Raw genomic sequence first — 144,179 nt, forward strand, 5'->3', positions numbered from 1 at the left:
TCGGCGGCCGCCGCGCGCCTCTTCCCGGGGCGCGCGGGCGGCGGGGCGGCCAAGAAGCGGGTGCAGTTCGCCGACTCGCTGGGGCTGCGCCTGGCCAGCGTGAAGCACTTCAGCGCGGCCGAGGAGCCGCAGGTGCCGCCCGCCGTCCTCTCGCGCCTGCAGAGCTTCCCCATGCGCCGGCGGGACCTGGAGGAGTGGGGCGCCGCCCTGGCGGGGCTGGGCGGCGGTGCAGCGGCGCCTCCCGCGCCTGCGCCGCTGCCGCTGGAGCCGCGCTTCGAGGCGGCGTGGGGGGGGCGGCGGCGGCGGCCGGGTCCGGGCCGGGCGCGCGTGTGCCTGGAGGAGGCGTCGGGGACGGCGCTGGCCGGGGCGCCGGCGGACGTGCGCGGCGTGGTGCGGGTGCGGGGCTGCCCCGGCGCCAAGGAGGTGACGGTGCGCTACACCTTCAACGAGTGGCTCTCCTTCCTCGACGCCCCCGCCGTGCCGCTGCCCGCCGACGGGGACCCCCCCGCGCCCCCGCCGCCGCCGCCGCTCTCCTCCAGCCCGGTCGAGCGCTACCAGTTCAGCTTGTGCCTCCCGCCGGGCCTGCAAGAGGGCACGGCCGTCCACTTCGCCGTCTGCTGCCGCAGCCAGCAGGGCGAGGACTGGGACAACAACGGGGGCAGCAACTACACCCTGGGCCCGCCCCGCGACGCCGCTCCGGCCCTGCGCTGAGGCTGCAGGCTGGGGTCCGCCGGCCGGCCCCCCTTGCAGAGTGGGGGGAAAGCCAGAAGGAGCCTGCCCGCGCTCGGCCTGCCTCCGTGCCTTTCCCGTTCCAGCGCCCCCAGCCTTGGGGGCGACCCGCGCCTTCGCACCTTAGCCTTACAGCCCCAAACCGAACAAGCCCTATTCTTGTTTGTCTTGGAGCCGTCGAGGAGCTCAGTGTAACTTCTGTGCAGGGGTGCGAGAAGAGAGCCTGAGAGTCAGGGTCTGACCCAGGGCGGGGGGCGGGGAAGGAGCGCCCCCCCCCTTCAGCAGCCTTTTCAAAACACTGACACTCAGGCCGACGGATCTGTCACTTGGAACCCATTTGCTGTGAATTGGAAGGTGGATGTAGACGCTGCTGGTGCCACTGCTGGGTCCACGTTTTCTGGAATGCACTTTAGATACATTCGGAAGAGAAGGAAGGAAAGAAGTCGGCCCTTCCAGGGTCCTGGCACCATGGGCTTGGAAGCCTGCTAAAGACTGACCAGCTTCCGTTACATGAAATGGTCTTTCACACGTCTAGAACAATAAAGCACTACAGAGGTTTTTAACAACTGGGGAAATAAAGAGCTGTTCGGGACATGGTTTCCAACAAAAACACACTGCCTCTTTCTTCCTCTCTTCCAGCTTGAATATTGTGCCTTGAATGAGAAAGGGTCTGACACTGACATAAGACAGAACTAATGTTTTGACTGCTGTGTCTAGGAGCGGAGGTGCTCAGTCTCCCAGCAAAGATGTCAAAGATGTCAAATGCTGTCGGGTTGTTGTTTTTTCCTAAAGGAAATGGCTGAATTTCAGCAGAATTGGGGCTAGAAGAAAAATATAGAACTTTGTGTATACCTGCTGGCCTCTCTCTCTCTCTCTCTCTTTAACTGAAAGCTTTAGGCTGTGATGCTCTGAATTGTTCTATGTCATTACACATGGTGTTAATTACTAAAAACAGCACACGTCGGTCTATGCAAGGTGTAATTGCTGTGTGGGTCAATTCACAAAACCAGTAGTGGTGTAAGAGCCATTGGAAAGCTGCCTTAAAAGCCAGCTCCAAGTAGAAGGGAAGATCAGTACTTCTGATAGTTGCATAGAATAACAAATTTTAGCATGAAATCTTGTGCCTGCCAAAACATGTTATGCTACACAACTGTTAAAAGTGCAGAAATCCTGTCCTTTACATTGGGTCTTATCCATGCTGACTCTCCACTTATAGCTCACTGGCTTGTAACTGCAGCTGACCAAGAGATTTTTCTGACAGATTTGCAGAACATGGGGCATGCAGAACAGTCCTGTGTGCACCTGGCTAATTCAGGAGTGAGCAAACATGCACAGGGTTTTTTCGAAGGCAAGGATGCCCCAGGCTGTGCCTTGGAGCATACCTGCTGACTACTCCTAAAATATAAGATCACCCTTTAGCTTCCATCTCTTTTTTCACTTGAAATATACTAGTATACTGTATACAATTGCCAAACTGTGACAATTGCTGATGACACAGTCACCGTTATGTTGCTTATAGCGTGAGCACAGTCCTCTTCACTTGAGTGTCTTGAATCTGTAGCTTAACTGAGCCCTTTGAAGGGCTATCCCTTTTTTTGGAAACTAAATGCACTTTCACAATCCTAAACGGCTTATTAAGCTAGTTTGTATAGTAGCAGCAATCCGTCTGGGAAACTAGCTGCCAAAAACAGATTTTGGAAGGAACAGTTCGGTGACCACTTGCCTAGATCTGTTTTGTTGTTGCTGGGAATGTGATCAGCCTAAAAGGTCATTAAGCTGTACCATGAAAGTCTTGCCTTAGCAGAGATGTTGTATTAAAGATCTCCCCCTCCAGAATGTTGCTAAAGGGTCTAATAATTTACCATTTTAATGGGGCGTAGCTGTTTTCACTATTCAGAGGCAAAACTGTAGGTATTTTATGCTATTTATTCACTCAATAAAAGTTGGAATGGTGGATCTCTTCCTCATTGGAATTGTGACGTTTATACTGTGATTCTGTGTTGGTTATTGTGCAGAAGCATGTCAAAAGATTGTCACCCGTGTAAGAGAAAAGTACACACAGCATGGACATGGTAACAGATGTGACTAATAGGTCAGTATTGTGGTGCTTCTGCTGGTTGTCTTAAGGGAGTTTGTGTGCAAAGTCTGTTGAAGGCCTAGCATTCTAGATGATGAAGGGAGGGGAGATAAGAGCAAAGAAAAACTCTGCAGAATCACTTAGCTCTTTGTTTGGAGTACATCTTTTTAGGAGACTGTGGGTCACCTCATAGTAAAGAAAATGTGTCTCCCCCCTCTCCCTCATGCATACTACAAACAATAGTCAGTAGCATAATAAGTGAGGATCAGCAAATGTGAATCTAGGGGGCCTTGGCTGGTCATAGCCCGACAGCATGGTGCACTGCATATTGGCAGACAACTGTGTCCCTTTAATCTATTATGATATTTTGCAGTGAACACACTTTGGGTATTTGCTTTTCTGGGCTGTGTAGCTGCTGGGAACCCACTTGGTGGGTGTTACAGTGAAGTATGCAGAACAAACGAGCAAAATCTGGATATCCTTTGGAAGCCCCATGGCACTTGTAGAGTTAAACTGTTATTTGTTTTTGATCCTGAGAGAGGCTGTCAGTCCACTAGCGAGTCATACTGTGAAACCTTGAACTCTGCTTTTGAAAACTATTTTGGACAAAAGTTGAAATGCAGATGAAGCCTTTCCCCCCTTGTTTTGTTAAGTCACTTTTTTGAAAATGCTGTATTGTAAATGCACAAAAAACCCTGCGAGGTTTTAATTTTAAATGAGTTTCCAAAGTTTAAATGTAGCAGTTGGAAAAGCTGGCACAAGTACGCACAATTCTTGATGCTACATACTCCTGTTGCTTAAATGAACATTGATACGGTGGCAAAGAGCCAGCAGTGAGTCATTTTGCGTTCAGTGTAAACCGTGCTGCCCTGATTGCCTTAAGCGGTAACGATCCTGCCATCTTTGGCAGAGAAGCTGGTTTATATTTTTTCCCCATGGAATAATGTTTATACGCTGCAAAAACTCAGTGTGTTATTGCTTGTGAACATAACAAACTTCTTTTTAAATACCAACGGCTTGAGTTGGCACACTGCGAAATCTCTGGTTTTATCATGTCATACTGGTTCTGCTCAAGTGGTCTGTGGAGCTCTTTTCTTTTTGAAAGGAAAAGGCCTGAAATTGAATGTGATAGTTTTCGCTCATGGGTAGATTTTTCATAGGGGAGTGAACAGTGATGCTGCCTGGTATGTCCAAGCAGTCGTTCTGTCTGCACAAGATTACTCACAGCAAGTGAGGTGAAAATCTCTAGAGGGCTGTGTATTTTGATAAGAACTGGTTTTGCCAGGGTATATGGAGGATTCCTTCTGCACCTCTGGTGGACGACCTTGCAGAGGCAGCGTTCTGAGTAAATGTCCCGGGGATGCCGACTGCTCACCTCCAGCCATCTGATGAGAGTATGAAGTATTCTGAATGCTTGGACTGTGTGTCAAGGATTGCCCTCCTTTTCCAGGAATGTCAAATAAACTTGGATCTTGAATCTTTCACAAGGGAAAATGGGGTAGGGGGAGGCAGGATGGGTAAAGGTTTCGCTTAGACGTGTGGTGGTAATTGCCTGAGTTACTTCAATAAGCAAACGTTGTAAACGTTGATGAATAAAAATGCCTTGCATTGCAAGTTGACGAGGCTGTGTGTCTGGTCCGTATGACTGCATCTTTTTTATTTTTTATTGGTCTTTAGCTTGATTTCATCCATGTTGTATGAAGATGGTGCAAACAAATATCATGCTGGGGATTTCAAGCTTCACAGCTCTTAAGACTTTATTGGGCTGGCAAACTCTTAATAGTTCTTGTAAAGGAGACTGAGAAACTGTTGACTGTTTTTCTGTTGCCTCTTCCCACAGGGCTGGAAGTTTTAAAATAAAACTAGAAACCATCTTATAGTAGATCTGGAGACTTAAGTTGGAGAATGTGAGTGTAACTGGCCGAACTATCTGCATATAATTTCTTCTAGGAATATTTCTATGGCTTAAGATCAAGCATAGCGTTTGAACCTATGCAATCATCTTAGTGGCTTTGTAACTATGTAAGTTACATCTTTACGCAGGAATATTGCCTGATGTCGTCTTTCGTGTAGTGCTGATTGTTTGTTTGACTTCAACTTTGCTATTTTGTGCCAAAGTCTGAAAACATTAGACGTTTCCTTGGCCATATGGATTTCAATAAAAAGAAAAAACAACAACTGTAACAGATGGCTCTTAATATGCAATATTTATTTTAGCTTAAAACTTTAGCCTTTGCTCTGGAAAGTGCGACAGTGGGTCAGAATGGTCAGAGCTAGTGTGGCGTAGAGTGTCAGACTTGGTTCTGGGAGAACCAGGTTCGAATTCCCACTCTGACATGGAAGCTCACTGGATGACCTTGGGTCAGTCACTCAGGCTAACCTACATCTCAAGGTTGTTGTGAGAACCTTGTAAGCTGCTTTGGGTCCCTATGGGGGGGGGGGGAAGGTGAGGAATAAATTAAGAAAAAATAAAGTCTTTAAATGACTTGTTGGCCAGCATATATGTGCCTATATGTTTTAAAGCTATGCAACTTCCCTATAAAGAATCATCTTATGCATAGTGCCATGCCATTGGTTTTCTGAAAATCCTTAATACCCTAAGCACTTAGAGTATATCAACATACAATTTTGCCATGACTAATGAGTATTTACTAGTGTAGCATGTCGTCGTGCCAACAGAGCTGCACTTATACAGGCATAAAGCAATCTTGTTATGAGAGCATGGTAACAATTGCCAGTACTTGAAGTATGAGCACCTGTTACATGTTCTGTGATTTCACTTGAAATAATTCTTTACAACTATACAGTGCAATTGCTGGAGCTGTGATCTACAGAAGAACAATTCCAGAGGGGTCCATATCCCTTTTCCGGCTGAAGATCTCTCCCTGCAAGACAGGAGTAGAAGCAACTGAGGGGTGATGATATTCAGCTGAAAAATGATACAGGTGCCAAGCGTGTCCTCCTTTAAATCGGCCCCTGCAACCGCATCATAGAATTTTGAAGAAATGCCTTGAAAGAATCATTGCACTGCACACAATATGTTGTCTCACCATTATTAGCACAAGGCTTGGATCGTGTCTGCACTTATGAAGAGATTAGCTAGCTTTTCCAACATGTTCCTCAACTACTGTGCATTCTCCAGAGATTGGAGGTGGGGGCGCAAGACTGGGGATGTTAAAACAGCCCTGTGGCAGGCTGAACCAAATGGTCCTGGTGGTGTTGGCAGACTCACAGGGGCCCCTTGACTTGGACCTGGCCCTCTCGGGCCTTAAGGATGTTTTTAAATGCAGTCCCACAGTTGGGGAGATGCTGCTAAAAATGTGACTAAAGTAGGTAAAGGTGGTCCCCTGTGCAAGCATCGGGTCATTCCCGACATTTACTAGGCAGACTATGTTTACAGGGTGGTTTGCCATTGCATTCCCTAGACGTCTACACTTTATTCCTAGCAAGCTACCGACCTCGGAAGGATGGAAGGCTGAGTCAACCTTGAGCCGGCTACCTGAAACCGACTTCCGTTGGGATCGAACTCAGGTTGTGAGCAGAGCTTTTGACTGCAGTACTGCAGCTTACCACTCTGCACTATGGGGCTCTGTAGACTAAAGGAGAGGCAAGAGAAAACCAGTAAACGGGTTTATTTACTTACTTTTTAGGGTATTCTAGGCCACCTCTTCTGAATCCTGCTCGAGACAGCTTATGTTCTAGGTTCCTGGTTTTCAGTTTTGATAGTAGCAGTTTGATAACTGGACAGTAATAATTTATTGTTCAATACCGTAGAGTAACTATAATCCACTAATTGTAACCGGGCATTGGCCACCTCTAGGTCAGTGTGCAAAATAGTTTTACATTCATGTAGACATTAGTCAGGATAATTCTTCTCTTCTCCTGTATTTCCAATACAGTTCTCCATGCTGGCTGCTGGTGACTGTTCTTGGTCTCTAGATACTAGGAGGGAAAATTCTCTTCAAAAAAGGAATTCTAAGAACTACCAAGTTTTCAGATCCTCCTCTTTTATTTACAGAACTAGTCTTTGAAGTCTTAGGTATGAATTAGATGTTTGGGGGTCTTTTGGCTCAATACAGGACAAGAATCTGCCCCAGTAAGTGTGGAAAAGGTGATGAATGGTTAAAGTGGCTGAAATTATTGTTTTGTTTGTAAATGGCTATTTGAAGCTTTAAGAACTAAGAAATCCCAAAAAAACGACTTCAAGCAGAGCTTGAAGGGGATTGGGAAGGGGGGAGATTTTGAGGCTTCAGCCATTTACCAGCCATGGGGACGGCAAATCATGTGATATGCTTGCATATGATGTTTGGGTCTGCATTGGGACATGGAAGAAATCTTTGGGCTCTGGGCAGCCGTGACTGCAAATACACAAACTGTTCTGGCTTATACCATTGGTATAAGGAACTGTTCTTAACTCCTCCCCGTTTCACAGTACAGGCGTACATGGGAGCTATAACCTTAAATGTTAAAGAGCTTCTCTGAAGCTTGCTTTGTAATAGATGATTTTTTTTAACATTTGGCAAAACCCCTTAATGTGCTTTGGCAGAGAAAGTCGAGCATTTTAAAGTTTGAGCTGAGCGCAGCCCACCAATCATGTAATATTCTGTCACTTTCTAGACAATCCCCTTGTTTTGCCATTTCACACTAGAAACAAAACCAGGAGAATTCCTGGAATGCTACCAAATGGCTACTCTATTAGGCTTTGTGTGGGTCACAAGCACTGTAGGTGTGCTCTGTTTTAGCAAGATTCTCTAAACTGGCAACAGTAGGTATAGCCTGTGGACCATACCTGTTTCATTTAGGGCCTGTACAGGCCTCTTGATTATTGAAATAATCACCTTGGAGGGCTTTAAGAGGGGAGTGGACATATTCATGGAGGATAGGGGTATTCATGGCTATTAGTTAGAATGGATACTGGTCATACTGCATACCTATTCTCTCTAGTATTAGAGGAGCATGCCTATTATTTTGGGTGCGGTGGAACACAGGCAGGATGGTGCTGCTGCAGTCTTGTTAGTGGCTTCCTAAAGGCACCTGGTTGGCCACTGTGTGAACAGACTGCTGGACTTGATGGGCCTTGGTCTGATCCAGCAGGGCCTTTCTTATGTTCTTATGAAATGCTCTCAAACATTTCTTGCAGTGAAGGCAAATTTTTTTTTTTTTAATGTCTAATCAGATGACATTACTGGGTAAGGGATACTTCAGCTGGTGTGCTATTCATGTTTTGGCCGGTTTCATAATATTTTTGGACTACTTGCTGCAGCTCTTTGACCTTTGAAATAGTAAACAGCCAAATTTAAGCACATGGTGCTCGAACATAGTTGTGGAACTTGATAAGAAGGCTGTTGGGATCAGGAACAAGTTTGAAAGAACTTATTTTTTAAAAAACCTCTCTCAGTGGGGGAAGTGGTGTTATCTTTACTAAGCAAACAGGTGAACCAGCACCTGCATTTATTATTCCAGCCATGAATGGCTCCCAAAACAGCTTACGAGAACTTTATGACACAGCTACATGTAGAGAGATGTTGGGTGTGGTGGACATCTCATCTCTGCCACTTGAGGACAAGACCAGAGGGAGGGAGAGTGCAGAAGAAGCAGTTGGTGCAAACTTGAGTGGTCCCTGCTAGTGCATACCACAAGAGTTCTGGTGTGTTTTTTTTAAGTTGCTGAATGGCAGTGTGTGTGGGAGGGGAGACACTAGAAGTGTCCCCTTTGCATACTATAATGATGAAAATGTCACATTGGCTACAGCTATAAGGTTTGCAGTGAGGCTTTACTGCAGTGGCTGGAAGACAGAATTTTTTTGTATGGTTCTATAACAGTATTTGCTCTGACCTGGATGGCCCAGGCTAGCCTGATCTCGTCAGATCTCAGAAGCTAAGCAGGGTCAGCCCTGGTTAGTATTTGGATGGTAGGCCACCAAGGAAAAACAGGGTTGCTGTGCAGAGGAAGGCACTGGCAAACCACCTCTGTTAGTCTCTTGCCATGAAAACCCCCCAAAAGGGGTTGCCATAGGTCAGCTGCGACTTGACGGCACTTTACACACACATAACAGTATTTGGAAGTACTTTTAGCAACATATAATTAACATAGGATTCCTTAACAGGACAATGAGGAGAGTTGTACAAACTGTTGGAGAAAAGGCTTATTGTTGAACACAATGATCAAAGACAAGTATGCCTCTTAAGGTCAACCTGCTTGAGCATGTAATGCTTATCCCAGAAGTCTCTTCTGCAGATGTGGGCTTTGTGCAGCTGTCATGCTTACACCATAGTTCAGCTATGGGAGAGCAGCTTGTGCACCCAGCTCCCCCCTTCACTTAATTTATCATTGGTACAGATTGCCATATTTAAATCAGGAACATTAGGGTAACCATGATACGAGCAACCCACTTCAACCTGCAATTTCCAACGGGGCTTGGAGTAAACTATGACCTGTAGCAAATATAGCTGTCTCATTCAGACATTGCAGAAAACTGTAGTTACCATGAAACAGACACTGCAGGTGAGAATGATATGTGTGGGTCGTGATTAGCCACTATGTCTGATTCCAGCCAATGTATTATTAGGCTATATAGACCTCCGAGAGCCATTTTAATGTAGTTATTAAGAGCGGCGGACTCTAATTTGGAGAACCGGGTTCGATTCCCCACTCCTCCACAAGAAGCCTGCTGTGTGACCTTGGGCCAGTCACAGTTGTCTCAGAGCTCTCTCAGCCCGTGTGGAGGCAGGCAATGGCAAACCACCTCTGAATGTCCCTTGCCTTGAAAACCCTATAGGATTACCATAAATCAGCTGTGACTTGACAGCACACACACACACAGGTTTTCTAGTCTGATCATGAGAAGCTGGTACCCTTTCGAGGTCTGAATTACATTTGGAAAGCCTTTCTTTTCTCTTTCACAAGTTTTCCCACCAATCTCTCTGACATACCACTAAGCTTGTATACTTAATTTCTTGCTAGCTGGATAGTGCAGCTAGGCCAAACCTGGAAAAGGCCCTTGTAGCCATGTATGCTGAATATACAAAATGCAGGGCGAAAAGCCAAAGATCCAACAGCCTCAAAACAATAAATAAAAACAGAGCTTTACTAAATAATAAACTTTTTTGTAAAAATGCACATGGCTAGAATTTTTTTCCATACTGACTGCTCTCTGGGTGAACTTGTTAGATATTAAGATCTGCCTCCAGAGAGATCTGTTCATGTCCATGCAGAAAAACTACAGCAGTCTGTCTTGTCCCATGCTTGACCTACAGGATGAAACAGTTATAGAAAGGCCTACTACCTTTGTCAATTCTGGTACCAGCCGTTCCTCAGAAGATCAGCTACACCTAGAACTGAACATTTAATTTTCTCCTCTCTTGTAATAGTCAATTATGTATCACAATGCAACTGTACCCAAGAAGCATCTTGGTTGTGAAGATTCAGATGGTTGAGGATCACTCCCAGAGGAAGAATGGGAGTCTCTGAATCTATGTCTTCTGCTGTCACGGTGGTCTTTGACCAGACCTGTTCAGCCGTTCCATGGTTGCTTGGTAGTTCTGCTTGGTAGAACTGTAGCTTACTCTTCAGAAACTGCATTTAGTGTATGACATTAACATTAACATCATCTTTTATTGGCGTAAATGCATTTAGTGTATCTAAATGGCCAGATGCAATCAGGGTGATGCTGCCCAAGGGGGAGGAAAAAAGAGCAAAGGATAGGTCCTGGACCAAGAGGTGGAAGAAAGGGAGAAACACACCACTGGTTTTTGCTGGTTGTGATCCTGTAGGTAGTTTCCTTAGCATGACACCCATGGGAGCAGGAAGTGAGGAGGAAGCCTCATTTTGTTTTAGCTCTGCCAGCCATTTAGCTTTGTTTTGCTGGGCAGATGGGGGAGGAGACGAGTGAAATCTCTCAACAGGTGTAGTATGCCAGTTCAAAATGTCTCAGGGCTTTACTAAACACATCACCTGCTGCAATCTCATTTACACAATTTTAGTGGTAAATATGTAGGGCAGGGGTCCCCAACGTGGTGCCTGTGGGTGCTGTGGCACCCGACACCTTTTCTGGTGCCTGTCAGGGGTTTTTAGGAAGTGGGTGGGGCCAGGTGGGGCTTCTGCCCAACAAGGCTTCTGATCAACCTTTGGGGATTTGATTGGTTGTTCAAATTTTTTTAAAATATTGCTTTGGCAGCAACTGCCATAACACAAGGATCTACACTGTTACTGAAGTAAAGCTATGGCAATCATCTTGTGACTGGCCATTTTGTTGCAGCGCCCACCCTGCTGTGTTAGAATTTCAAATGTGCCCGCAGGCTCAAAAATGTTGGGGACCCCTGATGTTTGAGTAAAGAGGGTGAATTAAGTTCCTTAGGAAACCAGTTGAAATTATAATTATAATGCAGGGTGTTCTATAGTTTAGTTTATGATCAGTAACATCAAGGACAGACATCTAGGGCCTAAATATACATTATGTATGCCTCATGCCCTCTCCTGAATCTGTGTGATCAGATATGCACTGCAAGTTCTGTGATGGGAACTTAATTTCAAGACATGCACGTCTGGATCTGGACTGCAGCATGTGAGGAAAGTGGACTTAAGCCCCCCTCTTCCCCAGAATGTTGTTTTCCGGACCTGAAACTGCCTCACGGAGCCACTGTTTGCCCTGTTGGGCTAGATGTTACATTTTCCTACCTGTGTATGTGGTTTTCCCAGAGCTGTTTCAGGTTGGGAAAATGGCACCGGGGAGGCCTAAGCCCCATCTTCCCACAAAGTGCACTCTGACTGAATCGGTTTGCACATTTGTCACAACTTGTTTCCTTGTGTGGACCCAGGGGGGATGTGAGGAAAATGTAATGTGTAGTTAGACCCTTAGATTCTGAATACTCAAGAAAACAGTCAAAAATCATTCAATGGAAATAATATGAATAGTATTAGGTTTCAGATATAGATACATCCAATCATGTGGTTACTAAAATATGATAGTAACACAGCAATAGTATTAAAGAAAGCCTGAGATTCTAATTCCTATCAAAAACAAATTATCATTACTTTTTTTTGTAAGCCTCTAAAAATGCACAGATTCTGTTAAGTGGAAGGAGCTGCTTAAAAAATTCAAGCTGTTCTACCCTTTAGCCAATTTACTGGGTCTATAAGAGTGGGAATATCAAGATACCAGGCCCATATCCTTGCATCCAGGCACCAAATCTTAGAAGAGAGACAATAGATGGGAGATGTGAAAAGGTGCTGGACCTGAGTGACAGTGTGGCAAACTGAAGAAAAGTATGGAGAAGAGAACCCACTGAGAAGTTGTGCTCCTGAGTAAGCTCCTAGGATGGAAGTGGACATCTACTATATTTTCATTGGAAGCTATCACCCCTACAAGCAATAGTATCTTCTCCTGCTGAACACTCTAGTTAAGCTACTGCTGATGTGTAGCCTAAGAGATGAGGAAACAAAGGCAAACAGATTCACTGGTTCTGTCATGAGGTGAGCATGCTCACACTGCCTGGCAGCACACCATCCAGCAAGGAATTTTGGAGGGATGGCTGCACTGTTTTTCTTCTGAAGCATGACACTCTGGCCATTTATTCACAGCTGTAGGCCGTGCAATCCCCGCAGAAGTGCTCTGTGCCTTTTTTTTGTTTCTTCACGATTTCCCCCTCCTGCGGCCACATCACGTCTGCCGCGCACCTGCCCTGAATCCCCAAGAACCTCTTTTATCACGATTTGTTTTGCTTTGCCTCGAAGCCAAAGCACTGCAGAAATGAATAGTTTTTTGTTTCAGATCCATCTCTCTCCCTGCCCCGCTGCCCACCTTCCAAGTTTCTCCTCCGGCCAGCCTCTCTCCAACCCCTCCTCTCCGACCCACCACCAGCCATCTCTTCCTGTATTTCCTGGAGGTGGCAGCGGTGGAGGAAACGGGGAGGCAAGAAAGGGTCTCTAGAAGGGGTGAAATGGGAATTGGATTAAAAAGGAGGCTGGAGGGTTAAGGCTGAAGGGGGAGAGGGTTAAAACCAGGAAGTGGACGGAGGGAACAAGTGAGACAGGTGAAGGGAGGGAAGAGAGAGCTGAGGGGTTTGCCATTTTTGGCACAAGTCGTGCAAGAATTTGTAATCCGCTTGATTAGTGTGAGGTGGCTCTTCATTTAGTACACACAATACCCAGAATAACAGAGAGCAATGCAAGACAGAGATGCTGGCAGCGGCACAAGGTGAGTGATTAGAGAGTACAGAACAGGCTGTGGAGAGGGACAGAGAGGGACTCCGTACACAGGGGGAAGGGGGCATTTCTCACAACCAGGTAAGGGGTGTGGCAAGCAACGTATCCAGGAAGCCATCGACCACAAGTGTGCCAAATACAGCGGATTAGGCTTGTCAAGAATAAAAACAGCCTCGCAGTATCTTGTTTTAAATCGCATCCGTGAATAGCCATTTTAAGAGGAGTTAAGATTCGGATTAGAAAGCTGTGCAGCTTAACCAGCGGCAGATTTTTCCATGAATAAATAGCCCCTGTTTCCTTATGGAGCTGTGAATGCTCAACAGAGGCAAGTATAAGGCAACCCCTCACTGTCCTCGTGATAGGTGACCTGAAATGAAGCAACAGCCCATCGTGGTATTTACAAGTTCTATCATATGCTGCATTACTAGTCCCGTGGGCCTGCTCATGACAAACTCACTAAGTAAAAGGTAACAATTTCTGAACAAAGATATAGTGAAATGGGTTTCTCCTGTCGCTAACTAGCTTTGCAACTTTTCCAGTACAATCTTAGGCAATTTACTCATCACTGAGTCCAAAGGGATGTAATCCCTAATGCACTTGCCGGCAGCACTAAATCTATTTTACATATTTAGCTGCATAGTGTTTCAGTGGTTTGCATCTGTATGTATCATGAACTCCTAGTTCATATTTCTTGTATGGTCCCCAGTATTGAACAAGTTGTCCACTTGAAGAGTTTTTTCTTGTAGGTTGTGTCTCAGTACAGCAAGTGCACAACAACTGTCTGTAGTAATACATAAAAACTTGCTACCCCTCACAGTTTGAGCACAATAGTACCCAGTGATTTCAACTTTCCGTGTGTGTATATGTACTGCAGCATTTGTGTAAGAGGGTATCTTTTGGTAAAGAAGGATACCCTTAATACCCTTAAAAGGGTATTTAATACCCTTAAAAGGGGGGGAGAAAGAATGAAATCCATTCTTGTGTTCTGTTTTAAAAGTACTGAAAACTCACAGAAAACATGAAAATTGATAAGGGCAACGCTTCCCTTAGGAATGTATGGGAAAATTGATGTCAACACTCATAGATCTGAAAATTACTTAACTGTTACAGAAAACAAATTATCATAAAGAACCAAAATGATATGCAAATAATGGTTCTCTTTAAAATGCAGAATGGCTCTTGAATGTTAATCCATGCTGGGCCCAATGGCTAATTTCAGAAAGTATGGTTTGCTAGAATGGAAGCTTCAGCTAAAGACAGCAACATCGCACGCTCAAGAGAACAAGGAAGGGAAACAGCCAGCTGAGTCTTTATTTCAAGAAAAAACAATGGAGTGGATGGTAGCAGCAACAGCTGTCTCCTTGCCAGGAAAGGAAAGACTATAAAGGATGGAAAGAGGTGCTTCAGTGCTGTTAACCTTTCAAATTTATCTGAGCTGGTGGCCACTGCCAACATATGGAGGCTTGTGACGCCTGAACTGGTTCTGTGTCTGCACTGAACAAGTTTTGAAATATTAAATAATTGAAATATTCACAAAATAACATATAGTCCCTTTCAAGAACAGAATATGGGGGTTTGGGAGGTGCAGTGAGGAGAGATGAAACCGACCCCATCTTCTGCTTGACCAGTAGTGCTCCCATTAATGCAAGAGGGGGGATAGTTTTGCCCCCTTTCTCATTGGAGTCTCTCCTAGCTGCAGGCATTAATTGTCTGGTATGTGTGTGTTGGGGGGGGGGGGGTAGTCCAAAAAGCTGTTGGGGGAAAGCGAAGTGGAAAGATCTGCCCTCGATTCTTAGGAATTCACTCCTGAGATTTCTTACAACTCTTTACTAACAATGAAAGTAGCTTAAATCTTGTTCTTGAGTTCAGCAGGATTTGCATCCTGGCAAGCGTGCTGAATAACTGTAACCTTACCTTTATTGCTTAAAATACACACAGTTTTAAATGGTTTTGGAGTTTTCACTGTCACTGTGCATGCCAGGCTGCTTATAGAACCATTTCAGAAACAAGCAAGCAAGAAGATAGGCTTGGATTACAGACTTTTATTGTCAAGAAAACTGACAATTTAAGTGTGCATAAAGACACTAGCAAGCAGTGATACTCAAGAACATAATTTATACACATTTGTCTCAGTGGTCTATTGAGAGCACATGTACAATTGAAAGAAAATCTAGACCCCTGAGGTTGTTAAGATGCAGCAACCAGTTCAGAGTTTTAGTTAGGAAAGACAGCATACATCGAGAACACAATATGTTCAAATAAAAATCTGTGCGTATTGCAGAATACTGAGGCTGATCCATAACTGCTACAGGACAACAAGCCTTTGGGTTAGAGGTTTTCTGGGCACTCAATAACCAGCTTCTGTGCTGAATAGAGTTGTCCAATGGTGACCTGAAATTAAAGGAAAACACAATTTATACTTTCATCTCTTTTTCACAGAAATGCAGTCTTCTGTAATCTGTCAGTTGACCACTGATAGATACCTGCAACAGATGGCTCGATAGTGCGAGATAGTAATTTGGGACAGCTTTGGATGAAAGAGGAAGACCCAGTTCACACGGGTGTGCAAAAATTATTGGTGGTAAATTCAGTTTCAGGTTAATTAGCACCAGAAAACGTTTGGGATTCCCAAATATTCCTGAATCCCTATACTGGTAGGGTTCCCCCCCCCCCCGGGGGGATTTTCAAAAATCTGAAAACACTGGCTCCATTATAGCCTATGGGGAATCTTTCTGGGGCTCTGTGGAGCCCTGTTTGTTAAGGTAGAGGCAGCATAGCTGCTGGTGATTCTCCTTAGAAGAACTGCCAAGTTTGGTAAACATGGGGTGGGGGGCCAATTTTATGGGCCCCCAAAGAGGGTGTCCTCATCTATCCTCCATGGTTTCCAATGGAGGAAAAATTGGGCCCTATAAAATTGGACCTCCTGACTCAATCTTTACCAAACTTGGCGGTTCTTCTATGGAGAGTCATCAGCAAATTTGCTACAAATTTGGTGCTTCTACCTTAAAAAACAGCTCCCCCAGAGCCCTGGAAAGAATCCCCATAGGCTATAATGGAGCAGAAGGGAAGGAGGAGAATGTAAACTTTAAAGAGCTACAGAGATTGGACTGAATGTGCGGAAGCATTTTTTTCTTTTAAAAAGGGTTGCTTCTCTTTCTACTGCAGTAGCCTGTGGTCTCAAAATGATATTGGAAAAAAAGCTGAATTTTTTTCAGTTTTTGGGAGATTGGGATTACCAACTACAGTTTAAAAAGCCATTTTTTTTCTCATTTGGCTTTACTGAATGCACCCCCCGATTCACACATACTACCAGTGTTGTCGTAGCTCCTTCACTGTGTTTTTGCTTTACAACAGTGTTAAGCTGGCTGTGCTGAAAAGGACACCTATCCCAAAAGCTTCCTAATAAACTTCACAGCTGACAAACGATTTGAATGTAGACTCAATACAACCAGCTAATACTCCAGCCACTGTCACAAAACCTACCAAACAGTCATGTACATTAATATGTATACATTCATCTGATGCTATATAACACCTCCCTCCACTTATTTAAAGTCTAGCATCTGCATCTTTGCAGCAAGGCCATCTCCTTGAGTAACCTATTTCTGAGGAATGTCCAAAACATTGTGAAAGCATTGATACTGGGACTGGTCTATTTGCTATCAGTGAAGATTAAAGCCCATTCTTAGGTTAGGAGTAGTTCTCTCTGCAACCAAGCACGTCATTTCCTCCAGGACTGAGTCCACAAAAGCCTGTGAACCATGCTGACAGGCATCAGAATGTTATATGCTTAAATGGAAATAATTCACCTTTACAACAAGAAATTGATTCCATCAGATCTTGCAGTTGAACACATGAAGCTGCCTTATACTGAATCAGACCCTTGGTCCATCAAAGTACGTATTGTCTACTCAGACTGGCAGCGGCTCTCCGGGGTCTCAGGTAAAGGTCTTTCACATCACCTACTTGCCTAGTCCCTTTAACTGGAGATGCCAAGGATTGAACCTGAGACCCTCTGCACGCAAAGCAGATACTCTACCACTGAGCCACAGTGGATCTAGACTATACAAACCTTAACAAATACAAAGATCATTGTATCAGGGATGTAAGCTAATAAAGCTACTGTTTAACACATTGTTTATCATTTATTACAAGCTCACTGTGTATCTAGCCCACATATTTTTAATTACCTTCTATGCTGCTAATTTTTGTTTAAGAAAAATTAACTTATTCTCATTCTCTGGTGTCAGTTTTGCGCACAGGGAAGGCCAACATTGGAAAGCACATATTCTGTGGTCAAAAACAATTATGGAATGCACAGGTAACCATGTTCCCAAACCTTAGAAGATATTTAAGCATTTTCAGCAATATATAAATGGTACTGTATTTACTCGAAAAGGTGACCTTGAAAGTAAAACGAGCCCCTTAAAAAATGTTATACACACAAAAAATTATTATTGGACATAACGGTAACTTGTATGTGAATATAAGACAACCTTCTCTTTTTTATAAAAAACCTGTGAAAAAAATCTAGTCTTGCATTTGAGTAAATACTGTAAATGAATCCTTATTGTTTAGACATTAAACATTCTACACCCCTAACTTGTGTATGCTGATCATCTTTTGCATGACAGCAATCGCGGCAGTAAAACTGGGTACTCCACAAAAACAGTATAGTTTGGATATGTATGACCTGGATTTGGCTCTCTAAAAGTGCTTTAATTATTAATGAGAGGCTTTAGCATAATGCCTAGTAATTACTCAGCATGAACGACCCACTGGTGCAACTTACTGCTGCTTCTTAAAGGGAACAGCATTGCCATTTTACATTATGACCTCTTCACCACCTGGCTCACCCTTGCTATGAATGTCATATGGGTCATTTTTGCCTCATTCTGTGTATTTTCACATCAGTGAAGACATGAACGTTCAGTTTTAGAAAACAAACAAAAAAACAAACACAGTACTGCCCACAGCCTCACATTCAAATAAAGGCAAAGAGAATTAGGTGATTCTGTAGAAATTAAAAGGTAAAGGTCCCCTGTGCAAGCACCGAGTCATTCCTGACCCATGGGGTGACGTCACATCCCGACGTTTACTAGGCAGACTTTGTTTACGGGGTGGTTTGCCAGTGCCTTCCCCAGTCATCTTCCCTTTACCCCCAGCAAGATGGGTCCTCATTTTACCGACCTTGGAAGGACGGAAGGCTGAGTCAACCTTGAGCCGGCTACCTGAAACCGACTTCCGTCGGGATTGAACTCAGGTCGTGAGCAGAGCTGCAGCTTACCACTCTGAGCCACGGGGCTCCCTGTAGGAATTACTGAGGTGTAAATGCCATACTACTTCATACATTTTAATGTAAATTATTCCAGAATTTCCCCCTCTCAAGTGAATCAAACTCAGTCAAGCAATGGTATCTCAGGATTCTCCTGTGCTGTATTTTCCCAACACTCCATAAAGTTCCTTCACTGATTGCATTCCAGTCAGATATTAGGAATGACTGCCACCATTGCTCTGAGAAAGGAAATAGTCATTTTCTCTGTAGAGTTTAGAATCATCAAGGGAAGCGGTGAGGCTAATCCAGTACAAGTAATGTTCTCAGAAAGACTAATTATGGAATATGAGGTTCACTCTATACCTGTATACATCAGAAGCTGCCCCATCCCACATCAGATGATTGGTTTGCCTAGGTCAGTACTATCTTCTTTGACTAGCAGTGGCCCCAGGATCTCGGGCAGAGGATGTTTTTAAACACAACGCTACACGATGTCAAAACTAAGCCAGTCAAGCTAACACAGTAGGGACCAAGGTTCTAGCCCAGTGACACAAGTGTTGCATAAATGTTAGTGACTGCTGCAAACATGGAACCACACCTGAATCTACTTCTCATAGAATATTCATTGAACATATTTAAAAAACCCACCGAAATCAAGGACACCCATGGGTTTGTGTATCTGTTCCATTTGTGCCTTCAGGGCCCATAAGGGAAGCTGGGACACTCCAGGAAGCCCTTTGTTTTCACTCGGGGTTTTGTGCTACTTGCTGAATGAAGGAATTGGGGAGACAAGCTTTATGTACACATTACCTAGAACACAACATTCCCTCCTCATTATTTTGGCAGAAGCAGAAGCCAAAAGATCAGATGTTGGTCTCTTTTTTTAAAAGTCCAGCTCAGCTGATCAACTGTGCACAGAGCCAGGAAACCCTGCAAAATGTAATTTTCTTGGTGATTGCAACAGTGAAGACAGGCCTTTTATCTTCACTTGGCCAGCAAACTGAGACTGATCTTTTACTCAGTACTTTATTTTTTTTCTTTATTTCAGAAAGTAAATCTTTCCCAATGTAAACATACATATTAGTAACCTCTCTCAATGCTCTCACAGGCATGTGTGTGAGAACACCACTATGTGCTGATAACAATGCATAGTTTGCTTTACACCTGCGAGTTTCCTCATTAGTTGGTCACCTGCAAGACACCCACTGCTGATTAATATGAGAACTGATTTCATCAGGCTGGATTGATTCAAATAATTCTCGAAAATTGCCAAGCAAAAGGTCTACTTGCAATCAAGTTTCCAATATTCTAATCTGTGCTTCCTCCCCCAACCCTTTACGTGCATAATAGAATGTTAATCTGCCTTAGTGGTAATAAAGGAGGAACAGAAGTTAGAATTTAACTTAGCTTCCATTGCAAATAACCGGGGGGGGGGGGAGGTGGAGATAACCTGTGCCAGGATATTCAGATATTTAGATTCCTTTCATTTTGGGCCCTAGAACTATCCCAATCATCTCCTTTTGAGAATCCTAGTTTTATTTTATGATAAGTTATGCTTGGCACAAATGGACAAACAGATGGACATGTGGATTCTTTTATTATTATAGATGCATGGTAACAGCCAGCCAAGTGGTTTGTTTTGTTACGATATTTGATTTGAATCCGGGTCAAGGGGGGCTCCAGATAGAATCTTTGTCCGGGGGCCCATGATGGCTCTCGGCAGCCCTGTCCTCACTGACCTTCTTCCTCATTTATGTGTTTTGTGCATTATTTTAATATATATATAAAGCTTGTTTTAATCTTGGCTGTTGGAATTGAAACAGTTTAGAACCGAGAGAGTGAGCTGAGAGTCAGTTGAGCACAAGCAGAGCTTGAAGCAGCTAGGTAGAGCTGAGAGCCGTCTGGAGAGGATTTTCTCCTTGGGAATTTAAACCAAAGGAACACTGTTTGAGTTGTCTGATCAAGATAGGGTCAGCAACCGGTTATTAACGAGGACAATATCTCTAAGCGTGGAGAGTGAGTCCTAATAATTAAAGTCAGAAACAGCTCTGAAGGAAAGAGGGATCTCTAAACCCGAGAGAGGGAAGTCACTCTGGTGAAGTGAGTGATCCCTAAAGGGTTTAGGAGAAATATCTCTGGAGTCGAGACTGATCCCAGTCCATGTTCAGGAATAAACTGGTGAAGTGTTTTTCTTAACCATTCCTAACTCCTAAAAGCTGAAGAAACATTGTGTTTAAGTGAATTGTGAGTGAAAACCAAACAGAAACTGTCAACCAAAAGAGAGCCCTCTCAGTGGGAAACCAAGTGCCAAGCAGCTACAAGTGAAACTTAGTAGTACCATCTGACACAACAAAATATCTCTTGTACATAAATAAATAAATAAACACACACACACAAAAAGTGCCTACTCCTTATTTGTCTTTGACCGGCTAAATACCTTTTCTGAAACCTAGTTTGCCTGCTCTCAACCTCGTCCTATGTTGCTATTGAAAATAAAATCTGTTTTAAATTTTTACCCCACAATGCCTCTTGTGTGCTGTCAATTTCTGATGGTCTTGTTATTTTTGAAAAATCAATCTCTCCCTCGATCCGTGACACCCAGCAATTAACTGGCTCAGAAATAAGACAGAGCGGGTGTGGAGGATAGGGGATTATACATAAAGCTGTTATAATGATTAGAAAGGCTGGACTGCCCAGATAATGTTTGTACTTGCCTGTGGATGGTGGGGTTTGGGGAGGGACCTTAGCAGGGTATAATGCCGTAGGGTTCACCCTCCAAAGTAGCCATTTTCTCCAGGGGAACTGATCTCTTTAGTTTGCAGATGAGTTGTAATTCCATGAGATCTCCAGGCTCCACCTGGAGGAAGGCAACCCTATCTCTGGACAGTTTATGTACCTAGTAGGACAAAACGTTGTCCAGATCAATCAGACTCTGGACACAATCAGATGATTAACTCATTTTAATATCGTTATCCATCGATTATCATTGTAATCCTATATCTAATAGTGACTGGAGCTCCTCTGAGAGAATTTTTAAAAATTGTGTACAGCCATCCTCTGCTAGAGTACATCTTTCTACATCCCTGGGATAACTTAACTCCCAGATTTGTACACAAATATCACAAACCGATTAAAGAATAATTTGGGGTTAAATGTCCCCCAAAGTTGCCGGCTGACTTATTGGGTTGCCTAGCAATCCAAGATAATGGGTAGAAATTAAAAAGGTATGGATCAACGGGGCTAAGTCACTGATGGATGGGTGGGAGGGGGTTAACCAGGTAATTGGGGAGGGAAGAAAACCCAATGATTGGAAAAGTTGAAAGGGGGGGGGAAACAAAGGAAGAAAAGGAGGCAGGAACTGGGTGCAGAGATTTCCCTTCCCCCAAGGGTCCTTGGAGAACCCCTCTTGCCCATTCAAATGCCATTTTAGAACTTTTGTTTTTTTCTCATCTTTAAGAATTACATTTGCTGTGAACATTATGTTGACAAATTATGTGAAATACTTCCACAAGTTTGCCTAAATGTTTCAATTTATTAGTGGGGAGAACCAATGTTGCGTATTCCTAATAGGCGTAATTCTGCAGAGGGATTTCAAGAGGATAAAGGCATCAAGTTTGGCTCACTGCAATTAGCTCAAAAGCTGCATGCCAGAAATTCTATAGTTGCTCTGCTGGGATCTGCCAAGTCTCATGGTGTTTGCCAATGTTACATGTTGGAGCAACATTTTATCTTATTTCCATTGCAGCCAACATGGGAATAATATAGTTTACAGAACTGACAATGTACACATACACAAGAGCACCCAGATGCAGAATTGCAACCAAACCAACTACATTAAGCACTCTACTCCTGGAGAGGTAAGGGTCTCAAAGACCTATTCACAGTTTTGAGGTTTGCCACTTGTTTCTTTAGAAACACTGAAACAGAAGAGAAGGCATGCAAGGAACAGAAAAGTTGGAGCTCTGGTAAAAAAAAATTCCTCTGTTGCAGAAGCAGAAATTAGCATTTGCCTTTCTCCCTGCCAAGAGCACCTTCCTTCCGGCTGTGAAGCTTATGAAGGTTATTTCCCATCCATGAAGGCACAGGCAAAGCCAACTTAAACTGTCACTGGAACGTTGGAACAGCAATCCATCTGTCTACTCTTAAAAAAAAAGGGAAAAAAGGCTAAACACCTAAGAGTTGCAGAATCACTCAGCAGAATCAAGTGGTGAGGCTTTTCCTGAATAGGGAATAGCATTTTTGAATGTTCCTGAATGTTTATGTAGAAAGCTAGCATGGCAGGGAAAAACCTCATCTGAACCATTTCCAGAAATGTTAACTTTCCACACCCACGTATGTTCCCCTCCAACACCAAAAGCATACAGTCCCTCACTTGTAGCCTAAAGAAATGTTTTACCACTTGATTCAGTTTATAAACTCATCTTTACCCCTGGATAGTTCTGTCTTTATTTTTCACCATTATTACTAGATACAAACTGAGTATGAATATGCAACTTTTCACCAAATGTCTTGCTGAAAAAACTCCCACCCCTTTTCTTCAGATATGCAAGACGAAAGGGGCAAGCTCCATTCTAAACAGGTGTGTGCAGGTGTCTGTACTTGGGTGTAATATCTCCGAAGCGTGCCGTTTGATAACCCTTGCAGTTCTGCTTTCCAGGCCTGAGAGTTTCAGCACAGAGGTGGGCATAGACATTTTATTTAATCAATTTTCTTTATTATATGTTACACATGTTTAGAAGTTTTAAAAATCCTAGTCTTTGTTTCCACTGGGCTTTTTGTTTCCCTCCCAATTAGGATGAACTTCTCAGGGATTGCCTAAATGGATCACCCACTGGATCCTAGGGGAAAGTGTCCCAGTTTTCAGGCAATTAAAATTGCCACTTGCTCAGGGGGCCCAGGGAGGCATGATTTCTCAAGAGACTTCCCCAGGATTCTTGTAGAAGGGGTGTATTCTATTTTTAAGCAAAACTGGAAATGGACAGGCGAAGGAACCTAAATCCACTTTATCTTGCCACATTTGATTGATTACTGCATTCTCTCCCCCCTACCCCCGACTTCTGGTATCAGAGATGGTAGGAGAAAAGAGCTTCAAGCACCAGAGTAAAGTGTGTCAGGGAACAGGGTTTAACCCCCCCTCCCTTCCTCATGCTTTCAGGGTTAAAAATAGTCCTTCAACTCCTGCTTTCTTTATGTGAGCATGGGAGGTTGCCTGTCTTTTTCCCTACTGATGCTAAGAACTGCTGGGCCAAAGGTAATTAGAGCTGGGGTCAGGGTAAAACATCTGGGTGTTTTTAGATGAAAATTAAAGACATTGAGAAATCGCACATCCCGACTCAATGGTTCTTACTCACATACAGAGATGATCTGATCTTTCAACACTTACATATTATCTTTTTTTTTGGTGTGTGTATCTACTGTAGCAATAATATAACCTTAGCTGAAAACAGATGTGTGTGTGTGTGTGTGTGTGATTTTTGACCATTCTCCCCTCTTGCTGCAGGCCTCTGATTCCTCTCATGCTCTCCCTGATATTCCCCTGCTCTCCCCGCCCCCAGGAGCAGTAATTGACATATATGCATTTGAGAGCCAGCTTCTATTTTCTTCCAGACGTGCTTTACTCTTTAGTCTTCTGTCACCTTTCCCAAATTATATGGCTCTGCTGCACATGTTGCCTTTCTGAGTTTGGCTGAAGACAACATTCAAAAGCCAGAACCCATCTGGATTCTCATCAGCTCCAACTTATAATTTTAATATTAAACAAGCAGATGCCGCCTTGCATTACGGGCCTTTTACTGCACAATTTCTTAATAATCTGCTTGCTGCTTACATCCCGACATGTAAAAGCAATTATGTCTTGGCAAGCTGGTTTACATTATTAGTGAAATTAACACCCATGGATTGTCTTGCTACACGGCAAATAATATCTGAGGTAAAGAGAATCTTGCCCTAAGCAAACCTTGCTGCTCAAAGTGGAACTGATGAGGTAATTGACAGGAACTGTTCATACAGCATTGCATCATAACTGAACAAATCTTCCCTTCATTGCTCTGTTATTGCAATTATAAATGTGCTTTAATTCCTGTTGCTCTTTAAATTCTTCTTCCTGCCTTCTCCATTGCCTCTAGATAACAAGGCCCTTTCAGGCAGGGACTTGCTTTGAAACTGTGTTTTTGTAGTTATGCACTCAACACTTGCACAGCACCAGTCTTTTGTGTGTGTGTGTGTGTGTGTGTGTGTGTGAGAGAGAGAGAGAGAGAGAGAGAGAGAGTGTAAAGTGCTGTCGAGTGACAGCCAACATATGGCAACCCTGTAGGGTTTTTAAGGCATGAGACTAACAGAGGATGTTTGCCATTGCCTTCCTTTGCACAGCGACCCTGGTGTTCCTTGGTGGTTTCCCATCCAAGTACTAGCCAGGACCAACCCCACTTTGCTTATGAGATCTGATGAGATCAGGCTAGCCTGGGCCATCCAGGTCAGGGCGCACCAGTCTTACTTGGAGACATATAAAGATCTTAACTTGATTAAAAATGGAATGGGCTGCACAGAGCACCCAGTTAGGGCCAAAATACACATTAGGTGTGACATGAGTTGAGACACAGGTGCCCAAACCTACTCATAGACACACACAGGATTGGTGTAACTCACATTGAAAGTTTTGTGTTGCTTCACAAGGCTCCCAAAGCTCCGAGGAGGCAGGGTGGGGGGCTTCAGGCTTCCCTCCCATGCCATTTCCGCTGATGAAAACAGCATGGGAGGGAAGACTGAAGTCCCTCCTACCCCTCGTGGCATTTAGAACCGCACGGAGTAACACAATGTTTTCAAGGTACATTACCAGGTGACCTCTTTGTATGTAGTGCTGGCATGTTTTCAATATATTTTGTTGGCAGCATTGCAAAAAATAAAAATAAAATAAAGTCATAGATGTAAAAATGGAATTAAAGCATAAAGTGCAATGTGTTGGCAGGAGAATGAGCGCTTCATGAGAGATTACTTAGTTCAAAGGAAGCCTCTTTTTAAAAACTGTATTCCCTGATTTAAAAAAATGTACTGTTGCTCACATTCTCACTGACTTTCTTGCTTTGTTAATGTTCAGTCTTTTTGCAGGGAGGGGAATCTCTGATTGACTGGGTGGTACCCCTCATGCTCCATTTGTAATCTGAAGCACATTCTGGGCATAGGTGCAACAAGAAAGGAGCACTGAAATGAACCACACTGATCATACACACAACATGGAAACAGAAATCTCAGGTTGCCAAGAAAAGAGTGCCAGTTATACACGCATACACAAACACACACAGTTGTCCCCCCTGCATGCAAACTGTTGGCTTTCCCAGGTATTAAAATCATAGCTACCAGTTTGCTTTAAAAAAATCTCTTTATGGGAGAAAAGAAGGGTCATGTTTCACTCAGAGTCTGTTTGCTCAGTACTGTTGCTGATGGGCAGGCGACAGGCTGGGGGGCACTGACCTAGGGAGTCCACGAACATCAGGTTCTTTTCAGCTTATACAGTCTTTGGCCTCCTCTGCAGCTGCCAATCGCAGAGTTGGTTGTGGCTGGGATTTCAGTGGGCTGGCCCCTTGGCCTTGCAACTCCAGTGACCCCGAGCAAACAGAATCTGCAATGCAGTCACTTTGGGACGAATCCTGCTAACCCAACTAGATCTATGTGCTAGGGACGAAAGGCAGCACTTTCCATTCGGTAAATTTACACATTTAATTTGCCCAAACCATGCCATTAAAGAGCAAGGTGTGCAGAAAGAAGATCCATTGGGGATGTAAAAGGAACAACAGCTCTTCCCAGTTTTTGGTCCTTGTGGAAGAGTTAATCCAAAAGCAAACCAAAACAGAAGAACTATGCTAAAGCCTCAAAAACAAAACCCTAAATTAAGAGATGACCCTAATAAATAATTTCTTACATCTCTGTGATTCCTGATGACATTTCATAACTCATGTAAAGCTCACTCCTGGCCTTCCTGCCCACGGAGTCAGAAGTTTGAGAACAACTCATGGAACAACCACAAAACAATTCCAATGCTGGGGAAACGACATGCCAATCTATGACAATGGTATCCTGCCTTTCTTCCAACAAGATCTGTTTATTGCTGTTGATATTAATTATGTCCTTTATGCCTCCCGTTAATCATTGGCTTCCACAGTCAACATAAGGGCGAGGGCATATTGTGGACTAAAGTTCCGTTCAAGGTAACGCAGGCTACTTTGTACAATACATTTCATTCAGACATATGCTAAATAAACATGGATTCTACAACCAGCAGAAAGTCATGTAAATGGAGGAGGAGAAGAATTGGTTTTTATATGCCGACTTTCTCTACCACTTAAGGGAGACTCAAACCAGCTTACAATCACCTTCCCTTCCCCTGCCCACAACAGACACCCTGTAGGTGGGGCTGAAAGAGAGTGACTAGCGCAAGGTCATCCAGCTGGCTTTATGTGCAGGAGTGGGGAATTAAATCTGGTTCTCCAGATTAGAGCCTACTGCTCCACCACCGCTCTTAACTACACCACCACGCTGGCTCTTATATGCCAGCCAATGTGTCAAGCCAATGTGCTTGACCTCCCTCTCATTTGACACAATTTATTCCACAAGTTTATCATTCAGAATAATTCATCTACTTCTAGTAGACACTGTGAGGGGGAAGAATGCTCCTTGCTAACGGAAATCACCTTAATCTGTGCCTACCTCCTCATCTGAAATTTCACTGGACATGTGCACACCAGTGCTCAAAAGACAGTGGAGGAGAGGGGGCATGCCCCCCTTTTCTGATGTCCCCCCCTTAACTATGGTTTTTATAAAGCTACCAGGAAGGTGCAAATTGGTGCAGCTCAGAGGGTAGGGCTTAATTCTCCTTCCCTACCATTTCTCTCACAATTTGAGAACTGGTCCACACATTTTCAAACATATCCTTCAAACCATATGGGCTAGAAATTCCCCCCACCTCAAAAAGGAAAGCTGAAATCACTAGACAGCTGAATTTTAGAACCTAACCAATACCATATTCTGCACCCTGGTCTCCACTTGTGCAGAACTGTCATATGTGCATAGGCCTCCCATATCATACTGACTTGGAAACGGGACTGTTGCCTCTCTTGTTCTGATCTTGATCAAGACTGTCAAGGGAAAAAGAAGAACCCTTGCCTCCTTGGGGAGGCCAATCTCATGCTTGTGAGAACACACACAGATTATTAGAAAAGAAACTATAACGATATGAAAAACGATTCCTTGACTGTATAGTATGCATATACGCTGTATGAGCTTTCCCTGCATAGTATACGCAAGCAGCATTTAGTCAATCAATGTAAAGGTTAAGCTGTAGAGCTTCCGGTTTAACTAAACACTGCCTAGAACTGAGGTGCCTGACCTGGATGGCCCAGGCTAGCCTGATCTCGTCTGATCTCAGAAGCTAAGCAGGGTCAGCCCTGGTTCATATTTGGATGGGAGACCACCAAGGAATACCAGGGTTGCTGTGCAGAGGAAGGCCCTGGCAAACCACCTTTGTTAGTCTCTTGCCATGAAAACCCCAAAAAGTGATCGCCATAAGTCGGCTGCGACTTAAAGGCACTTCACACACACACACAGAACTGAGGTGCTGTGCCTTTTATTAGGACTAAGCCAAAATGTAATTAATTAGGGAGCATGCTTTCGAGTACTCCAGAACTCTTCATCAGGCTGGAGCCCAGGGAGTGTACTGCAGTATTAATTAAGCTAAGCCAATCCAGCGCAAAAGAGATTGCAGATAGCTCTGAAGGCTACAGAGATGAAGAAGCTGCAGCTGCTTTCCCTTTGCAACCATAAAATGGCAGCATTGCTCGGATCCCACTTGAGAGGGATCTGAATTACGCCTGTCTTTTATGCTTTTCATGTGACTGTCTCTACTGCTTACCCATCCCAGCAGACTTTACTGCTGCCAGAGATTTTTTTAATACCTTCAAGGGCCTTGTTTAATTAAGTTTCCCAACTGAGAGGATTTCCCCATCACAATCTAACATCATCCTTTGCCCCTCCCCTCTTTTTTATTTTTGCTTTAACATCCAGCCTACTAAAGAGTTCTGAAGAGCTCAAAAGCTTGCTCAGCAATTGGTGACATTTTAATTAAAAGTATTTCACCTTGGGTGTTTTTCGAAATCTGTATAACTAATTCCCAACTGTGCCCCCTATCTTAAATGTACAGATAGGGGGCACACTTACCCCAAACAGATGTTTCTTCAAACTTGGGGTACTCCTCAAGATCGCAGAAAAATCTGAAAACAAAAACCTTCCTTGGCATACCCTTGAGAGGGAAGGAGGATGTGTGTGTGTGGGGAAACCTTAGCATGCCATAGAGAGGGGGGGGAGAGCCTCGACATGCCATTGAGAGGCGGGGAAGCCTCAGCGCGCCGCTGAAGGGGGGGAGCCTTGGCGCACTGCTGGGAGGGAGGGTGGATGGGAAACCTCTGCCTACCCATCTCTCCAAGTTTCTTGCGAGTCTCCACTTGTTTTTTTTCTAATGGACCGACTTGGTTGCTTACAATGCCAGGTAGGAACATGTGTGTTGGGAAGAAGAAGAAACGGCAAAAAAGATACCACATAGGAGATCCCTGAGCTAGGCTGACAGAAATCAAGGGCAACCTCTAACTGCAGCAGCCACTCTTCATGAGTGCACAAAAATACCTCCTAAATATGACAACAGCAAACAAAATAGAATGGGATGTACTACCTGGTCTTTTCTCTCCCTGCTCTCTGTTGTGAGGGTGCCTTCAAGTCGCAGTCAAAGTGCCTTCAAGTCGTAGCCGACCTATGGCGACCCCTTTTGGGGGTTTTCAAGGCAAGAGACTAACAGAGGTGGTTTGCCAGTGCCTTCCTCTGAACAGCAACCCTGGTATTCCTTGGTGGTCTCCCATCCAAATACTAACCAGGGCTGACCCTGCTTAGCTTCTGAGATCTGACGAGCTCAAGCTAGCCTGGGCTCTCTGTTACATGATGTTAAACTCTTGAGCAATTGGCCTTGGCTGTGCTACTGTCATCTTTAGACTGCAGAGCGGTTCTTGGCTAGGGAAACTCTTCAGATGCTTCACATCTGGGAGATGCTCTGTATTTCAGTGTCCACATATGCTTGCTTAATTGACATCCCTGCCCTAGGCACATTTATTTGAAAGTTCCAGTGAGTTGAGTTCAATGTGACTTGTATCCCAATGCTTACTCGGGAGTAAATTCAATTGGGTTGGGACATACCAGTCTGTTCTTCTGATGTGTTCCATAGGAGTGAGCTATAAGGGTGAAAGGTTAATCAAACATACTTGATCTCCCGTTGCCAACTGTTTTTTGCCAGCCTCTGCTAATTTGTCATTAACAGCAGCTTGATCTGCAACCATTACAGGAAATGTTTATTTTCTTGTTGCAAAAGCTTCCCCTGCTGATTTTTGCCTATCAAACCAATGTTAAAGGTATGGACGGCAGGCTATACTGGATTTTTCTGGTCTGCTCATAATCTTACTTAGTAAATTCCATTGATAACAGTTGGACTTACTTGCAGAGGTGATGACAGCGGATACAGTTCATTCCACTTTTCAAAAAAGAATGCCTGGACAGCTTTTCTCCTCTGAAAGCAGATTCTTTACATCTGCTTAAATTTTGGGTATGTATTTCTTTTCAGATGATCTAATAACACTTGCTTCTTTTAAAAAACACACCCTCCAGTTTTATTTCCTACTTCTCCAGAGCTGATTTACTGATTTACTCCACCTTGACCCCTCCCCATGAACAAAGGTGGAGAAAATATGTTCAGCGTTTGTCCTAATTCTCCTTCGCTGCACAGTCTATCATGCATTTTCCATGGGATCAGAGTTATTTAAAAAGCAACTTCTGCTGTTTTTCCAGACAGCTTATGCATGGGTAAATATAAGCGTCTGGACCTTCTGTGACCATTAACTTTTTATCTTGCTGACTTTTGGAAGGTCATGTGTATCCTGCAGCCTCTTTTTCCCATCTTGGGCAGCTAAGAACTTCTATACTGCACATGCTAGATAATCTCCTTGTAGCCTTCCCTGATTCAGAATAACTATCACCACTGCTGGTTCTGGACCAATAATCACTAAAGGATTAGAACCCTCACTACAGGTTAAGTAGACACTGATAGGATGGGAAAGCACCTACCCTTTGTCAAGCAACGCCCTAGGTGCAAGGCTGCTTGGGACACGTAAGTTCTAGGGCTCTTGACGCTATACTAAGGATTCAAGTGCAGGGATAACACCACTGCAGCAGTGTTCTTGATGCTGGGAAAAGAGGAAGCACTGGTCTAGAGATGGCAATTTGAGTTACAGAAGAGCCAGGGTGCTCCAGCATCTGATTCAGAACACTGCAAAGCATTATCAGCTCAACCATTTCATATTCCAAACTGGGTAAAACTGAACTTTGGCACCATCCCTAGATATTACAGTTCTCGTTTTGCAGACAGACAGGTTAAAGAACCGAGCAGGATATGCTCACAGATATCCCATGAGTCCAAGGATTTGGTAGATTTGCAGATGTGAGTCCTGGGCCCAACTACAGTTAATCTCCAAGGAGAGTATATTTTTGGCTTCCCTTATGTTTCTGAGTTACTGAACAAGGCTGCATAAACAAGGAATTACCAAAATACTATCAGGATAAGCCACAAGAAAGATATGGAAGTAAAAAAAAAAAAATTCATTCCCCAGTTCCTGTCTAGACATAAAAGACAAACCTCAAGTATTTTTCCTCCCCCTAGAAAGAAACAGGTTTATTTCCTTTTAAACTCCAGTTTTGTTGTTATTACTGCACAGCTGCGGCCTATCCATAACCATGTACAGAAAGGCATGATATGCAAACCAGCCATCAGAGAAGTCATTTCCCCCTCTCTGTTTCTTCAGACAAACAATAGAACACAAATAAATAGCATGTTTTCAGCATTGATCCATTGTCCCCCTTCCCCACTTTCTTTCAGATCTTCTATTGAAGTTAATGCAAGTTCTGAGTTGACCAACTTATTTCTTGAGAAAAAGAGGGGGGAGGGAGAAATCTGTGATAGGAAACAGAAAAATAGTACAAAGCACCAGAGGTTACAAGGCGTTTATCTAATCACTTGTAGCTACCCCAAAGTTTTACAAAACTTTTTTCTTGGCCTACAACTGCTTACACTTGAACACTGAGATGCAGGGCCATACCGCAGTAGAAAAGAATACCATTTACATGCTGAAGATTCCTGGATCAATTCCTAGCCAATCAAAAGGATCTCAGGCTGGCCAAGATCACTGCTGGAGTCCCTGGACAGATGTGGACTATCAGTCTGACCCTGTACAGCCCATTATATAGATTTACTCAGTAGATGGAGTTCTCAAAAGGAAGAAGTACAAATATCTATCAGTGTTTTAAAATGGGGTTCATTCATTCAAAAAACTCTGAGTTTTAAGAACATATTATAATTTAGATTCAATCTGTATCAATACCTTAGAAAAGTGTGAACAAATAATGGAATAACCAAAAGATGGCAGTGTTGCACTTTTGTACATTTCTAAATATTCCACTTGGACGGAACATGAGAATGTCTTTAAGTGATATATTCATTTGGCTACAGCTCATGATAGTACACATATAATGTGAGTAACAACACATACCTAGCGTATATACACGCATCACCTTAAGGCAATATGCCTCTGGCCCCCAATTAATCTTCCATGCTAACCAGCCCACTACATTAAAAATGGGGTTTACTTGATAAAACAAATCTCATGGTGCAATTTCAATCAACCCTTGGAGCAACCAAAACAGCCATTTTGATTCTTGATCTAAGTTTCTGAACCACATATTTCAAGGTCGGTTCCAGTGGTTCCCCAGATAGGCATGTAATTTGCCTCAACTCTACATGGCACCAAGGCAAAATGTTGCCTTGAAATTCTAGAACGCTTGTCATTTCTTTGTAAAATATTCTGCTTTGTATGAAAAGTGTTCCCTGCTCATGAGACAGAGATGAGGAAATTGCAGAGAGCTAATAGTATCCTGGAATGAGAGAGCTGGATCATGGGAAGAAATTTCCAGTCATTTATTCTCTTCAAAGCATAATGTCATATCTTCTACTGATCTCAAGAACCTGTTCAGAATGTTAGATGAAAAGGAGAAAAAGAACTGAATGTGTATTGAGGATATCTCACCCCTTTCCCCCTGACATTCCTCAGGCGTTTCATATACATGTTAAACAGCATCTTTAAACGTAATGAGAGGGAGGAAACCTGGCTCAGTGGTACAGCATCTGCTTGGTATGCAAAAGGTCCCAGGTTCAATCCCTGGCATCTCCAGTTAAAAAGATTAGGAAGTAGGTGATGTGGAAGACTCTTGAGATCCTGGAAAGCCGCTGCCAGTCAGAGTATACAATACTAAGCTTGAGGGACCAATTGTCTGATTCAGTATAAGGCAGCTTCATGAGATGTTATCCTCTGGCATCCCACATTATAAACTTCTATAGGGTGAAGCAGAGATCTCCCATCTTCTGGAACCTCTCCACCTGGCTGGAGTGGAACCACTGCAGTACAGTGCCTCTGATTCCCAGCACAAGCAATCAGTCCTCAGCAACACCGTATAGTACTGAAAGCTGCTGAGAAGTACAGGAGATTCAACTGGGCTGTACTTTGGCCATGCACCAGAGCAATTAAGATAGTTTCAATTCCAAATCCAGGATGGAAACCAAACTGAAATGGATCCACATAATCTCTGTCATCCACGAATGTCTAAAAGGTGGGCCACCACTACTTGCTTGAGTACCTTACCCATGTACAGAAGATTAAACTGCCTGGACCAGGGAAGATTCTTCAGGAGTCCTTCAAGGTGCTAACCTTCAATCCTTTGGGGTGGTATGCCTTTCATAATGAGTCATTCATTACATCTTGGACCCATCTGAACATAATTCTCCAATTTTCTTAGCCATGATATAAAAGGGGTGAGCGTGTAGGCAGTAAGCCATACTTCCCAAGCAGCCTATCCACATTCTTAGGCTGCAAGGACTTGTCCAACAAATATGACAAGAGAAGAATTAGGGGGCGACCAAAGACTGAACCAAACCGACACAACTGTGGTGACGAAGTAAACTTTCTTTACTGTCAGTACCATGGAGTAGGTCTTAAAATCTGGCTCTAGCTCATGTTCAATCAGTCACCCCAAGCATTCCAGTCACCATCCCTCCCCCTCTGCTTCACAGGCATCAGAACAGGCAATAGAAGAGGGCATCGCGGAACATCTGCTATCAAGTGCTTGAATAATTTCCCTGCTTTAGAGGCCCATTCTTTTTTGGGTACCATACACTCAAAATTGGGGCTCTGCTAGATGCAATACCTGGACAGGGAGATGGAAAGCAACAGACTATAGTAACTCCATCTCCTGGACCACCAAGCCTCTCCTGGTATTGTACCCAAGTACCTAGGGAGACATTACCAACAAATCTTGCCTGCCTCTTCCCATAAGGTGCCCTCATCTAAGAGCTGCAGTTCCTGGATGGCATAAGTTTTTCTATTTCGTGAGATGGATTGCCTGAGATGGTTGCATGGCTTCCACTGCTTCCTCTAAGTAGATTAGGAAGATATATACAGGGCTATCCTCACAATGTCCCTTTGAGGTAAGCAAGTCTGTAATACCTTTCTTGAGAAAGTATATGGACACTACTTATGTGCAATCTGCTTCTCAGCCTCAGAAAGGAAGGGGATATATTTGTGAGTGTGTGTGCAGATATATATGTTACATCCTCATTAAGGATTACTGATCTGGAATATGGAGGTATCGTCCAGACTTGGCTTTAGAATATGAGTATTGCTGAGGGATTTGCTAATCGTATAAAAACTTTTTTTTAACGGTAAGCACTAGGAACACATTGGACTCATACAAGCTAATCTTTCAAATCCATTTTATAGGTTTTTTACTAGCTGTATATATTTAAATAACTGCATAATTTAGTGGAAATACTTAAGTGACTTTTTAAAGAAACAGAACGAATAAAAAATTTATCACTTTCTTTAATAGAACTATATTACAATCTCCAATACAGATTACTAAAATGGATGAGACGTTAGGTCTGAGCACCTCATCTGCTGAGAGAAACATGTAACCATAACGCTTCATCTTTATGTTAAGATGACATTCATGGATCTAAAAATATAATATGCATGTCTAAAATCATAAAAAGGCAGGTGTCTTGACTTTGAAATTCAATCTAACAATTAAGAAGTGAACATCAGAAAGCTTTCGGTATCACTATGGGCCACCTGTCTCCCTTCATGGAACACAACATATTTTTAGCCATTATGGTAACAGATGAAACCCTGAACTCCTTGGGAAAAAGGAGATTCCTGGAAAAATCCAGAGACTCAAAAGCCATGCAGAAATATCTCAATGTTATTTATGTTTCAAGAACTGAACATTCAGGCTTATCAGAAGGCTTCTCACACAGCAAAAAAACAAACAAACAAACCCTCACATTCAGGCCATGTTCAGATGTTACTTTTCTGCTGGGATTTTCCTCTGCTTTTGAGAGTAAAGATCGGCGCTTGATTGTTTTCAGATCTTGGTTGCTCTCTACCTAGGTTGACCAAGATGTACTGGTCATACAATGGACTTGTGGAACTCACTGCTATAAGACATGGTGAAGGCCACTGGCTTTGATATCTCTAAAAGGGTCTTGGGCAGATTTATGTTATTGACTATTAGCCATGATGGCCAAATAAGACCTTCAGTTTTAGGGGCAGAATGCCTCTAAATGTCAAATGCTGGGGAACTGTCACCAGGTAAGGGGTTTTAATCTGTGGACTCTGCTTGAGGGCTTCCGTGTGGCATTTGACTCGCCACCATTGGAAACAGGACTAGATGGGCCATTGGTCTGATCCGGCATGGCCGCTTTTTTACAGCTTTTACAACCCAGGAGCGTTCACTTCTTGGCTGTCACTAGGGAAAGAGAGTATTTAATGCCTGTCTGGCTCATTCGTGAAGGCTGAGCTTGAGAACAGAAGGAAAGACAATAACATTCCTAAAAATATGCATACCTATCCATAAGCATCTAAGTCTGGCAGCACATCCATTAATTCACATTAAAAGGCAAGATGCAATTTATGGTCAGAATGAGATATTAAAACAGACACATAGTTGCTAGTGGCCAACCTGGATGGCCCAGGCTAGCCTGATCTCGTCAGATCTCAGAAGCTAAGCAGGGTCAGCCCTGGTTAGTATTTGGATGGGAGACCACCAAGGAATACCAGGGTTGCTGTGCAGAGGAAAGCACTGGCAAACCACCTCTGTTAGTCTCTTGCCATGAAAACCCCAAAAGGGGCCGCCATAAGTCGGCTGAGACTTGACGGCACTTTTCAGCCCCCAACCTCAGGAATGGACTGTAAGTGTTAAAGCGCAAACCCTTTTAAGTTGATATTCCAATGTTCTTACAAGAAGAAAAAAGTTATAAAAAAATTTGAACTGATAATGCCAGCAAAAAACCATTCTGTTGTGTTGCTTTATCCACCCTTCCTTTAAGGAGCTTGGGGCAGTGTATATAAATGTGACCACCTCCACTGTATTGTCTCAACAACCCTGTGAGACTGAGAGAGTGTGTGACTGGCCCGAGGCTATCCATGATCTTCATGGCAAAAATGGTCTTGAACCTGGGTCTCAGAGATCCTGTTCTGACACACTAAACTACAATGGCTTTAAAACCTGCTTTGAAAAAGAAAGCTATAAGGAGTAGATGGTTTATATCACATTTGCAAATCAGTACGTGACTACACAGAATATCTGACATGAATATTACTGCCTTTACTTTAGTGGTTTATCTCCTTAGTATCATAAATGCTGCGATCATCAATTTTAAAGGACATTAAGAGCCACTATACAAACACATACAAAGGGGGAGAATCTGTATCTATTACTCAATAGTAATAACAATTGATGTTACACTACAAAAGTTTTAATATGATTTTATAACTCTTTTTGGTAGAGCCACTAATCCACAAAAAGTTAACTAGATGAAATATCGATTTTAAGCCATTTAATCTTGTAAACCCCAGGAAATATGAATCTGTGAAGAAAACAATTTCAAAAAGCAAGTTTTGTAATCGTAATAAAAGGAACATTTCTTCCCATTTGCTGGATTCTGGAAATTCAGTTTCTTATTTCCCTATATGTACAGTACTGGGTGGCTATGGGCATGCAATTATATAATTATCTACGAATTAAGACAGTCGCTTAGGTATAAGTGGGATACCTTTTACTTGGCAATCATTACTATATGTTGGCATACATGAAGTACTTCTTTACTCCTATCCCAAGTCTGCTGATCAAGAGACCCCAACCTTGTTGAGCCCATGAGTATTTCTGGAATTCTAAGAATGGCTAATGGGCGCCAACACAAAATGGCTGCCACAGGGGATGGGACCGTTCACTGGCACAGGGGGCCAATCACAGAATGTTGAGAGATTTCAAGCCGAGCATCCTCCTACAACAGAGGTAGCAGCTTCTTAATACGTGTTCCCTGCACACAGCAAAGTGAGGTCTCCGGGAATTTTCTGGGGCACTTCCTGCTCCAGCATAGTAGAGAAAAGCTACATAACTCTTTGCTTTGAAGGAGTAGATGTTTTAGGCAAGAAGCAACTGGAAAACATATTGGTACACCCCTTAAAACGAGGATCACTGTTCTAAATTTTAGCTGCTTCACTGACAGGTCAAATTTCAGTGAGCTCCAATTCTATTAATTTCTCCTGCCCAACAGGTTCCTTTCTTTCCAAACCACTGAAACATAAAATGAACCCAAATTTGAATATGTAAAACAAAGCCACACCGTGAGCTGGATTTGATGACAAAACACTGAGCTGCCGAAGGCTTGCAGCAAACTTTTAACACCAGAAAACTGACCAGTGAAAGGTCATCCTGTGAGCTTCTGTGGCGATTAAACCTGGGCCTTCAAGATCCTAGTCCGACTCTCTAACTACCCCACAATACCAGCAGTCCACAGATTGTACCCACATTCCCTCATATGCTGACCATTCGCCAGCTGCTTTCCAAAAGCTGTCACTTTTGCTAATGAACAAAATACAGTTTCTGAAGACCACAAGTTGTGCATTTCCCCCCCGCCCCAGATCTTCATGTAAGATTGGTACAGACACATGGTTTGCAATTGGGAGTGATCTGTGAAACTTCATGTAAATTGTCTACATCACAGTGAAGAGCTGCATTTAGACTGATTTTTTATTAAGATCAGCATTAACCAGTCAAAGTGTGGTCCATACATGTATGAGGAAGAGGTGGTAGAATCGTTAAGTGGAATAGCGGACTGCACCAATTCAGGATGTAAGAACGAAAAGGCATTTTAAGATTGTCCTCTAGGTTAAATACCCCCTTCCCTGATACAACCCCTCCAAGCATACTAGGGCTAAAGGTTCTGGCCTGGTTTTCTCCCTGATGAGCTAATTTTCTACTTGCAGAATATTTTTTATGTTGGGGTCTTAAAGCATGTTAACCCCTCATGCACACCTTCAGCCTGAAAAGGACCAGTTCATTCAACAACCTCAACACTGTACCACTTCGTTTTCATCTCACTCTGCTGTTTTTGTAGACCAAAGCTAAGTTTCCTGTTGACTAGGGTTTGCAAACCCACTTCAAAATTCCTTTATTTTGCAGTATTTACACAAATGCAAAGCTAGTTTCCCCCCCCATACCATTAAAAAGAGGCTGTATTAAATTTGCATACAAATTACAGTTGAGTGTATACTTTTTAAGGGGGCAGTCATCTTACATTGAGGGTCATCTTTTCTGGTTAGAGAAACCATGTTAACCATGGAGGAAATAAGTACAAAAATAACCCTTAAATATGGTTAAAGCTGTTGGGAGAGGGGAAAGGCATGTTAACCCCCCCACACACACAATTTGCACTTGAAAGGGGAGGGGCTGGGGCACGAGTCACACAGAGATCAGAGGCAATACTTTAAAACTCAAAGCTTAATGTTCCTCTCATGTCCTCTCCTCTGCCCTGGCATTAAAATGAACAACATATATTCATTTTCAAGGAAGGTCACACTTAATGTTTTTTAAAAGGCATGTCGATGGTTTCCATCAGCACTCTCCAAACAGTCTCATTAGTATGCCAAAGCCCTTAAAAGACACGAGAAGAAGCTCTTTTCATTAGTTCAAATAACCCCCACGAGATGGGAATTAAAAGTATCCCCATAAGAATAGTTCATGGTTAACTCTAGTCTTACAAAGAATAAGAAAGCATGCTGGATTGTCTTTTAAAATAAAATGCAGCTAATTCAAAATGCAGATTTCATTAAAGACCTCATTTACATCAATGGTAAATCAAGGACAACGTCATCATCAAATCAGGGAAAGCATTCGAAAACCTGTTCCACCAAAATAACAGCTCAACAGGTAACACGGACCAGCATTCCTGCGTTTGCGAACAAGCTTGTAGCAATAATTTTTTTAATGTCCTTCGTTCCCCGTATCACCCAATCCCAAGTGCCTATGCGTTGCAGCATCAGCCACTTTTTGTCTGTGGCAGCAATGATGCACAGAGGCTCTGCGCAATTCCAGTGACACGCAGAATACCGTATTTTTCACTCCATAAGACGCACTTTTTTCCTCCTCAAAAGTGAGGGAAAATGTCTGTGCGTCTTATAGAGCGAATGTGCGCACAGAGCCGGCTGGGCACACTGGGAGGCGGCCCGGGGGGGGGGGGAGAGCACAGAGCCGGCTTGGCAAGGCGGGCGCACAGAGCTGGCTGGGCACGCTGGAACGACGCGAGCCGGCTCTTTGCGCCTGCCCGCCGGCTCGCTCTGTGCGGCCCTGCCCGCCTCCCAGGGCATTCACTCCATAGGACAAGTTTTTAGAGGAGGAAAACAAGATTTTTTCTTGTTTTCCTCCTCTAAAAACTAGGTGCGTCTTATGGAAAGGTGCGTCCTATGGAGCGAAAAATACGGTAATTTAAATTAGACTGGCAACATTTTGTTGATTGGCTAGATCAACCATTAACACCCTTATTTTGAATCAGTTAAAGGGTTGCCTCCATGCAGGTGCCTAGCGCCATCTCAGAAAATGTAGAATGACTCTTTTAAGATGGTGCCAGCCATGGCACAACTGTGGGTTGCCTAAAGATAGAGTGTACTTTTTTTGTTCATAAGTAATATTTAGTATGTTTGGTGCAGCAGAAATCCATTAATCACTTAAACACAAACAATCAACTAAAATTTCTTCAACTAGGTGGCAAGCTTAGTTTAAACATTACTGCTTCGTCATGGAGCGGGCTATAAGGAAGATCTTCCAACGGCACTCAGATGAAAGCAGTAATACTGTCACCAGCACTCAGCATGACAAAAACAGAAATCAAAATGCACCCAGAATTAATTCCAGTGAAGCAACCATTTGGCCTAAGACACCATTTTGCTTATTGTCGGGATTACATTTGGTTGCACTGTGTTGCAAGAGGTGTTTTTCTTTCAACTAGGAGTCAGTCAGGACTCAGACATATAAACCTCAAGCATATTTCACCACCGTTCCCCTCATGTTTGTTTCTTGCTGCCACGGTGTGCTCTTGCCAACTATGCTTTTCCTCTGCATCACTGATCAGGCATCTCACAGCAGACCGTCACAACAGTAGCGCACAATTTGGACCGTCCCAAGGCCTAGTTGCCCCCACCCTCATTCTTATTCATTGAGACATTGGCAATGACTGTCATGGTGGCATCATGTTCAAATGAGACTTGTGCAAAAAACAAAACCATGGACCAGGTACAATGCTGGGGCTTTTTGGAGGCGACAATCTCCTAGCCATGAAAGCCAGTGTTGTATAGTGGTTAACAGTATTGGGCAAGAATGGGGAAACCTGTGTTCAAATCTCTACTTGCCATAAAGCATACTGGGTAACTTTGGGCCAGTCATGCTCTCTCGGCATAACCTACCTTACGGGGTTGCTGTGAGGATAAACTGGAGGAAACAATGTACATCACCCTGAGGTGCAGAATCACCCATTGAAAGCAACTTGTGCAAAAACCAAGGTCTGGCCTGCAGCCAATGCTAGTACTTCTCACAGGAGACTGTCTCCTAGGGGCACTGGATTTATTTTGAGCTAAGTCAAGGCTGTCAAAGACAGGACATTTTGGAGGACTTTCATTCATAGGGTCGCCATGAGTCGGAAGCGACTTGACGGCACTTAACACACACACACACACAAGTCAAATGGATATATTGAGGATGGAACACACATACCCCAACACACATAAACAAATCAGTTTCTCATACTTCAAAACAGGCTGCGGACATCAAGTGAAGTAAAAACCAAACTTTGGACCAGAGACAATCATGGGTCAGCTTAAGGGGAACAGCCTCCTGGTCATGGAAATGTATGACTTGGGGGTGGCGCAGAGCTTGTTTTGGGATTTGTAAACTTCAGTTTCTTATTTCCACTGCTCAGGTGGCAGCGTTGAATAAGGAACTGGAGGGGGCTAGCTTCAGTCTGTGTGGTGTAGTTAATCAGGAGAAAACTAAACACAGCTTTGATGGGAAACTGCCCTATTTTGTGTGGACACACAAAAGTGAGTCAGACAAACAGGCAACACTGCTGGTGTGAAACCGAGATCTTAGTTTAGAACAAATTATTCCTGCAACTCTTTTTGTAGGCTTCCTCGTGCTATTTTCTCATCGGCTTCTCCACATGGGCCTTATTCACACCCATGCCTCACAGTACAGCATCCACTCTAGCGGGCTGTGTATGTGCACACCAAAACCACACAGGTGGCTCAAACTGTGTGGGTCTTTCCCATGGAACTGCCATGCCTCTGATGGTGCCAATTCTATGGAAAAGACCCACATGATCAGACTACCCATGCTGGCTGCACTGTTAGTACAGACACCTCTGCAGTGTGGAATTGCCCCATCCTGAAATAGCTCCCACATGGCAGAAATTGCATGTAAAGAGGGCCTTAGGTATTTTATTCATTTATGTTATTTATAGTCTGCCTTTCTCACAGGAACTCAAGGCGTATTATACATAGTGAGTCCGTACAATTAACAAAATGGGACCTTCAATAACCAGTGCATTAGGATTTTAGAAGTCTGGAACCACCAGAAAGAACTGATGCATAGTATAAGTACACACACAACACAACACAACACAAGCCTTTATTGGCATATAACATAGTATAAGTATTAACATGACCCATTGTGTGTGTGTGTAAAGTGCCGTCAAGTTGCAGCTGACTTATGGCGACCCCTTTTGGGGTTTTCATGGCAAGAGACTAACAGATGTGGTTTGCCAGTGCCTTCCTCTGCACAGCAGCCCTGGACTTCCTTGGTGGTCTCCCATCCAAATACTAACCAGGGCTGACCCTGCTTAGCTTCTGAGTTCTGACGAGATCAGGCTAGCCTGGGCCACCCAGGTCAGGGCAATGTGACACATTAAGCGGTACAAAAATTACATAATTAGGAACCTACTTACAATAAGCTATACACAGCAGTATAGTCTCTAATCACCTGTTCTCACTGGATTCACTAAGCACGGTGAAGTCAGACCAGCATGACTGGGGGAAATGGCAGCAAACTGGATTTGATATGGTTTAGCATAGACGTGTCGCCAGTGTGAGCCTTCTGAATGGAGGATGCATCATGCTTGACAGCAGCTTTCCCCCCTCTTATAAAGAGAGAAAAGAGAGTCTACCATGTTATTAAATATTTAGAGAACCCATTTGAAAGCATAAAGCAAAGGTCACACCATGCTAATTACATCATCAGGGGCCTCAGTGCAGCAAAATGTACAGAAATGTTTAATAATTTCTTTACAAAATGACATTATTAGATTTTTTTTCTCAAGCCAGTCATAGCAGATTTAAAGCATTTTTCCTTCTACTGATGCTCAATTCCAGTTCCTCCAGCCTGTGGTTCTTTCATTCTGATATGACCCATGGACTACAAATGTAAAGGGAACAATTTCTACCATTGTGATCATAAACAAACACGTAGCAATTGCTTCTACTGCCAGGCATGATAGTGGCAATGGGCAGAGGGAATAAAGCTGGTACACAAGTAATTTATATGAATAAAATTAAGAAGAGGAAGAAGTGTTGGTTTTTATACCTCAATGTTCTCTACCTTTAAGGCGCCTCAGACCAGTTTACAATCGCCTTCCTTTCCTCTCCCCACAACAGACACCCTGTGAGGTAGGTGGAACTGAGAGAGTTCTGAGAAAACTGTGACTAACCCAAGGTCACCCCGCAGGCTTTATGTGGAGGAGTGGGCAATCAAACCCAGTTCACCAGATTAGAGTCCGTCGCTCAGGAAGAGGAGTGGGGAATCAAACTTGGTTCTCCAGATTAGAGTCCACCGCTCTTAACCACTACACCGACTTACTCTCCATAATACAAGGCAGTTCCTAAACATGTGTTTATCACCTGACAGCCACACCATTCAAGAATGAGGACATCTCAGGTTAAACATCCACATTATCTCAAAAAATAAACCAGCTGATACTTAATACAAATACTGTGTTTGCTGGGATCCACCAAATATTTGTAAAACTAACATTGCCTTACAAATCACATAGTGGTATAATAAAGGCAGAACAATGAGCCCCACATTTCCAAGTCTGCCCATGAACAGTGTAGGATCTCTGAGTCAGAATGAGTCCTAGGATAGTACCTAATGGGCTCTGACAGCCCATTCCTGAGCTGTGCTGGCGCCCACGCCCAAAGCCCTTTGGAGGCCGGCGAAAGCCCATTCCAGCGCAAGGGCCCACAGCGCCGGTGTCCAGGAGGTGCACGCCGCCGTTTGTGGCCCCAGCGCCGGCGTGCAGGGCCAGACGCCTGTCTCTGGCTGCTCCCGCAGCAGTGCCAGGCCTGGACGCCGACATAATTGGGGGATCTTCCGATTGCGGCAAAGTCTCCCAATCGCGGCCGTTGGGAGAGCCGGAAGCTTTTTGGGAAGTTTTTGGGAGGTTCTGAACCAGCCCACTCTGATAATCATTCTCAGAAAGGAGATCGTCCTCCCTGATATTAATGGAGTCGGCCATTTTGAATTCTACTCGGCTTTATGCCGTACGAGAAGAGACAAAGAAGACACACAAAGGGTAGGTATTAGAATGGAATGAAGATAGTGGTAAGAAATGGAAGTAACTCACGTTGAGAGAAGGTAAGAAAGACGTAATAAACACACTCCTATCTAATCCTATTTGAATCGTAGGCACAGAGCTGTGCGAGGGTTACTGCTCTACCCGATGAGGCAGGACAAAAACTGGCTTCCTGCAGGCTGTTTTCCCACCAAGGGAGACAGGAAGTCAAAGTTTTGGTCCTGCCTACCCGGATGGAGAGGAAAACAACCACAGCTTACAGATCAGGATGCCCTTGCCTCAGGGGAGAATGTCAGCATGTAAAAACCAACTCTTCTTCTTCATCATCATTTCCTTGTTCTCTGTTGGTTTAAGGGGAAAACACAGTTAAGGATTGAGTTTACCCTTTATTTGTTACCCTGCTGCTCTGCCAAGGATATGAGGGTCTTGGCTGAACTTCACAATGAACCTTTGAGATACATCTGGCTCAAGGATGACTTCACTGTGGAGAAAGAATTTGATCCAGGGATTTCCACGTCCGAAGTCAACACTATCATAATTGTATCACAACACAGTTCTTTTAGTACTTTACTATTCACTGTTTAAGTTTTCTTGGATCCACAATCCAAACCAATCTGAAATCCAATTTAACTGAAATCTACAGCATAACTTCCACCTCAAGCCAAGGAGCAAAATGTTGCAATTACACACACACATGTGCACAAATGCACACATTTTTTTCTTTCTTTCATTTTAAACAGAGAACCATAAAAGCAAGGTAGATAAAACTGTCTTGTTTAGCTCAGACTTTTAATTGCTGCTATGCTGATATTAATTCAAACAATTCATCTACATCAAAATGGCTTCCTGTATTACCCAAAGGAAAGAACAACTATGATAGCTGGGAAAATTAAATCCTGTTGAAAAGGCTGTCTCACATCTGTCTGGGAAATGTAAATGTAAAATAAAAAACCCCACAATCATAGTATATTTTTCAAAAAAGAGTTCTAAGGAGGAAAAGGAAAGGTAGTAAAGTGTAGCCCAATCAATAATAATGCAGCTTTTCAGTGAAACTAGCAATCGATAAGTGACCCTGACAATGTCATATTCTGACAAAGCTAGGTAAGGATTTTGATGCTATTCCTAAACACTAAAGAAATGGTAGGACTGATAGACAGCTCCTTGTTACTCAACTATATCACACAATCCTATAAAGCCAGTCTCCTAAATCTTGCTGATAAATAAGATAAGGGTGTTTGTTTTGCATTTTTTTTATTAGGGCAGTAACCATGTCCAGAACTACAGGTACGAATATAGGGAGCAATTGAGCTCCACTGATGGAAATTTTTGCAACTGACTTCATTTGGATGGGAACGGCAGACATAAATGACCAACACACTGAGTAGCCTTTTAAAATTCAGCTTAACTGGGAGTCCACAATACAAAAAAGTATCCTAGAAGGAATTAGTTATTCATCTGCAATTTCTAAAAAAAAAAAAAAAGTTTGTTTTGTTCATCAGCAATGGAGCCGGCTCTCATAAACAGTATGCCTAACACAATTATCTGGATATTATAGAAATAAAAAAAGCTGTAATATGCGGATTCTGCAATGTTAGGATTCCGTTGAATCCACCTGAGGAAGATAATCTATGTGCAATGATTGCGTAAGCACACCCTAAGCTCTCCTTTAACCTCACAATAATTATCTGAGGTGCCAACTAATTCACTTAGCACAACTTAGAAGGGGGAAAATGAAAATGAATGGGTAACCTGTGAATTGCATCTTTTTAGAGTTGATAAATAAATTTCACAGAAACGTGTGCATTTATTAGTCGGCAATCTCATAAAAACCAAGAATCACTGCTCCCCCCCATAAATATAATGACTGTTTTAAGGCAATGAAGGCAAGCCAGATGTAAAGAATCATAAGTGGAGAACCCTGAATGGATCTCCTGAGCTTTTATTAACTGTAAATAGCAACCAGGATTCAGCCCAGTGTTGCGTGTGTGTGTGTATGGGCGGAGGATTAACAACTCCCCCATTCTGTTTGTGAACTGCCTCCCACCCAGGGCTGCTCTATGACCCACAGGAGAAAAGCATAAATGCATCCATATGGTGCACTGCCAAACAAACACACAGGCAATCACATAGATACCTGTGGGAGGAGTATATAGCAAAATTACACAGGAGTCCAGTAACACTTTAAAGACTAGCAAAATGTACTTCTACATGAATACCGATGTGTCAGAGATCACTTCCTCAGGTGCATGGAAGTGTACATCTGATATGATTCCTATATGGGGAAAAGGAAAGTCTAGGGTGAGGAGAGGTAACTGAGATTGTGAACATGGGCTAGGAGAAAGATTTATACCATCATCTTTATCAGAACAGGGGCAACTCACAGCTTCTATTAGAAGTTTTTAAAAAGCATATGAAATCCATTTATGGATCTCTTGTCATCACATCTAGCTTGGTCTTGAATCTAAGAAGTTGGATGTAACTAGCAATGTGCATATAACGCCCCCCAGAGGTATAACAAAATATTTTGCTGCTATTTTGAGACACCTGGGCCTGCCTCTTTACCTTCAGCTGGATTTTGCCAAGTTTGTTATTATATTTTACAGAGCGTCATGTCATTACATGTCTGCTAGGACCAGTACACCAACTAAACATATATTGTTGGCATCACAAATACCAACAGCGCACTGTTTGTTTGGCAGGAACTCAACCATCTTATGTGTTTATATTCAGTATCGCATACATTCATTACAAGGACACACAACATTCCAGACTTATGAATCCCGTACCAAAATCATGTCTCACAGCGCCATCCTAAGCACAATAATATGATTCTAAATCCACTTAAGTCAATGGGCTTAGAAGGGTGTGACTATGCTTAGGATGGCACGGTGACAGCAGCAAGTAATATGTGGCTGAAGCATGGTCAGGGGGGCTGGAATAGTGTACTGGTTAGAGTGTTGGATGGACCCAGTTCAAACTCCCACTCTGCCATGGAAGCCCACTGGCCCACCCTGGGCCAGTAACCCCTCTTTCAGTCCAACCCATCATACAGGACTGTCATGAGGATAAAAGGGAGGAACTTGCTAAGCCACTGTTGGTCCCCATTGAGGAGAAAAGAGGGGTGTAAATACATCCATATATGTGACATGACAGAGGTCTATAAAGTTATGCATCGTTTGGAGAGAGTGGACAGGGAGAGGTTTTTCTCCCTCTCCCATACTAGAACGCGAGGCCATCTGCTGAAGCTGGAGGGTGACAGATTCAAAACAGATAAAAGTATTTTTTCACACAACGCATAGTTAAATTGTGGAACTCCTTGCCCCAGGATGTGGTGATGGCTGCCAACTTGGAAGGCTTTAAGAGGGGAGCAGACATATTCATGGTGGAAAGGGGTATTCATGGCTATTAGTTAAAATGGATACTAGTCATGCTGCATATTTATTCTCAGAGGAGCATGCCCATTATATTGGGTGCTGTGGAACACAGGCAGGATGGTGCTGCTGCAGTCGTCTTGTTTGTGGCTTCCTAGAGGCACCTGGTTGGCCACTGTGTGAACAGACTACTGGACTTGATGCGCCTTGGTCTGATCCAGCAGGGCCTTTCTTATGTTCTTATACCCCCTCTCTGGCCCTATAGTTTCTGTGGTTACCCTCATTCTCCGTCAAAGGCCGATGATGGGAAAAAATGGGGGGGATGTGGGAGGGGCACAAGGGCATATGACATCATTTTCGGTGAAGAACCAAGAGTCATGTTATGATGTCACTTCTGGATTTGTGTTAAAGGTGATTGTGCATGCCAGTGCCACTGTCCCCATCCCCACCTCCTCCCAGCCAGTTGCCGGCTGTGGCTGGCAACCTTAAGATCACCCAGTTGCAGCAATACCTCCATAATTTCTCCTCCATCCTAATCTGCACAGCCCCCCATCCTGCATCCATACTATTTAAACAGCCAAGCAAGCCTGTCCCACAACCCTAATCTGCTGTCTGCCCTCAGCAGTCGTAGCTTCCAGTAGCAACCAACCATAATATTTCCTCATGATGCTACTGCACATACAAAGAACAGTGCAACAGTGATGGAAGGAAGAGGAGACTTGGCCATAGCCCAGCAAATCAGTCACAATGCCTCTGCGAGCCAGACATGGCACAAGATGCGCCTATTCAAAGAATGGGAACCTACCCTTTCCCTGAAAGCTGGGCTTGAGAACTGTATGTGCGAGTTAGACTCTCCTCTCCTTCCCCCTCCAGCGGATCAACAAAGTGCATATGCATTTTCTCGGCTGCAGTTGCCAACGTCCAGGTAGGGCTCGGAGTTCAAGCCAGGGCTGGCAGCTCTATTCTCAGCACTGCGGTATTTGCCATGGGCCTCTCTAGTATTGTAAAATAGTTAATTGAAAAGTTAACATCCATTAATGTCTGTTGTAAACAGGGCCACCAAGGCCAGTGGAGGAGGCGCTGGGGCACACAATTCCCTGGGCCTGGGTTGCTCTGGGGAAACAGGCAAGGCATTGTTGGTGGTATGGTTGCCAGTTCCCGGGTGGGGGGATTCCCTGCCCCTGACTCGTTTCCTGCTGCTGCTCAGAGTAGGGCCAATGGCACGACACGACTTGCAGGAAAAACCTGGAAGTGATGTCATGCTGCTCTAAGAATTGCTGATTGTCCTGAGTCGGGGCCAGAGAGGGCCGCCGCGGGACTCCCGGGACGCCTCTGGCGCCCCACAGGCACCAGCGAGAAGGCTCCCAGGGGAACCTTACGCCCGGGACACAGCCATCCCCCCCCACCCTGACCCTCGCTCTTACCTTCCCCCCTCAGGCTCGGAGGAGCGGGCTGTCGGCCCGAGAGGACCCCGGACGGCGGCGGGCGGAAGCAGCGCGGCGCGGCAGTCGGGGACGGCCCAGCTGGGCGGCGGTGGTTCCCCGGGACGGCCTCAACGGCCCGACGCCCGGCGAAGGGAGGGGCGGGCGCGCCCAGGGAGGGGGCATGGAGGCCAGATGGGGCGGGGAGGGTTGAAGGAAGCCCTTCCCCCCCTTTGATATAGCCTCGGGGAGGCGGGGCTAGGGGGGCGGTAGGGATTTAAGGAGCCTGTGAGGCGGAAGCTGGGGAGGAGCCGGCCAGCGTCAACCCTAGTGCCTGTGCTCCGTGGGAAAGGACGCTGGCTTCTTCCGAGGGGGAAGACAGCTGCGAATCCCCCTCGGAATGCTCTGAGGCTGAGGAAGCCCCACAGGTCTCCATCCCGACACCGACCCTGGGTGGGGGCGGAGCACAAGTCCCGGCGGGGAGCCTGACACTGATTTTCCACAATCCCTGGAGTGGCCCATCTCCTGGAGAAGCACGACTTCCCTCCCAGAAGTGACATCATGCTATCACAGAAAAAAGGGCTGTATTATGTTGGCACAGGATGCTAACAAGGGAGGTGTCAGTTGTGCTTACAATCAAAGAAAGTCTCCAAGCAATGCAATTTCTATTGCCTTAAATTGTGTGTGTGTGTGTGTATGGAGGAATAGGTAGTTGCTCAACTGTGGGGAAAGGCACTCTGGACCTGCTCATATGCAGCACATCACACTGAATAAAAACATTAGGTTGCTGGTTAGCTGAAATGCTTAAAGTTGAATTTATTAATCTGCAAAGCAAAGGTGCTCCAAAAACATACTTTTACAGATTTCTTAGAAATAAAGGGAAGGGGGAAATATGTACCAACTCAGCTGTTCTAATCAAGCACCTTGTATGTGTCCTTTGGGATGGGGGGAGGGCGCAAGGCAATTCTTGACAGGTGGTTTATGGTGGCTCTTGGTGGCCCTGACTTTGAGTCACCTGAGACCTTGGCAAGCATGGTATTGTGTATGTCTCAGTACACCAAGAATGACGCTTCAATCACTACAGATTTATTAGATAACTACAGATAGCTGGATCCTCTGACAACAAAGGGCTTGTAGATGTGAAGGTGTGTATACCATCCTCTCTCCCCAGATTAGTCATCTGTGGGTGATTCGTCACTGTCCACATCAGTGCTGGAGGGACTAGGGGACAGCGGCTATAGGTACAAATTGCTAAGACATACACCAGTGTCCACGGCTCCTCTCTGTAACCATGTGGACAAGAAACCTGGTCGTTTAAAAATAAATGGACCATTCTGCAATCCTCAGTTTATATATGTTATTTATAGTCTAGCTCTCTCACTGAGACTCAAATTTGATTACACAGTGGTGTAAGTCAATATGAGCAACAGGATGGGACATCCAATAAACAATACAATAGGATTTGGCTTGCAAAAATGTAAAACAGCTGAAAAAAGCACAATCATTAACATTACACATTAAACAATGCAGAAATTACGTAGTGGAATTACCTAGTAGGAGAATACTTACAGCAACAGACTGTAGTATAGTGTACAGTCCTTTTCCCTTTAACAAAGCATCTTTCTGACCCATTTCACTACAGTACAACCCTCCTACCTGTGAAAAAACCCTCCTGAATAATTCAGTTTCACATAGTTTGCAGAAAGCCAGGAGAGCGGCAGCCTTTCCTTTCCTTCCTTCCAAGCTCCCATGAGCCACGGGTCTTGAGCAGTTAATGGGGAGGGTTCCCCCCCCTATTTCTTTAAGGAATATATGGTGGAGAGATACTTGGCCAATGTTGCCAATGTTATACTTGGATCTCTATCCACCAGCAAAAAGGGGACTATTTTATCATCTGTTACGGTGGCAGGTAATTTTGTTAAAATAGGAGTGATCCACTGGTCACGTTGGAGTTTGAAATAGGGACACTCCAGCATCATGTGAGAAAGCATATCAATTTTCTTCATATTACATGAGCAAAGTCTTTCAGAGTAGGGTAAATTTCCAAATCTTCCATTTAGCGCTGCTGAAGGTGCGGCATACAAACGAGCAAGCGTAAAGGCTCTTCGAAATCCCGGGACTGTTGAGAGTGGGAGCATTCCTGCCCTCATCAGGCAGACTGTTCCATAACGCAGGGGCCACAACGAAGAATGCATGCGGATGGGCAGGCAGTTGTTGATTTTGGCTATCACATTTGCAGGGTGACACCTGCAGAAACCCTGCTCAGATGAGCAAAGTTGTCGTGGTGGAGCATAGGGGGAGAGGTGGTCTCGCAGTTATGAGGGACCAAGGCCATGACGTGCTCATACTGAATATTCTGGGTTTTCCAGCTGACTCTTCAAGGTCCACTTACTGATGTAAAGAAGCTCTTGAACTAGCTGTTTGTTTTGTTTGTTTTTGAAGTTGAAAATAAACCTCAAGTTAAAAAGCAAGCAGACACCAGGAGGCACGTTTTGGAATGTTAGCCCAATAAAAAGCAATTATCTGACATAATGCAACTAGTTGCAGACTCACGTTGACTGAAAGGAGGATTGCCAAGACTGTCAAGACCCAAGGAGCCACAACACAGATGGTTCAATGCACAGGGTATACACAGAAGGAATACAACAAAAACAAAGGGACTGGAGTATTTGTCAAAGGGAAGCATATTAAAGAATTCATGAAGGATACAACGGTCATGCCATTTGTTTCTTTCCGCACTGCCACGCATTAAAGCTCCTCGGTAATTTTCAATGGGCAAATTAAAACACAGTCAATAAACAGAATTAAACTTTTATTCCTTAAACAAGGTGGTATCCGCTACTGTGTCATAACAAGACCACAATAAATATAAGGCACTCCTGGGCTTAACTGTTTATTTGCAAAAGATATCTGGAAGTTCTAGTGGTAAACTGAGGCTGTACAAAAAATTGACAAAACACTGCCATGTATATAACCCCAGAGTACCTATGACAGAATGGCATTTCCATTTGCAGAGGAGGGGAAGGTGATTCCCGAAAATTCTCCCCTTTCTCTGTAGACTCTATGCCATTCCTGAAAGTCTGATGAATCCCAAAAACAAAAATAAATGAAAAAATTGGGGGGGGGGAAGAGTAGTGGATCACAGCAGGAGTGGGAAGCAGGAAAGTCCCCCTCCGCAAAGCCCACGGATGATCGGATAGATGCCACTACCTATGCTCAGCTTCTCTTTTTCGAGCCTAGCTCCTCCCATGCCATCGATAAAACAGCCACTGGTAGAAAAGCAGGGGCACATGACAAGAACAAACCACAGTGGGTAGCCGTGTTAGTCTGTTTGCAGTAGTCAAAAAGGGCAAGAGTCCAGTAGCACCTTAAAGACTAACAAAAATATTTTCTGGTAGGGTATGAGTTTTCGTGAGCCACAGCTCACTTCTTCAGTATCTGAAGAAGTGAGCTGTGGCTCACAAAAGCTCATACCCTACCAGAAAATATTTTTGTTAGTCTTTAAGGTGCTACTGGACTCTTGCCCTTTTTGACAAGAACAAACCAGGAAGTCCACAGGAACACCAGCTCTCTCCCATCACACATGGAAAAGGGATTGAAGACTTGCTGGTGTGGAATAAAGTGTACTTTGTCATGATTACTGAATGAGGAAGAACCGCTAACCAAAGATTTTTTACTTGCCTACGAAGATTCCTGAGCGCTTTAGGCCTGAGTTGCAGGCGAGGGGGAAGCAAGAAGATAAAGGGAGTGAGACAAGAATGAGATGGGCAATTCTCGTCTTTGTTTATTTGTGACATCTGAATGTTGTCCCTTTCTTCCTGAATCACAGTGCTTCAAAACTGGTGAGGTTGCCAGAAGCACAATGCTGGAAAATGCAACAAGGCACAACAGCAGCCATTCAGCTTCATTGCGGCAGAAAACTGGAATGCTATTCCATGAGATAAACCTGAAAGATGTTTGATTGATATATATATTTGCAAAGGAGGGGAAGGTGATTATATATTATATTCTAAGAATATATATATTCTTAGAGTTACAGAACTAGGAAAGTTAAAATAGATGAGGCCATCCATTCAATTAACCTCCACCCCTAGGTTATCAATAGGGTCACATGTGTCCCATAGGACAGCTGAAATATTCCTTGAAAAATTAACTCCCTGAAAGGAATATGTTCACCACTCTATGCTGGTTGGAATGTTAATATCTGCGCAATGACATCACCCCGATGGAGCAAGTTAAAAGTGACTCTGGTTCCCTGATTCAGTCTGTGCTACAGCTGATTGGCATCGGAGAATCTCAGACCTTCCAACAAAGCAGTGAGCAGATGCACCACCGCCTGCAGAATATACGGCACCATGATTTTCCTGTGTTCTTGGCACCAGCCACCACTTTGTAGTACAACACATATTAGAAATGTGTGACACTGCCTTTCTAGGGAAATAATTCCATATTTTGAAACGAGTAATCTTGGTTCTCTCCTTTCAAGAAAAAGTTTGTTTTTGATGTTTGGGATTTCTATCTGGAAAAAAAACACACCCCTGCAATTAAAAAAACACACACACCTTAAAACAAGTTCCTGCAAATTAGTATGGTTAATGATACCCCCTTTGAAAACTGATTTAAAATTCTTCAACTTAGTAAGAAGTCTAAAATCTTCACCAGCTTCACATTCAGTAGAGTGCAGAGCCTTCTTGATATGAAGCTGAGCGAATGTTGCCTGAAAATTATCAATATTCGGAACCTTGGGTGGGTGGGTGGGGGATTTTTCTGATAGTGGGGTGGCAGACTATTGGAAGTACATTCCAGATACCTTGGCAAGAAGCCATAGAAGTGGGGACACATTTAGAGCAGTTCATATGGGACTTCCTTTAAAGAGAATGCCTTTGCAAACGAAGTTTTATCATCCTCTGTTGAAGGAAATGTGGAATGACTGGAAAGGGACTGAGAAGGGCAATAATTAGGAGCCTCATGTCCAGGGTGGATTTAAATCACTATTCAGTAAAACAAGATTTTCACAATTTAAATCACTAGTCAGTAAGACTATATTTAAATTGTGGTTTTCTACATAAACAGCACTTCTCATGATGTTGTTTCATTTGGGCCACCAGGTCTTACATTTCTTTTTTGCAGTATTTGGATTTTGTACACATGCCTGATTTACCCATAGGTAGAGGCAATTTATTAAAAATTTCCCAAACTGGGTCTCTTTTATGACCTGCTGCCATTATAGATTTTCTCCTCCAGGGAGAGAATATGATAAATAGGGTTGCCAACCTCCAGGTACTAGCTGGAGATCTCCTGCTATTACAACTGACCTCCAGCCGATAAGAGATCCATTCACCTGGAGAAAATGGCTGCTTTGGGAATTGGGCTCTATGGCATTGAAGTCCCTCCCCTCCCCAAACCCTGCCCTCCTCAGGCTCCGCCCCCAAAACCTCCCACCAATGGCGAAGAGGCACCTGGCAAGCCTGATGATAAACCTCAGGCTATACACAAAAAGATCCCAACATTTGAGAATTCTGCTGAAAAGGTTTCACTATCAATTTTACTGCTTGCCCCTCCCTCCTGAAGCCTAGCCCCTTGTGCAGATCTATTCCACTCCAATCAATCTTCTATTCATTGAACTTCTTGAAACTTGGCACTTAAGAGGTAAGAGGTTGATTTGGTGTACATAGATTTGCAAAGGAACAGTGGGATTAAGGTCTTTTTCTCAACTCTGCATGTTTATTTTATAACATTTTTGCTGTGAAGAAGAGGCATGTTATCTCTACAGACACAAATTCACAGTTTTGAGAACTGCTAAACCAAGCATCTGTGTAATATCTTCTCGATAGAAAAACTGCCCAAAATAATCTTACAGAAACCTCTGGAAGAGCATGACATTGTGAAGGGATTAACGGAATTCATTTACCAAAAAAATTAAACACTGCATGAATATAAAGTCTCATGCTACATAATTAAAAATTAATCAATATTTCATGATTAATAACCTTTGGACTATAAGGTTTCTTAAACAGAAAAGTCTGCCTAGTAAACGTCGGAATGTGACGTCACCCGATGGGTCAGGAATGACCCGGTGCTTGCACAGGGGACCTTTACCTTTACCTTTTTTTTTACTCATATCACTAGACCTTAAGTAAAGTGACCCATCCCCTTGATGTAAAAATGAAACACAATAACACCACTCAAATAAAAAAAAATTGGTATTGTGTTTGAAATCACAGATGTCATAGATGGAGCTAAGCAGAAATATAGATGGTTAGGCGTGAGAATTCAATCCCCTGGATCGCTATACACTGCTCTTCTTGAATACAGGTGCAGAATAAATTATGCAAAATAATCAAACACAACCTGTATAACTTCTATAGGATAACCATACAGTGTTTTTTAGTTCAGCACGGCCACTCACAGCCAAGTTAGAGGTCTCTGCCTACTCGGGGAATTCCCCAGGTATGCAGAAATGTATGACTGTACATTCACAAAACAAGTAGGAAACTTAAAAAAAAAAAAGAGGTCTGATAATGACTGAATATGTTCCAGAAAGGGTAGAATATGTCACTCCAGGAAAGGGGGAGAGAAGAAGAGGAATCAGCTCATCCAAGTCTGGGCTGCATTCATGTGTCATTGGGTACTGTGCTATTATTGCACTACAGCAGAGGTTCCCAAACTGTGCTCCAAGGAGCACTTGGTGCTCCGCAAAGCATCTCTTAGTGCTCCGTGAAGAGACTGGAAAGAAAAATACTACTGTCATTCGGTTTAGTATATAGGTGCTAGGTGAAAATTAGTGCTCCGTGACGAATTTCTCTCCTGAAAAGTGCTCCATGACTCAAAAAGTTTGGGAACCTCTGCGCTACAGTGAACGCTTGTAGCTGAATGTTCCTGTTTCCTTTGGAGCTGAAAATGGAATTGTTGAGTAGGAGACCTCAGAGAATGAAATGTTGCTCACCATGGAGTTTTTGCAAATAGCAAAGCTTTAAAAAATGTAATGGACTTACTGAATATATATATATATTCAGTAAGCCCATTACATTTGCTCCCCATTTCCTGACCTCAAGATATTTCTCAACAGTGGAATGCTGCTAATTAGAAGCATTGGTTGGAAAATGATTTGTAAAAGCACACTGTGTAAATCCATTTTCCCTAGACTCACATAGAAGTAGTGAACTTGTCCTTTTTTAATTGAACAAACAAACAACAACCCCTGTACAAACAACTGTACTCTGTAAAGAACCATACATTTTAATCCAAATTCTGCCTTTGGTAGTACTTGGCTGCAGCCGAGTAGATTATTGTAGCTCCTTATTCTCAAGGTACTCTGGGCAAAGTTATCCTTCCACAATGTGGATAACTTGCCCAGAGTACCTTATTGACGCAGAAACTAGAACTTTACCAGATTCTAGAACTGAAAATAGGCATTGTTCAGTGATTCTCCTTTACATAATGATACTCTGAACAGAAGGCATAGGAGTGTATCGAATGGTAAAGAATTCTCCTCCTTTTCTGAAAGCAGCCGTCCTTAACTCTAACAATCTAATACAAAAATGTATCTTGTAATGAGAGTTGAAGTAGCATTTTAGGGTTCTTCTCAACATTAATTTAGCTATCTGGGACCCGACCGAGACTCCTTCCTGCTCTGTGCTGGTAATGTTGGAAGGCTGAGACCATATGGGAGGAGTCCCAAGGATCCATAGTTTGGTATAAACACAAGATCAGCCTTCTACATCTCCAGCTTTCCCCCCTCCCTTCCAGGTCTCAGTTTGAAGGAACTAGGGGTGGGGGATACACCTCTGCTTGAGAATCTGGGAAGTCTACTGCCAAAGTAGACAATATTGAGCTTGATGGACCAATGTTATGACCGCTGTTCATGTGCTCACAGCAGGTTATCTCTGGCACCAGCATTACTCCAGCTCCTGATAAGTGATCATATTTGCTGGAGTCTCCCACATAACCTGAAATTCCTGACGGGGTGGTATAAGGGAGTCACATACTACAGAGAACTCCAATACCACTAAGAATGTCAGAAAAGCCCCTTTGTGATTGAGGTTCTCAACTCTAACAGTCTAATAACTATCAGCTGTAAACAAAATATAAGACTTTGCATGCCTTTTGGCAGCGGCGGCTTTGTGTTTCTTCTGAGTTATGACTCCTGCAATATATTTTGTGGATACGTTTTTACATATTTTTGCTTAATAATGGTTTATATACAAAAAATCTAGCACTATGATGCTGAATGGGAAGAGGAAAAAATACATTGAGGGAAGCACACTCATTATTGTGAGTGTGTGTTATTGTCCCAGTGTAGGGCTGTATTATCCGTGCTGATATCTGCCATTACAGGGATCAGTAGAGTCCTCACGTGGTTTCCAAGGTGTCAGATGTATTAAAGATCACCATCTAGAGAAGAAGCACTGTAAGAACACCATCCATGTTGGATACACCAAAAAGAGAAAAGTGAGGTTATGGCCATTATTTCAAGCTGGATAGGCAGCACCATGTGCCAGGGCAATTAGTGTAAAGGCCAGGGTGGAGAGGCAGAATTGGTTGTGTGTAGGAGATTGGCAACAGACTTAGGATGGACAAAAGGAGGTACGTCTTCACTCAATGAGCAATTAAATTTGTTTCTCTCCCAGTAACATAACTGAACGGTTCAGGGTTTGGACCAGTAACTCACCAATAATAGCAAAAAAGTGTTATTGCATATAATATAAGCAAGAAGGGTTTAAAAACACAAGTTACAAGGTCAATGGCTGTAGGTATCAATAAAATAATAAATTTGGCTAGTTATATACTAACTTAAAGATGTTACATAGTAAAGCTGATAATTAAGGCATGAGTTCTGCTAAGCAAAGTATGGTTCTGAGAGGCACCGTAACAGGAAGCAAAGATGGTGAATAGAAGGAATAAGCTAACTTATGGATACTGAAACTTATGGAAAAAGCTGACCAAGAACAGATGACACTTAGCCTCCAATCACAGGGGTATCTGGCTGGAACTTTCTAGGTGCTTCAGGCTGGTTCAAGCTGATATCAGTTCACAAGGGAAGATGAGCAAAGTTTCCCAGCCCATCTCTTCACTCAGATGTTTCTCATGAGTTAATTAGCATTGGTCTGGGAAGGAACCTTGAGAAGCCTCTCCTCATAACACTCCTGCGGTTTGTTCAGAACACTGGCCTGAGAGTGGAAAATTACAAACGGACCAGCCAGAAAGAACAAAATGGATGATAAAGAGACAAAATGGCTTTTGATTGTCTCAAAATGCCCCCTTCAAAGAGCTAGAATTCTTGGCCGTTGTCAAAAGTATAGCTCCTATGGTTATACATGTCTTAAACATTGCATTTACTCAAGCAACTAAGCTGACCAACTGATCATACATATGAGGTAGCAGTTGGTATATATTAGCTTGAACAAACAGATTAATAAGCAATTCAATAATACACAGAAAAACAGGAAAACTATCCAGAATTCACTCACTGCTGAGTCTTAGGGCATCTGCCCAACATTATCATTCCCGTTGATGTGGGAGATCTCAAACTGAAAATCTTGTAGACTCAAAGCTCACCTCAAAATTATAGTGTTACTCCTCTTCATTTTATTTATGAAGACCAAGGGATTATGATTGCTCTGTAGGAAAAATTTACTCCCTGTGAGATAAGGTCATAATTTACTGATTGCCCATACAATTGCCAAGGCCTCCTTTTCAGAGGTTGAGTAGGCCATCTCCCTGGGCAAAAGCTTCCTCCTAAGAAAAGCAACAGGATGTAATTCTTGATCACTAACTCTCTCAGCCAAAACTGCACCCAGGCCTCTTTCAGAAGCATCTGTTTACAAATAAAACGAACTCCAACACATCACTAACTAAATAGCCATAAACCCGAAGCTCAAACTTCTCCTTTCACTAATTCAAACACACTAATAGGACCTCCTCAAAGAGAAGGGGGGGGGAGGGGAAAAAAGAAATTAACAGTCACTGTCAAAAGGTGTTCTGATCTATTTTAACCTTTAAACTGATCCAAACACACCCAAACAGGGGAGGCAGAGGAGATTCCACAATCATTACATGGTACCAATCCAAGCAGTGTCACAATATCAGATTATCATGCAATAACTACATCAGTGGTTCCCAACGTGGGGCACATGCCCCACAGGGGGGCAATTTGATTTTTAAGGGGGGCAATTTGAGAATGAGTTATTAACAGTGAATTTTTTGCATTTCTTATGGTTCTAGGGGCCTCGTATGCAGTATATAAATATTTGTTATGAGACATACCCGTTTTAAAAATTAAAATCAGAATGTACATGGCGGTCAGCTGGTGACAATGTCACGGGGGGGAGGGGGCGTCAGGATTTTAGAGATGCTTAGGTGGGGCATGGCCAAAAAAGGTTGGGAAGCACTGAACTACACCAATCATATGATATATGTGCACATGACCTGGGCTTCTTCTGGAAAGGAACCTCTTGTTTGGGCTGGCTGTCAATGACTGGTGTTAGTTAAGCTGACACCTGTCCAAGCTCCCTTGTCCCACAAGAAAGCTTTGAGGCGAAGGTCAAGAGCAAAACACAGAAGACTGGGAAATAAATAAATCCTTAATGTCTAGGGTAACAAGCCACCACCAGCCCCTCTAAGCTAACACTCAGCTGGGAGAATGAGGGACTGAGTCTCCAGACCTACCGGGTATTAAAGAAATCAAGCTGGGATACTTGCAAGTTGAGTTCCACAAACTACTATGGTAGCTGTAGCCAAAATAGGCTAAGGTACTGGGGTTAGATTGAAGCTCCTCAAATCCAAATAACACCACAAGAGTATAATAAGGTTTATTAAAAGAAATGTGCAAAAGCATATAAGTATAGAAGCAGTGTAAAACACGGAAGAAAATAATAAAACTTAATAGCTAACCTGGAATACTGATTTAGGCTTTAGTCCTCTGACCCAGATATTACTTGGCCAAACTGAAGGTACAAAATATTGTAGAAGGCTTTCATGGTCAGAGTTCATTGGTTCTTGTGGGTTATCAGGGCTGTGTAACCGTGGTCTTGGTATTTTCTTTCCTGACGTTTCGCCAGCAGCTGTGGCAGGCATCTTCAGAGGAGTAACACTGAAGGACAGTGTCTCTCAGTGTCAAGTGTGTAGGGAGAGTAATATATAGTCAGAAAGGGGTTGGGTTGAGCTGAATCATTGTCCTGCAAAAAGTATCAAAGGTAATGTGCTAATCATTGTCCTGTAAGTATCAAGATAATGTGCTAATGAGGGTGTGGTACCAACCCAACCCCTTTCTGACTATATATTACTCTCCCTACACACTTGACACTGAGAGACACTGTCCTTCAGTGTTACTCCTCTGAAGATGCCTGCCACAGCTGCTGGCGAAACGTCAGGAAAGAAAATACCAAGACCATGGTTACACAGCCCGGATAACCCACAAGAACCAATGAAGGTACAAAGTCCAGACAGAACTTCAAAGTCCAAAATCCCAAAAGCGGGTGTTCTGGCAACTCAAGGCCCAACCTATAGTCAAAAGGATGGCTAGAAGCACCAAACTACAATGAATGGTCTTGCTTTATGCCAGACTGCTCACAGCTGGTCTGATCCTGTTGCTAAGACATGTGACCATGTACCTCTGCAGCTGACATGCAGAGGTACAATTATTCAACTTTCCCATGCCCAGGGTTCCTTGAGCTAATGAGATGGAGTGTGAAACTCCATCTTGGTCTCTGGCCTTGAAGCTCCCAGGCCCATGATCTCACTTGCACCTGTGTCCGACTCCATCTCATCCCTTGTCTCTCTAGAAACTGCAAGTCAGCGTGACATTAATTTCCCAGACAGAAGAGCCTTAAATAACTTAACTAGGCCTAAAAGCCTGAACCTAACTTTGAAAGGCAAAGAAACAGTTAAAGAAGGCTAGTTTCTTGATGACATCTACAAGGGAAGCTTCAGGTTTTTATGTTTAAATGATGGTTGTAGGAAAGAATGCTTGCTTTTGTGTTATAATGAGGGCCTGTTTTTGTGTGTTAGAGTTTAATTTCCATAATCCTGAATTATCCAGTTGGGAAAAAGTATGGTTAAAAACACACACAATCTAACCCAATAATGAACATTTAATCACACCTCAATCAGCCTTTGAACATGGATACACTACAGAAGGGAAGATTTAGTGCATCCCCTCCTCCATACACATCTTCCACTCCCTCTTAAACAGATTTATTTAGCTGGACTAATAGATGGCATTTGTTTAACATATTATCACTTTCCATCTTCCTTCACACTCTCCAAGAAGCTGCAGTAATCATTGCACAGCGTAAATTACGGTGATAAATTACAGTTTAATCATTCAGGGCTATTAATCTCAGCAAGACCACGGCTGGGTCAAGAATGTCCTGTTATCAGGTGCTTGAATTGTTAGGCATTGATGAGTTATTAGTGACCCCCACATGGCTGGGACATTAAATCTGCTTGCAAATTGTCAAGCAATGAGCTCCATTTTGAGTTATTTAATATTCACTCAAGTATGGGGTGGGGAGGTCTGGAATTGAATAGTGAGGTTACTCAGGGATATGGGAGAAGCTGACTAATGTAGTAAACAGGGGTTCTTGGGGGGAGAGAGAGACCCGAGATAGTTATCAAGAAAGACAGTTTATTTGCAGCTGCTGACTCAGAGGCCCTAATGGGCGGAAATCTCTAAGTCCCGATTGTACTGAGGCAGAGACATTTATCCAAATTCAAGTTATGACGGGATATCAACATTCTGTACATATCTGATTGTATTACAGACAAAGAGGCGGCACAGTACAGTTCAGTTCTATCCAGTTTCTCCTAACATTGTTTATAGTTCACTCTGACACTCCATGACTCTTAACCCACTTACTTACAGCACACAGAGAGCAAGCCTGTATCTAGATAGACATTCCTTATCCCAGCTTCCCTGGCAGTCTGGATGCCAATTATTACCGGGAGATCTTTTGGGCCACAGTTACACTGACGGAGAAGACAAGAGTTTCCACTCGCCACTTGAGCGGTGTTATTGATTTCAGCACAGCCTTGCAATCACACCAGTCCATCAGCCCTTTAATTCAGCACTATGAAAAATGTTTCACCACGTGCTTGTGTCACTGACAAAATAAATGGCCACAGGCAGCAAGTCAGTCCAAAAACTGCATGCTTCCTAACTGGCAAATGGTAGGCCCTAACATCTAGCTGAAGTAATCTATAGGAATTACTGTGGGAAATTCTAGAGCGATTCCCCTTGATTTAAAACCGAGAATTGTATTGTGAAGGAACGGCTCTGGGAAGTGTTTTGTATGTGTGCTCCATCACACATTATTCCTCCAAACAAAAAATTCTCAAGACTACATTGTATGTTAAGAAGTACCGATGAGTAGTACTTCCTTTTAAGCGAGCTTCAACGTAACATAACAACAACCTCACCAGGATGAGATGTTACACTGGAAGTGCATTAAGAGGAAGGGCAAAGCAGATACCTGTTCAAGGCAGCTCATGAAAAGAGAAATGGCACAAATATAAACCAATGCAGCAATAAAACAATTAAACACAATTCAGTAAAACTCGTATCTTGGCAGTAAAATCCCCCCGGCCTATGTGCTAAAGTCAGCAGTCAACAAAACAAGCAGCATAAAACAATCAAACATAAAAGTAAACAATGAAAATATTAACAGGCCGGGGGGGGGGGGGCAGGACGAGATAAATAAATTGACCAAAAACATGGGATAAAATTTTAGTCAAGTGTCTGTGTAAAAAAACCTACTCCTTTATGAGTAGGGTAGCCAGGTCCCTCTTCATCACCGACAGGAGGTTTTTGGGGGTGGAGCCTGAGGAGGGCAGGGTTTGGGGAAGGGAGGGACTTCAATGCCATAGAGCCCAATTGCCAAAGCAGCCATTTCCTCCAGGTAAATGGATCTCTATCGGCTGGAGATCAGCTGTAATAGCAGGAGATCTCCAGCAACTACCCGGAGGTTGGCAACCCTACTTATGAGCCTGCCTGGCAAATCAAGTCATCCATGGAGACCTTTGTTCTAAGTGCTCCTACTCAGAGGTGAGGTGGGTGGTAATCAGAAACAGGGTCTTTTCTGTAGCAGCTCCTCATTTAATGGAACTCTCTGAACTCCGCCGTGTGCCTGGCGCCTGACTTTCAGGCATCAAGTTAAACTAAACCTATTCAGTCATTTGACTGATATGATTGAGATTGTTCCCCACCACCACCCTTGGTATTACAGCTTTTAATTTTTACATCTGCTTTTACTAGTTCTCTCTTTTAGTTTAAATATACTGCTGTTGAGTTGATCATAATTGTTTCATTCTTGGACTGTTTTATTGTTAGTCTGTGAACCTGATAGTTGACAGGCAACACACAAACTCCTTAAATAAATACATACATACATAAAGAAATTTATTTGTGTTTCTTCTTCCCTTCCCAATAACACAGTAGGTGAAACTTCTCAGACACATTTATTTATTTATTCATTAAGAATTTTACCCCATCTTCCCTCTTGGTTTGAGGCAGCTTACAGTAATAGTTAAAACATAACACATAAAAAAAAATGATCTGCATATTGATGACACCCATCCCCAAAACTCCGGACAATCTCATTCAATGACCTCGCATGTAAACAACATGGGGTGACAGCTCAAAACCCTGCGCCACTCCTCAGGGCACATCCCACCCAAATGATTCTGCTCTTCCAGTGGAAACTCCTAGTAGGCAAAAAGGCCAAAACCACCGGAAGTGCTACTCCCTTAAGATAACTCCATATTCCAGGTGCTGGATAAGAATGGAGTGGCCAAAGTGTGAAAGGCCACTGAAAGAGCTAATATAACAGAAAAGACTGCCCCCTTTCCAACGGCAAGCAAAGTTTTCCCACCAGTGCAACTAAAACCACCTTAGTACCAAACCCGTCCTGAAACCAGACTGAAACGGGTTAAGGGCAGATGTGTCACCCAGGAACCCCCTGGAGCTGCCCTGCTTCACTCATCACAACCTGAGACAGACTGATGGTTGTCATGGCAACCATGAAGTCCTGAGCTTGACCCAACAAGGCAGCCTCAGCCTTGAAATCCCCAAGGGCAATCATCTACAGAGTCCTCAGCACCAAGCCTGAGATTATCTCCATCAGCTCAGCCAGGGATCCTACTAACAAACTAGAGGATGGTATACCTGTCCCTCCACTCTGTCCCTGGTGCCCAGCCCGAGGTACATCCAGTGATGGAGAAAGACTCACAGATAAGAAACGTTACCCACCCACCCCCATCCTCAATTTCGACGATGGTAAAGGACTTTACACCAAGCTGGTGTGGTGTCAAAGTGACCACATCAGATTCATCCAGCCAAGTTTCAGTCAAGCAAGTCCAGTCCACCTGCTCCTCATGCAACAGGTCAGATATTACAGGGAGCTTATTTTTCATGGACCTGGTACTATACAACACCAAGGTCAGTGGAGCCGCTTGACAGCCTCCCCACCCACCCTTCCCCAGATGGAACAGACAAACAGCAAGCACCATTTCATCTCACTGCATGTACTCCTGCACCCATAATCCTTCCACCACCATACCTTCCCATTCACCACCTTGATTAAAAATGGAATACACATAGTGAGAGACTGTCAATTCCCCGTCTCTTCCCCAGGCCAACAGAACTGCTACTTTGAGAAACTTTGCTGAGTTGCAATTGCGAGATTTTCAGCAGAGATCCTCTTGAGCGAAGAGCAAAATCAATTGGATGATGTTACAACTATAAAACTAATTTTGGGGTTGGCTCATCAGCAGACACTTTGGGAGCCATGTCCACAGCACATACAATCAAGTGTCCATTGGTTCTTAAGTGCTCATCTACTATGGTGTGAGCTTCCACACATAAGAGTATACTTGTCCAAATGCATAAGCTGGGTAGTGAAGCTGATTTGTAATTGCTTCCTCACATCAAGCAACACCATAGCAAGGAACAGTCTCATGTAGGATATTTAAATCAACTTGTAACAAAACAAAAAAACTGAGCATGAAACTAAGTGCCTCTCCAATCCCAACTGACACAAATACTAGATTAGTAACCCAGTTTTGCTTTGTAATAGACATCAGCATCTGGTTCACTTTTGTTCAGTTCTTCAGCAGCAGCCACATGCGGGCCCACTGCTTGTTATATTGCTCTGGGGGGATGGGTCCTGAGTCCCAATCGACATCAGCCAAGCTTGATTGCAGACAAGCTGCCTTCTATCTGAAGGGCAAGAGCTGCTTTCTGTGTTTTAACAACAGCCTTTCAACACTTGAGAACAAAAATGTGCACTGCAAAACACCACAAACGGAATAACCATACTGATTCAAGTCAAGCAATTAACCAACTCATTCCATAGTTTTCCACCAGAGAACTTCAGTTCTCTTCATATTCGTGTATTACAAAAATAAAAAAATAACAATTCTCTTATAACACATGTAATTCATGTAAGACAATGGAGGAGACATCACACCCATACAAGGCTCCATTTTCCTTGACTTGATTAAAAAAAAAAGCCATTTATACTCTTCCTCCCTCACACACAAAGTTTTTAAAGGCCAGAGTCAAATGATGACATTTTTACAATAACGGTTTATTTCCTACAGCAGAAGTCTTAAGAACCATCTCAGCATGATCTTAATCACAGCAATAATGGAAGGCACAGATATTGATACACGAGGTGCTGTCAAACTAATCTCTGCTCAGGTATTGAATCTTCCCTAAATGTGTTGCTGCTTACTATTCAGCCTTCCAAGCACAATCTGCAGACATAAACTGGGAAAACCACCAACGAGACCAATACAGCTGTGGGGATATATTTCCGGTCATGTAGCCATGTTTTTCGTACACCAAGGTTCTTCAAACTCTTTAATAATTACAATAATTTTAAAAAGACAGAGAGGGCAATGCATATTGTAAAGAATAACAGATCCAGAATCCAAATTAGCTGAAAGGCATTGAACCTGCCTAAGAGAAACAAAGGAAATGCAAGATTGCCCTTACGGGTTTTGCACATGCAAGGCAGAGCAAGATATGGAAGTGTCATTAAAATTTTGGGGATTTAAAGTGCTTTGCCCTGACCTAGATGGCCCAGGCTAGCCTGATCTCGTCAGATCTCAGAAGCTAAGCAGGGTCAGCCCTGGTTAGTATTTGGATGGGAGACCACCAAGGAATATCAGGGTTGCTGTGCAGAGGAAGGCACTGGCAAACCACCTCTGTTAGTCTCTTGCCTTGAAAACCCCAGAAGGGGTCGCCATAAGTTGGCTGCGACTTGACGGCACTTTACACACACACACACACACAAAGTGCTTTACAGTGAGTTTGAATGGAATTGATTCCAATTGGACTTGGGGTACAATCCAGATGAAACAAGGCATGCCCAAGGCTGCAAACCTGTAAAGAGTCATCACCAGCACATAATTCATACCAGTACCTCACTAGAACTCACTAGCTTTTTCATTCAATCTCAGCCAATTCCAATCCTGAGGATGTGGGACCTTCTACTGTGCTTTACTCACAAGGGGCCAAGAAGCAGGGTTTCTGGTGACTTGTAAGTCAAAGGACCAAGAGTCAGGAGAGGGAGTAGGAACACCTCTAATTTCATCACACTAAGGACAATGATCACTTTGGAGAGATATTGAACCATGTCTGGTAGTTAGCTACCAGCCTATTAATCAGTGCCTCTCAGCGATGAATCACGGCAGTTAGCCACAAAAGAATGCTGCAGTAGTAGCATTCTGCTTTAGAAAAAACTAAGCCCACAGTGCACTTTCCACTAACAGGTTCTCTGTTCAGACTGATTTAACTTGGACTATTGAATTTCCCACTGCAAATCCCAGATAAGTAAGGTAACCAAGACTGGCTTTCAGACACACATGCTCCCCACCAGGATACCTCCTCTCTATTCCTTATTTGGAAATGGCACCTTCTCCACCCGTGGGTGTCCTGGTCCCCCACTTTTTCTGTAAAATACTGAACAGAATGCCCAAAGAAAGGAAACAAATGTTCCAAGTACCCACACAGTGCTTAGCTGTCAGCTGAGAGGTACAGCAAAAAGGTAAATTGGTGACTAAAATACCTTTTCAGGCAGATGCCTGTTCCCAAGGCAGAGATCCAAGTGTCCAGGTAGCATCCAAGTGAAGCAAGCTTTAGGGACAGATTCTGGCTCCAATTATAGGGCTTACGTTCAAAACAGAAGATTACATCCCCCCACCCGGTTTGAACACTAGGTGCGGTTAGGATGAGCTAACAAGTAAACTTCCTGATTGGCAAAAAAGGGAGGAGGAACGTCCAGGGTTCTGGGATCATTCCCTCGGGGGAGGGGAAGGAAAACCTGTTGGGAGGAAGTGTGCCCCCTAACAGCAGATTTAAGTAGCCGCAGGCAGGGGGCACACTTCATAATTAGATATATAGATGCTTGGTACTATTGTGACTGCCTGACTTTGCTACTTTCCCAAGCCAACTGCTTAAATTAGTCTCCTGAATAAACTTCTGTTTTCACTTAGTTTCAGTTTCCAGCTTCTCAGTGTTCTTCCAAGCCTTTAGAGGGGCTTTGCCTGTTTGGCAGAAAATCTGTATCGCCAGCTACAGTATGTGTTCAGCCTGGGGGACATTCACTTAAACCAGGTTTAAAACCTAAGGCATTAGCTCCTTTAAGCATAGCAGTGAGAGGTGGCAGAAGGAAGGTACTTTCCCTTATGCTCAGGCTATTAAGAGTGGAAATCCATCTCCTCCTAGTCAACATTCCTGTAGGGACAAAAGCCAGCTCTCAGTACCTCAATTAGACAGGACAGCCCTATGAGGCGCATCAACTGATATGCTGCTCTAGCACATTGTAAAAACATAGAGCATGAGATGTCAAGAATGGAGCAAAATAGCCTACACAGCTATGCTTAAACCCATACCCTGGTAGATTACAACCTATCGCCCAGTCTCTTTTTACATAATAAATCTCAAAATGTTGGACTAGGTTGTGGGATCCTAAAGGAGAGGTCAGCTAAGCTGGTTAGAATAATATGAAAGCAATAACTAACAATGCAATCCTATGCAGAGTTACTCCAGTGCACTGTAAGAGGGCTATATATCTTGCTAGATCATGACTCCTTTTGCAAAATCATAGGGAATGTAGCATTGTTCTACTCACCGTGAATGCTCATTCTCGGAACTGAGGCGAAGGCGTCTTGATTCGTGGGTTATTTCCCTCCATCTTCAGGGTAGGCAGGACTAAGTTTTTATTGGCTTCCTGTCTTCCCTTGGTGGGAAATAGCCTGCTAAGCCTCAGATACAGACTTGCCTAGCTACTTAAGAGACAGGAATGAAGCTCCTTGATCAACAAAAGTCAACAACACATGAAAAAACGACACAATATACAGTGGAACCTCAAACATAAACTTGAGAACTTCAGAGAATTTTTGGTTAAAACAGTAACCCATACTACGAGTAGGAATCCTACTGGACTGACTATGGAGAAGAAAGGCCAAATTAGCTCTGCACTATGAGTGTACACATTATAAGTATGCACGGGCGGGCAAGACGCCTTCGCCTCAGTTCCGAGAATGACCATTCATGGTGAGTAGAACAATGCTACATTCTCCAAACTGAGGCTTCAGCGTCTTGATTCGTGGGACCTCCAAGAGCTCCCTAACGGGTGGGAAGTGCCTCCTATTCCACAACATGCTGTAGAACCCTACGCCCGAAAGCTGCCTGGGCAGAAGCCCACTTATTTATCCTATAGTGCTTGGTGAATGTCGACACTGAAGCCCATGTAGCAGCTTTACAAATTTCTTCAACTGAGGCTTGCCGATCAAAAGCCGCAGAGGTGGCCGCGCTTCTAAGTGAGTGCGCTGTAATTCCCTCGGGAACTGGTTTCCCCAATGAATTGTATGCCTGAGCAATACACAGCTTGAGAGTACTGCTAATAGCTGATGCTGTCATTCTCTTTCCCTTACGCGGGTTGGATATTCCAATAAACATGAAATCAGTTTGTCGGAAGGCTGAGTTCTTTTTATAAAAATGCGAAGAGCCCTACGCACGTCTAGGGTGTGCCAAGCTTTTTCTTTTGGACCTGACGGATTGGGGCAAAAGGAGGGAAGGATAATTTCTTGATTCCTATGAAAGGAGGAATTGATTTTAGGCCTGAAGGTGGGGTCAGGTATCAAAACCACCTTGTCTTTATGGAATGTGCATAATCCTTTTGCAATAGAAAGAGCCCTAAGCTCAGACACCCTTCTGGCCGAAGAAACGGCTACTAAGAATAAGACTTTCATTCTCAGGAATTTTAGGTCTACAGAACGGAGAGGTTCAAATGGAGCTTTTGTGAGGGCGTTGAGGAGCAAATTTAAGTTCCATGATGGAAAACGGTGTCTGACTGGAGGCTGAATTTGAGCCACCCCTTTCAGAAAGGCTGTGACCTGCTGGTGTTTAGTCGTGGGGACCCCTTCGAGTTCTGGGATAACAGTGGCTAATGCAGCCACTTGCCTCCTTAAGGTGGAGCATGATAAATTGAGATGCAAACCTTCCTGAAGGAACTCAAGAATCTGCTGAGGTCCAGGTTGCAGTGGGTCTATTCCCTTCCGTCTTGCCCAGAGGACAAAGGCCTTCCAGGAGGAATTATAAATACGCCTAGTGGATGGTTTGCGGGCTTCAGAGATGGTATTTACTACCTCGACAGAGTAGCCCCTGTCTAGCAGAGCTTTCCGCTCAAGCGCCAGGCGGTTAAGGAGAACCAATGCGGGTCTGGGTGAATCAGATGCCCTTGACTGAGGGTTCCCCATCGAGTCGGGATCTGCCAAGGGTCTTGGCATGACAGTTGCCTTAGGGCTGCAAACCAGGGGCGATGTGGCCAGAAGGGGGCCACTAATATGTCCTCTGCTTTCTCTCTCCTGATCTTTCTCAACACTTTGGCCAGGATGGGTAAGGGTGGGAACGCATAGAGAAGTCCCCGAGGCCACGGACTTAGAAGGGCGTCTGTGGCCTCCACCTCCGGTTGGTAATACCTGGAGAAAAACCTTCTTACCTTGCAGTTTTCTGCGGAGGCGAATAAGTCGACCAAGGGATTTCCGAATGTGGATGTAATTTGAGAGAAGGTTGCATGGTCCAAGGACCATTCCCCTTCGTCGGCGAACTGCCTGCTTAACTGGTCCGCCTGCACGTTCAGAGCACCCCTGATATGCTCGGCCCGGATTGAGAGCACATTGGATTGTGCCCAGACAAAGATCTGGATTGCCTCTAGGTGTAAGGCCGAAGACCTGGAACCCCCTTGCTTGTTTATATAGGCCTTGGTTGCAGTGTTGTCCATTCTGATAAGGACATGTAGCCCTGTGATCATCGGGGCAAAAACCTTGAGAACTAGTTTTACCGCTCTCAGTTCTAGAACACTGATATGTAGAGCTCTCTCCTTCAGTGACTATCTGCCCTGTGTCGAATGTGTTAGACAAGTGGCCCCCCAGCCCACTAAGCTGGCATCTGTGATTATCTGTGTCGGTTCTGAGTGAATGTAAAAGGAGTGATTGGACAGATTCCTTCGATCCATCCACCAGCGTAGACTCTTTCGTGTCTCTGCTGAAAGTGAGATGAGCTTGTCTTTCTTCTGGGCAATGTCCTGCTGAAAAGGACGCAGTTGCCATTGGAGGGGCCTGGAGTGAAAACGGGCCCACGGCACCACTGACATACAAGCCACCATGTGACCCAACAGTTGTGCTAGCGTCATGATTTTTGCTGATCTGGACCTGGCTACGGAGGAAGCAGAATTGATTAGTTTTTGAATTCGCTCCTGGGAGAGAGCAATAGCATTGATCAATGAGTCTATCCTCACTCCCAGGTGGACCATTGATTGGGAAGGTGTCAGGGAGCTTTTCTGGAAATTGATGACATAGCCATGCTCCTGTAAGATTTGTACCACCCTGTTTGTGTGGACTGTGGATTGATGCTGAGATTGTGCACATATCAGTATGTCGTCCAGGTACGGATGTACCTGGATTCCCTCTTGTCTGATGTTGGCCATGATAGTCACCAAGGTTTTGGTGAAGACCCTTGGAGCTGAGGTCAACCCGAAAGGGAGGGCTCTGAATTGGAAGTGTTTGGTTCCAAAGGTAAACCTGAGGAAACGTCTGTGAGATTGATGAATGGCCAGATGTAAATATGCTTCGGTCAGGTCCACTGCTGTCATGAACGTGCCTGGAAGAAGGGAATCTATAACTGATTTTACTGTCTCCATACGGAAACGTCTCCGAGTCATCCTTCGGTTTAAGTATTTTAGATTGAGGATGGCTCTCCAGTCCCCGTTCTTTTTGGGGACCGTGAAGAAGATTGAGTAGACTCCCAGGCCTTTCTCGAGAGCAGGGACCTGTTCGATGGCTCTGATAGATAGGAGGTGTTGTATGGCCCTGATGGACCGGTCTCGTGTCTGTGTTCTGGATGGTACCGGGGAACTGAGAAAACGATCCTTCGGGGGGGAAGTAAACTCCAGTAAGTACCCCTGGGAAACGATCTGGAAAACCCAATTGTCCGGGGATGAAAGGGCCCACCTGGCACTGAAAAATTGGAGCCTCCCCCCGATGGGAATTTGGTCTGAGTCATTGTGGGTTGGGCTTGGGGAATTTGTCTCCCCTGTCAGCGCGATGTTGCTGGGCCTGGGGTCTGGAAAATTTCTCCCCCCTGCGAAAAGATCTTGATGAATTCCAGGAGTCCCTCCTGGTGTCGCTTCTAAACCTGTTAGGGGTTCTAGGTTGACGAAAGGATTGAAAAGACGGAGATCTATGCTCCCTCTTGAACTGTTTTGGCATTACTTGTTTTTTGTCCTTCGTCTCTACTAATATCTTATCCAGCCTATCCCCAAAGAGCTTGCCCTGTTGAATGGGATACGCCATAAGTGTCGTTTTGGCCTTGAAGTCTGCGGGCCATGACCTAAGCCAGACAGCCCTGCGTATCGAGGTAACTGAAGCCATGGATCTAGCAGAGAAAGCCATGTTATCCAGTGAGGCATCTGCCATGAAAGAGATAGCCGATTGGACTCTTTCTAATCCCCCAATTATCCTCTGGTTGTTAGGAGGAATAAGTTGGATGAGCTTCTTTACCCACAGGTAAGAGGCTCGGGCGAAAAAGGAAGTTGCTGCACTAGCCTGGATTGCGAGTGCTGCATTCTCATGGGCTTTTTTGGTTAGAGCATCAGCTTTTTTGTCCAATTGGTCCCTAATGGATCCCATGCCATCCTCGGGCACAAGACCCGGGTTTTGAAGATCAACCACCGGGGCATCCACCAGTGGGACTTTAAGAAGTTCCATCGCATGGGGAGCAAGAGAGTACAATTTCTTAATTGACTGAGGAGTCTGTCTGTTAGCAGCTGGGTTACTCCATTCATCCTGGACTGCCCTCATGAAAAACTCAGGGAAGGGAATCAGATTGTGCTTGGCTCTTTGACGAGGAAAACACTCTGGAACTCCCTGTTTCAGGTTATTTTTTACTTCTGCAGAGTCTGAGGATGGTTCGTTTAAGTCAAGTGCCAAAAGGGCCTTGGCTAACAGGGCTTGGTAGTCATCTGCTTTAAAGAGACGCATCTGGGGCTCCTCACCCGGAAGCGCCTCCTCATCGGATTCAAACTCGCCCTCTTCTCTCTCGTCTCCCTCTTCTCCCTCCTCTCCAGAATCAAGGGAGGATTGGGAGCTAGTGCCCAGTACAACCTTATCATTAACCTGAGAAGCCTGTGCTTTTAGGGCCGCTTTTGTAGGCCATTGTTTATTATTAGAAGGCCCTTCCCCAGGGTCTGATGTCCTGTCTCCCTCTCTCGAATAATGAGAATTATTAGAGTTAGATAGAGGGGATTCAACTTGGCCCTGCCCAGGGAAAAATTGCATTCTCATTTGGTATGACTGAAAAGCCATCCATTGGCTTTGCAAGGCTGTGTTGATCATGTCATCCGCCTCCTCTCTAGAAAAGGAACGGTTGGACTCAGGAGGAGGGATAGGGCCTCCAGCATTGAGGGCACTGGATGACTGATGCCCTGCCACAGTAAAACTGGGAGGCAATTGTGGGCCCATAAGTGGAACAAAATGGCCGCCAGAAGGCAGAGGGGAAAAGAACCACCCAAATTCGTGCCAAAATGGCCACCCGTAAATATAGGAACAGAAGAAAAATTACCAGTTCCGGACGAAGCTGGGGTCTGAGTCGCCAGAGAGAATGCCTGAAGAGACGCACTCGCTGCGCCCGCTGGGCCCGTGGAGCGGACGGGAGACTTTTTCCCGGCCCTCGAAGTTGCGCCTAGCATGGGCCCCCGTCTTTTGCGCTTACTGCCCTGTAGCGCCGGGGCCGCCCGCTTTTGTGCCGACGCGGCCTTTTTTACCTTTTTGTTCTTAGGCTTGCCCTCCGCGGGTGGTTCGGAGCCCTCCTGCTCCGCACTCCCTAAGGCCTCGCTGCTGCGGGCATTGGGAGGATCCAAATCCTTTGAGGAGGACTGGACTAGCCCCACTTGATAGTCCGCCTCCGAGAGGAGGTCGTCCTCCCGATTTTCCATGGCGCCCGCCATTTTAGGCGCCCGGTAAGCCCAAAGGAAAAAATAAAAATATCTTCTCCGCCTCCCGCCCGAGACAACGAAGGAAGGGGGGGGGGGACAGACACAATAACAAGAGAAATAAACAGAACAAAAATAGTCAAGGAGCTGATCTAAAGATTCCTTAACTGGTAAGCGAGAGGAACGCTTACACCCTGCTCACCCTTCCGAGGCAGGACAGAACTGAGGCTTAGCAGGCTATTTCCCACCAAGGGAAGACAGGAAGCCAATAAAAACTTAGTCCTGCCTACCCTGAAGATGGAGGGAAATAACCCACGAATCAAGACGCTGAAGCCTCAGTTTGGAGAATGACTTTGCCCAGAGGAAGATTTGTAGGAAAATGTAAAGAAGTGACTGTTAAACTAGCATCTCCACAGATCTTATCCAAAAATTCAAAGAAATTAGAGTGCTACTGAATGGAGGCACTAATGAATAATAATTAGCATACTTCGAGTCACAGTATTCTTGATTAGAGATATCATACCATTTATTTAAGAAACACAGATGCTGGTCTAAAATTAGAGAGAAATCAGACCTCTGGTTATTTTGCTACAGGTTCTCTCTCTGCTTTTCTGTTCCCCGTACTGGGAAAGGATGCAAAAGAGTTCTACCGTGGGGGTGGGGGAGAAGAACTCCACTTTAAATGAGAAATAGAGTGGCACAAAGGGCGGCAGCGTTTTTGACATCAGGAGGGCTGAGGAGGCAAGGGGTGGGGAAAGAAGGGGAGCGTGCAATGAGGAGGACTGGCTGGCGAGAGAAACAAAAGCACCGTGGCTGGCAATTCCATGCACTGGTATTACCAGACTGCTGAGAGCAATTACAATAGCACAGGCAGCACTGGCTTTATTGTGACCTTATTGAATTAACTTTGAGGGCAGAGGGGGAGGGAAGCTCTGTGATTCAGCAGGGAATTTATTAGAAAATTTTAATGCCAACTTAAATTTGATCCAAAGGCCTTGATATTAAAGGTCATTTCCATTACTATACTGCTGGAAACCTTTGGATCCCTTTGCTCCTATGATCTTCCCTTCCTCTTGTTTTCTTTTACATAAAAAAAAAATAGGGCAGAACTCTTGCTTCAAGCTTTTTGGCAGTTTTAATGGAGAACCGCAGTCATTGCCAATCTCTGTTTGAAGGCATTAGCTGGGCAACCAGATAGCCTCACATTTCACAACTTCTAAATCATTTTGTTTTAAAGATGCGCACACAGCTCTGAACTCAAAAAGGATCTTAAATGTTATGCAGAACAACTGATATCCCCAGGTCACACATGAAGCAATAATTAATGTGGTTAATTCTGCACACACAAACACCCCCTTGAGAGAATCCTGTTGCACTGTACCTTTTCAAAATTTCTCTGCAAAATTTAGAAAGTCAAACGTCTCCACATCATGTGTCAAGACTTCTCCTAACATTAGTACATTTGCCAGCACTTATTACATGTTAAGCCTCTTTTAAATGATCTGTTGGAATATACAATGTAAAGTGTGCAAAAGAAGACGGCTCCTACAGGGGGCAGCAAAGGAGTAAAGCTAGCTGCTTTACTCTTACCTGCTAAATGCTACTTATTTTGTTCCCAGAATGCACTGTCATGTTGACTTCCTTCTCCTCCTCTCTCCTCTTCCTGTCAGCCATATAGCTAGAAGCATAATCTTCTCCATATATATACAGTAATGTAACTTCCTAAATAAATGCTTTCTGTTCTCTTTAACTGGACACACTTCATATTACTTGTGCCAGCTGACTCCTGTGGAAAAGAATTATACCACCTGGGAACGGGAGCTGCTGGCTATGAAATTGGCATTCGAGGTCTGGTGGCATCACCTAGAGGGCACTCGGCACCCAGTACAAGTCCAAACAGACCACTGGAACTTGGAATATTTACAGACAGCACGCCGGCTTAACCAACGGCAAGTCCATTGGTAGCATACAGGCACAGCAGGAACGGGATCCCTGGGTCCAGGAAAAACTCCAACTTCTGAGGGACAGTCTGCCGGTAACCAACCCTGATTATGCTCAGCACCAGGGACATCTGACCTATCAGGGCAGGCTCTATATCACTGGTGGGCCCCTACGGGGCGAAATTCTGAGGTTGTCCCATGATGCCCCACCTGCTGGCCACTCTGGGCAACACTCCACCCTGCATATCCTGACATGGGAGTTCTGGTGGCTGCGAGTACAGGCTGATGTATCCCGATACGTCAACACCTGCGACACCTGCCATCGGGCCAAATATCAGCCAGGTAAACAGGCAGGATTATTCCAACTGCTACCCATGCCTCCAGGTCCCTGGCACACAGTTTCCACTACTTTATCACTGACCTCCCTAAGTCTGGGCCCTATACCAGCATCTTGGTAGTGGTAGACTCTGTCACCAAGATGAGTCACTTTGCTCCATGTACCAGTCTCCCCACTGCACGTGAAAAAGCCCAGCTGTATCTTCAGCATGTTTTCCATTTACACGGCTTGCCAGAACACATCATCTCCGACCAGGCTGTTCAATTCACCTCCCGATTTTGGCAAACCCCGCACACCCTCCTGGACACTAAGATCCACCTGTTATCTTCTCATCATCCTCAGTCCGATGGGCAGACAGAGTGGGTGAATGGAATTCTGGAGCAGTACCGCCACTGTTATATTAACCACGAACAGGACAACTGGTCAGCTCTTCTTCCTTTGGTTGAAATCGCTTACAACTCACTCCATAAGTCCACTGGCCAGACACCCTTCATGGCAAATTATGGGTACCACCCCCAGTTCTTGCCATCCACCCTGCCACTCACTTCTGTTCCAGCTGTGGATACCTTGCTCCAGGAACTGAAGGCCCAGCATACGCTCTTGCAAGAGCACTCGACCAAGCCAAGCAGGCCTACAAGGGTAATGCAGATCGATGTCGGCAACTGGGAGCCACACTCAAAATTGGAGACCGAGTATGGCTCTCTACGCACCATCTCCGTAGCACCCGGCCATCTCGGAAATTAGATGCTCACTTCATCGGCCCCTTTCCCATTGTGGAGCAGATCAACCTGGTCGCTTACTGCCTGCAGCTGCCGGCATCCATCCGGTCTTCCACCGGGCTCTGTTGGTTCCTGCAGCACCACCAGATCCACTATGGCCCAGGCCCTTGGGTCCCCGCTGGTGATGGTAGATAGCCACAAAGAATACAAAGTGGCCCAGATCCTGGATTCCTCGCAGCGGCGGCAACATCTTCAATACCTCATTGACTGAAAGGGTATGGGCCCGAAGATTGATCCTGGGAACCCACAGACAAGGTCCATGCCCTTGCTTTGATATGGGAGTTCCATAGGTCCTACCCCTGGAAACCGGGGCCAGCCCCTCAAGGGGGGGCTTGTGGGGGATGGTGTCATAGGTCAGTCTCAAGGGAATGAGTCATCCTCAGAGGAAGAACTCTACCAGGAGGATCCAGCCCCACTGAACTTGCATCAGGCCTCACAGCCTCAAGTGGTATCAGACCCATTCCAGCTTTTTGAGGAGGGTAGTAGCCCAGCTGGCAGGTCTCAGGCTGCTGACCCCCCAGAGCCTCCGCAGGACTCGCAGCCTGAAGCCTTGTCAGGACTACTCCCACCCTGTAGGGAGCCTGGCCCCAGTAGCCCAGCTGTGAGCCCTCAAACTGCTGACTCACCAGCGGCATTGTCAAGGGCTGACAGGTGGAGGCAGCGATGGAGAAAGGCACTAGTAACTAATAGGCACAGTGCCAGGCTTGAAGCATACCGTTGTCGGAGCATACTGTTGCTGGAGCAACAGAATGGGGAGTCTTCACAGGAAGAAGCCTAACCCAGGCAGGCATGGTAGAAAAGGGATGGCTGGGCAGGGAATCAACAAGGAAGCAACGTGTTACATACCTTGTCACTTGCTAGCTCCCACTCTGAACAATTCTTTCTGACCTTGACTGGCTTAAGTTGACTACGTGTGTGGATTCTGATTTGGCAAATTAACGGACTCAGATTTCTGGCATTCTGACCTACGGACTAGAATTTCCTGACTTCCCTCTGCAACCTCCAGGCCCCAACAATGTCTCTCCTTGGTGCTCCAGAGACAATGTAACCCGACACCCGGGAGTTGGCAGCCAGACAGCACAGAAGTACCGTATTTTTCGCTCCATAAGACGCACTTTTTTCCGCCTCAAAAGTGAGGGGAAATCTCTGTGCGTCTTATGGAGCGAATGTGGGGGAATCCGGCCCCCGGGGGAGAAGGGCAAAGCTGCCGAGAGGCCCGGCCGTGGCAGCCCACGCAGAGCTGGCACGCCCAGGAGCTGGCTAGGAAGCCGCCAGCCAGCTGGGGGGCGGGAGGGCCCCCCCCCAGCCGCCCAGCGCAGCGGCAACGGGGCCGGGCCACCCCGGGAGCCGGCCAATACTCTGCCAGCCAGCTGGGGCGGGAGGCCTTTGTGAGCTGCCGAGCGCAGCGGGGCCAGGCTGCCCCGGGAGCCGGCCAAGACTCTCCCTCCGTCCCTCCCTCCCACTGAGAGCAGCGGGGCCGGGTCGCCCCAGGAGCCGGCCAAGACCCTCCCTCTGCGCTGCCGAGCGCAGCAGGGCCGGGAGGCCCTGGGAGCCGGCTAAGACCCTCCGTCCCTCCCTCCGTCCCCCCCTCCCAGCCACCAAGAGCAGCGGGGCTGGGTTGCCCAAAGAGCTGGACAAGACCCTCCCTCTGCGCTGCCGAGCGCAGCGGGGCCAGGATGCCCTGGGAGCCGGCCAAGACCCTCCCTCCCTCCCAGCCACCAAGAGCAACGGGGCTGGGTTGCCCCGAGAACCGGCCAAGACCCTCCCTCTGCGCTGCCAAGCGCAGCGGGGCCGGGAGGCCCTGGGAGCCGGCTAAGTCCTCCGTCCCTCCCTCCCTCCCAGCCACCAAGAGCAGTGGGGCTGGGTTGCCCCGGGAGCCTGCCAAGACCCTCCCTCTGCGCTGCCAAGCGCAGCAGGGCTGGGATGCCCTGGGAGCTGGACAAGACCCTCCCTCCGTCCCTCCCTCCCAGCCATTTATTCATGGAAGGTTTTGCATTGGATTTGCCACTCTTTAGATGCACCTTTTCCCCATCCATATTCTCAAAACTCAACAATAAGCCGCCATGCAGAGTTTTGAGAATTCAGATGGGGAAAATGTGCATCTATAGAGTGACAAATCCAATGCAAAACCTTCCATGAATAAATGGCCCCAGCCACCAAGAGCAACGGGGCTGGGTTGCCCTAGGAGCCTGCCAAGACCCTCCCTCTGCGCTGCCAAGCGCAGCGGGGCTGGGATGCCCTGGGAGCCGGACAAGACCCTCCCTCCGTCCCTCCCTCCCAGCCATTTATTCATGGAAGGTTTTGCATTGGATTTGCCACTCTTTAGATGCACCTTTTCCCCATCCATATTCTCAAAACTCAACAATAAGCCGCCATGCAGAGTTTTGAGAATTCAGATGGGGAAAATGTGCATCTATAGAGTGACAAATCCAATGCAAAACCTTCCATGAATAAATGGCCCCAGCCACCAAGAGCAACGGGGCTGGGTTGCCCTAGGAGCCTGCCAAGACCCTCCCTCTGCGCTGCCAAGCGCAGCGGGGCTGGGATGCCCTGGGAGCCGGACAAGACCCTCCCTCCGTCCCTCCCTCCCAGCCACCAAGAGCAACGGGGTTGGGTTGCCCCGGGAGCGGGCCAAGACCCTCCCTCCCAGCCACCAAGAGCAACGGGGCTGGGTTGCCCTGGGAGCCGGCCAAGACCCTCCCTCCGTCCCTCCCTCCCAGCCACCAAGCACAGCGGGGCTGGGTTGCCCCGGAGCCGGCCAAGACCCTCCCTCTGCGCTGCCAAGCGCAGCGGGGCTGGGATGCCCTGGGAGCCGGACAAGACCCTCCGTCCCTCCCTCCCAGGCCATTTATTCATGGAAGGTTTTGTCTTGGATTTGCCACTCTTTAGATGCACTTTTTCCCCATCCATATTCTCAAAACTCAACAATAAGCCGCCGTGCAGAACTTTGAGAATTCAGATGGGGGAAATGTGCATCTATAGAGTGACAAATCCAATGCAAAACCTTCCATGAATAAATGGCCCCAGCCACCAAGAGCAACGGGGCTGGGTTGCCCCGGGAGCCTGCCAAGACCCTCCCTCCAAGCCATCGAGAGCAGCGGGGCCGGGTTGCCTCAAGAGCCGGCCAAGATTCCGCCAGCCAGCTGGCAAAACCCAGCTGGGAGGGGGTGGGCGTGACACGCAGGCGCCTCAGGGAGGCAAGCTGTGGAAAAAGGGCGGTTTGGGAGGAGCAGGAAGGAGGCGGTCGTTTCTCAATGCGCGGCGAGGGGCACGTGGTGGGGAAAGACGGTCCTGCAAGGAGAGCTTTTGCTGGGGAAGACGGTCGTGCAAGGAAAAGTCGCCTCCTTACCCCCCCCCCTTCGTGCAGGTAGAGCAGGTCGCCAGCGCCAACAACCTGAAACTTTGAAGGTTATATCCCTCCAACACTAGATATATGCTGCTCAAGATCAATTGATCAAGGAGCTTCTAAGGGATAAAAGGAAAGGAAAGGAAACTTTGAAGGCATCACTGAAACTCTGGCAAGGATTTCATGGGGCGCATGCAAAAGAAAAGGGGAAGAGAAATATTGGGGGGGAGGTTTTCCCCAGATTATTATTTCTGTATTTTGCCTGTATTATACACACAAAGGATGGTGGCTGGGGATGTCCCCCCCCCATTTCTATTGCCCACATTTCTCCAGGCATTTCCTCTTGCTGCCCAGCTCAGTGGCAGCGGGCAATAGGAGCTAGGGGTTATTCTGTCCCCAGTGGGAAAATGGTAAGCCTACTACAAGGCCTTAAACAAACCATCTTCTGGGCATGGAGTAGGGGTCACTGGGGGTGTATGGGGGAGGTAGTTGAGAATTTCCTGCATTGTGCAAGGGGTTGGACTAGATGACCCTGGTGATCCCGTCCAACTCTGTGATTCTATGAAATCGCTGTTATCTTATCCTGGACACCTCTGTCCCCCCCCCCCCACATGCTCACCGCACCTTGCAGGGGTGTTGCACAAATGACAGCGAATGTACAGAAAGCACTTGAAACACTCCAGGTTTGTCAGGTGCTCTGGGGAATCCCTGGGGATTCTTACAAACTTATCTAGCATTCCTCAACGTTAAGGTCAGTTCCAATGGGAGAGACCTCCTGAAAGAGAGTTGGCTCATCCCATATGATCTGCTCCCACAACCTGCCGTGGCAGGGAGGCTTTGGGCGCAGTTCTCAGCTAACTTGGAACAACTATGTGAGAATACTTCCCAGAATCTTTCACAATACTCCGTTCCATGGTAGACATGGACCATTTCTTCAGAGCATTCTGTAAGTGCCAAGCACTATGAATATTTTGAGATTTATTAGCCCGATTGCTAGTTTTAAACAGGCAGTAGACGAGGACAACCTCTGAGCTCTGAACCCGCTCTCTCTCTCTCTCCCTCCCATCAGGTCTTCCAACAGTTAGGATTTTGTCTGTGTTAGAAATTCTGAATTTTGAAATCTGGCATTTCATCTCTGTCAATCTGGAACAGCACCTGGAATTTCCATGCTGCTCATTCCTCAGGGGGGGGGGGGATTCTTCCCATGATGCGCAGGGCTGTCTGTTATTCACGGAGAAAGCACACACTGCCTTTTAGCAAGAGGGCCTTCTTTGTTTTCTTCGTGCCACCAGAGTGTGTTTTCTGATTGAAAACCATGGTCAGCGGTCAGTGGTAAACATTGGAGATACCGGTACATTACTGACAGTTCCTTCATTACTGTATTTTCTTGCAGAAAACCTTCCCCATTCCACATACAAGGATGATAAAGCAGAAGAGATTAGCATATAAGATTCCTTTTAAACTAGAGGTAGTAAAATATGCTAAGGAGCATGGAAACAGAGCAGCAAAGAGACATTTTGGGCCACCTCCAACTGAAAAAATGATAAGAGAGTGGAGGAAACAGGAGGATAAGCTGCAAAAAGCAGATAAAAGTAAGCACACTCTTCGTGGAAATGCTGCAAAGTGGCCACAGTTAGACGTGGCCATGAAAGAATAGATCACACGTCACCAGAATAATGGCCTCTCAGTCTCTACAAAAATGATAATATATGAAGCCAAACGCATTGCTTTAGAGAAAGGCATTCATGATTTTACTGGATCACCATCGTGGTGCTACAGATTTATGAAGCGATGTGGCCTTGCTATGCGCACCAAAACCAGAATTGCGTAAAGAATGCCAAAAGAATATGAATCTAAGATTCTGTCTTTTCATAAATTTGTAATTGATGCTAGGAAGAAATATGGGTTTGAAATTGGCCAGATTGGGAATATGGATGAAGTCCCGCTAACCTTTGATGTGCCATCTAATAGGACTGTTGATCTGAAAGGTGCCAAAATTATCACAGTGAAAACCTCCGGACATGAGAAAACCCATTACACAGTTGTGTTGTCTTGCTGTGCAGATGGCACCAAATTGCCACCCATGCTAATTTTCAAAAGGAAAACATTTCCAAAAGAAGTGATTCCAAGAGGAGCTGTTGTACATGTTCATGAGAAAGGCTGGATGGACGAAAATGGAATGAGAGTATGGGTTGAAAAAGTGTGGTCCAAACGTCCTGGAGGGCTTCTGAAAAAACCTGCCTTATTAGTACTAGACCAGTTTAGGGCACATATTAGTGAAACTAAAAAAAAGTGCTTTAGAGAAGTGAAGACTCATCTAGCTGTAATTCCAGGAGGTCTTACCAGCCAGTTGCAACCTCTCGATGTTTCCCTCAACAAACCATTTAAGGTCTTCATGCGAGAAGAGTGGAACAAACGGATGGCTGCTGGTAATCATGATCTGACACCTACTGGACGAATGAAGAGGCCCACTATAACTCAAGTTTGTGAATGGGTGAAAACATCATGGCACTCGGTGAAGGAGGAAATCGTTGCCCACTCATTCAAAAAATGTGGCACTAGCAATGCTTTGGACGGTCACGAAGATGATATCTTATTTGAAGATAGCGACGAAAGTGATGACAGTGATTGTGAGCAACTGAGCTTCCTAAATTCTGACTCTAGCGATGATGAGTTCTTGGGGTTCACAGAAGACTAGAAGAGTAATCGAACCTTAAAGTCTCTCTTCATTTGTTAATGACAGTGATGATGGTTCTTAATGCCACTGTTGGCTGTTGTTCACTTTATATGGTTGAAATATTATTCTAATAGCTTATTAAATAGTTTAGTACACCATTTGTTTCAGAATTTTTTTTCCTCTTGTTTTCCTCCTCTAAAAACTAGGTGCGTCTTATGGTCAGGTGCGTCTTATGGAGCGAAAAATACGGTAGTTACTAAATGTGGTATCTAAAATTCTTGCTAAATGACTATCAGACTTTGAAAAGCCGGTATCGCTGGATCAAGTTCAATTTTGTTGAATAAATTAAGAAGTTTTAATTGGATTTTGAATATATGTGCAACTAATGGTTACTGTTTTGAAATTTATTGCTGTAATCTCTCTTAGTGGGTTGTGCAAACTGCTGTTCTGAATAATGCTTTTTTATAGGGTACAGTAGGATGAGTTTATGGACCAAGGGGGCAGTGGTCCACTGTTCTAAATCATTCCTTTTAAAAACTCTAAAATTTAACACTGTTATATTTTAAAAAAATGCTTGCTAATCCCACAAGGTCTTTTTAAATGACACAGTTCTGCCAGTTTTTGAAAAAATGAAAGGCTCCATGCTTGTATTTAAAGAATTTCCATTTTAATAGAAGATAGAATGTCTTTTAACAGAGTATATTTTTTCCTTGGTGTCTGTTACTAGTGAATACTTACTGATGGCTATTACTCTCTATCTGCTTAGCATTCCTTTGGGATGCTGATCAATCTTGTGCATTTTAAATTAACATCAATAATGTGTTTACATTTGTCAATACTTTTTAATTGTCAAGTTTTAACAGCGAAACTTCAATAATAAATCTTGTCAACAGATAACTTCCGATGCTAGAATTTTAAGTGTTTCTTCCTTTGAACAGTTCAATGTATTGATAATTGCTTCTGAATGAACTGCAGGTAGAAAAACATTGAGTTGGGAGGGATAATTCTTGGCACGTAAATTAAAGAACTAGGATGGTGCAGACATTGAAGTTCATAAGTATTGTTTTCTGCCTGCCTATGACCTGCAAATCCCCCCTTCCTTCTCCTTTCATAGTTATGCATGGTGTATGCTGCATGTGCACCCCTATGTTCATAAGGAGGAAGACTGTAGTATTCTGCACTGGGTAATGCTATCAAGTTATCTTCAAGAGCACTCCTGCATAAATAATATTACAGTAATCAGGGAAGCTACAAACAGCATGGATGAGAATAGCACCATCTTTCTTTTCTAGGAAAAGGCATAGCCTCCTTCTGTGATGTAATGGATAGGATCTCCTGACTACTGTCACCACACATAGCTCTGGGTACAACAATGGATCCAGGAATGGTGTCCTGCAGTGCCTACAAATCAGCCACTGTTGAACTTCATCCACTTGGTATAGCTTCTAGACCAAGGGTGTCAAACTCAATTACTACAAGGGCTGGATATGACATAAATGTCACTTGATCGGGCTGGGCCATGCCTCGCCAGCCCAGATTGACTGTGGGGTATGTGTGGCTGCCTCACGGACCGGATAAGAGCTTTCAAGGGGATGGATCCAGACCATGGGCCTTATGCTTGACACCTCTGTTCTACACACTGGTTGAGCACTGAGACAATAGCTTCCAAATGGTTAGCTGACCATCATTTGCATATTGATAGCACTCAGCTTCAAAATTTGGAAACATTTCACCCAGTAAGAACACTCACATTTAAGCAAATTTTAGCAGACTGACAGACACCATTCAGAATGGAATTGCATAATGTATATTATTGGCCAAACAAGGACTCCGGTGCATTTTCATCTGCAGCACTTTTGCAAGACTTTTAAGATTTAAACTGAATCAACACCAATTTTGAAAGCGTCAATTAATGCCAAGTCTACTTGGGAGCTAGTCATTCAATAGAAAGCAGAGCTACATCCTCTTAAGTCCACCTCAGTGGGAACCCTGACCTGACTCATGTCAGATGTATCATGAAGTTTGGTCCTAAGATAAGTGTCAGTGTCATCCTGAGTTATGTCCTTATAAGCCCATTGCCTTCAATGTTCTTAGAGAGGCATAACAGAGATGCATAACTCTGCTTAGGATTGCACTGTACACCCCCTGTGGGTGAAGATTGAAACTTCATACTGAAGAATCAGGAGTATATTGGAACACATGTCCTATTCAGTTGTTCAAAGAACCCACAAGTTATGCACACTGATGGAAATGGCTCTGTCTCTGGACATCCATATATACACAGATGAAAACTTGTACGAATGTGTACACACAGGTACACATAATCAGGGCTGTGCTTTCTACGGAGTCCCCATGACATATACAAAGTTTACATGCACACACTTGGCCATGCGCCCTGCAGGCAGTCACCTGTACACATGGGATGCCTGGCCCACAAGTTAAAATCCTGCTCTCTTGGGCATAAGTGTGGGGGTAGAAAATGCCATCAAGTCACATGTTTCATGGTGACCCTGTAGGGTTTTCAAGGCAAGAGGTGGTTTGACATTGCCTGCCTCCATGTCACGACCCTGGTATTCCTTGGTGGTCTCCCATCCAAATACTAACCAGGGCTGACCGTGCTTAGCTGCTGAGATTGGGCTAGCCTGGGCTATCCAGGTCAGGGTTTGGCATACATAGAGTTTTTCAAACAGGAGGGCCGAATTATAGTTGTTTCAATATTGGGGGGAAAAATAAGCAGGAGTTAAAAGCAATTTAGATAAACTCACTGGAACAAGCAGCAGATTCATTTGTCGTTAACACGTTTCTTTTTTCTAACGGGAAGCCCAACAACAAAAAGAAAACCCTCATTAGCACTTTCAACAGGTCTTCAACAACGCCGGCACAAAAAGCTTTACAATGCCAGGGTGACTAAGGATGGCGAATGCACCTTTGAAAGTGAAGGCTCTCTCCCATCATGCTGTGCTGTTGGGCTTGGCTTCCCTAATTGCTGTTACATAATGAAACAAGGTTACACAGTATTGAAAGTCACAAAAAGGAGAAATAAATTGCACATCTGCCAGTACTGTTATATTAATATAATATACCAGCAGCAGAGCTTTTTGCTACTGGCAGAGTTTGGAATCTCCACCCCTGCCCCCAATGTTTCAGAAAATATTTTTAGAAGTGTGAAGTAGACTTTCCTAAAGAGGCACGGACAAGTACTTTTGAAGACACAAGTCTGCTCCAGCATTTCCCTAGACAAATCCCCAGAGTTGCCCCCTTTAAATCACAAAGGGTTGGATCCTAAGGACCTTGAGCAGAATGGGGCTTCACACTGGGCAGGACACCCTTCCTGGTACCATATAATGTGTTTCCTAAAATGTGACTCCTTGGGGTTGGTGGATCTTCAAGGACAGTACAGAGGGTAATGTGAGGGGGGGGGATCTACAGTGTGTGTGTGTGTGTGTGTGTGTGTGTGAATCTGTTAATACACTTTCACTTGCACAAGTTGACATGTCCTTCTGACCCCCCTGTTGCTTTATCATTTCAATGTTTTTGTTTGTCAGACAAAAATGACATTTACAAAACAACACAAAGAACTGTGAATACACTTTCACTTGCACAAGTTGACATGTCCTTCTGCCCCCCCTGTTGCTTTATCATTTCAATGTTTTTGTTTGCCAGACAAAAATTACATTTACAAAACAACACAAAGAACTGCATCCCCCAAGGAGTCCTTAGGAACAAAACCCCATAAGTCCAAATCGTAAGCCTCAGGAAGTTCCTCATTGCTTTCTCCCCCTTTTGTTGAGGGACAAATTAGCTTCTCTTTCTTAGTGCTTTTTTCTTTTCACAGCTGAGCTACAAAACTACCCTGCCCCACCAGACCATCACAGTGGCAACCAGATGATCTGTCTGGGGGTGAGACTATCCAAAGCCTCTCCCCATAACCTTTGTTGCTGATGGGAGCAGAGGAGAGACTGACTGGGCAGCCAAATTCAGGGATGGGCTGGAAGGGCGACCATCCATTGAGGCAACCTCTCCTGACACCTAGAGTGCCTCAAGAGGTGAGACTTCTGGCTTTTGTTTTTCTTTCAGGCCTTCTCCAAGTGACACCAAAAGGGTGATGCCAAAGAGAATCATGCCTCTGTGTTGCTCTGTTAGGGAGCACAAGGAACAATTATAATGTAGCCCTCTCCTCCACTGAGTTACTGAGTGAATTGGAACATCTCTTTTTTGAGTCTTGTAAATTAGGAGCCTAGGCATTCATATTTCAGGAGAAAAGTACCACAACTGGGACTGTGGCAGGCAAAGGGAGATATGGTGATGGAAGTTAGATAGGCCAGGTAGGGGAAAGGAGGGATAAAAAAAATAAGGCCCGCACCTCCTTCTGGTCCTCTTAGCTTCCCTATAATTTTCCAGGGCTAGCAAAAATGAATAATTTCTCAGAAGCTCACAAAGTGCTTTCAGTAAAGTCATTACAGCATATGATCCACACGATCATGTCAAGCCACAGCATTTGTACCTGGATGTAAGCGTGGGCTTATGAAAAATCGCAGCAGCCAGGAACAGAGGTAAGACAGCAAGAACAGGACATGGTGACATGAAGGTGTGAATCTACTAGCACCAGCCACAGTGGGAAGTTCCTAGTAATCACCGCTTCCTTCCACAGCAGGAAAATACCAGCCAGTAAATACCAGTCCACCAGTTCAACCCAAAGCCCTGGCAACAGATAGGCAGTGTGGTCAGTCCAAGAACACAAAGTCCAAAACACAGCCCAAGGTCAGGCGAAAGTTCCCACTGACGAGCAGACAGTACAGTTGGGGTGAATCCAATAAGCAGAGCTCAGTTCCGGCCCAAGGTCAGGCAACAGGTTATCAGATTCAGGGCACAGTTCCAAGGCAGGATCACCCACTAGCATGCAGACACATTGACCCCACACTGATCTTGGTCTCACAGCCAGCTTAAGTAGCCCCTTTCCCTTCCAGGTGCAGCCGGGTCTAGTCATTAGGGTCACTGCTCTAGTCTTCTGCTTCTACAAGGAAAGAGTGGCTGCGATCTGCCAGGCATGCACTCCTGTGCCCACTCAAGGTCTCTACCCTGGCTCTTTGCCTTCTTCTTTCTTGATGTCCTGTGGGGGACTGTGGTAGGTCTGGAAGGGGTCTACCCATATTGATGCCTCCTGTTGTGAAGGCCCTTCTGGCTCAGGGGCTGGTGGTGGTACTGGTGAAGGGTCCCTTCTGGGAGGAGGTTACCTTTCAGAGATTTTCTGCCAGTCTGGGTCTCAGGGATAGGTCACCCAATGATGATGACTCATCCTCCCACCCTGATTCAGGGTTGCTCACAACACTTCTCCCCAACAAGTTGCCCCTGAAACTCATGAGGTCAGCTTTGGGAAACAGCCAAAGAAGCTTAAGAACATGCACTGGAGCACTTGATTCATTGTCACAATGTTATCACCAACTTTATTTAAGCAACTGCTTAGTATGAAAAAAAAAACCTCTCTTGTTAAAGCGATGAACTTATCACATCTGATGGTGGTAGAAAGTGTTGTCAAGTCACAGCTGACTTAACGGCAACCTTGTAGGGTTTTCAAGGCAAGAGAGGTTCGGCGGTGGTTTGCCATTGCCTGCCTCCATGCCATGACCCTGGTATTCCTTGGAGGTCTCCCATCCAAATACTAGCCAGGGCCAACCCTGCTTACTTCCAAGATCTGACGAGATTGGGTTAGCCTGGGCTAGCCACATTTACAATATGCTAATTATGGCTCCTCATACATTTTACAACATATTCTTTTTGCCGTGCTCCATTCAAGCACATACAGAGAAAAATCAAGACCAAAAATTACACAAAAGACCTTAGATGATGTTATATTACATAGTTCCATTTATATTACATAGTTCCAGTTTCTTGGACTACTTGAAGGCAAATAACACATTGCCCAGAGAAACTCAATACACATATATACTTGCATGCTAGAAGCTCAAATAGTTCTGCAGAGTGACCAGAGACTATCTTCTCCCTCAAGCACAATTTTCTCATTTGGATTACTTAAAATGAAACAGAAAAGCCACAATATGCTTCAGAGCTTTTATTTTTTTCTGAAGGGCACTTCAACATGTGCCTTGAACATTTTAAATAGGTATTGCACCCTTCAAATCACCAGGGAAATCCAGAATAATTCCTTTTTAAATGAGCAGCTAGAAGACTAATTCCTGTGAGATTCAACCAAGGGTTTGTTTCCTCAAAAGAGCTCCTCTTAGGCTGACAACTAGGGATTCAGAAACTTCTTTCAAGAATGCATACACATATACACAAGAGAGAGTTTTCCATCAAAAGTTCAAACTCTGTGCTTACATTTTACATCATGGTACATTCTATATCCAAGGTCCTCATCAGCAAAAAGCCCAACGGGGCCGTGTTTTGAACTGAGGAGGAGGAGGAGAAGACTAGATTTTTATACCCTGCTTTTCTCTACCTTAAGGAGTCTCAAAGTAGCTTACAATCACCTTCCCTTCCTCTCCCAACAAACACCTTGAGAGGCAGAAGAAGAAAAAGAAGAGTTGGTTTTTATATGCCGACTTTCTCTACCACTTAAGGAAGAATCAAACCGGCTAACAATCGCCTTCCCTTCCCCACAACAGACACCCTGTGAGGTAGGTGGGACTGAGAGAGTTCTAAGAAAGCTGTGACTAGCCCAAGGTCACCCAGCTGGCTTCATGTGTAGGAGTGGGGAAACAGATCCAGTTCACCAGATTACCCTCCGCCGCTCATGTGGAGGAGTGAGGAATCAAACCCGGTTCTCCAGATCAGACTCCACCACTCCAAACCACTGCTCTTAATGCTGGGTGGGACTGAGAGAGTTCTGAGAGAACTGTGAATAGCCTGATGTCACCCAGGAGGCTTCATGTGGAGAAGTGGGGAATCAAAGCTGGATCTCCAGATCAGAGTCCGCAGCTCTTAACCACTACACCACACCAACAACATTAGCTCCCCTCATACGGGTCACATGTGTGTGGCAAGGCAAAGGGCTCTTTAACCTCCTCCTCCCTATTGTGAACCGCAAGAGGCCCTGTCACAAATTGCTGCTTTGTATCTAAGGAACTCAACTCCCTGCAACAAAACAACAGAAGCAAGCAGCCAAAGGCTGTGTAACAGGGCCTCTGTTGCTATCCATGCTGCTGGGGAGGGACTTGAAGAGCCCTTTGCCTGGCTCTGGGATCTGAGCATCCGAAATGGGTGAGAATGGAAGGGCTCTGTTGGGAGTCAGCAGTTTACAGCCTTCTGCCTTAATGTCAGTTCAGGCAGAAGAAAATGAGTAGAGAAGATCCTTTGTGGGGAGCCCAATAGGAAGCCTGGGTGTGGCCAGAGGCATGAAATCTTGGGCACAAGCCAAAGGGCTTTTGGCCCTTAGCCTGGGATTCACAGCCTTGTGAATCAGGACCTGCCCAGGACGTGTCTGCTTTCTCTGTTTTGTGTTGTTTTAATTACATTTGTTGGTTCCTATTATATAATGGGTTGTTTGGGACATTTCTGTAAATTTCCTTGGGCTGAGGGAGGGGAGAAAAGCTGCAAAGAAATGCTCTAACAACCAAACAGACTGAGATCCACAACCAACACTTGCATGTCCTTTAAAGCTGCTATATTTCTGGTGGGTACAAACAAAATTCCCTATGCTGTACTCAGTCAAGCTTAAACAAAATAAACAGCACGTGGCTCACAATTCTTATGTAGAAAAACTTTAAACTTTTTACTATAGTGAACTAAAGAGATGAAATATAGTCATTACATGCAAAAAAACTTACAAGGTGCTGTACAATAAACCCCCATCCAAACACACAAAAAAAACCCTATTGTGTCTCCATATATACAATGAAAGAATCCAAATCGTAGCCTCAAAAGGGCCATTTTTGCGCTAGTAAGCGAAGTCTTTCACCAATAGCCAAAAGAACATCTGATAACGTTCAAAGCATAGGTAAATGGCGTAACCTGCGTGAGTAACGTATCGTTTCGTTACAACACGTCAAAAGTACATCTTACTACTCCAATGGCGTGTGACTTGTGCAAATGACGTATCTTAAATTTTATATCGCTGGATTCAATGTTTAGTGTAGATCACAACTGCTTCCAAGTAGGAGTTATTCATGAAGCTTATAGGAACGTGCTTCCTGGGTATTGGTTCATGTTTCACCTTTAAGGCTTCTTCAGCCTAATAAGCATCTTTCGACCACTGAAGGTTTGTGAAAGTTTATTTCTACCATGTGCCGTTTATTTTGTTTATACTTGTGGTGGGGGATAATTACCTTCAAATTCAGATCCACAAACATTCCCACAGGAGTGTAAAAGCCATCTCTGAGCTCCCATTGAGTGAATGCATCTAATATGGCCCAAGAGCAGCATCTGACCCTCAAGTAAATAATTAAGGCAACAATACCATCACACTAAGAAATGAAAGAAGGCTTTGAAGTAAAAGGAGGAAAGAACAGACCTTGTTTACTAATACATTATAAGCTAAGCATCCAGTTCAAAGGCAAACACTCTCTTTCACAGATGTATTCAAAAGGCACTGGAATTGCCACAGAGAAATATAACTCTGAACCTACCTCACAACACAAATCACCACAAGCCCAATTTTGGCCATTTTTCAAAGCACATTCTACTGGCATTAACTTTTTTGCACCAACTTTTCTTACTCCTGATCATATCATAAGAGCACCAACATTTCTTCAGAGACTTTATCAGAGTTCAGACGGAAATATGGTACTCCTGTGGGAACAGCTGAACCATGGAGAGGCCATGGTTCAGGGGTGGAGCATCTGCTTTATGTGCAGAAGGTCCCACAGTTTCAATTGTTGACATCTCTAGTTAAAAGGGGGTGAGAAAGATCTACTCTACATGAGACCATGGAGAGATACTGCCAGAGCACTGACCTTTACAGTCCAGCGGTCTGAGTCAACTTCATGTGTTCTTGTGTGTTCAAAATACTGTGCATGCAGACTGGGCATTTGGCTGCCAGGCACAGGCCACTGGAACATCTAGCCCACAACTGTATCCTCTGATTGGCAGCAACTCTCCAAAGTATTGGACAAAGGGCCTTTCTTGCCATGCTCTCTCAGATGCCAGGGACTGAACAAGAGACCTGATACATGCATTATGGCCCTTCATAGAGGACACTCCCAGGGAGATACCACTGGCCCTGTTCACATGGTTTTGACTCATGTGCTCCCTCCCTTTTCCCTTGCGGGTGCCAATCTGCTCAATTTTGCACCAGTCCACAGCTTGCTATTACATCCAAACTGCCAAACTACGGTATGCGCTGGTCCACCAAACCAGAATTAGAAATTACAGCTTGATGGGATTAGAGGGTAGAAACTGAAGTGAATGTTTGGGAAAAGGGGCACACAAACCCAAGGTTTGAATGCAACAGCCAAACTACTGACTTCTGTGTGTCTGTATTCTTATAGAATCAGAGTTGGAAGGTACCACCAGGGTCATCTAGTCCAACCCCCTGCACAATGCAGGAAATTCACAACTACCTCCCCCCCCACACACACCCCAGTGACCCCTATTCCATGCCCAGAAGATGGCCAAGATGCTCTCCCTCTCATTATCTGCTTAAGGTCATAGAATCAGCATTGCTGACAGATTGCCATCTACCTCTTCTTAAAAACCTCTAGGGAAGGAGAACTTACCACCTCCCGAGAAAGCCCATGTTTCAGACAACTGCCCTAAATGGCTGCAGGATCCTGAGGTACCGGCAGCATTACTCTGGCATGGATTTAGAAAGCCCAAGTATTCTGAGCTCTTTTTATGCCTTTGTCTGACAGAGGACTGGTGCCTCTATTTACTCTCCCATGCTTGTCGATCTCTGATGATCTGCATAAGGAGGGTAAGATTCTCTTCATCGAAAGAGATAGGATGTCTTCAGCTAAGGAGCTTCTACAACAATCTCTGTAAAATTTAGGTGGGCTTCAGATAGCATTGTAGCAGCCTAACTGTTCTTCTGGGCAGAGTAGCAATGGCCTCCATCCAAACATCTCAGCTGCAAATTACTATGACTACAGCTCCGCATTTGACCTCAGCTACTGAAATCTGCCTTCTACGGAGTCAGACCATCAAGCCAAGAAGTTCTACATGACATCAAGCAGATGTTTTTCCAAGCCCAATTACCTGAGATACCAGAAACTGAACCTGACATGGCATCTTCGAGGGATCCACTTAACTACTCATTGTGTACCTTTGGTAATTGATAGCACTTACTCCCAAGTAACATGCCCTTACAATCAAGATACAAATCAAACTTTCCCCCTTTTTTCTTGAGTAAAGCACATGAAAAACAATTTAGAACTGTGGTTCCCAAAGTGGGCAGTATCACCCCCTGGGGGGCACTAGAGGTGGGCACCTTCAGCTGTGTTGTTAGATAAGGTAGGGGGCGTGGGGTTGAGTTTGTGGAACCAAGGGGGCAGTGGCCTGAAAAGTTTGGGAACCACTGATTTAAAAGGAAAAATTGCTCTGCTCCTTCAGCCATTTTAAACTAAAAACAATAACCTGCAAAAATACATAATGGTGCCAGTAGACATAAATGCTCTTTTTTGCTTTGAAAAGCTGCTTTTGTCAAAATTCAGCCAAATCCCATGAATGACATGAACAAAATGACAGTAATCTGTCATAATTTCACAATTCCCCCTCAGCTGATTCTAGTAGTTATTTATGAAGCACAGGAACCAACGGTCACTTTGATGACTAAACCATAAATTAACATGTAAAGCGAATATAAATTTGATTTCACAGAAGCAACAAATTGCCAGGCAGCTGGGATATTATTTAATTTCTATCGACATGCCATGAAAAAAGTCAGCAAAAAGGAGATGCGCTACATCTTAATAAATCTCCAAACTGCAGAACATATCTAACATTTGATTCGTTCCATTGACTTGGTTTTAACACAGTGTACTGAATGCATGTCTTAAATTTTGCACTGCAGCAAGCCCCAGTTTATGACAACTCTTTACTATTTAAATTATGCTGTTATAAACAGGTTGAACGTGAACATTAGCCTGAAAAAATGTGAATACTTCTAATATTTCTCATTCAAAAGACATAATTATATGCAAGAAACAGAACTACATCAATATGGGTTTAGATGTCACAGAAAACTGTTTTTATTCCTATTAATAAATGTGCTTTAAAACTGTGAGAGCCAACTCACAGACCGGCTCGTTAGCAATCTTTTCCTTTAAAAAAGGAAGCATGAGTTATATGCCAGTTTTACAGCAGAGTGTTTTATACTATGGAGAAACTACTTTAACATTCAAGGCTCCCTCCATAACTAGAAAACTCATTTTCAAGCTTATTTTCATTTATCAAAGTTAACCTAGTTCCGAAAACAACATCTACTGCATACCACCTGCTATTATTTTTCACTCAAGAACAGATTTGACGTAACACACATGCATACATTCATTGTACTTTGCGATGTTGTAGATTTTGTTAGCCATCTTGAAACTTCTTCTGGGAAAGAAAAGAGGCACAGAAATCCTAAGGATATCACAGGTAGTATCTAAGAGGTACCTGTGATGTCTTCTAATGATGTTTTATGTGGCAATCCTACTAGAAATGGATATGATATTTGGGGATTGGGAGAGAGAGAAAATAACATAATCCTAAACAGAGGTCCCCTTTTCTAAACCCATAGATGCCAGTGGATTTACAAGGGTGTAACTGTCCTCAGGGTTGCAAATCCCACTTTCTTCTGTGGAGAGGCCATGGTTCAGGGGTGGAGCATGTTTTACATGCAGAAGGTTCCACAGTTTCAATTCCTGACATCTCTAGTTAAAAAGGGGGTGAGAAAGGATCTCCTCTACATGAGACCATGGAGAGATACTGCCAGTCAGAGCGCTGACCTTAACAGTCCAGTGAAGGAAGAGAAGAAGAGTCGGTTTTTATATGCCGACTTTCTCTATCACTTAAGGAAGAATCAAACCAGCTTACAATCACCTTCCCTTCCCCACAACGGACACCCTGTGAGGTAGGTGAGGCTGAGAGAGCTTTAAAAGAGCTGAAACTAGCCCAAGGTTACCCATCTGGCTTCAAGTGTAGGAGTGGGCAAACAAATCCAGTTCACCAGATTAGTGTCCGCCACTCATGTGGAGGAGTGGGGAATCAAACCCGGTTCTCCAGATCAGAGTGTACTGCTCCAACTTCATGTATTCTTGTGTGTTCAAAATACTGTGCATGCAGATTGGGCTTGGAAAATGTGATATCCTAGCGTGAGCAACACAGCATGATGGAGGGCATGTGGAACATCCCCTACAAATGAGTAATAAGCATGAGCTGCATGGAGACTTTTAATGAAAATATATAATCTTTGTCTTTGTATCTATGGACACATTATAATGTTCCTGCACTACAATCCACAAAGGATGCAGGGGCTATAGCTCAGTGGCAGATCACATGCTTTGAATGCAGAAGTCCTTCAAGAATTTCAGTTTTTGCCATCTCCAGTTCAATGATCGCAGGTTGCAGGCAGTGGGAAAGACTCTTATTTTCCTAAAACCTAGGAGAGCCACCTTCACTCCAAATAGACAATACTGAGCTAGAGTAACTGAGTGAGAATACAGCAGTTTCATAGAATCACTAGACTCAAAGAAAGGAGATTAATCTCACATGTGTATACACACACACACTTTTTCTGATTCTAGAAATGGATCATTTCCTCTAACTGCAAAACATTAGGCAAAGGGATACAATATGCTGGTATCACACACTTCAGAAAAAAATAGTATTTTGTTCTTTTACAAGAGGTAGCCATATTACAGTTCAATCCTAAAAAGAGATACACTCTTAACTCCACTGACTTCAACAGATTTAGAAGGAAGTAACTCTGTTTAGGAGTGCACTGTAACAGATTGTGGTGTAATCTTCTGCACTTCATAAGATTCACTTTAACATTTCTGCCTGAGATCCTGGAGAGCAGCTCCCAGTCTGAGTAGACAATAGTGACTTTGATGGACCACTGTTATGATTCAGTATAAGGCAGCTTCATGCGTTCATGTGTTCATGCAATGCTCCATGAAACTGGGATGAAAACCAGGCTTACCTGTCGGTGTATCATTTCCAGATTTGTTTTTGCATTGTTCACCAGTGTTTCAATTTCTGCTGAATCCTTCAGGTTTTTGTTTTCTCTGAAGGCATCTCTTATTCTTCTGATGGCATATGTCCTAAACAAACAAAGGAGCATCCGGAGGTTGATAAACAAATTGTAAAACAGTAATAACAATGCCAAGGAACAAAGTTTTAAGTAACACAGGACGATGACTTGCTGAAAAAATACTTCATAGTCTTGTGTACCATACAGATCATCCTTGAGAGCGTTGAAAGTGCTTCACATATGTTATCCTACTAATCCCTGCTAGCTAGGTCAGTACTGTTATCCCTGTTTTGCAGAGTGAGAACCTCCATATTCAAAGGCAGTAAACCTTTGAAACCCACTGCTAGGAAGCAACATCAGGAGAAGGTCTTGGACACTATACTCCAGAGTAACTGGCTGGCCACTGTGTGAGCCAGGATGCTGGATGACTGGTCTGATCCAGCAGGGCTCTTCTTATGTTCTGAAAGAATGGTTTTTCTGAAGGTCACATGATGAGTTTCTGTTAGAGGTGACATTTGAACTAGGGACTTCCAGAATCAGAATTCCTTTCCCTTATGCTACATTATATCTCAGGGGGGAAAGTTAATATGAAAAAGGTAATGTTCAATGTTAATGTCAAAGGTAATGTTATTTAATAGAAAATACAAGCTTTGTAAACAGAATAACAGATCATGGATGTGCCAGTACAAAAAAAATCTTGTTTGTGTGTGTGGTCAGCAAAACATGTGTACAATCAATGCCCCCCACTTTCCAATTTGGCAGATATCTACACTAAAACTAACCTGAAATTAATGAAGAACTCTTCCTTCTGCTGCCCCTCACTCCTGTGCTAATGGAGTTTCTGTCCTGAGTTTTACACCTGTTTTAAAGGAATGCTTCAGTCTGGACCACACGAACAATTGTAAAGGACCTGCTGGCAAAACTCATCTACAGGTTTTCAAAGAAAAGAAGTGTGCGTGATGTGCTGTGGATGTGGTTCCTTATTCATCTATTTCAACAGCATTGAACACTCTTCCTTAAAGGCGCCTTGCCCCTTTCAGACTCCCCGGTGCCACAATATGCATTTGAAGTTTTACCCCCTAAACAATATACATGTACTATCAGACACAATTCTTAGGGATAATAACCTGGAAAACATTAATTACAATTTAGAAGCTGCCAAGCTTGCCTAACATTGTATTGACAATGGCATCCATTCATTATTAATTTTATGAAACAATCTTTACAAATGGAAACTTTTCTGGGGGGGGAAATACCCCCGCCCAAATCTCTGGCTGTTATCGCACTAGGTATTCCCAGCGATGTATTAAGAGTTTGGAAATGTTATAAAAAATACTGTTTGCGCTTTGTTTGGCCCCTTTAGCCGTGAAGACGTCTTCCAACCATTTTTTAGCCATGGCATCCAAAAACCCTTTTAAAGTGATGTTTTTTATAACATTTTCAACTCTTGATACATCACTGGGAATACCTAGTGCGGTAACAGCCTCTGTCTTTACAGAAGCCATGCTGATTAGTAATTCTATTTTAATAATTTCTCACCTATTTACTTGGGAAGGATGTTAGGCTACATGGCCTGCAATTTCCTTTATCTACCCCCCACAAATGCCCCATAGCACATTAGCCAGGGACAGGGCACCGCTTGTTTCAGAAATGGCTATTTTTTTTCCAATAACTGTGATGAGATCAGCTGCGATCCTACTCTTTCTGCTGGCTCCTAGCCCTTTTTTGTGATAAATAAAGGTCATAAACATGTTTATTTGGCCTACTAACACCAGGAGAAAGAAGTTGGTCCAATATCAGAATGGAGGGAGGGAGAGAAAGGCAAACCAAAATTGCATTACAATTGGGCAAGATGAAGAAGCAATTACTTCAGCCTTGTCCTTGAGTTTTAGATAAACAATACATCCAACTCTAAATATAATAGTATACAAGCAAAAGCATTCTATAAAAAGCAATGTAATGAAAACCAAACCTCAAAAAAACACTCCCCCACTCTGAATTTAAAAATGACTGCCACCTCCATACAGGATTATACCGAGGTCATCCCTTATCAATAAAAAAGGAGAGACAAAGCAAATTTTATGTCCCAAAGATTCTTATTTGAGTACAAATACAATAAATAACTTCAGTAGAAGTTCCAGATTAGGAGTTTGGAGGTTGAGGCATAGGTCAAGTTCCATGCATTAGAAACAAAACCCATGGTCAGCAGGATGGGGGTTAAATGAGTTCACTGTGAGCACAGTGCCTGTGTGTGTGTGTGTAAAGTGCCGTCAAGTCGCAGCCGACTTGCCTGCACTTGGAGAATTCCCACAAGCTCAACAGAGCTAAACATCTTTGGGCTGTTAAGCTTGGAAAGAAGGCAGTTAAGGGGAGACATGATAGAGATCTATAAAATTACACATGGTATGGAAAGAATGGACAAGGAGAAGCTTTTCTCATAATACTAGGACATGGGGTCATCTGCTGAAGCTGGAGGGTGAGAGATTCAAAACAGATAAAAGGAAGTATTTCTTCACACAACGCATAGTTAAATTGTGGAACTCCCTGCCCCAGGATATGGTGATGGCTGCCAACTTGGGAGGCAAGAGGGGAGTGGACATGTTCATGGAGGAAAGGGTTATCCATGGTTACTACTCAAAATGGATACTAGTCATGATGCATATCTATTCTCTCCAGGATCAGAGGAGCATGCCTATTATATTAGGAGCTGTGGAACACAGGCAGGACAATGCTGCAGCCGTTGTCTTGTTTGTGGGCTTCCGAGAGGCACCTGGTTGGCCACTGTGTGAACAGACTGCTGTACTTGATGGACCTTGGTCTGATCCAGAATGGCCTTTCCTATGAGCCGTTTCCCATTTATAGGCATATGTACAGGCCATACAATGAGCCATATTCTTATCTAGCCTTCCCCTTCTATTCTGCACATGTTACTCATGCACTGGAGCATGAGTAACTTGTAGCAAGGTCAAAAGAAAGGCTGGATGGGGATATGGGTGACACTCACAGACATCCCATTCCAACAGATGGCCTATTGCACAGCCCTGTCCATGTGCCCATGCACAGACACAGCTGGCAAGAGAATAAAAAATAAGACTCTCTCTGAGTGTCCTTCTCACATGGGTGCTAAGCTCCCAGCGAACTAGCCCTTGGCAATTAAGTGCCTCTTCAGAAAATCATTTTTCAATCTCAGTCATTGCTGTACTTTATTTCTGTAAGAAGTCCTTATACCCCCATCTCTGACTCCAGGCCATAGCTCTTGTTTTCCATTTGCACTTTAACTTTTCGCTTCCATTTTGGACGTCACCTTCACCACCAACTGCTGCATCCAGGCACCAAAACCAGCACACAAAAACAATTCAAACACTGGAAGTAGGAAGAACAGAATAGGACAAAAATGCTTTTATTAAATTTAACAAACTCCAGCTTAAAAGAGGCCTGCGACTGCTCTGTTAGCTACACACACACACACAATAACAAAGTTATTTGTGCCTCTGACTGAATCACCAGTTTCGGACAGACTATAACAGTAAACCAAATATTTCCATTTTCAGATCAGATCCAAGTGTGTGCATAGTGCAGTGAAATGCCTCTCTAAATGTGCTGTGCCAGAAAGCTCCCTGCTAGAAAAAAATATCCTGGCCTGCTACAGCTTAAACGCATATGAACGTTAAAATTCAAAAGCAACCCAAAGGCACTGATGCTGCAAAAACAATGGGGGTGCCAAGTAGCACAATATTCATTTATTGCTACACCACAGGGTTTGTCTTCTAACACGTGAGCAAGTCTTAAACAACATACCCTGAACAAGTAGCTACTCACAAGGGTATTTAGGCTAAAACTTAATATTGAGGTCCACGATGCTGGCGCTTGTGCCCAACATGGTTTTGTGATTATGCAGCATCTTCCAGGTCATTTAAATGATCAAACATTCATTAATATTCCAGACTTTCTGCTTTTTGGTCACCTGACACAACACAATTGACAGAAACCTTAATTGTACCAGTTGCATGAAAACAGTGTATCACCTGCCCCAAGGTACAGGGCTCCCAGTGCATCAAGACTGCCAAGCTACTCATTTGGACATATGTGCTGCACCTTTATATTTCCTGATGCACCTAGAACTTCTCCAGCCTGCTTTACCATCCATCCCATATAATCAGTCCTCCCCCCTGCCTGATTTATTTAGTACATACATTTTAATCCTTCTCTCCCTCCAAGGAGCTCAGGGTGGTTTCTATCAGTCTCTCCTCCTCGAAACAAACAGATACCAGAAACACCCACCCACCAGATGAATGTGTGGATAGACAGACAGCAGGACTGGGGAGGATGCCTTCACAGCCTTTCATTGTGGTGTTTAAAGCAGGGGTGTCAAACTCATTTGTTACGAGGGCCGGATAGCACATAAATGTCACTTGGTTGGGCTGGCCAGCCCAGATTGGAAGCAGGGAGGGGTAGTGGCTGCCTCGGCTGGTGAGTCCACAGGGGGCTTGCAAGCCAAGATCAAGAGTAGGGCTGCCTCAGCTGTCTCGTGGGTTGGATAAGAGCTCTCAAGGAGCCGGAGCCAGCCCCCGGCCCATATGTTTGACATCCCGGGTTTAAAGGAACAACCTAGCAAACTTTGCACTAAGGGCTAATACATATACTATGTTATTTAGCAGATACAAGAGAGGAAAGCAGCATTTGAGGCAGTCATATGTGCCTGACAGATGTGCACTACGGTGATAAAATTTTACTTTGTACACATGTCAGGGAGGCCTCAGCTGGGCAGGATTTCAGGCACCACACACAACTTTTTAAACACGCTCATTTGCTCTTATAACGTTTGTTAGCACAGCAGAACGTCTAGGGCAGTGGCCTTCAACCCATGTGTCAGGCCCCTCAGGTGGGTCACAAAGCTTCATCTACTGCAGTGGTTCCTAAAGTGGGCAGTACAACCCCCTGGGGGGCGGTGGGATTACCTAGGGGGGCACTAAGCGGAAAGAGGGCAGCAGGGGGGCGCTAGAGGGGGGCCCTTTAACTGTGTTATTCACTAATTACAATAGATCAAGCTTTGGCACCACGCTGGCAAATTTGGTGGAAACTATCAGAATTTTTTTCCGGACTCTGAAGAGCTGGTACCACTGGATAAAGGTCATCAGTTTTGTTGAATAAATTTCAACTAAAGTTTTAATTTGATTTTGAATAGATGTGGAGTTAATTGTTACTGTTTTGAAATGTTATTATCTTTAGTGAGTTATGCAAACTCCAATTTCGAATAATGCTTTTTATATGGTAGGGGGCGCTGGGGTTGAGTTTGTGGAACCAAGGGGGTGGTGGCCCGAAAAGTTTGGGAACCACTGATCTACTGGTTTGCGAGCCCTACAAAACTGCAATTTCATTTATTTTTTGTAGATTTTTGGAAGGACTCACTGCTAGAGCGTATACCTGAAGAACAAGGGTAGCCACCATAGCTTGTGCATCTCTTTCTGTGCAAAGGAAGAGCAACAGAGAGGTGAAGGAAGGGCATTCGCAATGGAGAGGATTCCTCTGTGGCTCTAAGCCTTGGCTTGTTCCTCACTGAAGAACAACACCCGATACTTGTGTTTCCTATCCCCACCATTCTTGCTGTACCACCCACTTTCCTCAATTTACACTGGAGAGGTCATAACCCTAGGTCCCGTTCTTCCTGTCCTGGGACTTTGATGTCATATGTGTTAAAGATAGGTTCCATGTGGAACTCCCTCCCCAGGATGTGGTGGTGGCTGCCAACTTGGAAGGCTTTAAGAGGGGAGTGGACATGTTGGGGAAGGGCTGTGGCTCAGTGGTAGAGCCTCTGCTTGGCATGCAGAAGGTCCCAGGTTCAATCCCCGGCCTCTCCAGTTAAAGGGACTAGGCAAGTAGGTGATATGAAAGACCTCAGCCTGAGACCCTGGAGAGCCACTGCCAGTCTGAGTAGACAATACTGACTTTGATGGACCAAGGGTTTGATTCAGTAAAAAGGCAGCTTCATATGTTCATGGAGGAGAGGGCTATTCACAGCTACTAGTCAAAATGGATACTAGTCATGATGCATACCTATTCTCTCCAGGATCAAAGGAGCATGCCTATTATAGTAGGTGCTTTGGAACACAGGCAGGACAATGCAGCGGCAGTTGTTTGTGGGTTTCCTAGAAGCACCTGGTTGGCCACTGTGAGAACAGACTGCTGGACATGAGAGTCCTTGGTCTGATCCAGCATGGCCTTTCTTATGCCTGGAAATAGAAGACCACTAGTATAGAGACTGAGCTAGGAACTATAGACAGTTATAAACCTCTTCGCTTCAAACTCACCTGATGGCCTTTCTTAGTCCCTACAATGTGAATTACAGGATTAACAATTTTAATCTACCCTGTGTTGCTGTTGGAAGGATTAGCTTGATAATATACGTAAACTGTTTTGCATAATTTAAAACACTAGACAAAGGAGAAATATCATCAGTATTAATGTATGATGTGATCCAATCTTATGTGTGCTTCCCTGGGAATAAGTCCCACCCCAAAGAGGAGAACTTCTAAATAAACATGCATGGTTGCAGTGGTTAAAGCTTTGGACTAGAATCTGGGAAATCCAGGTTCAAATCCCCTCTTGTGTCATGGAAGCTTGCTGAGTGACACACTCTCGGCCTAACCCACCTCACAGGGATGGTGTGAGGATAAAATGGAAGAAAGGAGGACAGAAGCCACTCTGGGTTGCCACTGGGGTGAAATATGGGATATAAAGTAAATAAATAAAATTGACCCACACAAAAAAAATTAGAAGGAAAGGTTAAGAGAGAATCTACTTATTCAATTGAAATACATCAATTCCATTATCTGTTTTCCCTAACAAGACTTTCAAACTTGGGCTAAGCTCCTTTGCTTGTAGGGTTCAAATTGCGCATCAGTTTCAAAGGAATTTGGAAATACCCATCTTTCAAGTTCGCCTTTTCTATCATAGCTAAGAGACAGCAAAAATGTACTTTGCATTCTTTGTTTCTGGCATAACCCAACATCAAGGACTGTCGTCTCACCCTTCCCCCACAGGCTTAAGGCAAGTTACAGCTTTATTATTTTGAGAACAAAGGCCAGCAAGATTTCCGATACACGCACAACATTAAAGAAATGAAAAACCTTTACCTCCTGATTGGGAGTGTCATTTTTAAAGTTAAAAAGAAAAAAAAATTACAACCCTATGCTAAATGCATCCACACCGTGACACTTAAGCCTCGAACCCCCCGCCCCATCGGGTCCAGCTGGCTGCACTCCGTAGCTATCCTTATTGAAGATAATTCACAGTGCGTAGCCGTGTTAGTCTGTCTGCAGTAGTAGAAAAGGGCAAGAGTCCAGTAGCACCTTAAAGACTAACAAAAATATTTTCTGGTCGGACAAGACGGACTGGATAAACAAAATGCTGGAACTAGCAGAAATGGCTACACTTACAGCATTAGTAAATCTAAAGGAGAACACAGAATTTGTGGGAGAATGGGAGACATGGACAACATATTGTGAAAATGAATTAAAGCTGGGAAGGCTTAAAGGTTATATTTTGATCTAATTCAAACGAGAGAAGAAGAAATATTATTAAGGCTATCGATTTAGATTAAAAGAATTGTAATTAGATTTATATAAGAAATATATTATAATGAATTAGAATTTAAATGCAAAGGGGACAATTAAGTTATCAAATAGATAGAGGAGGGGAGAGGGGAAGTCAATGAAATACTAGCATTAATTAGTTATTTGGTTAAGAAAAATAATGTTTATATCATATAACAATGTTATTGAACAATGCAAATTATTGTGATATAAAAAAACTATATGTTTGTTTGTTTGTTTTTTTATTTATTTAAATATTTTCTGGTAGGGTATGAGCTTTCGTGAGCCTGAGCTGTGGCTCACGAAAGCTCATACCCTACCAGAAAATATATATTTTTAAAAATATATTGTTCTTTTTATATCACAATAATTTGCATCATTCAATAATATTGTTATATGATATAAACATTACTTTTCTTAACCAAATAATCTTCACATATCTGAAGAAGGGAGCTGTGGCTCACGAAAGCTCATACCCTACCAGAAAATTTTTTTAAAAAAAAATATTGTTTTTTTATATCACAATAATTTGCATCGTTCAATAACATTGTTATATGATATAAACATTACTTTTCTTAACCAAATAATCTTCACATATCTGAAGAAGGGAGCTTGTGGCTCACAAAAGCTCATACCCTACCAGAAAATATTTTTTTTAAAAAATATTGTTTTTTTATATCACAATAATTTGCATCGTTCAATAACATTGTTATATGATATAAACATTACTTTTCTTAACCAAATAATCTTCACATATCTGAAGAAGGGAGCTTGTGGCTCACAAAAGCTCATACCCTACCAGAAAATATTTTTTTTTAAAAATATTGTTTTTTTATATCACAATAATTTGCATCGTTCAATAACATTGTTATATGATATAAACATTACTTTTCTTAACCAAATAATCTTCACATATCTGAAGAAGGGAGCTGTGGCTCACAAAAGCTCATACCCTACCAGAAAATATTTTTTTAAAAAAATATTGTTTTTTTATATCACAATAATTTGCATCGTTCAATAACATTGTTATATGATATAAACATTACTTTTCTTAACCAAATAATCTTCACATATCTGAAGAAGGGAGCTGTGGCTCACAAAAGCTCATACCCTACCAGAAAATATTTTTTTAAAAAAATATTGTTTTTTTATATCACAATAATTTGCATCGTTCAATAACATTGTTATATGATATAAACATTACTTTTCTTAACCAAATAATCTTCACATATCTGAAGAAGGGAGCTGTGGCTCACGAAAGCTCCTACCCTACCAGAAAATATTGTTGTTAGTCTTGAAGGTGCTACCGGACTCTGGCCCTTTCCTACTATCCTTATTGAAGCTTTGCAAGAAGGCTGCGATTCAACCCCCGCGTCGCGCACGTGTCCCCTGCGCACGGCCCTCTCTGACTTCCGAGTCAGCGCGGCGCGGTCTCCACGACCACCCCCCGAAGCGCCCCTTACCTGTATCCGTAGGAGGTGAACTTCTCGCTCTCCCTCAGCAGGGCCCGGTAGAGCCGCAGCACCTGAGGCCGTGCGGACGCGGCCATTGCTGCCCACGCGCGCTCGGGCCTCCCGGCCAGGCCCCTGCCCTCCTCGCGGCCGGCGCCTGACGCGGGAAGGCCGCGGGGCTCTGAGGCGGCTGGGCGTGGACGCGGCCCGCGAGGCCGTTGCTTCTCCGCGGGGAAGCCGGCCGCTCTTTCAGCGCCTCGGCCTAGCCCGGGCCTCTCCTCAGGCGCCGACTGGGCAGCTTCGGACGCCGAGCCGGCTCGGGAGTGGAGCGGGAGCAGGTGAGGAGGAGGCGGGGGCGGTGTGGGCTGAGGCGCCAGACGCCGCTAGGCCCGGCCTTGGAAGGGGAAGGAGGGCTACCATTGACGGACTGGGAAAGGGGGGGGGGGACGGAGATGTTCTTTCCCCGCCTCCCGCCGCTGCCACTTTAGTAGGCCTCACGCTAACGGTTCAGGGAGACAATAAGGTACAATAAATCTCCCGTGTGCATTTTCGTTAATGACCACTAGTAGGGTTGCCAGGTCCCTCTTCGCAACCGGCGGGAGGTTTTTCTTTGGGGGGGGCGGAGTCTGAAGAGGGCGGGGTTTGGGGGAGTGACTTCCATGCCATAGAGTCCAATTGCCCAAACGGCCATTTTCTCCAGGGGAGCTGATCTCTATCGGCTGGAGATCAGTTGTCATAGCAGGAGATCCCCAGCTAGTACCTGGAGGTTAGAACTCAAAGTAAAGACGTGTGCCGATGAGGAACTGGTTATGGAGACAGGCAGCGCTTATGGCATATGCTGACTCATAATCAATATTGCTTAAACATTTTTTTTTAATCAGACTGTGATATGCATGTAACATCTGAATAACATTCATCCAGTGCAACTCGCTGAATAACATTCATTCGATGCAAATCAAGGCAAAAACAAGTTCTACTTCAACTGTATAAATCGCCAGGTCGGCTCAGATTTATCATGTTTCGAAAGTTCTCCCAAGTATGTGGGAGAGAAATCTTCTGCGGATGCCAAAAAATAGGTTTCCAAAAGGTAGCCCTATTTCGCAAGGCTTTTTCAGTTTCGGCTTTCCCACGTTGTTATGCTTGAGCCGTTTGAAACTTTTCTCCAAAGACCGGCGGCATGTAGCCTCATTTTACAAGCGGATGGCGATGCTGCATCCCCAGAAGATTTCTCTCTCACATACTTGGAGAACTTTTGAAACATGATGAATCTGAGCCGACCTGGCAATTTATACAGTTGAAGTATAACTTGTTTTTGCCTTGATTTGCATCGAATGAATGTTATTCAGTGAGTTTCATTGGATGAATGTTATTCAGATGTTACATGCATATCACAGTCTGATAAAAAATGTTTAAGCAATATTGATTATGAGTCAGTATATGCCATAAGTGCTGCCTATCTCCATAAGCAGTACCTGGAGGTTGGCAACCCTAGGGAGCTGAGCCCCCAGATAGCTCAAGCTAGCCTAATCTTGGAAGTCAAGCAGGGTCGGCCCTCGTTAGTATTTGGATAGGAGACCTCCAAGGAATGGATACCAGGGTTGATTAGGATCTGGGAGAGCCAAGTACAAATCCCCACAAAATTGACAGGTTACTTTCGCCTAAGTAGGATTGCCAGCCTCCAGTTACTTGCTGGAGATCTCCCGCTATTACAACTGATCTCCAGCCGATTGAGATCAGTTCACCTGGAGAAAAGGGCCGCTTTGGCAATTGGACTCCATGGCATTGAAGTCCCTCCCCTCCCCAAACCCCGCCCTCCTCAGGCTCCGCCCCAAAAATCTACAGGTATTTCTCAACCTGGAGCTGGCAACCCTAAACCACCTCACAGGGATGTCATGAGGATAAAGAGGAGGAGTGGAGTGACAGCTCCTTGGAGGAAGAGTCCAGTAAAATAAACTAAATAACACAAGCAGTATGCCTACAATAGCAGTGGGGTTGTGTCTGCTATTTAGCCAGTGTATTGGTTAGTATGTCAGACTAGGATTTGGGAGATACCTGATTGAATCTGCACTTTGCAGTGGATATGTGGTAGGTGATCTGGGCCAGTCACTCTCTCAGCCTAATTTACCACACATGGTTGTTTGTGAGGGAGAACTATGTTGTAAGCTGCTTTGGGTCCCCTTTGTGAAGAAAAGCAGGGTGTAAATATCCAGCTAACAAATAGCACCTTCATCATAAAGTCAGTCGACAGGATCTTCGTGTGTGAGAGCTGTATGTGTTGTATTGTTTGATTACACATGGTCTCCTTGCCAGTATTCAGTGAAATGAGCAGAACCTTTACACACCTCTCTACTTGCAAAGCCAGTATGCAGTTATTGTTCACAAATCATTACTACATCCAACAGGATTATCCTCTGTGAATACTCTAGTAGTTACACACGACTGCTATAGTGTGGTATCTAGCAACTTGTGGATGCAGCCTGTGGTCTTTCTTGCTTTAAATGCCATCACACTTTCTCTGGCTAGCCTCAGAGAAGATAGTCTCCATCCCAGTGCTACTACTCTGCACTTAAATTGAGACATAGTCCTACCATGATGCTTGTGCCGAGTGATAATTTTAATTTTGTGCTGTGGTTGCATTGTAGCAGTGTTTCATCTCCTGGACTGTCTTTCGTTTCCTTCCTGATTGAAATTTTGTTCCAGCTCCATGTCTAAATTGCAGCAGTTTTTTTTATCACTATCTGAAAGATCCAAAATTTCTATTTCTGAATTTTTAGTGTTCAGGATTTATTTTTTTTAATGCAGGAACTGAAACAATTCATTGTTTTGAATTTTGGATTTAAATAGTTTGCACTTTTGCAGCAGATATAAATACATGCTTAACTCTTAGATATCATTAATGTTGAATATGAGTTGATAAAGTGAAGCCAATAAAAGTGTTATTCTACCTGGAATTCCAAGCAGACGTTATGACCTTAACAGCACTTTATTGTGGAAATCCTTTTACCTCGTTGGTTTTTAAAAATATATTGCATGACTTAATGTGAAGCAATGTCATATGATATGGCTCAGTGGTGGAACATCTGTTTTGTATGCAGAAGGTCCTGGGTTCAGTCCCCAGCATCTTCAGGTAAAAGGATCAGATAATAGGTGATGTGAAAGACCTCTCCCTGAAACCCTGGAGAGCTGCTGTTAGTCAGAATAGACAGTACTGACCTGACAAATGACCTGGCTCAATATAAGGCAGCTAGCTTCATGTGCTTATAAAAATACATACCAATACTTCAGTAGTAACTATGATTTTCCTCATTATTTTTACTATTGTAACTCTCTGTTCCCCTTGTGTTTGTAGCAACCAGCACTTCTAAACAACTTATTACAAGCTGATAAAACAGCTGGGAACTTATTTCTCATTTTAGGTGAGTATGTTATAAAGCAGGATTGTGTTTGATAAAGTCACTACAGATATAGACAGTATTGTTCTGGTCTATCCTATTACAAGATTTTTTTAAACTGTGGGTAAGTAATAGAAAATACATTTTCACAAATGTGCCTGTTTTTAGATAGGAAAGTTTTTTTGGGATTTTTCATCAGGTTGCGCCCTACATCTTCATTTTCCATTGAGTTTTAGATGATGCAGGGCTCTGTTTCTATTGGCTAGCTAGGAAATTATATTTCATGACAGTTAGCATATACATAATTAGTCTTTTAATGCAGGCAGCATTCTTTTCCCTCATTTACGAGATGCAGTAATATTATGAATACAGGAAGGCCTGCCAGGTGAAAACCTGCTAAATCTTGAATTTCTTGTATTATTTCCAACCATCATGATTGGATCTTGGGTCATTGAATCCTAATTGAGATACATCAACCTTGGTACTGATAACCCCTCCACTGTAAATCATCTTGATCCATTCATACATTAAATAGACTTATTCACTTTCCCCATATTATTATGATTCCTTCTCTTTATTCCTATATTCCTATAAAGTTCCTGCATTAAAAAAAAATTCCTATATTATTTTGTATCTATCCTATTGTGTTTGTATAATCTTTGTATAAATTGGAAAATCATTTCAGTAATGAGTTAATAAGTTCTTTCCTGTATATGATGGATATTTTTAAATAGCATAGGAAGGTTTTCTTTCTTGCTTTTTAAAAGCTGGTAAATTAAACATGTTTATCTGTGCATTTGAAGATAATTAACATTCCTGCATAGTGCCGAATTTCTTGTTGTTAGGAAAATCTTGGTACTAGAGAATGCGTGTGAACAGTGGAAGAAATCATTTATTTATTTTCTTCATTTATAGGCCACCTTTCTCAGTGACACTCAAGGTGGATTAGTATCAATTTTAAAAATGCAATAGAAACAGAATAATAAACAGTGTGATTAAAAACAAGGCATACAATATTAGAGAATGCACTAAAAACTGTGTAATGCTTACAACAAAGTTGGATTACACAAAATGGAGAACAATGCAAAAAACAAGTATAATATATACAATGAGCAATGCAATGACGACTGCCTAGAATGTCACAGATTATAACGCTGTTCTCTTCATAAAAATGTCCTCTTGAACAATGCAGCTTTGCACATTCTGTGAAATGACAGAAGGTTGGGAACCTTCCTGACCTTATCAGGCAAGCCAGTCCTGCAGGTGGGAGCCACAACAGAGGATGCTCGGGTACGGGCAGATGTTGATCATGCCCATTTGTGGAGTGGCGGTTTCAGAAGGCTTTGCTCAGATGAGTGAAGCTGCCACAGCAGTGTGGTATCAGAGAAGGCCATCATGCAGATATGCAGGTCCAAGACCGTGAAAGGCTTTGTAGGAGGTGGCCTGTACCTTGAATTGAACAATGAAATTAACTGGTAGCTTCACAATAGGTGTTTTGTAGTTTAAAGCCATATGTCTCCTTAAAAAAAAAAGGTGACATTTTCAGCTAGCTATCGTGTCTGTCATTGCAAAACAAGAATAAAGCAAGTGTGTTTGTGGGGTATGAGATGTACCTGTTTTTGTGATTCTCTGCTATCTGGTTTCACAACAGCACAGGCATTTTATTTCTGCTTTGGTCCTTGGAGAAAATCCTTTCTCCCATGAACTGAAAAGGTGGCAACAGTGCAGTTAACACTGATGTTAATATTAATTACAGGAAGTAATTTGGTTTCCTGCGACTTTCTTCTGAGTATGCATGTGTAGGCTGTAGCCTTAATGCATATACTGAATGGTGTGCAGTTGAACAAGTTTGTATTAAAACAGCCTATTATGTTCTTCTGGCAGTTACTGTAATGTAATCAGTAGAAAAGCATTACTGTGTTCATAAGTTGGTTGGAGTGGCTGAATCTTCAGGTCCATTTCCATTGTTTTTGAAGTGGTGCTTTTGGAAGGAGAGATCTTCAAACATGATGTCTTTTCAGCCGTAATAAATCTTTTAAACAAGTTAAATGGAAGACTGAATGAGAACATCATGTGCTTTGATAAAAAGTGGGAAGAATTTTGGTAACTGTAGTCAAACCAAACTTCCCTCTCATCTCATCCTATCCTGTGCCAGGAAAGTAATGCAGGTGGAGTAGGCAAACAGATGAAGGTACATATATAGGTATATATATTGTCAAACCAAACTTTATATATATAAATTAGTGTGTGTGTATACACACACACACACACACACACACACACACACACACACACACAAATAAATAAAAAAACCCCACTAACTATTGGTAGATCAGTATCTTTCCTCTGCATACAGATATCTGAATGATTACAAAGACCTATCTCTTTCTGAGTAAAATTGAAGAGGGAAAGGTAGCAGTGGCCTAATCAAGGAGTAACAAAGGTCCTCATTGGATCCCCTGGATGTTTGGCACCAACAGACAGAGGGTGGTCTTCTGCTTACTTCCTGTTCTGCATGGCAGAAACCTGGTGGGTCTCTTCCTTGCCTCTTATGAATCTTCAGGAGAAATGAGCAATTTGAAGCGGATGAAAAAACACAACCATCTGGCAAACTTAATAACAGTCTAAAGCTGTAGTAGCAGACTAATGAATTTGAACATAATACCTGCCGAGATCATGAAACTGTGTGGATGGAAGCAGCTGTTGCATTCTCTGGGGCATATCTTTAGTATTGTCACATTCAACTTAAATTATTCTTTGCTATACATCTTCTCTGTTTTATGACAGGGTACTCAGCTCTAGGAGGGAGAGAAAAAGCATGTGCTTATGTGATATTCAGTTATTCACAGGGATGGATAAAATCAATGAATTGTTTTTTTTAAAATCACGTTTTTAAATTTAAATTGAATTTTTAAAATTTAAATCAGATTTTTTCAAATAAAATGCTTTTTATAGGAAAAATCTATGTAAATATAGTTTTCTATTTAAGATAAGTTATAGCCCAAAGGTTAATCATCATGAAATAAGGGTTAGTTTTTAATTATGTATCATGAGGCTGTATAGTCATGCAATGCTTAAATTTTTTGGTAAATGAATTCCATTAATCCATTCATAGTGTCATACACTTCCAGGGGTTTCTGTGAGATGATTTTGGGCAATTTTTCTATCTTAAAGATATTATCACAGATGCCTAGTTTTGCAGTTTTCAAAACTGTGAATTTGTGTCGGCAGAGATAACATGCCTCTTCTTCACAACAACAAAATTGAGAAAAAGACCAATGAAACCCCTTGAGTGCTAAATTTCAAGAAGACTGTTTGGAGAGGAATAGATCTGCACAGGGAGCCAAGTGTGAGGAGGGAGGGGCAAGCAGTAAAAATTATAGTGAAACCTTGATCTTTGTGTGTATAGCCTGAGGTTTATCATATTACTCTCTCCCTGGAGGGGAATACCAATAATGACAGTTGGCCGTAAAAGATTGTAGAAAAGCATGATTTAAATCTAGTCTTACTGACTAGTGATTGATTGATTTGAATCAAATCCACCCTGGTTATTCAGTTACTTTTTTCATGCAAAGATCATAGGTTTATGTGGAATCTTCACTGTTTCCATTTAGGTTTTTGATAATTTTTGTTGCTGCTTGAATTTTCCTAGCCGTCTTCACGCTCTGTCTTAGATGCTACAGCAGACAGTGTGACTCAGCATTAGGACTTACTTTATACTAGAACCAGCTAGTCCTGTCGACAGTTTAAAGAAAAGTTTCAAGGATGTATCCAGATGGCAACTTCTGGCATTCCTGATTTGGCATTGTAAATAGGTAGGATGTGTAAAGATGTAAAATTTCTGGAAATTTTGAAACTGTTGGAAGGGAGGGGGACAGAAAATTTGAGAGAAACTGGAATATATACAATATTTAACTTCCTATCAACCTTAAACTTCTTTTACTGACTTAACAGCACAGAATGCATCATTTATAACTTAGCTGACTTATATAATTTGTCAACATATATTTGGCATATTTATGGGATTTAAAAGTATATATGTCTTAGTTCTCTATAAGAAAAATTGCAAGAATACCCAGTACTTGAGTAAGAGTTGCAAACTGCTGTACCCTGTCCTACCATAGCACATGCATCTTACATTATGCCATTGAAGCGGTAGGGGGGAAAACCCTTGAGAGTAGAAAATAAATTCTGTGGTAAACAAAAGAGCGTATTGTTTATTCAGAAACACTCTCCTATTGTCACAATAGCTAGTACTACTGGTAGATTTTGATATTAAGTTAAACTTCATAACACTGAAAACACTGAACCTATTATTTGTTGCCAAAATTATTTGTGTGTGTAAAGTGCCGTCAAATCGCAGCCGACCTATGGTGACCCCTTTTTGGGGTTTTCATGGCAAGAGACTAACAGAGGTGGTTTGCCAGTGCCTTCCTCTGCACCTCAACCCTGGTCTTTCTTGGTGGTCTCCCATCCAAATACTAACCAGGGCTGACCTTGCTTAGCTTCCAAGATCTGTTGAGTTCAGGCTAGTCTGGGCCATCTACTCAGGGCCCAAAATTATTTACATTTTAACAAAAACTTCCCTGAAAACATCTACTGTTTACATAATAATGCCAGTGGGGTAGCTGTTAGCCTACTGTAGCAAAACAAAACAGAAGTCCAGTGGCACCTTAAAGACTTAACAACATTTATTCCAGTATGAGCTTTCGTGAGTCAGAGATACTCCGTTGTTTCTGAGGAAGTGAGCTCTGACTCACAAATGCTCATACTGGAATAAATGTATCTGAAGAAGTGACCTGTGGCTCACGAAAGCTCATACCCTGCCAGGTCGTTTATGCATGGGAGTTTTACCTGAGGTTCATTGCTCGCGGGACCCACACTTTCCTGTTAGGAATCTATGTACCAGCAGTCTCCAAGCTCAAATCAAGTCCCCACCCCTTTAAATGCTTCTTTGTAATTGACTTATTTGCAGAGCTTAATGTGAGAGAAAATCCCCCCCAAAACCCAATTCCTGAAAGTGCCCATGCATAAATGGCCTTAGTCTTTAAGGTGCTACTGGACTCTTGCTCTTTTCTACTGCTGTTGACTAACACGTCTACCCATCGTGGAATAAATGTTATTAGTGTTAAAGTGTCGCTAGACTCCTGTTTTAGAGTTTACTGTGGATTATTATTATCTAATGTTGCAGATTGTTTTACATAAAAATGTTAATAATACATATTTGCAGTAAAAACTGATCTTTCATTTCGCTCATTAAAAAAAGCATAGGTTTTTTTTCAGTGTTTCCCAAAATTTCCCAAATTTTCTGCAGGGAAAATAGAAAAAGTCTAAGGGCTTTTCATGCTATTTGTTTGGAATGAACTAAATACTTTTTTCATACTCAATAAGAGAAAATATTTCGTAGGAGCTTTTTTCCAGTGCTCTCCAAAATCACCCCCACCCAAAGAAAGCACAAACGCACCCCTGCATTTTTCAGTTTTTCTCACCCAGGCCTTCACATCTCTAGGGAACTGTGTGTCTGTTTACATGCATGTACAAAAGGGCAAGACATGTACTTTTTTCCCTTTGGGGGAAATCACCAAGATTCACTGCAGGAAACAATTGTGTGGAGTCTTCAGCCCAACAAAATCTCTCACAATTCTCAAGTAATATAAGACCAGGCTCACCAACCTTTTTGAGCCTGTGGGTACATTTAGAATTCTGACATGGCATGGTGAACACAACAACAAAATGGCTGCCGCAGAAGGTGGAGCCAGCCACAAAATGATCGCCACATCTTAACTTCAGTAACACAGTGTAGAACTTTGTGTTGGGGTGGCAGCTGCTGACAAAGCAGCAATTTAAAAAATCTGCATAGCCATTCATGTTGCTGGGCCAATGTTGCTGGGCCAAAGCCCTTCCTGACCCCACCCACTTCCTAAAAACTCTTGGTTGGCACCAGAAAAGGTGTTGGCAGGCACCATGTTGCCCATAGTCACCATGTTGGAGATCTCTGGTATAGGAGCCATGGGGGTGGCAGCACACACCAAAGCACCCTGCATACCTGACTGCATCCTCCCGTCACTGCGTTCCAGAATCTGACAGAGCTGAATACTCAACTGCCTGTCCTGGGACAGCAAGAACTGCTGGTGCTTCTGTAAACTGACTGCATGGATTCTCTGAGATTGCCAGAAGCGTTGGGGAATGGAATGGCAAAGAAGGGTATTGAGTCTCCTTCTTCTGCCTCTGATGGAAGTCACTGGACTCGTTTTACAAAGGATGATAATATCTTGAATCCACATCAAACTTATTACAAGATGTTCCTGCTGTACATGAAAACTGTTGAGAGAGGCTAATCAGTTATAAAATTCAGCCCATTTACTCTGTACTTTCCATGTTGCATTAATAATGGGTTGAATAAAATTTGGTAATGCAACATGGATTTTTTAAATAAAATGTATTACGTTAATAATTTTGTTTTTCAAAAGGGCTTGGAGGAGGGGTTTTTTAAGCGAGGTGGATGTGAAAATTTAGAGCATATTAGTCTGGAATGTTATATCTAACATTGCAATGTCAAAATCAGATGAATTCTCTCCAAAATAAAAAATGACTGAAACTAGCAATCTATGGTAGTCAATAAATCATCCCTTCATAATAACAAAACAAAATATTTCAGTTTCCCTCTCATTAATTTCTCTGTATGTGGTGTTTTGACAGAGTGTTGGAAGCTGGTTGGATACAACAGAACTGGTTTGATCTGAATTTTTCCTGTTTCTTGGGACATCTTGTTCTATGCACTTTTCACAGGGTGTCAATTTTCTGCTTCTTTCATGACCTCTTCCAATTTTTTTTGAAAGAACTCAGTGTGCTCTCACCTTTAGATAAGGGAAAGGTGGAAAATGCTATTCCCTTTGTCTCCGAGAGGTGTCCTACACTGGGTCCTTTTAAAAGAAATGTTCTAGGGACTATACCATCTCTTCCTCAATTTAGGAACCCCCCCCCATGAGAGTTTATTTGGGAAATTTAAAAGGATAAAAAAAGGGGAAGGAAGTCAGGGACACATTTGTTCAAGGTTTTGAGAAGTGAGGCTTGATTATTTATCATTCCAAAATTGGCTTTCCTAAGGAACAGGAGTTCAGTCTTGGGGAACAGGGGGCATCCCATTGGCATGGGTATATATAAAAACATGAGCCCTGTTAGGTCAGTATATTGGTGCGCTGACTCCAGCATTCTCTCTAACAGTAGCAAGCCAGAGGCTACAAGAAGGGTATGAAGGTAACAGCTCTCCTCTATTTTGCACCCCAGCAACTGCTATTCAAAGGCATGTAGCCACAGCATGGCTCCACTGAGGATTTATTTATTTGAATGCTTTAGAATTCTTTATAGCAGTCTTTGTTCCACACAGAGTTCAAGATGTGCTTGAGTCTTCTTCCTTCAGGAATGGACACTGTCTTCTGTACTTTAGTGCATTCTGTCCCCTTGAGACCTGGTTTAGATAGTCCTAAAATCCCATGAATGCAGCTATAGGGAGTAAGTCACACAGCATGGCCACTCTGACATGTGCCACTTCCTAGCAGCAATGGACTGGAGTGCAGTGCCTGATGAGATGCCGCTTCCTCCTTACGGCTGCTTCCATGGGGTCACTTTTAAATCTCTGACTGGGTCTTGAATTAGCCTGCTTTTGTTCAGTTGTGTTAGTACTTCCTGATCTAACCACACACTATTATCTGCGCTTGTGGCGCTGTGTGAAGACCAATATCCTCTGTCTTGTCCCAGCATGCATTTTTGCACCAGGCCATCTTAGATTTACCATTCTGGAAGCATATGATTGTCTATAGTGAACCTAGGGAGCCGTGGACAGAGCTCAGCGTCTGGAGGGCAGACCATTGGGAGCCCCTGTGTAAGCTGCTTTGTGTTTTATAAAGGCAGCATGGGGTTTAAATATAATAAATAAAATATTCATTGCAGGAGAGGTAGATGTCAGAAACTCCTCCCCCCAGTTTATATTTATTAGAATTATCAGGTCTGTTTGTTTCTTTTATAAAAATTTGAGTGTGGTTAAATATAATAAATTTAAATATAATAAATATAATATATTTAATATATAATATATATTTAATATATAATATATAATATATATAAATATATATATAATATATATATATATATATATATATATATATATATATATATAAATATATATAAATATAATATATTTAATATATAATATATATAAATATAATAAATAAAATATTCATTGCAGGAGAGGTAGATGTCAGAAACTCCTCCCCCCAGTTTATATTTATTAGAATTATCAGGTCTGTTTGTTTCTTTTATAAAAATTTGAGTGTGGTTACAGTTCTGGAACCTATGTTGATAGGTAACTAACAGCACGACACATCCCTATCAGTGTTATTTTCAACTATTGGGTAATAAAATGAAGCAGCATTGATGGGCTGTTAGTGATTTTGACCTTGTCAAGCAAATTATTCTCTGGGGAAAACAAGAACTGCAAATGCCACACTGGTGTTTCTACTGGTGGAAAGTAGTGCCGGTGGTTGGCCTGTCGCCTGGTTGCTATAAATTCAGTCTTGCAATGTGTTCCATGCAAAACCACTCATTAATGTCACTTACACCATGGTTATGGATACAGCAGAGTGGGTGGAGTATGGTTTGTTTGTGTGTCTGTTTGTGTCTTTGTGCATGTGTGCTACTAGAAAGGGAAAAAGTAATCTCTGCCTTAAGGAGAACTGACATTTTCCTCTTTTGGATGTCAGTTTCTTCAGTCCTCCAACACAGGTTATCCTGAGGTTATATGTAATTCCATTGCTTGGGCCTGTGAATACTGCTCTTTCACATTCTTGGTACTAGGGTGGCAATGGAAAGACATTGCACCTGATTTTTCTTTCTAAATCAGTATGAAGTTCTTGTGACTATGCCAGATGAACAAGATATGTTCCACATTTCTATTTGTAAGCTGTAGTCTGGCAAGTGAGCCTTTTTTACTTAGCTTCCTGGTGTTAGTTATGGAGCAACTTGTAGATCTTTGGTTCCTGTAGCCGGCAGAAGAAATTAGCTGAACGTAGTTTGCTGAATTGTGACTATTTACTTTATAATGTTATGAAGGGTGTTCATACTAGATAAGTAGTTCCTGTACCTAGAAAGAAAAAAGGAAAATAGCATCAATGAAAATATCTAGTGTTTGTCCTGTAATATTTTTCTTTTCCTCAAAGGGGAGCTGTTAGAAATAAAAAATGATTTATGAAAAAGTTGGTTGTTATATCTGTCTGTTTGAGCAAAAGAACTATCGACAAGCAAGATTAACTAATTCCCAATCCATGCAGTGAATAAAAGTATAGATAAAATGAATATTTTCTTGCTGAAACCAGTAAGCTGTATCCGCTCTGTAGAAGTATGGTGCAACAGCATTACAATGTCAATAGAGTATTTCCATGAATGGAAACCATATGATTCCTTTCCGGTGAATAATTGCAGGGATATAAATGCTATTTACTGTCTGTACTTGCATCCCCAGTGACCAAGAGCGCAATCCTGAAGGGGGAGTAGATCCGCAGCGGCCGGGAGCAGCAGAGCTGCACCGCCGCCTCAGAGGCTTCATGGCTGCCGCGGACACCAAAAAAACCCTTTTAAAAATAAAATTAAAGGAAAAAGGGGGGAAAGGTCCCATTGAAAAAAACAAGCCTGCGCCACCAAAAAAGATAGCACAGCCCTGCCACTGCTCAAGGGGGCATTCCTAGGGCGAAAGGGCTTTAGAGACTGCCTAAAGGCAGCTCCCCCTCCGGGAATCCCCCCCACACACACACACCCCGGTGCGGGCTTTCTCTTCTGGGAAAGCCCTGCTAGCATGACGACATTGGCAGCAGGGGTCGGTAGTGCCCGGATGCCGGCGTGTTTGCTCCCACACCAGTGTAGGTGCTACCTTACTCCGTGAGGGTCACGCTGGCTCCAAAGGAGTTTTGTCCCTCCTTCAGGAATGGGCTGTAAGAATCTGAATGCTGAGTAGGGTGACAATGGTGTCCAAGCACTAACTTTCATATGGGCTGACCTGATTCAGTGGATCCTGTTTTTTTCAAAAATGTTGCATTAGATCCAGTCAGCTTTTTCACTTAATCTTATCTGCACCCCCATAAAGCTTTTGTCCTTGCAGGTGCCACAGCCCCCAGCAAAACGTCCTAAGCAATCAAAGAAGACCCTCCTCCTTTTTTTACCAGTGGAAAAACTGGTTGGATCAAGCCCACTGATTTCAAATATGTTTCTTTTTTTAAAAATAAAATTTTTATTGTTTTTTAACTTTAACATATATATAAAAACATCAATTGTTTGAAATCAAACAAGATAATAAAATGTAAATGATTATAATAATTGAAATACAAAACGACTCCCCCCTCATCCTCTTCCATCCTAAGTTGATTTTTATATACTTTTGCTAACAGCTCTAATCCCTATCCTGTTAACTCTTTACAATTCACAAACTTATCTCATCTAATTATTAATTCAATATCTTAACATTGACAAATTCATAATCCAAAGTTATCAAAGGGATTAAATAAGAGAGTATCCTTTAAGCAGTCCCATTAAAAGTTGCTTCTCACAGTAAAGTCTCCACGCCTCCCATTCCCCCATAAATTGTACATTATCCATCTGATTTATCGCCGTAAGTTTTGCCATTTCTGTCAATTCCAGCATCTTATTTATCCAGTCTTTTTTTGTCGGTATCTCGTCAGTCTTCCATTTAGCTGCAAATATCAAACGTGCAGCTGTAGTGGCATATATCAAAAAAGTTCGACAAGTAAAGATTGTATCTGGTATCATGCTTAAAAGCATCATTTCTCAAATATGTTTCATGACCAGAAGTTATGTGGTTATAGAACCCACAAGTCCTGTGTAGTTTTTTTGCTTCAAAATCAAACCTGGCCATTTTGAGACTCCGTCTAAAACCTTTTGAACAGAACATTGCCTTCAGGCCAGTTGAAGATCTGGCCCTTCCTTTCTGTCTTCTTGTCCAGCATTATACACGTGACCCTGTTCAAAATTCAACTTCCAAACCTGGTGAAAGATAAGATCTCTCCTGCCACTGAAATTCATAGTCAGAATGTTTGGATAAAGAAAAGACACAGAGCTTAGAACAGAGCACCTTCCCCATATAAGTAATTCATTTCAAAAGATGTGCTTTGTCTGCTTAAAAGGTAAAGGCAAGCACCGGGTCATTCCTGACCCATGGGGTGACGTCACATCCCCACGTTTACGAGGCAGACTGTGTTTACGGGGTGGTTTGCCAGTGCCTTCCCCAGTCATCTTCCCTTTACCCCCAGCAAGCTGGGTACTTATTTTACCGACCTCGGGAGGATGGAAGGCTGAGTCAAGCTTGAGCTGGCTACCTGAAACCAACTTCCATCAGGATCGAACTCAGGTCGTGAGCAGAGCTTAGACTGCAGTACTGCAGCTTACCACTCTGCTCCACGTAGATGTTAAATAGAGTGGGGACAAGCCATCTTGCTATTGCTTCCTATGTCAAGATCATTGTGAATAGTCTTGGTACCAAGTTAGGAATGTGATTCATAACTATGCCACAGAATTGTTCCTCTACTACTTATAAAAGAAATTGCAAATCTTAGTCCCTTTCCCTCTTTAGCTTTTGTCCATAGCTTAAAGGGATCTACAGTATATTGAGTTTTATGAAACCTTGATGTGTGAAGACAGTACCTAAATATTTTTTAAGAGATTTGACATTTGGTGTATTTTTAAGGTGACACGGTTATTCAGTCTGTCCTAGTAGTTCTGTTCAGTAGTTCTGAAGTAAACTAAAAATCTGTACTTATCCAAGGGTCAGCTAAGTAGCATGGTCTAGGACAGGGCTTAAACTTTTTCCACTCTCAACCCCTTTTCGCCTGAGAAATTTTTACGCGACCCCAGGTATATAGGTGTATAAAATAGGTATACAAATAAAACATTTACTGATAATAAATGATGAAGAAATTTATAATGTCGCCAAATTTCCCGTGACGCCCACATTCAGTTACCATATGGGGTTGCGACCCACAGTTTAAGAAGCTTTGGTCTAGGACATGCAGACCTTGATTGTATTCAGAAGCAGACTCACATGCACAATGACCCATAAATAAACCAATCAGAAGGCTGTTTTGTTAAAAACCATTCAAGACCCTGCTGTCTACAATTATTTCAAACCAGAGTTGTAAGGCCACCACCTGGAAATAATGTTTTTTTTAAAAAAACGGCCGCAGTGTGTGTGTGTGGGGGGAAACAGCGACATCCTCAGTTTCTCATGTCCTCTTTCCTCTCCTCTTAAGAGATCAGCAGTGTTTGTTGCATGTGCTGTAGGCCAAGACCATAGAGAGCTTGGCCCATAGGTATTTGTCCCCCAATTTCAGGTAGCCGTTAGCATACAAGTGTGCAAGTAGCAGGAGCGGGGATGAGTTGGCCCTGCAATTCTAGTCTTGGTTGGTTTATCAACTGTAAAAATAAAATACGCTGGGATTCTGAAGCAGCGATGGCAAACCTGCGGGCTGCACAAAAACGCTTTCCAGGAGGCCAGAAGCTCTGAATCCCTGCTCTTTCCAACATTTGGAATGTTTAGTGACACTAGAAATCATTCCAGATGATACAGACAGAATGCAGAATTGTTTGTGTTCATGTTGTGTTTATTTTGGAAGGTAATGTCTGCTTCAGAAATAGCATATGTTCAGTACTATATAGCAGTTGCTATGGTAACATTAAAAAAAGCGGTAGAGGAAATAGCTACATATATCTTTCCTAATAAACTCCTGCCAAGTAATTTCAGTAACGTATACCGTGCCAATGGGGGCAGGGATGAAAAGCATTTCCTTTCTGTCACTTCTGGGTTATCTGTGACTTCATCACCCTTTGTTTACTTTGATATGCAGACACAGTTATTAGTAAAAGGTGTCAGTTTAGACTTTGCGTAGGACTGCACTGTGAGCAGCGTTGCGAGTGGGCATAGTGGTCCCCCTCTAAGTCCATTGAGTGTGCGTGTATGTGTTTAAAATAGGGGTGTGTACTTAAAAATCATTAATTTGAGATCTGGATTTTGGGAAGGGCAGTAGTTCCATTATCCTGACTATTTGTGAGTGTCCTTAGTGGTTTGGGATTCCATTTCATGGTGTTTGTTTTTGAGGGGGGAGGGGAGGTATTCTGGAATTTCAGACCCATTATTTTTCACTTTCCCCCATTCTACCCCCAGGCATCCAGAGCAGGGAGGGAGAGTCAGGGTCTCTCTTCCCTTTAAATTTTGAAGGGCCATTATCTTCTATGAGAGGACGAAGCTTCTGGAGTTCCAGAGGCTTAGATCTATTCTCATAGATATAATAACCCTCCAAGAGACCAGAGACGCTGACTAACATCTGAGCCAGCTAAGAGCTGATAGCCTAGTAGGTAAACCTCCAGCAGCAAAGTCTCTCCCGCCCCTCCCATGTCCCTTTAATGTTTAAAAGGAAAGGTGGGAAAGCTCGGGTTTTCCTACCCACGTGACAGCTATTTTCCTGACACTGTCCCTGCAACAGCCATTTCTACCTTCTGCCACTGGGGGTGTTGTGGTTTTATCTATTTATATAATAATATGAGAGCCAGACGGTGGGACAAAAATACAATACAGTATTACTTCTACTACATGCCTAAATCCTCTCATTGGCAGGCTTTGCAGGTGTAGTGGTTAGAGTGTCAAACAAGGACCTTAAAGACCCAAGTTGAGATTCCCACTTGGCCATGAAATCTTGTTGGGCCAATCATGGTCTTATGGGGTGGATGTTGTAAGGATGGAATGGGGGAGGGGGACAATAATATTGTAAGCCATTTTGGGTCCCAACTGGGAAGAAAAGTGGACAGTAACTATCTAGATAAACTAAATAAACTTCCACAACAGATTTTTAAAAAGCCAAAATTTTAGCACAGCTGCCAGTGAGCTGTTTTTAGGTTTTTGTTGTGAAAGGTGACATCTTAGTGAATAAATTAATTCACAGTATTTAGGAGGGCCAGATCATAACCCAGAGTTCTGCCTATAGCTTTAATAGTTGTGAAGCACTGGGAGAGGGTTGAGCTGCTGAAGTCCCGCCTGCTGTAGCGTGTGCGAGGAAGAAAGGGGGCAGTTGAGTAATGAAAGCGTCTCCAAAGTAGTTTGAGGAAAATTACTAGAATTATGCCAGATCGGGTAGGTTAAGGGATGCTTATAATAATTTTCATTTTTGTGTACTTGTCATCTTTTTCCTAGAAGTGTGCATTAGTAGAACAACAAAGATTCCAGCTCAGTGGCAGAATTGCCGTGCTTTATACATGTGAAGTCCATATTGCTTGGCAGATGAGGTCCCTAGCATTTGCAGTTCAAAGAATGGCACTGAGGCTGGGGTGGGGGAGCTTGATACCTTGGAGATCCTTCGCCATCCATGATGGGCTGGCTACATAAGGCTTAATGAATGAAGCATTGGTGTGACTAATATAAAGTGATCACTTACTTCTTAAGGCCAATTCATACAGTCATCACAGCTGAAAATCCTGCCCTGTTCAATGTAAAGATGATATTTGGCTGCATGCATAGGAAGATTAGATTTTATTAATAAGAGAAGTTCATTGCTTACTTTCTTATAAGCTTTATAATCTATGTAAAACATACCATAGGCACATATCAGTGCAGTAAAAATGAGAGACCACCAGTGTGGTCCCTTAGGAAGGATTGCCAAAGTTCCGCAAATCTAGGTACGCTAATTTTATTTATACAGATTAAACACACCAATTGTTTTATCAACTAGTTGCTTTACATCTGTTCCTGCTAACTGCCGCAAAAACCTGGGGAAGGATAACAAAAAACCTTGTTTTTTCCTGATGTTTTGCCCATTCCTGGATTTGCTCAGGCTCTCTTCTAAGACAACAGCAAATCTTGTCTGGGGGAGAGAGACATGGAGCAAGGCACTGTGGCTTGGCTCTGTTGCTCCAGCAGCACATGTCCTAGAGACATCCTTTAAAAAACGAAAGCCTGGAACCTGGGTTTGCTAATGGACCAGACAGGCACCAGATGGCATGCCCAGGTTCTGGGTAAAACCTGGCCAGCTAGTCAATATGGCAACCCTACTTTCAGGAGCAGGCAGACATGACATAAGAGAGCCATATCTGGATTTTCCAACACTTTGATTTTAACTTGAAGACAGAACAGTAGGGCTGGGGGAATGGGGTGTTTAACCTTTTCCCCCAGAGCTGTGAGAAAAATCCCTCTACCTCAGTGTAACTTTCTAATTTAATAAGCAATCTCCATCGGCTGCTCTTAAGTTGGGTGATCCAGTCATGGATCTCCCACATCACATCTGTCTGCACCCTTAGATAATCTCTTTATATCTCTCAGGGAACAGGTTTCATTATTTTTTACTCTTTCAAATGTAATACCTTTCTTAGTACCTGACATTTGCAGCTGTCAGGCTGTTCTTGGCCATCTCTGAGGGTTACTGATGACATGTAATGAAAGTTCTGTCACTGAGTAAATGTAACAAAACTGCAGAGATATCCACCTCTTAGTGGCGGTATTTATTGCAAATAATCCTTTGACTGGACATAGACAGCATGTAAACATTATCTGTGCATTTTTGGGAGGAGTAACAAATATTTGTAAAATTTTGCAGAATAAGTTCTAGGTGATACATTCCCCCCCCCCAAAAAAAATTATAGATTTACTTTGAGAATTCTATGTGCTCCTCCTGCTGATGGTCTGTCTTGCTGCTATCCACATCAAGTCTGGAGTTTTATTAGCAGCCCATGACAGCAGAGGGTATCCCATCTATGAGGGGTGCATGCTAATCTGGTGAACTGGATTGGTTTCCCCACTCCTCCACATGAAGCCTGGTGGGTGACCTTGGGCTAGTCACAGCTCTCTTAGAGCTCTCTCAGCCTCACCTACCTCACAGGGTGTCTGTTGTGGGGAGGTGAAGGGAAGGTGATTGTAAGCCGGTTTGATTCTCCCTTAAGTGGTAGAGAAAATTCACACATAAAAACCAAGTCTCCTTCTCTTCTTCTCCTCCTTAAAAGGCTGTAAAATTTCCCTTCTTTTTTGTGTCAGCATTGCCCCAGTCAGGTAACTGTCCAGCAGTGCTAAACATGATTGATGCTGTTCCATCACAACAATAGCTTGCAAACCCACTTAAAACATGGTTTGAATTTTGTTTAGAGGGAGCTCTAGCTAATGTCAGTGCACATGTAGTTCTAAATGATGGCTAAACGGAAGGAAGATTTGCTCCAGAGAAAGGAGGCGAGTGTGGGAGGGATGTTAATTACATTTTCGTAGTTCTAGAGAAAATGGCACTGAGCTGAATTACATGTTCAGAAAAAAAATAACACAGTGTTTCTTTGACTGCAGCACTTCAGTCTGCAATACAGGATCATATGTTTGAATGCCATAACTGCCTTGGTCATGACAAGCTAGAACGTTATGGCTATTTTTGCTCCGATTTGCTGGTTTTCTAGGGGTTGGGCCCGAATACCTACTTGTGCAATTGAAATGCTCTCCTGCTTGTGCACAATTTGGGGCACTTGCAATTTCTGCAAATTCCACTCCAGCTGCAGTCCCTGTATTACATCACATGCCATTCCTCGGCGTCCCCAGCCCCCCAGTAGACTCCTCCCCCCCAAGCAGAGTTCTGCTTGTTGTTCTCTGTATACCTATATCAGTGGTTCCCAACCTTTTTTTGACCAGGGACCACTAGGGCTTTTTTGTTCGGTGCAGGGACCCCAAGGTTCAAAATAAAAATTCAGAGAATTTGAAAATAAACTTTAATCATAACTGTTAGTTAAACATTAAACTTAGAATAATATTTGAATATATATTTTTATAATAGAGAACTTTTAATTGAAAATATTAATTTATTATGGGTGTATAACTTTGTTTCGCGGACCTTAATTTAGTTCTCGCGGACCCCTTGGGGGTCCACGGACCCCCGGTTGGGAACCAGTGACCTATATAAAGTGACATCGTTCAAACACTTGGGAGAGAGAGTTCAAACCTGCAAATCCCCAGCCTGCATTTGGAAATGGTGCAGTCTCTCAACATGTATTTTGTCCGCGGATGCGTAAATAATGAGAGCTGACAACAGAGCTGGGATAATAAAAGGGCCAACTTTATTTAATAGTTCAAGAGGGATCTGCAGCGCACAAAACCAAAACATCCCCAATAACTGACTGCAGTCCGGGCCATTGTGGGGATGCTGAAGAGTCAGGCCTCCTCTTGCTTTTGCATCCCCGTTCTAAGGGCGAGACCCACACTGGCTCTGAGCTCCGAGCCGTCACATGTGGTACGGCTCCTGCTCTTCCTTGCCAAGCCTTTTTAGTGCTCGAGAGAGGTGTGCCACGTCCAATCCACCCTAGCCGCGAGGTCTATAGGTAAAGGATAGCGGCACCCCTCAAGGAGTTCCTGTCCCAGGTCCCTGCCAGGCACAGAGGCCCCAGTCCTGGTTTGAGGGTTACTCCTTCATCTTCCCAAGTGATGCCTCAGGGTGCTCACCGGAGTTGTAACATGAACCATGAAGCCACCTTTTTCCCGCACTGCTCCCGCATGCTACCTATCACTTTCAGAGCAGGGTAGGCAAAAAAACCCCCTTCGGCTAGGTGCCAATAGTGCCTGGGGGGTAAGAAATTCCTACCCGGCCCCAGATGGGCGACCAGCTTGCGCCTACTCTGAAACAAGGAGAGGGAGGGTGGGATGTCTGCTCCGTCCGCTTCAAAAGAGGCAGGAAATCTCCACCCCGGCGCTATTAAGCCCTTTTCCCCAGGCCCGCTCTCTTCCCCGCGTCAGGCCAAAAGATGCAAGAGGACTGGCTCTCTTTTCGCGCCCGCATCCGAAATTGGCCCCTCCCCTCACTTCTTTGAATGCGGGGAGGGGGCGGCCTTGTCCACGGATCTGTAAATAATGAGAGCTGACAACAGAGCTGGGATAATAAAAGGGCCAACTTTATTTAATCGTTCAAGAGGGATCTGCAGCGCACAAAACCAAAACATCCCCAATAACTGACTGCAGTGCAGGCCATTGTGGGGATGCTGAAGAGTCAGGCATCCTCTTGCTTTTGCATCCCCGTTCTAAGGGCGAGACCCACCCTGGCTCTGAGCCATCACATGTGGTACGGCTCCTGCTCTTCCTTGCCAAGCCTTTTTAGTGCTCGAGGGAGGTGTGCCGCGTCCAATCCACCCTAGCCGCGAGGTCTATAGGTAAAGGAGTTCCTGTCCCAGGTCCCTGCCAGGCACCGAGGCCCCAGTCTTGGTTTGAGGGTTAATCCTTCATCTTCCCAAGTGATGCCTCAGGGTGCTCACTGGAGTTGTAACATGAACCCACCTTTTTCCTGCACTGCTCTCGCCACGGGGGGTGGATCAGCCTAATGCTTGGTCCACCCCCAATCCCCACTTGCCCTCCAGGCTGCCAGGAGGCCCCGCTGCAGATCCCCCAAGAAGATGTCATAGCCTGCATCTGAAAGGTGGACCCCATCAGGTCTGTATAGGTGTGGGAAGCAATGCTTGATTTCCGGATGCGCAATATGCAAGCCATCCTTCGAGACTACCGCTTGCCGTATTTCACCATTCACCTTTGCCCGAGCCCTTTCCAGGTGCCCTGGGGCCAATGCGCCCTTCCAGACCCGTCTCTGGAGCATGTCTGACCAAACCAACCGTACGCCGGGCACCAGGGCCCTCAGGTGCTCAAAGTCTGCCAGGGCTCGCAAAACAATAGACTTTCCAGGCCGCTTTCCCATGTCATTCTCGCCCAAGTGGATGACGATTACTTGAGGTGGGTGAGACACCTTCAGGTGGTCGTGGAGGGTTGGCAATAACTGTTCTAACCGCATGCCCCTTCTGCCCAGCCATGCCATCAGCATTGTTTCGCTTAAACCCAGCTGCGTGCCGAAACCCCCTGTGGCTGCCCTGCGGCTAGCCCAAAAGATAATGCTGTGGCCACAGATGAGAACCCGCCTCCTCCTGCGCTGGCAGCCTGTAAAGACAAAATGTCAGTGTGCCGCTGCAGAGGATCCCTGCCCCGGACCCACTCCTTGCAGCTGTGCCACCGCAACCAAAGGCCTGACATAAGACCTGAAGGCTGCAGAACGCCACCTGCCAACTGACTTAACCAGTCTCTCAACATGTATTTTGGCCTTACTCTCGGTATTGAATTGTGTTTCCTGTACGGTTTTGCAAGGAGGCCCAGCTGGCTCATTATGGAGCCTAAAGATATATATGAAAAATCTTTAGACTCTGCTTTAAATGCTAAGTGCTGTTGATGCTTCTCTGCTTTCCCTAATTGTTGTTGTTGCTGATATGCTATGTGGTTCCAAATGTTGAAAATGTAGAATTACAGCCCTTAAAAAGTAATTGCTGTGTTTTTGGGGCCTTGTTTGACCCATGCCAATCTAAACAAATAGATCTGTTGAGAGTGAGGAGCACAGAGGAAATTTTCATCGGTGTGCGCTCTCCCGATGAGGCAGGTTTATGAGAATAAGCAGATGTGCGTGACATGTTTTTGGCATTTGTTGGTAAGCCTACAACACCTCCAGGTGGCCCTATGAAAATAAAAATGGAGTTGTGTTGCTCCCACTTAATTTTTATTCCATTCTGGCTGCTTTGTCACCTGTTTTTATCCTCGTTTAGAGCCATCTGCTGGCTTGATTTGCTGCCTTCCTGTGGTAGCAAAGTCACTGGTAGCAGAGAAGCTAAGGCATCTTTGAGGGACTTTCTTGATACTTTGATCAGTGGCCAAACTTTTCTAAAGCCAGAAATGTGGCTCCTCCCTGAGAAATGCCGATAATGGGGAATCCTGTGCTGTGTGCAGGTGCTGCAGCCACACTCATGAGATGGGGCATTGTTTGTACGAGAACCACCATGCCGTTTTATTCTTTCATAGGGTGGCTTGTTTTGTATGTTTGGTTTCTACTCTGGAGTATCCTCAAGCAGAGAAGGGTGTTTCCCAACACCTGCTACGTGAAATCCTTTCACTTAGAAGTGCCAGGAATTTGAACCTGGGTCCTTCTACATCTAAAGTACGCTCTATGCCACTGAATCTCACAGAGCAGAGCTTTCGCGTTGAAAGCGTTTTTGCAGCCCCTCAGTCTCGGTTCCAGTTACATATTTTGCCACATGGTTTGCCACTATTTCATCCTTGCCCCTTTTTCCCTATTATCTCTCACACACCCCACTACCCCTTTAAAAACCAATACATATTACACAGTCAACTCTGTGGTTTTATATTTATTTATATTTTATTTACTTATTTATACCCTGGTTTTCTCGCACATGGGGACCCAAGCAACTTACAGTGTTATCCCCTCCTTCATTTTGTCCTCGCAACAACAACCCTGTGAAGTATGTAAGGCATAGAGAAAGTGACTGGCCCAGGGTTGTCTAGTGAGTTTCCATGGTACAGTGGGGATCTGAAGCTTGGACTCCTTGATTCTAGTGTGACGCTCTAACCACTGCACCACCCTGGCTGTTTTGGTAATGCTTCTACATATTCTAAAACCCCTCTGGTGCCAAACCTATGTTTCCTTTCGTTGAACAGCCGCATCAAGCATTTCTGTATATTTGCTGTCCCTTAATAGATAATCATATCCTTCTAATCCACTGGTACAGTACTTCCAGCGTGGTGTAGTGGTTAAGAGCGGTGGTTTCTGATCTGGAGAACCGGGTTGGATTCCCCACTCCTCCACATGAACGGCAGAGGCTAATTTGGTGAACTGGATCGGTTTCCCCTCTCCTACACACGAAGCCAGCTGGGTGTCCTTGGGATAGTCACACTCCCTCAGCCCCACCTACCTCACAGGATGTCTGTTGTGGGGAGGGGAAGGGAAGGCGATTGTAAGCCAGTTTGATTCTTCCTTAAGTGGTAGAGAAAGTTGGCATATAAAAAACAATTCTTCTTCTTCCCTTTGAGCAGAAACTTAACATATTATATGATGGTAGATTATAACATCTGTGTACACTGCACAATGGCGAATGCGTGTACAGTCTCCACTTCACAGAATTTCGTAAGGACCCCCCTTAATGATTGTTGCAGTTAGTTTCACAGATCCTGCTTAATTCCTGTTCTTTATTTAAGGAACCAGTTGCGTATTTGTTCAGTTCCTTTCATCAGCAAATTTGTAGATCAAAAGTAACCGTGCATTTCCTTCTTTCCTTTAACCTACTGAATTTTATGTCAATAAATTCCCCTTGCTATTTAGCAGAAATCCGGTCCTAAGCTTAAATACTTCAAATTATCAGAAACCCATAGACTGTCATCAAAGTGCAAAACTTTAATAGCTGCATCTTTCCTGTGAAATGCATACATTTCAGTGGCTGTGCATGAATATCATAATATTGCTGATTATTTCTAAACAAGTTTCATGCCCTGTAAAAGTTGCTAAGCTTCAAAATGTGTTACTGTGTATAGGGGTTGGCTTGCAACATGAAAACACTGGGTTGCTGTCAGATGGAAAAAAAGGAAAACTTGGAAAGATTCTTTAAAAAGAAGACATTTATTTTTATGAATTTCAGGGCCACAATGTGGGAATTTACTCAGTCTCCAATTGCCAGAGCTGCAATCTGCTACTCGTTGGTAGCCAAGCACCAGTTGATTCTGAGCATAGTGTTCTGTCCCCCATTTTTCTGTCTGTCACATGTTTATCCAACAAGCTCAGAGCATTGTGTATGGTTCTGCTCCTTTCATTTTGTCCTCATAACAACCCTGTAAGGTAGGTTAAGCCAAGAGCGTTTCTGGGCCAGGGTCGCTCCAGAGTTGGGGCGGTATTCAATCCAGGGTCTCCCCATTTTTAATCTGATGCTACACTACTTGCGCATTTCCTAGCCTTCCAAAGCCAGACTAGTTGTGTTTCCTTTCCATTGGAGGGGAAACAGTGGTAACGCAGGATCGTGGCTGTTTACACTGCCTCTTTGTAGTCTTTAAAGGCTTGGAGACTATGCACAGTGCCTGTGTTGCTTTTTATCTTAGCTTGAATGAGCAGTCCTGGTTGGGATGTTCATATTCCGGCTGCCTGTCCCAATCCTTTACATCCGGGGTGGCTCTGCTACTGCTAGCTGGGGAAAAGGCATTTTAGTGTGTTTTTGTATATGGAAGATGTGTGTATGGTGATGATCAAATGGGAAAAGGGGATGTGAGTGGGTTGCTGGGTGGTGAGGTGGGACCCTTTTAATTGCTCCTTGCACAGCTGTATGAAGTGCGATTGGGTGGGCAGGGAAATGCTACACAGTTTGCAAAAGAAGGGATAACTGAGCGATGATGAGTTATTTCTCTTTGTTCTCTAACTTCAGTAGTTAACCAGACTGCTGAACTGAGGGTGTACTTCAGAGTCTAAGTAATCATCTCAGTAGCTGTTACTCATTGAACAAACATCAAGCAGGCCTGTAGCCAGAATGATTTTTTGGTCAGGGGGCAAATGAAAATAGTAGAGGGCAACCCATCACATTACAGGTCTGGTTTAGGGCAGTTGCAAGCCAGTTAGCACAGCAAAGGCTTTGTAGTATTAAAGTAGTATAGTAAAAAGTACCTCTGAGCATTTGTAAAGTATCTTTCCTTCTCCCCCCACCACACACTTAAAAACACAGTTCTTTTATCTACAAACCCAAGGGAAGTACCTCTGAGCATTTGCAAAGTATCTTTCCTTCTCCCCCCCACCACACACTTAAAAACACAGTTCTTTGACCTACAAACTCAAGGGAAGTATCAGCTCCAGTATCCTCACTTTTTTGAAAATATTTTTTCTACCCATCTCAATCAATCCATATTTTATCTGCCACATCTCCTAAACTCCATTTTAAAAATACTGCCAAGTGCAGGTGTAACTTTTCTATCATTCCCTGAAACATTTTTTGAGCTACATGGGAAATCTGCTTAATCAGGCCAGTGGTCTATCTAGTCCAGCATTGGGTTTGTTGTGGCATTCAGTTGCCTTGGAAAGCCCGTACACAAAGGCCAAATCTCCTCCACTGCAACTTTCGCTGGTACACTACCCTTTAAAAATTTAGCTTTCTTGGCTAATAGCCATTGATGGAGCCATTCTCTATAAATGTGTATAATTTCACTTTTAAGCCACCTATGCCGTGACAATTTTTTTTTAAAATCTAGAAGCCAGGTTCATTTTTCATCCTCCAGGGTTTTGTATTTTAATGGCCAAATTTTCTCATTATTGCTAACACAAAACCTAATCCTAACCTTTTTACATTTTCTAACATTGTGTACTCATTTCAGAGAACAGACTATCTTAGAAGAGGCATTCTTTACAATAGTGCCTGCCACCAGTTGTTTTTATAAGCATCTGTGTGTGCATGCATTTTTAAAAATCTGCTGCCAAATAAATCATGGGCATTTTTAATTGACCTAAAAGGTTAATTGGTTAGTCCAATTAAGCAAAATCAATTAAACCTTGCAATTCTACTTAGAAATAAATGCCATTGCTTTACTTCCCAGTAAGTATGTTTATGATTACAGAGTTCATATTAATAGAAATACTGTGAAAAAGTTCACTGTAAATGATGCTTCAGAGACAAATCACATTGTTGTAATAAGGACATTTATCTTTTACTCATAAGTAGAAACAAAAAAGGAATGTTGGCATCTCAAATAACGAGCAAATATATTGAAAAATGTGCTTGCATAGGATAAAGTCCACTTCATATAATGAAGTGAAATTTTGCTTCAATTAATTTGCTTGTCTTTAAGGTTTCAGCCAGTGTGGTATAGTGGTTAAGAGCGGCGGACTCTAATCTGCAGAAACAGGTTTGATTCCCCACTCCTCCACATGAGCGGCTGTGATCCTCTGATCCTGGAGAGAATTGGTATGCATCATGACTGGTATCCAGTAGCCATGAATACCCCTATCCTCCATGAACATGTCCTCTGTCCTCTTAAAGCCTTCCAGGTTGCAGCCATCACCACATCCTGGGGCGGGGATGCTTTGGAGGGTGGACTTTATGGCATGATACCCTGCTGAAGTTGCTTCCCGGACCAGACCTCACCCTCCCAAGGTTCTACCCCCAAATCTCCAGGAATTTCCCAGCTTGAAGGTGGCGTCCCTACAGGGAACTGATCTCTGTAGTTGGGAGATCTGTTGTGATTCTGGGCGAGCTGCTGCCACCACTGCTGCTATGGTGGGGGGGGGGGGAGGAAGCAGGTGGGTGGCTGGGAGTGTCGCTGCCACCATTGCTGCTTTGGAAATGGGAGGGGAAGCAGTTGAGACAATATTGAGGGGCAGAAAGAGTGATGGGGTAGGGGCAGATAAAGTGGCAGGCATGGAGGAGCGAGACAGTTAGAAAAGGGGTGGCAGGAGGGAGAAAGAGTGAAAGACTGAGAGAAGTAGTGGGGAGTAAGGAAGAAGCAAAGGTGGGGGGAATACGATAGCTGCTCCCGCAAGTTTCTTGCAGGTCCCCATTTTTGTTTTCTGGTAGCTCTCTGTGGAGCCCTGTTTAGAATTAGCCCCAGGCCATCAAGAGGGAGGAACAAAATTCCAGGAATTCTGGTCACCTTGGATACCCAAGGAGATATGGCAATCATTAGTTCACTCAGGCTTCATCCATACAGCAAAGATTCTGTTCGTTTTCGGGGCTCCTGTGCAGTCCCACATGGGACTGCGCAGGCGCAGACCAGCCACGGAGAAGATTAACAAAGCTGGAAGAGTCGTCTCCCTAGGAGCGCTCCCCTCCCCCCGTCTGTGACCAAGCCTTAACGGCTTTTCCCGCCCTGGAGTCACATGATCGGGGGGTGGGGAGCACTCTTCCCTCAGTTCTCATTCTGCCGCCGCGGAGAGAACAGGGTTTTAGATTTTAACAGATTGAAGAGTTGTGTGAGATAAATCGTTAAAAAAAATTACCTCCTCCGTTTCGCATAGATAGATGGACATGGCCCTGTTTAAAAAGTGCCGCTCTTGCGGCATGTTCGTCTTCGGACGAACATCAGGATTGCCTGTTATGCTTGGGAGAGGGGCATGTGGTGGCGTCTTGCAAGGCCTGCTCACTGTTCACCCCGAAATGCCGCCAGCATAGGGCAAAGAAATTAATGGCCGCGCTGTACGAGCTGTCCCTCCATCCAGACCAAGGGGGGAGACCGGGATCCCTAGATTCTCCTACCACTGCCTCTAAGAGGGGAACCGACCAGACCCCTAGGGAGATGAGAGCCATGTCTGAACCACCTACTAAAAAACATAAAGAAAAGAAGAAACACCTCTCTTCCCCCAAAAATAAGAAGGGGGGGATTCGGTGCGCTCAGCGCCAGTGACTTCGACTCTCTCGACATCGAAGCAGTCGGCGTCGACGTCGGCTCCAGAGGGAGTGCCTTCAAGACCAGAGGGTGCTAGCGGTGACAGGCAGTCGCCAAGGCACCGGGCGCCATCGAGGAAAGGCGCTGGATCCCCAAGAGAGAGATCGCTTTTGCCTCGGCGCCGAGCACCCTCAAGCAGGGACTCTACTCCGCCGGGTGAACAGGGTCGTAGCCCCCGCAATTGCCTGCAGAGTGCGGCAGCACTTGCCTTAAGGTGCCCTCACACCCCATCGCCAATGGGGCTGGAGGTTCAGTTTTCTTCATCCGACGACAAGGTTATGGAGATCCCAGAGGTCATCATCTCCGACCCAGAGGGACCCCTGCCGAAGCATATGTACCGGCCACAGAATTTCTCTTGTTATCAGGATTGGGGCCCTTGGTGATATTGCCCTCCCCCTTGGTACCCACCTCTTGACTATTTTGATCCTCGGCGTCAGGTTGACACCGATCTCTATCAAAGACGTCAGTTCGACTCCGATTGGCACCAACGACTCCAGCCGGATTCGGACTATTTCCAACTGGCGGAGAGAACCACAGCTTCGGGTTCTAAGGACCGACGCCTACAGCCTCCCCTCGACGCCATAACCCGTCGGCGCCATAGGGAAATCATCCCAGCGATGGACGCGGGACCCGTTGATCCTCTCTCATCGACGTCGACAGACGCCAAAGATCTAGCTTCGGTGTCGAGAGCCAGGCAAGTCGTCGACATGAGCTTTATTCCTCGGCTGCTTTAGGCATCTGTATCGCTAACTTCGGAGCCCTGATGGGTCGATACCAAATGTCCCTTTGGGACAGAGTGTCTGAGGTTTTTGATGCACTACCTGAGGACAAGAGAGTCCTACTTAAGAGCATCCAACTAGAGGGCCAGAGGTTGGGTAGAAACCAGATAGCGTCAGCCCGCCATATGGCGGATTGTTCAGGTAGGGGCATGGCATCAAGTATTGTTCTTAGATGCCATTCCTGGCTTAGAGCCTCCTCTCTAACACAGGATGTAAAAGACAAAATAGTGGATATCACCTTCGATGCGAAGGTGCTCTTCTGTGAACAAACAGATGAGGTACTGCATAACCTAAAAAAACAGAAGGCGACGGCAAAATCATTTGGGGTCACCCAACAGTCTGCACCCTCGTATAGGCCTAAACCTTCCTATAGACAATCCCAGCCATACTATTCAGGGAAATTTACTAGACCCCAATCCTGGGGATACCAACAATCCCAGTCCCGCCAGTACTCAGCTCCCCAATATGACAAAAAGTTCACCCCTAAGGGGCAGGGAAAGAAAGGGGGTTACCCTCCCCTGGGATCAAGGGGGCAAGAAAAATATGTCCTGACTGTCGAGCCCTACTCTGTCAAGCCCTGGTTTGTTAGATTCCGTATTACCAGGCCCCCTGTTACCAAGCCCTGTTTTGTCAGGCACTGTGCCTTCAAAGTTACCAATGTTCCTCGAGCGCCTATGTGCTTATTACAGTAAATGGCTGCAGATTTCACACGACTCCTGGGTCTTGCATATAGTAAAGTCGGGATATTATTTAGAGTTTTCATTGATCCCACCGTGTACCACCCCTCACCAGGGTGCAGACAAGGTAGCGCCTGAGCTTTTGAAAGAGGTACACTCTCTGTAGCAGAAAGGAGCGATTCGGGTAGTCCCGCCCACTGAATCTCAATTGGGTTTTTACTCCAGGTATTTCTTGATCCCCAAGAAAGGGGGAGGCAAGAGGCCAATTATGGACCTCCGAGACCTCAATGAGTACATCGCTGTTAGGCGATTCAGGATGCTCTCCCTACAGGAGATTTTACCACTACTCTCAGGTGATCTGTGGTTCGCTGTTTTAGACCTCAAAGATGCGTACTTTCATGTATCCATCCATACACATTGCAGGAAATTCCTAAGGTTTAGGTGTCAAGGGGTCACCTACAAATACACAGTCTTACCTTTTGGTTTGTCCTCTGCCCTGAGAGTATTCACGAAAGTCATGGCAGAGGTGGTGGGTTTCTTAGCTCTGCAAAATTGCACCATCTACCCATATCTAGATGACTGGCTCATCGTGGCTGGTTCACGTCAGGACTTGACTGAGTCGCTATCCACAGTGACAGGCACTCCAGCAGAGCTAGGCCTCGTTATCAACTTAGAGAAGTCCCGCCTCACCCCTCCAGAGTAGTGTCCTTCATCAGGGCTACCCTGGATGCTGAGAGATGCTCTGCTTTTCTACCAATTCCCAGGATTAGGTCTATTCAGAAACTGGTCAGATTTTTCACGGCACAAAGGTTCCAAAAGGCGGTGATATACAAAAATTGTTGGGCCTTATGATGTCTACTACGGCTGTAGTCCCATATGCCAAATTACGCGTGAGACCCTTGCAAAACTGGTTCTTAAGAGCCTTCAGAATTAACGTAGACCCCCAAGGGAAAATGTTATCTATTCCCAGGTCAATTGTGAAATCACTGGTATGGTGGTTGCAGGATGCCAACCTCCTTAAAGGTGTTAGATTCGGAGTCACATCGCAGGATGTTCAGATCTTTACCGATGCCTCCATGGGTGGCTGGGGGGCACATTGTGGTTCCCTTCTAGCTAAGGGCCATTGGACCCCTCATCAATCCTCCCTACATATCAATATGTTAGAAATGAAGGCAATTAGATCTCTTTTATCTTCTACTTTGGATTCGCATACGCGGTCTCAAAGAAAGGCTGGAGGGCACAGATTTAAAAATGTATCTAAAAACGTTGTTGCCTGATTTTCTTCAAGAAGAGGAGTCGATAGTGGAAGGTATGATTATAACAGCTTACCGAGTGAACTCAGCCTATGCAACCAAAAACAAAGTTCCAAGGGATTGTTTGATCCAGCTTTTTTCAAGAAGTCACCGGGACCTAATTTTGAATAAATATTTTAATGATTCACTGAAAATAGATGGGAATCCGGTGAGGCTAATGAAGGAAATCCCGGGAAGATTACTGAGGAAAAGAAAAGATTTTGCAGAGTTTGTAGAAAAACTGAAATATAATGGAATACAACACAGATGGGAATATCCCTAAGGAGTTTCTTTTATCTTCAAAGCCAAAAGGTTTAAATATACAGATACTGTTAAAGCTGATCAATTTTTGAGAAGGTATGAAGGGGAGTTATGCAAACCACCACGTCAACCTTCAAAAGAACTGGAGGTGAAGGATCTTACTGAAGAAGAAAAAGCAACAGAAGCAACTGGGAGGGCAAAATCTTCATCGTCGGAGGAGGAAGAAGATGGCTGAACTATATAAGGGAAACAAAATGGGACAGAGGGGGAGGGGGCGAGATTGAAAATGAGAGATTTGGAAATAATAATAATAACAAATTCAAAATGGGTTTTTATTAAATATTAAAATGTTGCAAATTTTATCATGGAATGTTAATGGTTTGAATTCTCTAAACAAGAGGAGAAAATAATTTATTATCTACAAAAATCTAAAGCTAACATTCTTTGTTTACAGGAGACACATATGTTAAAAGATGTTAAAAGGCTGGAGCAAAGAAAACTGGGTAAATTACTGCTTGTAATTAAAAGAAAAAAATTAATGGAATAGCTATGTATGTCCCTTTAATATTAGAACCTAAGATTTTGTATAAAGACACGGATGGGAGGATTTTGCTGGTGGAAATTGTAAGTGGTTTTCAGAAAATAGTCTTAGTGGGTATTTACGCACCTAATACGAATCAGAAAGCGTTTTATACTAATTTAGCATCGGTATTAGCAGAATAGGCTAATGAAAAAATGATTTGAATGGGAGACTTTAATGGTGTAATGGAGCCAAGGTTGGATAGGTCAACAAAGAAGAAAAAGAGCAAATCCGAAGGTAAACTACCTGGTATTTTTAATCATATAACAGATCAATGGGAAATTTTTGACTTATGGAGATTGATAAATGGTAATAAAAAAGGATATACTTTTTATTCATTGAGACATTGCTCTCACTCAAGAATAGATATATTTTGGTTATCTAAAAATATGACAGGTTTGTCGGATGGTCTTGAAATTTTGCCCAAGGTGTTTTCTGATCATAATGCGATTCTGCTTAAGATCAATGTGGGAAATAAGTCAAATAAACCTTGGAGTATCAATGAATATTTACTAAAAAATAAGATTGTAGATAAGTTGAAAACTGACATACAAAATTATTTTTTGGAAAATGTTGATAAAGGGACAGCGGATGATATTGTATGGGATGCAGGTAAAGCCGTAATAAGAGGTTTATTAATACAACAAAATTCAAGGTGGTATAGAGAGAGAGAAGGTAAAAAGAAGAAATTGCTAGAACAAATCAAACAGGGAGAGAGACAGTTAAGAAGAGCACAAAGTAAATTACTTAAACAAGAACAGTTGGATAAGATAAAAAATCTCCAATATCAATATGAATTTTTAATAACAGCAGAAATAGAAAAAAACCATGTATAATAGGCAAAAAACTTTTGAGCATGCAAATAAACCGGGTAAACTGTTAACTTGGCAACTTAAGTTAAAGACAAGAAAATACCCATATTAAAAATAAAGAAGGATGGTAAAGTCACAACCGACAAACAAAATTTTTTAGAAACTTTTATAGATTATTACTCAAATTTTTACAGACAAGGATAGGTTTCCGAAAAGGAAATAGAGGTGTATTTAAATCAATCTGAATGGAAAGGAATTTTACAAGAACATAAAGAATTATTAGACGCTAATATAACTTTGGAGGAATTAAAAGCAGTAATAGGTAAAAGTAAATCAAATAAAGCAGCAGGTGCAGATGGATTTACAACATTTTATTATAAAGTTTTTATAGAACAAATATCTCCATATTTATTAAAAGTGATGAATAGTTGTTTGCAGAACGGATCCATTCCAAACACCTGGAAACAAGCAAATATAGTTTTAATTCCCAAACCAAATTCAGACTTACTGGATGCTAAAAACTATAGACCAATTTCATTACTGAATAATGATTATAAACTTTTTGTTGCGATTTTAGCAAATAGGCTGAAAAAAATACTAAGTCAGGTTATTCATGATGATCAAGCAGGTTTCCTTCCAGGAAGACTGATTAGTCAAAATGTTAGAGTAGTATTAGATCTTTTAGAACTTGCGGAATTTAGTACTACACCCTTTGCAATGATATTTTTGGATGCAGAAAAAGCGTTTGATAATGTGAATTGGAAATTTATGAGAAAAGTGTTGGAATATATGGATTTTGGGGGGAAATTTCAATTAGCTATTGGAAAAATTTACACTTATCAAACTGCTAGATTGTTGATTAATGGAAATTTAACATCACAATTTGAAATCCAAAAGGGTACTAGGCAAGGATGTCCTCTCTCACCTTTACTGTTTATTAAAACGTTAGACGTTTTATTGAGAAAGATAAGAAATAATGTAGATATTATAGGTTATAAAATTGGGAGAAATCATTTTAAGGTTAAAGCATATGCGGATGACTTAGTTTGTTTTTTAACTAACCCTATTAGTCAGATTGCTGAATGGAATAAAACGGTTGAGGTTTATGGAAAACTTGCGGATTTTAAAATAAATAAAAATAAAACGAAAATAATGGTTAAGAACATGACATTTTTGCAGCAGCAAGAATTATCAAAAAGTACTGGTTTTACTATTGAACACAAAATAAAGTATTTGGGCATTTGGTTAACTTTAAATAATTTAAATTTATTTAAAAATAATTATGTAAAAATCTGGCAACAAATTAATATAGATTTGAAAAATTGGAAAAACTACCTCTATCATTATGGGGTAGAATTTCGGTAATTAAAATGATGGTTTTACCTAAGATGCTTTTTTAATTCCAAAATTTACCAATTATTAGGGGAACTAAAATATTTAAAATTTGGAAAAAAGATATTTTAAACTTCTTGTGGAATAGAGGAAAACATAGGATAGCATATAATAATTTGATTCAACTAAGAGAAACAGGAGGTTTAGGGTTACCAGATTTAAAAATTATTATGAAGCATCATGTTTCACATGGCTGAAATCTTGGATTATGTTAGAAAATATTAAAATATTAGAACTAGAAGGTTATAATTTACGTTTTGGATGGCATGCTTATGTATGGTATGAGAAAGAAAAGGTTAATAGAGAATTTAACATTCATATTATTAGAGCCGGACTGTTTCAAATTTGGAAAAAGTATAGAAGGATTTTAGAAAGTAAAACTCCAGGATGGATTAATCCCGTAGAAGCTTACATGAAAAGAGGAACTCATTTGAATCTAGAATTGGATATATATAGAAATATGATTGAATGGAAAGAAGGGAAATGGGTTTTAAAAAGCAGGGAAGAACTTGATATAAAAGACTGGTTTTTATATTATAGGTTAAGTGATATATTTAATAAAGATAATCAGCTTGGATTTAATAAAAATAAATCTGATTCAGAGAAAATATTAGTAAAAGGAAATAAAGGACTGATTGGTAGAATGTATAAACTATTAATGGTAACTAATTTAGAACAAGAAAGAATTAAACCAGTTATGATTAAATGGATGAAGGAGTTAGGATTTAAAATTGACTTGGAAATATGGGAAAACTTATGGAAAAGATAATTTAAATTTACAATAACCAATGAGATTCGAGAAAATTTATATAAAATGTTTTATAGATGGCATATAACACCAGTGATGATATCTAAAATGAATAGTGGAGATACAGGATTATGTTGGAAATGCGGAAAGGAAAGAGGCACATATATGCATGTATGGTGGTTTTGTAAAAAGATTAAAAATTTTTGGATAAAAGTACTGAGGGAAACGAACAATTTGATCACAGGTAGAGTAAAAAGAAAACCAGTATTCTGTTTATTGGGAATACCACCAAAAAATTTAAGTGATAATGATAGAGTTATTTGCCAGTACAGTTTTGCTGCTGCAAGAATTGTGATAGCCAAAGTCTGGAAGCAAGTGAATAAACCTTCAATTAATATCTGGAGAGAGAAATTATGGATGTATATGAGGATGGCCAAATTAACGAAATCCCTACATGGAAAAGATATAGAAAAGTTCAAACAAACATGGTTTAAGGCCGCCACATATTGGGATAAAATGGCAAAAATGGATTTTATATCTTTAATTAACGAGTTATAGAAATTATAGTAATTTTATATCTTTATGTTATTAAAATAATAAAACTGTTAAGACACTTCTTCGGAAGTCGGGTGAAGGGTCACTTTTCTGGTGGGTGGAGGGAGAAGGGGTATATTTTTGAACTTTGGAATTTAGTAATCAAGATTGTATTAGCTTAGGTATATAGATGCCCCTCTGTATTTTGTATTTTCTTTTCTTTTTTGTTTGTATTTTCTATTTTGTTATGTTTGTAATTTTTTTCTTTTTATGTTAATTTCATTGTATCTATTTTTGTTTATTTTCTGTTTTAAAAAAATCAATAAAAAATTTAGTTTATAACAACAACAAAAAGAAAAGAAAAGAAATGAAGGCAATTAGATACGGCCTTCTTTCTTTTTCAGATATTCTCACCCGCAAAGCCGTTCTCATTGGCACGGACAACACCACGGCTATGTTCTATGTGAACAATCAAGGGGGCACCAATTCCCTAGCGTTGTGCCGGGAGGCGGCCCTCATATGGGAATGGGCAATAGAAAGACAGGTATCCCTCACAGCCATTCATGTAGCCGGCTGCTACAACATCACAGCAGATGCCCTAAGCAGGGATACATCCGAGGACCACGAATGGTCTATCCCCCTCAGTTTTTTGGAACCTATCTTCCACACTTGGGGGTGGCCGGAAGTGGACCTTTTCGCCTCAGAAAAAAACACAAGGTGTCAGCAGTTTTGTTCAAGGGCGTCACAGGAAGCAGCGTCGCTAGGAGACGCTTTTCAGATCACATGGTCGGTAGGACTGATGTACGCCTACCCACCCATTCCTCTGATTCCCAAAGTTTTGGGGAAGGCCCTTCAGGACAAGGCAAGCCTGATTCTGGTGGCACCATTCTGGCCAAAGAGGCCTTGGTTCTCTACCCTCTGGAACATATCACATCACAGATATGTCAGACTTCCCAACTCTCCCGCCCTGTTGACCAGGGGCCAGGTACTACACCACAACCCATCAGTACTGAGCTTAACAGCATGGAGAATCACCTGGTGACGGAGTGGTCTGACAGAGTGGCCCATGTCCTCCTGTCATCACGCAAACCATCCACCAGGAAAGCATACACCCTCAAGTGGGCGAGGTTTTCGACCTGGGCTTTGTCACGTGGGATTGAACCACAGAGGTGTTGCTTACCACTGGTATTTGACTAGCTCTTGTCCCTGAAGGACAGTGGTCTTTCTAACTCATCCATTAAATGCCACCTCGTGGCTATTTCGGCTTTTCATGATGGTATCGATGCCTCATCGCTGTTTTCTAATAAACTGTGTAGAAAGTTTTTGAAGGGACTTCAGAATTTATTTCCTCAGGTGCACACTCCTGTGCAGCAATGGAGTCTTTCCCTGGACCTTTCTCACCTAACGTCAAAGCCTTTCGAGCCTATGGCTTCGTGTGACTTATCCTTATTGTCATACAAGACGGTGTTCTTGGTAGCCATAACGTCGGCTAGGAGGGTCAGTGACCTGAGAGCCCTTAGATCAGACTCTCCATTTACCAGGTTTTTCCCCACTAGGGTCGTCCTACGCCCAAGCTTGTCTTACCTCCCCAAGGTCGTATCTAAGTTTCACCTCTCACAGGACATCACCTTACCTGTGTTTTTTCCAAACCCACAGTCCCCTTCAGAACAGCAGCTTCACTCCTTGGATGTGCGGAGGGCACTATTATTCTATTTACAGAGGTCAACACCATTTAGACGGGATGACAATTTGTTTATTTGTTTTAAGGGGACCAATAAAGGGAAGGTGGTCCCCACTCACACCTTATCCAGATGGGTGGTATCGGCCATTAGACTGGCATACCAAGCAGCAGGGGTAGATTGCCCTCCTGACCTGCATGCACATTCTACAAGAGCTCAAGCAGCCTCAGCAGCCTTTGCAGCGACGGTCGACATCGCAGAGATCTGCAAGGACGCGATGTGGTCCACACCGATGACCTTCAATCATCATTACACCATCGATGTGGATTCAAGAGCTGACGCAGCTGTGGGGAAAGCAGTGTTGAACACGTTATTTCTTTGACCATCACACACCCACCTCCACAGTAAGTGAGCTTGCTATTCTCCCATGTGGGACTGCACAGAAGCCCCGAAAACGAAAAACAGTATTGCTTACCTGTAACTGTTGTTCATTGAGTGGTCTTCTGTGCAGGCACACATCCCTCCCTCCTTCCCCGCTGTGGGCTGGCACCGTAAAAGAGTGAACTCTCTGCGGCGGCGACTGGAGAACTGAGGGAAGAGTGCTCCCCACCCCCCAATCATGTGACTCCTGGGTGGGAAAAGCCATTAAAGCTTGGTCACAGACGGGGGGAGGGGAGCGCTCCTAGGGAGACGACTCTTCCAGAAGCTTTGTTAATCTTCTTCGTGGCTGGCCTGCGCAGTCCCATGTGTGCCTGCACAGAAGACCCCTCAACGAACAACAGTTACAGGTAAGCAACACTGTTTTTCCCCTGTCATTGCCCTCACAAATGCAGAGAGATACACACTGACAGTGGATCATCCAAATGGGAGTATTGAGTGCACCCTCCTTCGTCAGCTGCCATTTCCCCTCCATCCTTGGTCCATGTCTCTGGAATGTATTTTAAAAAATGTTAATTGCTATTGCATTATACCACAGTAATGTTATAATGATCGATTGCCACAATATATTTGCTCATCTGAATTCCCAAGCATCTAGCCGTTTTTATTGTGGAGAAGTAAGGAAGAAGGTATTTTTTCCTTTGTACTGCAATGCATTAAATTGCCAATAAACTCATTTAAAGACCCTGCATAAATTCAGCAGAATTATAGGTGATGTGGAATGTGATTGTGAATTTTTCAAGTCTCGTAAATCTTTAATAAACAAAAGTTAAAATATTAGACTATGAAATAGGTGGTCTTTTGTTTTGTTGAAACAACTTTTAAAAAAAGAAATGACATCAAAAGAATTCACAAAAAGTAGCAACCAAAAAAAACAAAAAACATTAGACCTCCCCCCCCCCTTTACTGTCTCAATTGGTGCTGTCTGCCAACACCCTCAAGATGATGTTGGGAACCCAAAAGTTGTGAGCTTGTATTTCAACATGACTCACAGTTTATATTGAACTTAGCAGTTTTCTGACATACTTAGCAGTATGCTGACATACATAGTTGGGTGGCAGTTGGGTTTATATAGATTTAAACACATAAATGAAGGATGCTGATTATAAGCCATGAAGAAAAATACTTAGCACCCTTTTCATAGAAATTCTTTCGCCCTTTGCTGCTTACCTGTCTTGGAGGTGAAAATCAGAAGGGCAGCCTTGTGTTTACCAATGGGAAATCTTGGATCATAAGGTTTGATCTGGGCTTGTGTGTGCTCTAGGTGTGCTTGCCAGAGAGCTGGCGTATTCTGGTATGGCTTGGATTTCCTGCTTATGTAAATTCAAGTCCCAGACTCTTAAGCAGCTGTCACTTGTCACAGCTGAGTTTTTTTAATGGCTGACCTTTGCAAAGGAATAGAGCACCACCCCTGCAAAATTATGAATCTTAAAACCACTGAAATGAGCAGTTTTATAATTTTCCTTCTGTTCCAGGATCTGATATACTGGATTTTTTCCCTTTCTTTCTGGCCTGATTCAGATGCTTTTTAGCATAACAGAACCCCCTCCCACTTCTGACACAATTTTAGATTTTACAGTCTTTCTCTTCCTCTCATGGATTTGGACAAGCAGTCCTTGGTTCAAATCTCCACCAGTCATGAAGGTTATTTAGGGTGACATTGTGCTAGTCGCTATATCTCAAAATGATCTTACATCATTGTTTGGAGGATGAAATAAGATAATTCTCAGGCATTTGGGGTAGTGCAGGATACAGAAGTGAAAAATGTTAGAGAGCCAGCAGTGCCATCTCCATTGTGACCAGAGACAAGTGAGAATGCAGTACTAGGGACTGTAGTTGACGGGTGGATCAGTCAAGCTGGAGAGCATGAACCATCCGTGGCCTCACTGTACCAAATGGAGGTGTGCCCACAATTGTCAACTATTACTACACTTGGGAGCTTCAGTGTGCATGCTCTGTGTTCAGACATGGTTTTGATGGCTCATGTGTTCATCCCTTGGCTTTGTGGGGCTTTTAACAAAGGTTTGTTTACTTGAAGTTGACTTGTCCCAGTTGTCTCAGAGACCACAGAAATCTTGCTTCTTGAATGGGAATGAGAATCTTTCAGAATCATAGGTGAGTCATGGCTTACTTTATCCTTGCATTGTGTGAACAAGCTTGGCTTGAGGTCTACTCCCTCGATCACTGTGGTCTTTCAAGAAGAAGAAGAGTTGGTTTTTATATGCCAACTTTCTCTACCACTTAAGGAAGAATCAAACCAGCTGACAATCACCTTCCCTTCCCCTCCCCACAACAGACACCCTGTGAGGTAGGTGGGGCTGAGAGAGTTCTAAGAAAGCCGAGACTAGCCCAAGATCACCCAGCTGGTTTCATGTGTAGGAATGGGGAAA

At 43.5% G+C, this 144,179-nt stretch overlaps 2 protein-coding genes across 2 annotated transcripts in view; one reads left to right on the plus strand and one right to left on the minus strand.

Moving 5' to 3' along the window:
- PPP1R3G (protein phosphatase 1 regulatory subunit 3G) overlaps window positions 1-711 on the plus strand; it is a 957-nt gene extending 246 nt beyond the window's left edge. Inside the window, exon 1 of the mRNA XM_056854965.1 lies at window positions 1-711. This exon is cut by the window's left edge and continues 246 nt beyond it. Coding sequence (XP_056710943.1) covers window positions 1-711 — 711 coding nt within the window.
- Window positions 712-15,254: 14,543 nt separating this feature from the next.
- On the minus strand, window positions 15,255-104,009 carry LYRM4 (LYR motif containing 4). The gene is made up of 3 exons (XM_056854738.1): window positions 103,924-104,009; window positions 94,818-94,938; window positions 15,255-15,400 (listed from the first exon to the last, which is right to left on the minus strand). Exons 1-3 carry the CDS (start codon window positions 104,007-104,009, stop codon window positions 15,338-15,340), a joined length of 270 nt encoding a protein of 89 aa, XP_056710716.1. The 3' UTR covers window positions 15,255-15,337.
- Window positions 104,010-144,179: the final 40,170 nt, after the last annotated feature.

The sequence above is a fragment of the Euleptes europaea genome, chromosome 8 (assembly GCF_029931775.1).
Source record: "Euleptes europaea isolate rEulEur1 chromosome 8, rEulEur1.hap1, whole genome shotgun sequence".
NCBI classification, from domain to species: domain Eukaryota; kingdom Metazoa; phylum Chordata; class Lepidosauria; order Squamata; family Sphaerodactylidae; genus Euleptes; species Euleptes europaea.

Excerpts from the sequence above, each read along its gene's own strand:
- LYRM4 (XM_056854738.1), bottom strand. The coding sequence starts at position 104,009 with ATGGCCGCGTCCGCACGGCCTCAGGTGCTGCGGCTCTACCGGGCCCTG. Across the intron at positions 94,939-103,923 it reads TTCACCTCCTACGGATACAG|GACATATGCCATCAGAAGAA; the intron begins GTAAGGGGCGCT and ends TTGTTTGTTTAG. Across the intron at positions 15,401-94,817 it reads TGGAAATGATACACCGACAG|GTCACCATTGGACAACTCTA; the intron begins GTAAGCCTGGTT and ends CTTTAATTTCAG.